Raw genomic sequence first — 105,336 nt, forward strand, 5'->3', positions numbered from 1 at the left:
TTTGTTCCCTTAGCATATTTTGATGGTTTTGCACTGATTTTGGTTATATTTGGAGCATCCGGAGGCCGATTCGAGAGGCAAAGGCATCGCAAGCTACAGATTGGACCGGATTTCACATCGTTGTGCTATATTGAGGTAACGCACATGCTAGATGACGAGCGTGGGGTCGTGCATCATTGGGGATTGTGATTTAGTCCATCCCGAATGACTGTTTTACCGCGTATTTAACTGAAAACTGTTTGCTATCATCATGTTTTGGGATGAATGCCATATTTGGGCTTCGTGCCAACTATTTGGACTTTAAGGGATTTTTACTGATATTTTTTCACTGTTTTGACTTTATACTTGTATTCAGTCATGCTATATTCTACTGTTTTCATAACTCAGCCAAGTTTACTCTATTTTAACACATTAAATGATATTCTAAATGATAGTTTGTGTTGAGCATCATGTTTTACTATTGCCCGAGTGACTTATGAAATTCCGACTGAGTAAGGCCGAGGGCGTGTATTGTGAGGATACACTAATTTATGATTATGAGGACGAGGGTCTGAGATTGTACGCCACGAGGTGGCTTGTTGATATGTGGCCGAGAGCCTACTCATTATGCCACGAGATGGCTTGATATTGCGCTTGGTCCGTAAGGGGCCCCTCCCGGAGTCTGTACACCCCCAGTGAGCGCGAGTACCCATTGTGATCTGAGATATAGCCCGAGGGGCTGGTGTTGTTCCATGTTGTGGCCCGAGGGGCTGATTCTGTTGGTATTGTACCCGAGGGGCGATTTTTATGTGTTTATCTTTTCTAGCTGTCTGTCATTTACTTATTTAACTGTTAAAAATGGTATTTTCATGAAGCTTAAACTGAGCTAAGATGTTTTTAAGAGATTTCACTGTTTTACTGCACTTACTGGTTTTACTCTGCCTCTGTATAGCATGTTGTTATGTTTTTACGTGATTTCTTATCGCTCAGTCTTCATTTATTATTATTACTCACTAAGTTGGAGTACTCACTTTACTCCTTGTACCCTGTGTGCAGATTTAGGCGCTTCAGGTCCCGCTAGCGAGTGTTGGTTCTTCCAGCTCAGGCGGATTCAGAGATTCACTAGGTAGCTGCTCGACGTTCACAGCCCAGTGCTTCTCCCTCTATCTTATTTTCTCTTATTTTAGTTCTGTAATAGACTATGTAGACTCTTCCTGTTTTTAATCAGTTAGTTGATTCTCATGACTGGTGACACCCCGATGTCGGGCTATGTCTATTCCGCAAATTGTATTATTCACCGTTATTTTGGAATTATTATCATGTTAAAGACTTAATTTGTATTATATTAATTGCTTAAGAATGAATTGGGTGTGTGTCGGCTGACCTTGTCTTCATGAGAGGTGCTATCACGACCGGGTCTGGGTTTAGGGTCGTGACAAGTTGGTATCAGAGCCTAGGTTACATAGGTCTCACGAATCATGAGCATGTTTAGTAGAGACTCACTGATCAGTACGGAGACGTCTATATTTATCCTCGAGAGGCTGCAGAACCTTTAGGAAAAACTTTATATTCTTGAAATTTTTGTCGTGCGAATCTGCTGATCCGAGTGCTAAACTTCTGTTATTCTATTCTCTCACAGATGATGAGGACGCGCGCTACCGGTCAGGATGGACGACCACCAGTACCACCAGCTGTGGCCACTAGAGGCCGAGGATATGGTCGTGGTCGCAGTAGAGGCAGGGGTGTGGCCCGCACAGCGGCTAGGGCAGCACCTGCATATCCACCAGCCGCCCCAGTTCAGGATCAGGTCCCAGTTGTGGATGCTCCAGCAGCACCAGCTCAAGCACCAGTTGTGCCCATTATGATTCCGGGTCTTCAGGACGCCTTGGCTCAAATTCTATCAGTATGCACTGGCCTAGCTTAGGCGGTTTCAGTTACTACAGCCGCAGCTACTTCTCAGGTTGGGGGAGGCACTCAAACTCCCGCCACTTGCACACCTGAGCAGGTCGTGCAGGGACTTTAGACACCGGGGGCAAATCTAAGCCAACCAGTTGCAGCTGCTCAGGACTATGTAGCTCCTGCCATGCTAGAGGACGAGCAGCGTAGGTTGGAGAGTTGGTAGACTTCAGCCTCCGACTTTTAGTAGTGCAGAAGGCGAGGATGCCTAGGGTTTCTTGGACAAATGTCAGAGGATTCTTCGCACAATGTATATTCTGGAGACCAGCGGGGTCGCTTTCACTACTTTTTAGTTTTCTGGAGTTGCCTTCACTTGGTGGGAGGCTTATGAAAGGCGTAGGCCTGTTGGTGCAGCACCCCTTACCTAGCAGTAGTTCTCCGTTCTCTTTCTGGAGAAATATGTGTTGCAGTTTTGCAGAGAGGAGCTGCGCAGGCAGTTTGAGTGGTTGCATCAGGGAGAGATTACTGTGACGCAATATGAGATGAGGCTCTCTGAGTTAGCTCGTCATGCTATTTGGTTGGTTCCGATAGATAGAGAGAGATTAGGAGGTTTGTGGATGGCCTCACTTATCAGCTTCGTATTCTCATGACTAGGGAGAGGGTGTCTGGTGCTAATTTTCAGAAGGTTGTTGACATTGCTTGTGAGATTGAGTCAGTTCATTGCTAGGAGCGAGATGAGAGGGAGGCCAAGAGGCCTCGAGGATTTGGTAGTTATGGTAGTGCTCCTTCGAGAGGTTAGTTTCAGCACGACAGAGGTCGTCCATTCAGGCATGCTCAGCCAGCTCGGCCAGGTTATCGTGGGACGTCATCGAGTCATGGTTCTCACGGTTCTCATCAGGGCCAGTCATCACTTAGTGCCCTTCAAGCTCAGAATTCGTCCTTTGCTTCATCAGTTTAAGGCTCTTCTATTCCATGTGCATCTGCTAGTCATTCTAGTGCTAGGGGTTCCCTTTAGTCCCCGTCTCCAGCACCCAGAAGTTGCTATGAGTGTGGAAAGATGGGTCATATGTGGAGGAAGTGTCCTCGTCATCCTGCGGGTTCATCTCAGCAGAGAAGTCAGCCATCGACTTCAGCACCAGTTACTTTACCACCTCCCACCCACCCAGCTAAGGGTGGAGGTCAGTCATCTAGGGATCTCCCTAGAGGGGGAGGTCGATTAGGTGGTGGTCAGGCCCGTTTCTATGCACTTCTAGCTAGACCCTATGTTATTGTTTCCGATGTTATTATTATAGGTATTGTCTCAGTCTGCCACAGATATGCTTCTATATTATTTGATTCTGGTTCCACCTTTTCTTATGTGTCATCATACTTTTCTCATTATTTGGATACGCCCCAGTCTCTTGTTTCACCTGTTCATGTTTCTACTCTGGTGGGAGATATTTTTATTGTAGACCGTGTGTACCAGTCGGGTGTTGTGACTATTGGAGATCTGGAGACCCGAGTGGATCTGTTGTTATTGTGTATGGTAGACTTCGATGTTATTTTGGGCATGGATTGGCTATCTCCGTGTCGTGCTATTCTGGACTGTCATGCTAAGATAGTGACATTGGCTATATCGAGTATGCCACGGATTGAGTGACGAGGTTTGACTAATTAAGTTCCCAGTAGGGTAATCTCATTCTTGAAGGCCCATCATATGGTTGGGAAGGGTTTTCTTTCGTATCTAGCCTTTGTGAGGGATGTCGGTGCAGAGACTCCCAGTATTGATTCTGTTCTAGTTGTGAGGGAGTTTCCCGATGTGTTTCCTGCAGACCTATCGTGCATGCCACCGGACAGGGATATTGATTTTGGTATTGACCTAGTGCCGAGCACTCAACCCATTTCTATTCTATCATATCGTATGGCACTAGCGGAGTTGAAGGAGTTAAAGGAGCAGCTTCAGGAACTCCTTGATAAGTGGTTCATTCGGCCTAGTGTGTCACCTTGGGGTGCGCCGGTTCTATTTGTGAAGAAGAAGGATGACACTATGAGGATGTGCATTGATTATAGGCAGTTGAACAAAGTAACAATTAAGAACAAGTATCATTTGCCTCGCATTGATGATTTATTCGACCAGCTTCAGGAGCGAGAGTGTTCTCCAAGATTGATCTCCGTTCAGGTTATCACCACTTGAAGATCAGGGACTCGGATATTCTTAAGACATCTTTCAAGACCCGATATGGTCATTATGAGTTCTTGGTGATGTCTTTTGGGCTGACCAATACCCCAGCAACATTCATGCATTTGATGAACAGCGTGTTCCGGCCTTATCTCGACTCGTTTGTCATAGTTTTCATTGATGATATTCTGGTGTATTTGTGTAGTTAGGAGGAGCACGCGGAGCATTTGAGAGTTGTGTTGCAGAGATTGAGGGAGGATAAACTTTATGCAAAGTTCTCCAAGTGTGAGTTTTGGCTCAGTTTAGTGGCTTTCTTGGTCCATGTGGTGTCCAGCGAAGGTATTCAGGTTGATCTGAAGAAGATAGAGGCGGTTTAGAGTTTGACCAAACCGTCATCAGCCACAGAGATTCACAGCTTTCTTGGTTTGGCGGGTTACTGCCGCTGGTTTGTTCAGGGATTTTCATCTATCGCATCGCCCTTGACCAAGTTGACTCAGAAGGGTGCTACATTTGTATGGTCGAATGAGTGTGAGGAGAGCTTTCAAAAGCTCAAGACAGCCTTGACCACAGCTCCAGTATTAGTTTTGCCATCAGCTTCAGATTCATATACTGTGTATTGTGATGCTTCGAGAGTTAGTATTGGGTGTATATTGATGTAGGAGGGTAGAGTTATTGTTTATGCTTCTCGTCAATTGAAGCCCCATGAGAAGAACTACCCCGTTTATGATTTGGAGTTGGCTTCCATTGTTCACTCGTTGAAGATTTGGAGGCATTACTTGTATGGTGTGTCTTGTGAGGTGTTTACAGATCATCGTAGCCTCCAATACTTGTTCAAGTAGAAGGATCTCAATTTGAGGCATCGGAGATGGTTGGAGTTTCTAAAGGATATGATATCACTATATTGTACCATCCAGGGAAGGCCAATGTGGTGGCCGATACTTTGAGCCTAAAGGCAATGAGTATGGGGAGTTTAGCATATATTCCAGTTGGGGAGAGACCTCTTGCAGTTGATGTTCAGGCCTTGGCCAATCGGTTCGTGAGGTTAGATATTTTGGAGCCCAGTCGGGTATTAGCTTGCGTGATTTCTCGGTTTTCCTTATATGATCGCATCTGAGAGCGCCAGTATGATGATCCTCATTTGCTTGTCCTTAAGGAGAGAGTTCAGCATGATGATGCCAGAGATGTGACTATTGGTGATGATGAGGAGTTGAGGATGTAAGGCCGGATATGTGTGCCCAATGTAGATGGGCTTCGAGAGTTGATTCTGGAGGAGGCCCATAGTTCGCGGTATTCCATTCATCCGGGCGCCGCGAAAATGGATCAGGATCTGAGACAACATTATTGGTGGAGGAGAATGAAGAAGGACATTGTGGGATTTATAGCTCAGTGTCTCAACTGTCAGCCGGTGAAATATGAGCATCAGAGACCGGGTGGCTTGCTTCAGCAGATGGATATTCCAGAGTGGAAGTGGGAGCGGACCACCATGGACTTTGTAGTTGGGCTCCCACGAACTTTGAAGAAGTTCGATGCTATTTGGGTGATTGTGGATCGGTTGACCAAGTCCGCGCACTTCATTCTTGTGTGTACTACCTATTCTTCAGAGCGGTTGACAGAGATCTATATCCGGGAGATTGTTCGTTTGCATGGTGTCCCAGTTTCCATCATTTCAGATAGGGGCACTCAGTTTACTTCGTAGTTTTAGAGGTCTATGCAGCGAGAGTTGGGTATTCAGGTTGAGTTGAGCACAGCTTTTCACCCTCAGATGTACGGATAGTCTGAGCGCACTATTCAGATATTGGAGGACATATTGCGTGCTTGTGTCATTGATTTCGGAGGGTCATAGGATCAGTTTCTACCATTCGCAGAGTTTGCTTATAATAACAGCTACCAATCGAGTATTCAGATGGCTTCATATGAGGCTTTGTATGGGAGGCGGTGTATATCTCCAGTTGGTTGGTTTGAGCTAGGTGAGGCTAGGCTATTGGGGACAGACTTGGTGCAGGATGCTATAGAAAAGGTGAAGGTAATTCAGGAGAGGCTTCGTACAGCGCAATCGAGACAAAAGAGTTATGCTGATAGGAAGGTTCGGGATGTGTCCTACATGGTTGGTGAGAAGGTTTTGTTAAAGGTTTCGCCCATGAAGGGTGTTATGAGGTTTGGGAAGAAGGGTAAATTGAGTCATCGGTTCATTGGGCCTTTTGAGGTGCTTCAGAGGATTGGGGAGGTGGCTTATGAGCTTTCTTTGCCACCCAACTTGTCGAGTGTGCATCCGGTATTTCATGTTTCCATGCTCCAGAAGTATATTGGGGATCCGTCTCATGTTTTGGATTTCAGCACGGTTCAGTTAGATGATGATTTGACTCATGATGTGGAGCCAGTAGTTATTTTGGGGTGTTAGGTTCGAAAGTTGAGATCAAAGGATATAGCTTCAGTAAAGGTGCAGTGGAGAGGTCAGCCCATGGAGGAGGCTACCTAGGAGATAGAGCGGGAGATGCAGAGCAGATATCCTCACCTGTTTGAGGCTTCAGGTATGTTTCTTGACTTGTTCAAGTACGAACGTTTGTTTAAGAGGGGAGGATGTAACGACCTGGTCGGTCGTTTCATGAGTTACTGCTCTGTTTCCCCTATTTTTGCTTCTTATTGCTTTTTTTATCGGTTTTATGTATGATCGGGTTGGTTGGCTCTGGTTCGGAGAGGTTTTGGTAAGGTTTGATACACTTAGTCTCTTTTGACGAAGCTTAAGTTGGAAAAGTCAATCGGATGTTGACTTATATGTTAAAGGGCTCGGATGTGAGTTCTGATGGTTCGGATAGCTTCGAGAGGTGATTTGGGACTTAGGAGCGTGATCGTAATGTGTTTTGGAGGTCCGGAGTAGATTTAGGCCTGGATTGGTGAAATTAGAATTTTAGCGTTTTCCGGTTGATAGGTGAGATTTTGATATAGGGGTCGGAATGGAAGTCCGAAAGTTGCAGTAGGTCTGTGGGGTTATTTTGGATGTGCGTGAAAAATTTTAGGTTATTCGGACGTGGTTTGGTAGACTTTTTGATCGAAAGCGGAATTTCAAAGATTTTGGAATTCTTAGGCTTGAATCCGATGCGAATTTGGTGTTTTGATGTTGTTTTGAGCGTTCCGAAGGTTGGAACAAGTTTGAATGATGTTATGGGATATGTTGTCATGTTTGGTTGAGGTCCCAGGGGCCTCGGGTGAGTTTCGGGTGGTCAAACGGACTATTTCATGTTGTGAAAGATTGTAGAAAAACTGTTGTGTATGTTGCAGATAATTGGCCTTCACGTTCGCGAGTAGGCCCTCGCGTTTGTGAAGGGTTAGCAGGTGAGGCTGAAAATTTGGCCTTCACGTTCATGAGGGAGGTCCCGCATTCGCGAAGGGCTGGGCCATTGAGCTACCCGTTCGCGAGAAGGAGAGCCGCGTTCGCGAAGGTTGGAGTCAGGAAGCATCGCGTTCGCGAGAGGTCAGACGCGTTCGCGAAGGAGGCAAATGTGGTCAACGTTAGTTTGTGCTACGGAACGCGAGGCTTTGACCGCGTTCACGAAGAAGGTTTTGAAAGCCTGGGCAGAATGTTTAAATAGTCATTGTCCGTGATTTTGGGGCTAACTTTCACCATTTTTTGGCGATTTTGAAGATTTTTGAAGAGGATTGCAGAGGGATTCAAGGGGGAACACTTGGAGGTAAGATTTATGGACTTAATACTTGATTCTAATGTGAATTATACCTAATTAATCATGGAATTTAAGCCTAATATTGAAGAACTAGGGCTTGTAATTGGAGACCTAGAATTTGGGATTTTAGGGGTCGTTTGTGGTTGGATTTTGATGCTTTTGATATGAATGAACTCGGGGAGTGATAAAGAGTCTATTGATGTAATTTTTATCGAAATCCGAGACATGGGCTCAGGGGTCAGGTTTGGTCAATTTCGGAATTTGTATTGTAGTTTGATTTCTTTCTAGTGGGCTTTGTTCCCTTAGCATGTTTTGATGATTTTGATTAGATTTGGAGAATCCTGAGGTCGATTCGAGAGACAAAAACATCACGGGCTAGAGATTGGACCGGATAGAGGTGAGTAAGTATTATAAATGTTGTCCTGAGGGTATAAAACCCCTGATTTCACATCGTTGTGCTATATTGAGGTGACGCACACGCTAGATGACGAGCGTGGGGTCGTGCACCATTGGGGATTGTGACTTAGTCCATCCCGAATGACTATTTTACCGCGTATTTGACTGAAAACTATTTGCTATCATCATGTTTTGGGTTGAATGTCATATTTGGGCCTTGTGCCAACTATTTGGACCCTTAGGGGATTTTTACTGATATTTCCTCACTGTTTTGACTTTATACTTGTACTCAGTCATGCTATATTCTATTGTTTTCATAACTTAGCCATGTTTACTATGTTTTAACACATTAAATGATATTCTAAATGATAGTTTGAGCTGAGCATCATGTTTTTTGTTGCCCGAGTGGTTTATGAGATTCTGATTGAGTAAGGTCGAGGGCCTGTGTTGTGAGGATACACTTATTTATGATTATGAGGCTGAGTGTCTGAGATTGTACGCCACGAGGTGGCTTGTTGATATGAGGTCGAGAGCCTACTGATTATATCACGAGATAGCTTGATATTGCGCTTGGGCCGTAAGGGGCCCCTCCCGGAGTCTGTACACCCTCAGTGAGCGCGGGTACCGATTGTGATCTGAGATATATCCCGATGGGCTGGTGTTGTTCCATGTTATGGCCTGAGGGGTTGATTCTGTTGGTATTGTGCCCGAGGGGCAGTTTTTATGTGTTTATCTTTTCTAGCTGCTTGTCATTTACTTGTTTAACTGTTAAAAATGGTATTTTCATGAAGCTTAAACTGAACTAAGATGTTTTTAATAGATTTCACTGTTTTATTGCACTTACTGGTTTTACTCTTCCTCTGTATAGCATGTTGTTATGTTTTTACGTGATTTCTTATCGCTCAGTCTTTATTTATTATTATTACTCACTAAATTGGAGTACTCACTTTATTCCCTGCACCCTGTGTGCAGATTCAGGCGCTTAAGGTCCCGCTAGCGAGTGTTGATTCTTCCAGCTCAATCGGATTCAGAGATTCACTAGGTAGCTGCTCGGCGTTCGCAGCCCAGTGCTTCTCCATCTATCTTATTTTCTCTTGTTTTAATTCTGTAATAGACTATGTAGACTCTTCCTGTTTTAAATCGGTTAGTCGATGCTCACGACTGGTGACACCCCAATGTCGGGCTATGTCTATTCCGTAAATTGTATTATTCACCATTATTTTGGGATTATTATTATGAAAGACTTAATTTGTATTATCTTAATTGCTTAAAAATGAATTGGGTGTGTGTCGGCTGACCTTGTCTTCACGAGAGGTGCCATCACGACCGGATTTGGGTTTAGGATCGTGACATTCATTGATCAAGAATTCAGAATAGAAGGGGAAAAGGAGGAGTGAAACTTATTAAAAAAAATATTAGTAAATCGAGTACGTTTCAATTAAATTTTTGAATATTGGAGATTAATTATATAAGTTAGTTGAATTAAGTAATATGATATTATGAATTAAAAGTTAAGATAGTTACGAGGTTAACTTTCACAGTAAGTAATAGAAGTTCTCCATGCAAAAAATGAGGGAGATTTGCTTCTATACCCGCTTTTTGGGTCACGTTTTAACTTATACTTGTTTTGCAAAAAAAATTGCAAGCATACCCACTTTTCGCATAAACTTTAGGCATACGGGTCTGAAGTAGCAAAGGCAATCACGCAAACTTTAGCATTCTAGTAGACGGGCCTGAAGTTATTTGTAATTGCTGAACTTAAGCATTCTACTAGCTGAAGTTTTGTTCTCTATTTGCTGAACTTCAGCATATTTTAGCTGAAGTTTTTCGAGGAAACTTAGTGTTGGCTGAAGTTTTTGTTTGTAATTGCTGAACTTAAGCATTCTACTTGCTGAAATTTTGTTCTCTAGTTGAACTTAACATGTTTTAGCTGAAGTTTTTCGCGTAAACTTAGTGTTGGCTGAAGTTTTTGTTTTTAATTACTGAACTTAAGCATTCTACTAGCTGAAGTTTTGTTCTACATTTGCTCAACTTCAGCATATTTTAGCTGAAGTTTCGTTCTATAATTAGTTTCTTTACTGCTTAATTAGGTAGCCATGTGATAGTATTCAGAATCCATCTGTGCGCATATCTTATTTTGGGGTGAGGTAGGATAGTCATGGAGTAGTTTTCAATTGTGGTAACTTGGTACTAATAGTTAACTTTCTGCAAATCCCCCGAAAATCGTCGCCTTGGTCAGCTAGGCAAAACTTGAGTTTCATTTGCGGAAGAGGAAAAGAAAGGAGCGCACAAGTAGCAGGAAAAAGGAGGTGCCTGAAGTTGTAAAAATCAGGGTATAGGTTAAATAATTTTAAAAATATGGGTATAGGTTAAATAAGTCGACCGAATAGGGCGCCCCGTGCAATTTTCACAAAAAATGACGTTCATCGTAACAAATAATAATAGTGAATCTTTCGGAAATATCTCAAATTAGTCATAACTTACCAACCTCTAGTTATTAATCATAGAATTATTAAAACTAATCAAGCACATACAAAAATTGAAAACCCAAATAAATAAGGATTCTTTCTCTCCAAGAATCACACGCAAAGATCTCCTTCCATATTTTTAAGCGTGATAAGCAACATTAAATGCAAGACGAAAAGGAAATTTCATGGATGAGGTAGCAAACAAGATGATGAAATACAATATATATATATATACACACACACAAAAGTTTTCAAAATCTAAGCAAAATGGGACCTTTTTCAATGGGTACGGTTGAAATTTGAAACATGTAGATGAGTTAAGATATAAAAAATTGAGGAAGATTATGGAGGTAATTTGGACTCATTTGGTATCAAAATTCTTTGTTAAAATCAAGTTCAAATTTTTTTTTTTGCGATACATGTATCACACATGCATCTCACACATGAGTATATATGAATATATATGTGATACATGTTTGATACAAATATGATATATATGTGATACACAAATGAGACAGAGTGTGATACACATATCATTTTTTTTCCATGTTCATCTTCTACTTTGAATTTTCTATTCAAATTACCTTAAAACGCTACCAAACAATCCCAAAACTGAGATTTAAGCTCCTTAAGATGTATTCAGTCTATTCCAACAACATCCATTCAGCAAAAAATTTGATATTTTTTTTACTACAAATAGCTAATTGGCTAATATTGATGATATTTTATTAATTAACTAATTTTGTACTAACTTACTTATGAGCTGGCATAACTGGTAATTTCCCATAACAAAACTGACATTTTCATGAAAAATAAAATTAGAGAAATCTATTGATTCCAAAGGATATAAGGGTTTAAGAACTCAAGACAGTACAGTTTTGGTGGCCAAAAGACACCTAAATACGGAAATTGTACCAATTTAATATGAGTAAAAGAATATAATAATAATAATTTGGTATCTGTCATTTAGGGACAGATGCCCCTAATCTATCTAAATTAAGCTCCATCTTAAATATAATGTTTCAAGATTAGGTTATGAGAAAAGAACAGTAATAATAATAATAATAATAATAATAATAATAATAATAATAATAATTAGGTATCTGTCACAAATGCTTATTTTACTTGTCTTAGATTAGGTTGATAAATTCTATGGTTATACAGTCGATCACCATACTTTTAGTATTATAAAGTGTTTGGTATGACAAAATTTATTTTTAATTTAAGATATCTTTTGCTGTTTGATTTGTGAGTAAAAATGTCTTCTGGAAAAAAACATATAATAATAATAATAATAATAATAATAAAGTAAAATCTTTTGAGTACTAAGATAATTGATAAAATCTAAATATTAGTTGGAGCAAGTAATATAAAATTTAAAATTAATATTCTAAGAAAATTGACGTTTGCCCATAGGCCATAAGTGAGGGAAATCATTTTTCTCTTTTGATGAAAAATATTTTCTGGAAAATAAATGTTAGAGATAACTTTCTCATAAAGAATTTTTTCTTGGAAGTGACTTCCGTAATACCAAACATAAAAATAAATTGTTCAGATATCAACTTTTGCTTTTGCTTTTGCTTTTGCTTTTGCTTTTTCTTTATTTTATTTTGCTTGGACAATACCTGGGGCTGAAGGACTTCGAATTATTTCATTAGGTGAATAAATGAATATTATGACAAGACATGAGTTGAAATTAGATTCTTAGGTAACAAGAAAACAACCATCACATTCAAGCTATATTTCCTAAGTCAAATGTTGATTTCGAATTTGTAACATAAATTCTTTTTCTTAGCATTATGAAGGAATAGGACTTATCTATCTCACATAAAAATAATTGGTAGAGTTTCATATCCATGAACTTATTTATTTATTTATATATATATTTATCATATAATTTGTGTACATGAAGTTAAGTCTTATGGGAACTTAATAGGAAAAATGACACTGTATAACAGTTGGAAAAATAATAGCCAAAAAATGTATAAAATATGTATAATTTTTTTGTATATATATGCATTTTGTATGTTATATACAAAAACTATACAAATTTTATACACTCTTTTAGCTATCAAATGTAAATAGTTTCTGACGCGGGCTAAAAATAATAATACCCCATCTTGATAATAGTCCTTAATTTGTCTCCTTCTCTTTCTCTTTCGATTATAGAGGTAAAAGGTGTGAATATTATCACACTCTGGTGTGATTGGTACGAAGAAAAATATTTTTCGGAAAATATTTTTTAATTTTTCCATGTTTGATTTGCTTAAATGTTTTGGAAAATATTTTCCTTATGAAAAAATGTATTCCTTATCAAAAGAATGGAAAATATTTTCCAAAACTCCTTCTCAACCTTCCTCATCTTCACCAACCCACCCTATCCCTTCTCTCCAAAAAAGCTTTTTTTCTTTTCAAAATTCAATTTTTCTGTTACCACCCACCCTACTATCCCTCAACCCCACCCCACCCCCCTATCGCAAAAAAATTACCTTTTTCTTTTTGCAATTTTAAATTTCTGTTTTTTCGTGTTTCTGCACCATCCCCTCCCCCCCACACACACACACCTCGCACAAAAAAAATTACTTTTTTTTTGTAATTTCAAATTTGTTTCTTTTTCGTTTTTCTGTTACCCCCCCCCCCTCCCTCCCCCCGGAAAAAAATATTTTTTATATATATTTTTCAGTTTTAGTTTTTTATTTATCGGTTTAAAGGTTCAGAATTTTGCAAGTTTCAAAGTTATGAGTTCGGAGGTTTATGTGTTTCGAAGTTTACGGGTTTAGAAATTATAAAGTTTTCGCGATTTCGAAAGTTTAGCGGTTCGAAAGTTTATGAAATTTGTGGGTTCGGAAGATTATTGGTTTGAAAGTTTATGGCTTCATGTTTATTATATCTAAATTATTTATGAATACTTTTGAGAAGTCATTTTTCTTAATTTGCGTACCAAACACCTGAAAATAAATAAGATTACTACTTGTTTTCCAAGAAAATATTTTCCGTTATACCAAACACACCCTCTATGTTTAAGCAGGAGCAAGTAAATGTTATTTTGTAGTCTGTTTACAGCACATCACTTGGGGTGCGATCTTTTTCTGGACCCAGCAGAATATTTTGTGCATCTGACTGCTCCTAGAGTACCCTAAATCACGAGATACATCATATCTCTCTCTATACAAACATCCAAAATTGTTCTCTTTCTACACAAAGCAAGAAACAAATTTTCATTATATACAAAAGTTGAAGTAAGGTTTCTTTTATGAAAAAAAAAAGTTGAGGTGAAGAGAGGGTCCATTCTTTCTTAATAATAATAATAATAATAATCCAAATAGATACTTCTTTAGGTAGTATGTAATTGTAGAAATTCCATTAAATGATGTAATTCTCCATCTTCACATTCTACTTATAGTTGTGGCCTTTATCTTTGCCAACCCCACTTTGTCAAGTTTCTATGTAACACTACAAGATCATTGTAGTGTGAGTGGCTCCCTATGTGTCTTGCTTGCTACTTTTCACAATTTTAGCCAAAATAAAAGTTCAAACCTTTGGGCTTAGGTACTCAACACAAATAGGCAAAAAGAAAGAGAGAGACGTAGCAAAAGTGATGGTGGTGGTGCTCACTGCTCACAGTGAGAAAACTGTTTACTCGCACTTAGTGTTTATATTAACCGATTATAGTTAAGTGGTAAAATTAAGAATTTTTGAGAAGGTGGTGAGATAAAAATATACATTCATTAATCATGATTAAGCGATAAAAGTTAATATACATCACAATTCATGCATTAATTAATTTAGTATAAACACTAAGTGCATGTAAGATATTTCTATTGATGGGGTGTGTGTTTTCTAGCTAGAATTTGTTTGGCCAAGCTTTAAAAATCAGTTTATTTTGAGAAGTACTTTTCGAAAAATACTTATAGAGAGAAGCAGTTTGTGTTTGGCATCAATTTGAAAAACACTTTTGAGTAACAATTTGTGTTATGACCAAACTTTTCAGAAAGTGCTTTTAAGTATCAAATTACGAATAAGGATATGAAGAAACTTACTTAATAGTTAGTATTATATAAGTAGATAAATATTCAACAAATATTTATTATTAAAGATAATAATTAATTTTTTAAATTTTATTTAAATAAAATTAAAAAGTACTTTATTCTTTCAAGATAATTTAAATATATCAAAAAATCATTCAACAAATATAAAGGTTCACCTTAAAAATCATAATTTAAATTAAGTAAGGTTATTTTGGTATATATAATATTTTACTAAGGGTATTTTTGGTAAGAAAAAAATTCAAAACTGCTTCTGCTTCTAGAGATAAACTAACTTTTTGTACTTCTCAAAAACTGATTTTATTTCTACCAAAAACACTTTTTCTCTCCAAAAAGCTTAGCCAAACACCTTAAGTTTAGGAGAGAAAAAAAGCAAGTTTGAGATAGTGCCTTCTTTTAGAAAAGGTAGTCATATGAGAGATTTTAACTGTTTGGGGACTAGAGGGATTTTCAAGAGACAATTTGAAAAGAAGCTTGATATTTTAACTCGAATAGTTAATAGCTTTTGAAATTATATGTTGTGAAACAAAAGGTCGAATAGGCATACCTTGCGAAAATGTAATCGTCGAATGTCACCACATTTTCAGAATGGCTTAGAGATCAGTTTTTAACAGAAATACATGATTCAGTGTTTACACTTTACATACTCAGGTCTTTACTCTTTGTAAAGCAAAATTACCAGAAAGAAACAGAAAATAAAGGAAAGAAAAGCGAATCTCCTCCAGCATAATTTAAAGATCTCTGTGAACCGAAATGCAGTGTATTCAAATTTCATACTAAACAAAGTTGGAATTGCATAATATACAAATAATACATACTATATGTAATTACAAAAACAAGCAACATACCAGACAGGGATTTCTTATTTCATGCCTATTTTTGTACTTAGAATAGAGTTGTAAAAGAATGGAATGCAGTCTTTCAATGCAAAGTACATCCATTGTACAGCTCATTACACAAAGTATGCCGCATTCACGCAGGGTTCGGGGAAGGGCCGCACCCTAACGGAGTGATGTAGACAGCATACCCTAACGCAAACATTAGTGGCTTCTTCCACGGCTCGAACCCGTGCCCTATAGGTCATACTGAGACAACTTTACCATTGCTCTAAGGCTCCTCTTCAATAGTAAAATATTGTCGAAAGTTCTTGGACACATACAAAGTCTGTGAGCAGTTATCATCCCCAGAGAAAGAGCCAAGCTCCAGATGTTGCCGCTATCCTGCGCATGCAAATGTACAAAATGTTAGGAAGCTTTCAATGTCATCAGTAATTTGGTTTTCAGTAAAAGGGAAGCTTGTGCTAAGAATGATTTTCACCCTTTTCTCATTACCATAAAGAATCAATAAATGGCAAATTACCTCAGAATCCGACACCAGTCATAAAGATGGATAGTGCAAGTGCAACCCTTTAGGCCCCAACAAAATATGACCTGATGACAAAACAAGAAAAGGATGCTCAATGGTCACACCATTTTCTGTAAACAAAAATGTAACTTGAGAGCTTTTCTCCTATAAACTACCAGTTTCCAGAAAGATTGGCAAATAATCAAAAGTACAAAACAAAGAGTTCTGAATTCAAGTCTCCAGTAGTATCCACATGAGCTCAGGTAAAGAAGGCTGCTGATAAAATGGAATAGTTAAAGAGTACTAAATCGAGGAGGCAGAATTAATAACTTCAGATGCTCCAAAGTAGAAGCCATCAAAGAGAAATGCTAAAGAAATGATAGGCTGGCCCTGTATATCAAAAAGATATACATGTAATACTCGCATGGTAGCAGTTGTGCAAACACACTTTCGAGAATGGCGTTTAAACCATGTCACCTGTTTACACATGCTTTAGGACAGCAAGACAAAGAATGCAGGGAAATGAAAATGAATAGTCAACAAAAACTAGCAGCACCAAGGCCCATGACATAGAGTAACAGCCATTTTATGAGTTTCTGCATAGTCAGCTTACAAAGAACTATGCAGGATAAAATCATGAAACTTTGCTCAACATCCAAGAAAAATTCAATACTATGTATAAGAACCTTGAAATGATTAGATACCCCATGTTCATAAATTGGCACTTTTGAAGAGAGAAACATCATTTTACTTTTTGATGAGTTGCAAACATCATGAAGTCATTGAAGATAGCTCATCATTACGAATAATACTATTCTTGTAGAGGATGTTGCAGTTTCATCCTAGTCTGCTATCCATGCGCACTTAGGAACTAAACTCGTACCTTCATTAGATATCACTCAAATTTTGGATCAAGTCAGTAAAAGCAATGAAATAAAGGAAAGTAAATTCTTTGGTATTCATAGAAACTTAGACTAAGATCCATATAGATGATATCTACTGGTTGGAAATAGGATATAGTCTTGTTACTAAGTTGATTTTGAACCTATTGCTTTTCTAGGATTATTTTGCCCTTATTATAGATTTATATGCTAGTAATAATATAGAGAACTTTTAATATTATTATTATTATTTATATAATTTTAACTTACTTTTTACTTTTATTTTTATTTGGTAAAAATAGAGAAACATGTTCAATGAGGATTCATATAGCCGACCCTAACTTGTTTGGGACTAAGGTTAAGTTGTTGTTAGAAACTTAGACTAGTATAACTTCAGGTTTCGGGCTTTGGAAAATAAATAATTACTGAGCTGAATTTACATCTCCAATCATGGAATCTCCTTTTGTCTTGAACTTTGTCACTAAACTGACCAAGCAATTAAATCAGGAAAGTGAAGCAACTGAAATTGCCCCTGCTCCTCCCTGCCTTTTGCTTTCCTCAGAAAGAAAACATAAAAGTAATAAAGTACAGAGAGAGGTGCTTTGATAATGTTTAAGGACTCTCTTTGTCCTACCCATGTAACAGTAGGACTTCCATATGAATCCTCTTGCAAAAATTTGTTTAAAGCTCTGTAACTGTGTTCTAGACAACCATTAAGCTCAAACATAATAAATATTTGGTGAACACTACTCCTCAAGCAAACTAGGGATAACAAATATCTGCCTTTTCATTTCCTTAGAGATGTGAGAGTAATGCACAGTAATTTATCTTAACTCACGGTAAAGAAAGTAGTTTTATTTCTAAAGTAGCAAAAACGATCTCCACTGTCAAACCATCAAAATCAATTGGCAAGTGACATACTTTCTATATGTCCTTATTCCACAAAATTATCATGCAGATTCAACATAGATCAATAGAAAAAAGGGGAAAAGAAAGAAATGTGTTATCCTACTTGCCCGGCAACAGCTAATCCATCAGCAAGCAGAGAAGTTGCTAGCTAAAGCTGCAAGCCGGTCTGAAAGGCATTATGAACGTGATCCCAGCAGCCCAGCCTTGTCGCTAATGCTGCCAAGGTTAGAAAATATTGCAGTTATTAACGCAAGTAATAGCAGGAAACTTAAACCGCAGACAAGAAGAAATTACACTTTTTTACATATCGGAAGACGACAAACATTCAAGTGACAAATAATGGGACTAACACAATGCTGGCTACGCTATTGCAGAGTACATTTGAAAGGGGAAATAAGTAAATCTAGAATATTATTCACTTGCAGGGGAGATTTCTCAAACGCTGGACGCACAATGGAAGAGCACATGACCACTAGATTTATGTATCTTTGCATTATCTGGTCACTGTTTCATTAATTTTTTAAATGAGCAGAAGGAATAAAATCATTTGGAGCTGATCACAATTAAAGACCAAATAAGACCATGTTCCAACATCTTCGTCGAAATAATACAGTACTTCAGAATTGGGTTTCATTTTCCAATACAATCATTGTGATGGGAATCATAGGGTGTCAAATATTAATTTACGCATCAGCCATCACATGAAGCAAAAATAACTTCCGGTCTCATCTTGTGTCTTGCCTATAGCCAAAAATCATGACCATAATGTTTCACGTGTTTTTACAAGGTCAGTGCTTCATGCATGTTACAGAGTAATACTTAACACTCCTATTACGATCCTCTAAGGAAATATAATCTTCTACTTTTTTTTTTTTTGAATTGATAACATTTGTATATATTAATAAAATCAGTACATAGGTTGTACTGAAAACCATATTTACAGGTAAATGCTAACTAGATGTGCTAGTGTGCAATCCTAGCAAGATCCTAGTATGTCTAAGATTGCCCGTGTATCTTCTGTGTAAATATGTTTACACCAAAAACAAAAAAGAAGAATACAATTGAGTTTGATCTCCTGCACTGAGTTGCTTCTGTCTTCAAAACATCTAGCATTTCTTTCCTTCCAAACTGTCCACCAGATACATGCTGGGACAGTCCCACATCTATCTCTGTTAGTTGCTTCAGCTCCAGCTTCTTCCCAACTAAGAAGAACTTCAGTAATCCTGCAGGACATTGTCCATGAAATACCCCTAAGACTAATAAAAAAATTTCATAGTTGGTCTGTTATCTTGCAGTGTAGAAATAGATGGCTAACTGTCTCAGCATTTTCCCCACATAGAAAGCATCTTGAACACAAAGAGATTCCTCTCTTTATAAGATTATCCTGGATTAAGACAGCCTCCTTTGCTAGTAGCCAAGTGAAACAAGCTACCTTATAGGGAATCTTGGTTCTCCATATATGCTTCCATGGCTAATCATTTATCGGTGGATCATTTTGATTCAAAATCTTATATGCTGCCTTCACCTGATAGACCCCTCTGTTGTGTCTCTGTCACCAAAGCGAGTCCACCCCTTCCTGTGTTGCTTTAAATGCTTCCAGCTTGTTGTAGAAGTCAGTTAATCTTGCTATCTCCCAGTCGTTCAACTGTCTTCTAAGAGTGAGTTTCCAACCTTGAGAACTCCACATTTCAGCTACTGTCTTCTGTTGGTTTTGTGCCAAACCAAACATATCAGGGTAGAGTTCCTTTAGGCATCCATGTCCCAACCAGTTATCATTCCAAAATGATGTTTTCCTTCCATTGTTCATTCTTATGAAAGTGTGACTCTTCATTGTAGGCCAAAGTTCCCTGATGGATTTCCACACACTAACTCCATATGATGTGCTGACTTTCTTTGACACCCAGTTATTTTCCTAACCATACTTTGCTTTGATCACTTTGCTCCATAAGGTTTGGGGTCCTTGAGAATATCTCCATAGCCATTTCATTTTGAGAGCCTTGCTTTGATTCTTCAAGTTTCTGATTCCCAGACCACCTTGCCTTTTCACCACTGTAAGGGATTTTCATTTGACTAAATGGAAGACCTTTTTCTCCTTATTCCCTTGTCAAAGGATCTTTTGAGTTTGTCCAACTGTATAATTCCGGCTGGAATTGGGGACAAGGACATCACGTAAGTAGGAAGTGAGTCTAATACTGAGTTAATTAACACTACCCCCCCCCCGATAGATATTGTGCTTTCCACCTTGACAGCTTCTTATCAGATTTTTTAATAACTAAGTTCCAAATCTCTTTGGATTTAGATCTTGCACCCAAAGGCATCCCAAGGTAAATAGTAGGTAGAGACCCTACATCTCCTCCTAGTACCAGTGTCAGTTGATCCATTTTATAAACTTCATTAATAGGAAAAATATGGGTCTTTCTCCGGTTGATGTGGAGTCCTGAGATTCCCTCAAACAAAACCAAGATGATCCTCAAAAACCTCAGTTGCTCCTCTTCAGCATCACAAAAGACTAGAGTATCATCAGTATATTGGAGATGTGTGATCTCTAGACTGTTTGATCCATTCCTGTCAACCTCAAAACCTTTAACCCATCCATTGACTTTTGGTGCCTTAATCATGTTGTTCAGGCCTTCCATGGCTATAATGAAAAGGAAGGGAGATAAGGAGTCACCTTGTCTTAGACCTCTATGAGTAGGGAAGAAGCCTTCAAGAGATCCATTTGTGAGAATGGAGAACCTGACAGTAGAGATACAGAATTTCATCCAATTGATCCATTTCTGCCCAAAACCCATTTGTTCTACCATTTTCAGCAGAAAACTCCAGTTGACATGATCATAGGCCTTCTCAATATCTAGTTTACATAGAATTCCTGATTTTTTCTTTTTGATTCTTGAGTCCACAGCTTCATTAGCAATCAACACTGCATCCATTATTTGTCTTCCTTTGATGAAAGCCATCTGTTGAGCATCTACTAGTTTGCCTACCACCCTCTTAAGCCTTTCAGTCAAGACTTTTGAGAGCAGCTTGTAGAAACTCTCTATCAGACTGATTGGCCTGAAATCTCTCAATTCTTGGGCCCCTGTCTTCTTTGGAATTAGAGCTATGTATGTTGCATTGAAGCTTTTCTCAAACATCTCCTGGGAATGAAAGTTGTTGAAAGCCTCTGTGATGACCTGCTTCAAAATATCACTTAATGAAAAAGTCATTGTGTATCCATCAGGACCTGGGGCTTTGTCACTTGCACACATCTTCAGGCAGCTCAGGACTTCTTGCTCCTCAAATTTGCTTTGTAGAGACTCCTTCTCTAATTCTGAAATTATGGGACAATTTTCGAAATTGGCTGCAGGTCTCCACTCTTCAGGTTCTGTGTATAACTTCTTGTAGAATTCAATGATCTCATTCTTTATTTTGTTTGGCTCCTCCACTGTTTCATCTTGAATCACTAGTTGGTCAATATTGTTGCATCTCTTGTATGCATTGGCAGTGCGATGGAAAAACTTTGTATTCCTATACCCTTCTTTGAGCCACAGGGCCCTTGATTTCTGTCTCCATGCACTTTCTTCATTCTTGAGGTGATCCTCAAATTCCATGAGAATAGCTGCCTTCCTCACTGATTCCTCCTCTGTCAGAGCTCTTGATTGTTGTGTTACATCAAAACCTGCCAATTGACTCAGCAGTTTTGATTTTTGCGTTCCCAGGTTTCCCTTACAAGTTCTGCTCCATTCTTTTAGCTTGCCTTTGAGAGCTTTTAATTTGCAAGCTAAAATATAGTCTGGTCTTCATGAAAATTCAAAAGATGTCCACCGGTTCCTGATTCTGTCATCAAAACCTTCGGAGATCAGCCACCAATTTTCAAACTTAAAGTATGATTTAGCTTGCTCCCAAGCACCACAACATAGAGCCACGGGGACATGATCAGAGATCAGTCTTTGTTGGAGAGTTTGCTTGATATTTCTGAAGCTATCATCCCATTTTTCTGAAATTAGAAATCTGTCAATTCTAGAAGCAGTTGTATGATTATCCCCTTTGAACCAAGTATTAGGGTCTCCTTCGAGTTGAAGATCTATCAACTCCATGTCTTCTATGAAATCCGAGAATTCCACCATCTCTCTGGACCTCCTCAAGCAGTCCCTTTTTCAGAGGGGTACCTTGTGACATTAAAGTCACCACAAACTGCCCAAGGGCCTTCCATCAGTCCCCTTACTGCACCAATTTCCCTCCATACTGTTCTTCTTTCTATTCTGCAATTAGGAGCATATACTCCTGTTATATGACATTGGAAGTTTTGTAAAAGAGCCTTGAACTTGCATGTCAAAGTGTATGCACCAATCTGTAACACCTCCCATTTCCATACTCTGCAATCCCATAGTAACAAAATTCCCTCTCTCGTGCCACTAGCTTCTAAACATGCGTACCTTACCCATCTCCCACCCCAAATTTAACTGACAGTTTCCTTGATATCCCCCTCCAATTTTGTCTCCTGCATACAGATAATGTCTAGCTTCCAGTTGAGTACTTGACTTTTTATGATCTCCCTTTTCTTCTTGTCATTTAATCCCCTTACATTCCATGATATTAAATTGATCTTCATATTGCAATAATAGACAGATCTTTCCCCCTATTTCTTTTCCCATCGCTCTTGAATTTGACATCAAAAGAGGCTAAACCTTTTAGTTCCAGTGGGCTTTTGAACCTTTGTTTCTTCACCTCCACCTCTGTCTCCAATCTTCTGACTTATCTACAACTGTCAATTTGCATAAGTAACTCCAGTGCTTCTTCTTCATGGCCTTGAAAATCTACTCCGAACATTTTTCCCAGTTTAATCATATTCTAATGGACCCACAGTGTCGAGTCCATCTCTTTATCCATTACTGAATTGTGGTGTTGTACTGAAAGAGGAGTAGCCTCCTCTACCTCCCAATTTTGATCAGTATTGAAGTGACATAGCTGTTGATGGTGCCCCAGCCTGCTATCAACTTGATCTTCCCTCATTTTCATGCTTATGCTAGCTCCCCTGCCTTATGTCCCAATTTTCCTGTCTCTGCTTCACATTCTGACTGGTCGCAACTCATATGTGTTGTTGCATGTGCCATAATTTTGAGGTTGGCAATAGGAATTGGATCCACTGCGTTGGTTTCTTGAACTTTCAAGCAAGAGACGTGGCCCAGTTCCTCAATATAAGGCGTCAATCTTCTTTCTTCAGTGGGCTCACATAAAAGATCATTAAAAATGACCTGGGCTGCAGAATCAGCCCATTTAGTTTCAACTCATTCAGGCCCAGATCTATTGAATTAAAACTTGGACCTTGCATTTGTTGCACACATGTCTTTCCCTTATTTTTAATTTGCAATATAGTACACCCCATGTGCTCGCCTATCATGTCTACAGCTGTTTGACTGCCTTTATCCATTAGTTGCTCATAGGGTTCCTTTGTCCACTGGTCTCTTGTGAGTTTCGTTCCTTTCTCTCTCTTTCTTCTCCGGCGCTGTCTAGGTTTTCCGACGACTTCAGCTTAAATCTTGCCTGTTTTTCAGTCTAGATTGGGATGAAAAATCTGATCCCTCTCTTTCAATCACAATCTCATTAGGTATCTTTCTGCCATCACCGGCTATTTGAACTCTGGCCCACTTGAGATGGTTTTTGAGATCAGTTTCTTCTTCAGTAGTTATCCATCCTCAACAGAGATCTCCTATTTCTTTGAAGATCTTTTGTGACCACAGCTGTAGGGGAATTCCCATGGCTCTAATCCAACAGGTTTCCACAATTTGAGAGTTTGGTATGCAGCCAGCAGTGTAGTTCCACCATTCCAAATGAAACTTGAACTTTTTCCATCTCCATTCTCCTTGCAGGATCTGCTCAGCCATATATCTATTCGGAAATTCGAATAGAAACATGTTACCAGTCATCTCATACATGTTGACCCCAAAGGCTTTGTTCCATAAAGCAATAGCCCATCGCCTTATGTCTGCTAATGTGGGTCTCTCAGTGATTTCCTTTCCAAAGTACTCAATAATGCATCTTTTTAGTAAACTAGTGTCCTCAATTCCGGGTGGTTCCACAACAGAGATATCTCCTTTTTTTGTACTGACATCTGCCTCTCGAAGAGTATTGGATTGCCATTTACTCTCCTTAACTGCTTTGACATAAGGATAGTTATCCACAGTGTTTCTGGGTGGAACTGTGTTTATTCAATTTGGGGGCATCATAAATGAATCTTTCTATCTTAAATGCTATGTCTGTCCAGCCTGCATTCAAGGCCAACTCTAGGATAATAATGACTGACCTTTCTTCTCCCTTTAATGACAAAATACTCATATACCTTCCATGAGCATTGAATTTCCTAGTACAGAAATATTCTGTCAATTGGTCCTTATTTTTCCATCTCTTCACTAAATTCTTATGATCTTTCGATGCTTCTTTAAGTACGTAGCAAATCCATTCCATTATCTTTCTGCCCATGGATGAGCGTCTCATCATATTGCGACTTCTCTCCACCCATTCAAACCATATGTCTTTGTTGGAATTCCGTCTGGTGATATCGAAAGATTTGAAGCCAGAATTGAAGTATATCCTGTTTTCTCCCATATTAGTTCTAACTACTGCTTAGGTTATGTAAAAAAAAGGTTTGGTAGTAATCACAGTGGGTGAATACTCATTTAGAAGAAAGAAATGTTAGATTCCTGTGAAAAGTACACCGGAAAGGGTATTCTGCAATCCTAGGAAGTAGGAGAGAGAAGGTTCTTGGGAAGAGTGCCTGGGAGCATTTTCAAATTCCAACATGAGTAAACTTTCGTAACATGTATCAGCCTATAATCTTCTACTTTTAAACTTAGTACGATATATTTATGTAGTATGATTATCCAAATCATAAACAATTGGGAATCTAATATCCCTCAACTAACTGTTAACCAAAATCTGAAACTATATGGTTCCTACCCTGCCGCAAACAAAAGTCTCGCATTTATGTGGAGGAGAATAGAGGGGCGGACCCCATTATTCACCGAGTTTCGAAAGTGCACCATCGGCCCTCAAGGGTTTCTTGGTTATCAAAAAAAGGTATGGCAATAGAACTTCCAAAATTGAAGCTTTATAAAGCAAAACATTGTTAGGCTACATGTGTGGGCTGCTCAGGAACTGAAATTAAGAGGTGTTAGAAAAGACAGTTTCTCAACCATTCATTTCATTCCAATCAACTTATAGGTCAAGTGATATGCAACTTATACAAAGTCAGATATTCAAATAGATTTCAGGAATTTGACTTCTAAAAGTTTGACAAACAGGTTCAACACTTCAGCTCTCGCGTTTCTAGAAGTCCAAGATTACAAGAGAAGAAATTTTGACAGATTAGAAGAGTAGGTAACTAGCAAGAAGATTAGAACCACCGTAACCTAAACACCCATGGTCGCTTTCCACTATAGAAGTGGCCAACTCCTCCCAAATCCTCTTCTTCGACCCCTCTCTACAGACCCGTACACTCTTTCAAAACCCTATCATGAACTCTATGTTTCTTTTACTTTGATTACCTCCAACTTTCTCGTCCCATAAAAGTATTATGTCCCTAGCATTCTCACAAGTCGGAACGGTATCATACTTTATCCACATCCCTCCCCAAAAAGTTCTTGTAATAGCATCGGACATAACCTTCATTTTGGTTTCCTGCAAGCATAGTAAATACGCCTTCTAATTCCCTTAACCCCCCTTGATGGTGACCCTTTTGTTTGGGTCATGTATCCCCCTTACAATTCAAGATATAGTCTTAATACACATAAACTTCCTATCCTTCACCCTATCCCCCTTCTCCTCTCAATGCCACCCCTCTCTTTCCCCAAATACCTCCTATCATACACCAAAAGGCTACCTCTTCCTTATTGAGATTCCACTAGCCTCCTTCCCATTCCCACCCTTCTATCCCCTTTTGCATTATCACGACTCTTATAAACTCTTGTTCTATGTTTAACAACTCTATGATCTTGTCTTCCTTCCCCTTGAACTAAACACCCCAAGAGTTCCCCAAACCTTAAGAATCTACCACCCACCTATTTAGTCATACTCTTTCCTCCTTCTATGATAACTAATAGGCGAGTATTTTCCTCTTCCTCTACTCTTGCCCCCAATACACACCCTCCCCCATAAGAACCCTTCTTTATCCCGACCATCTCCCCCATTTTCTTACACCAACTCAAGGTTTTCCAAGCTGAAGGTTTTAGGTGGTTGTTTCAATAGACTGCAAATGGTTGGAAATCCTTGACGAGCCTTAGTTAGCTTGTCCCACTTCTCATTATAAACAACTGCCTTCCCCCTACTCATTTTATAAATTTGTGCTCCCGACGAGTCACCACACTGATGTTACCCCTTTGGCACTAACTAGTTTCCTCTCTACAATAAAAACAACACTAGAGTTATGCTCCCTAGCCTCCAACTTGAGTAGAGAAGAGGCCAAGGGCTTTTGACCCAACCCTAAGACATGTGACCACTCTGTGTGTTTTAGTAACCCGATTCAATATAGTCCTCCATGTCATAAACCTAATTCAAGGGCACTCTAATCTTTTTGCCATAGTTTTTAAATTTCTAAGTTGATCGGACTCGGGTGCGGGTGTCCGATACGGGTGCGGATCTAAAGGTCGGATCCTTCATGATCTAAATTATAAGATTCGGGGGTACGGATATGGATGCGGCGATTTGGCTAAAATAATTCAAATATTTAAAAATAGAGTTATAGAAATATGTCCAAATTATGAGACATTATGTGGAAAACTTGCAAGGTATTCGAAAATATTAAACAAGAAGAGAATCCTAAAAGGCGATAAAAGGAAAAGGACCTACGTAGAAATTTCTATATATAAGGTATTTCATTTTCTCCGGTATCACCCTAACTTTTGTTTTGTTTTTAAAAATCATTGTATCTGTCCCTAATTCCTCCGTCGATTTTGATCAAAGTACCCAAAATTAGTTGAACAGATCCGGTGGATCCTACACCCACACCCATCCCACGTCGTGTCGACACGGGTGCGACACCAAAGGAAAGAGTTCGAGCACTTAGCTAAATTCTTCATCTCCCCCAATTTAAACTAACCGCCAAATTTACCCCTAAACATGCTCGTTCTCGGCATATCCACCGTATTTGCCAACCATGAGAAACTCCCCCTCTTTTATGCACTGCCTCTCTCTCTTTCCCTCGTAATCCCTTCCCTCTCTCTTCCCTACCCCGAAAATCTTCTCTCACACAAGAAAGGCCTTAGTGTAAAACTCCGAAAACAAACAAACTTTGTGCCAAACCTACCTATCACCAACTACTACTGACTTAGGTATATTACCACCATTCCTCACCAAAACACTAACCTTTGACATGTCATGCTTGCTACATATAACGTCTACAAAACCCCAAACATGTCCCCCTACTTTCTTGAAAAAATCGAAACACAATATGTGTGCTCATAGGTGCAACCACATCGCCGTCATACCTAGGGTCAACACATCCTAACATATCACTCCATCTTTCAACCTTTAGAAAATTTCCATCAATCAATCTTTGGCCTTCAGAAAATATTATTGTGGTTTGCTCGTTGCTAGTGAATCTAAAAGGAAAACTCGTGTCACCGTAGGGTGACACTTGTCAAGCCAGAAGCTAGCTCTCACGCCTCTAACGCCTATATATAATATAACCTTTGGTGAGCCAACCCACTTTCCAACAATCCTGAACCAATATGTCCTCAGAAAGCTCTTCCTCCTATTGGTATACTCGTTTGACACCTTAAATTGTAGCTCGTAGCTCCTTGCAACCATTTAATATTCAAGGAAGAGGTATATGCCGGCAGATACACTCTATTTACTTGTACTCTCTTTTGCTATGCATCTTCTTGATGCCTTTAATGAAATTCTCCTACTTCATCCCAAAAAAAAAAAAAAGGTATAAGGTACAAGGAACTCAAAGGTTTAGTTAATTTTGATGTCAAATTCAAAAGCAATTGGGAGAGAAATATAGGGAAGTTACAATCAATTGGTGCTCCATGAAGATAAACATAATCTCATGGAACGTTAGGGGGATAAACACTAAGGGGAAAGGAGCACTTTGAAGAGTCTAATACACATGTGGAAAGCAGATATCTATTGTCTGCAAGAAACCAAGGTAGAAGGGGATATAGAGGAGTTTGTGAAGCAGTTATGGGCAAATAGATGGGTAAAATATGAATGTTTACATGCTAGTGATACTAGAGGGGGAATTTTAATGATGTGGGATAGTAGAGTTTGGAAGGGGGAAGTTACATGTACAGGATTACATTCCTTGACATGTAACTTCATGGCTATGACTCATGATTTTTCTTGGCATCTAACAGGGGTGTATGGTCCAAACAGCAGGAAGGAAAGGCAAGGGATGTGGGAAGAAATTGGGGCAGCTAGAGGGTTATGTGGAGATCTCTGGGTAGTATGTGGAGATTTTAACACCCCTAGGTATATTTCAGAAAAGAAGGATTGTACCACCCTAACTAGAGATATAATTGATTTCTCAAATTTCATTGATGACATGGAATTGGTAGACCTTCCTTTAATTGGAGGCATGTACACAAGGAACTGGGGGGGGAGGGGGGGCCTCAAGATTCTTCTTCCAGGATTGATAGATTCCTCATCTCCACAAGCTGGAATGATGAATTCAGGAGTATTAAGCAGTCTATCCAACAGAGGGTAGATTCAGATCATTTCCTCTCTCCTTGCAATGTGGTGAATGGGAATACAACAAATCGTATTTCAAGTTTGAAAACTGGCGGATAGGTGTAGAGGGTTTTAATGATCAGGTGAAGACATGGTGGGATTCTTTTGTAATTGTAGGTAGACTAGATTACATCTTGGCAAGCAAATTGAAAGCTCTGAAACGAAAATTAAAGGAATGGAATCTAACTAAGCATGGGAATCTGGAGGCCACCAAGTCCAATATTCTTAACCAGATCTCAGAGTTGGACATAATTCAGGAGCAGAGAAATTTGAATGAAGAGGAAGTTTTACTGAAAGCAAACCTATTCATGGCATTTGAAGAGGTTGCAAAAAATGAGGAGATAGCTTGGAGACAAAGGTCCAGAGCCTTGTGGTTGAAAGAGGGTGACAAAAATACTAAATTCTTTCAAAGGACTGCAAATGCACATAAGAGATACAACAATATAGATCAGCTAGGGGCAAATGGTGTAACATTGGAAGATCCACTAGCAATTAAAGAGGAGGTAGTGAGGTTTTATCAGCAACTTTTTACTGAGTCTGAGCATTGGAGACCAACTTTCGACATGATAGATGGTCCACAAATCACTGATCAAGAGCAAGATTGGCTCCAAAGACCTTTTGGAGAACAGGAGGTGCATGAATGCATTAAATTTTGTGCTATTGATAAAAGCCCAGGGCTCGATGGCTTTAGCATGGGTTTCTATTCTCAATGTTGGGACATCATCAAGGGTGACATAATGCAAGCTATCCAAAATTTTCAGTCATGAGTACTTTGAAAAGAGTCTAAATGCAAGCTACATAGCCTTGATACCAAAGAGAAATGGGACAAAGGAGTTAAAAGATTATAGACCTATAAGTTTAATCGGCATGGTGTATAAGATCATCTCCAAACTTCTGGCGGAAAGATTAAAATCAGTGATCTCTAAACTGATTGGCAAACATCAAATGGCTTTCATCAAAGGAAGACAAATAATGGATGCTGCTCTTATTGCTAATGAATGTGTGGATTCTAGATTAAAGGGGAAAAAGCCAGGAATATTGTGCAAATTAGACATAGAAAAAGCTTTTGACCATGTGAATTGGGATTTCCTGATAAATATGCTGAAGCAAATGGGTTTTGGCACAAAATGGAATAACTGGATTAGATTGTGTATCAGTACAACTAGATTCTCAGTGTTGATCAACGGGTCACCTGAAGGTTTCTTTCCTGCTCAAAGGGGATTGAGGCAGGGAGATCCTTTATCCCCTTTCCTCTTCATTATAGCCATGGAGGGATTGAACAACATGCTCCATACAGCCCAACAAAATAATTGGATTAGAGGATTCAAGGTTAACAACAGACAAGGAGGCAGCATGGAGATCACTTATCTCCTTTATGCAGATGATGCTATCATCCTATGTGATGCAGAGGTAGATCAAATGAGGATGTTAAGAGTTATCTTAACAATTTTTGAAGGGATATCTGGGCTTCACATTAATTGGAGAAAAAGCCTAATTTATCTGGTTAATGAATCTCAACAAATCCAGCAACTTGCTGGGATCCTTGGTGGTGAAATTGGTGCTTTTCCAACAATATACCTTGGAATGCCTTTGGGGGCCAAATGCAGATCCATTGATATATGGAATGGGGTCCTGGAGAAATGGGAAAAGAAACTAGCAAGGTGGAAAAGTCAATACCTCACGCAAGGAAGCAGGTTAGTCCTCATCAACAGTGTACTTGATGCTCTTCCTACATATCTGATGTCCTTATTCCCTATCCCACCAAAGATAGAGAGGAGAGTGGATGTTTTAAGGAGGAACTTTCTATGGCAAGGCAACAAAGAAAAAAGAGGGTACCATTTAGTTAAATGGAAGGCTGTTACTCTCGGCAAGAAACATGGAGGCTTGGGAATCAAAAACTTGAGGAAACATAACCAAAGCCTTCTTATCAAATGGCTGTGGAGATATACTAATGAAGAACATTCACTATGGAGGATGGTAATTAAAGATAAATATGGGGAAGAGGGGCCTTGGAAAACAAAGAAAGTAACCTCTCCATATGGGGTAAGTGTTTGGAAGGCAATTAGAGCTCTTTTTGGGAAGACAACTGGTTGTTTCTCTTTGGCAAATTTTCAGCAACAAAATCAGCTTTAGAGTAGGGAATGGACAGAACACCTCTTTTTGGGAAGACAAGTGGTTGGGGCATGAGCCTTTGAAGACAATGTATCCTGATATTTTTTCCATAAATCAGCACCAAAAGGCTACTATCTACGATGTTTGGTCAGCTCAAGGATGGAATCTCACTTATAGAAGATTTTTAAATGATTGGGAGATCACTAGAATCACAGACTTCAACAACACACTCAATCAGTTTATGGGGGTGAATTTGAATGTTGATAAGGCATGGTGGCTGGGGCACAGTTCAGGAAGGTTCTCTGTTAAATCTTCTTATCAAGTGCTTAATCAAACAAACATAATGACTGATCTTTGGCCATGGAAACACATATGGAAAGTCAAAATCCCTTACAAAGTGGCATGTTTTGTTTGGTTGGTAGTTAAACAGGCATGTTTAACACAGGACAATTTGAAGAAAAGAGGTGTGCAATTGTGCTCAAGATGTCATCTATGTGGAAGAAAAGCAGAAACTAATAGTCACCTGTTCTTACACTGCATAGTGACTGCTCAAATTTGGAACATATTCCTAGCTCTAACAGGGATACATTGGGTCATACCAAATAGCACCAAGGACCTGCTGTCATGCTGGAATAAGGTGAGAAGAAGTGCAAGTGAGAAGAATAGTTGGGATCCGATTCCTGCCTGCATATGGGTGACTATCTGGAAAGAGAGAAATTCAAGATGTTTTGAAGGCAATGCCAGCTCAACTCATAAGATAAAAATGAATTGCCTACTATTATTCCATTTTTGGTGTAAACAAGAATACACAGTGGACACAGAAGCTTTAATAGATGTTCTAGGGACTCTGTAAGAAGATAGGAATTTTTGTTGTATATTTTGGTCCATTTCTCTGTAATTATGGCCAGCACAGCCTTTGTGCTTCTGAATATAAAAATTGTTACCATCTCAAAAAAAAAAAAAAAAAGGTTATTCTCCTCTTAATATCCTCTCTTTCTCTAATTACTTTACAGACCTCCCAATCAATCATCATATTCAATTCACCGAGTCAAAAGTGCAGAGAGGAGAAAACAATGCACAAATCACATAGTTTCACTTTTCCACTGGAACGCAATAATCAAGTAATGTAGGAAGCATACAAGCAATCAAGAGCAGATTGGGAGATTCCCAAAGAGAGGATTATTGATATTATGGTCGCATTTTTTGCAGTTCTAAACTGAGTAATATCTTGTCAATTGGTCACGAGGAGCCTAACCTGTAGAAACTATTTCCAAAAATGTGCAAGAGACCAGAAAGGTCATTCCAATACATGGATAGAGGAAAAAAAAAAAGGGACTAGAAGACGAAGTTTCTAATCTCTTTGAAGTTCAGGTTTCCCATAGTTCGTTAAAAGATTTATCTTGAATGCTACACAATGGATTACACCAAATTCCTCAAAGTCTTAATATAACAGAGAATCATTCTAGTGTTTTAAGTAGAAGTAGCAGAAGGTAACAGTATTGGAACACTATTTCCAAAGATATTTGGTGGATCATTTGGATGGAAAGAAATGCAAGATTCTTCAAATACAGGAGGGACAATATTGCTATCTCAAACACAAAATTATTATTTTTTTTGCTTAACTTTTATTTCATCGGTATATTTTTGCTTAGACTTGGCCACAGCAAATGTTTTATAGCCTGTTGCCATGGTAGATTTCCTTAGCTCTTTACACTCTCTTTAAACTTGTCTCTTTTTAGATGTAACTTCTGATATGCATCAATATCTCCACATGACTTATCAAAAACAAAGTAGCAGAAGGTAACAGTACTTACATTTGTCACCAATAGTCACCACATGAGCATTTCCCATCCTCAAAGCGATGAAATCGATTGTTATCCCTCACTATAATTACTCTTCTGGTGCACTTAGAAATAAACTTTATTGCATTGTGACAATCTCCACATACACGCAAGTTTTTCATAACTCTAATAGGCCTTTCAGGTGGAAAGGTGATAAGTGCAAAAGCAATGGCTAATCTTTCGCTGTGATACCTGATAGTTTCACTCTTTTCCTGGCCAGCTACCTGTTGCAATACATAGTTTGTGTCTGCAACATACCCAGCTTGCTCTATGTAATCACCTAATTCATCCAACTTCTTATATATCTCCTTAGACTTCGAATGAGATCTATCGCCAGCAGCAAATGTGTGGACTTTATTTCCCTCCTCCACCCAACTCAAACCAGTTTCCTTTTTCACACCTCTGTCTCTAAGCATTTTCCTTGCTTTGGCGGCCTCTTGATATCTACCAGCAGCAGCATATGCATTGGACAGTAGCACATGTACGCCTGAGCTAACAGGACCTAACTCAAAGACACTGTCGGCCACATAAGCTGCCAATTCCGTGTTTTTGTGGATTCTACAGCCAGTCAATAGAGCTCCCCAAACAGACTCTGTTGGTTGCATCGGCATCTCCTCAACAACTTGAACGGCCTCTTGCAATTTTCCAGCTCGTCCAAGGCAGTCCACAAGGGAAGCATAATGTTGATCTCGTGGCTCAACTCCGTGCTTCTTCATTAAATCAAAGTAAAATTTTCCTTCTTGAACCAGCCCAGCATGGCTACAAGCATATAGAACACATAAAAAGGTAATAAAATTTGGCTTCATTCCAACACTCTCCATTTGTTTAAACAAGTCAAATACTTTTCTAGCGTGCCCGTGCTGAGCACAAGCAATCAACATCGCGTTCCACATTCCTAAATTCCTAAGCGGAACCTCATCAAACACACGATAAGCGCCTTCCACAAGACCACACTTGGAGTACAAAGATATCAAGGCACTCCCAACAAAACTCGACGAATCATAGCTCGTTTTCAAGCACAAACCATGTATTTGCTTCCCTAATTCGAGCAACGTGGAATTCCCACACACCCGAATCACACTTGAAAAGGTGAAGTCATTAACATCCACAGTTTCACCTAAAGCAAGCTTGAAAAGCCTCAAAGCTTCCTCATCCTCACCCATTTGAGCATACCCGTATATCATTCCACTCCAAGAAACCACATTTTTTTCAGGCATTTGATCGAACATCTCCCGAGCAATCTCAATCTTCCCGCATTTGGCGTACATATCCACCACAGAACTCCCTACAAACACATCAGACTCAAATCCAATCTTCAAAGCAAAGCAATGAATCGATTGCCCAATACGATAATCAGAAAGAATCCCGCATGCTTTCGTCGCGCAAGGGAAAATATGATCATCAGGCCTAACCCCATTATACAACATTTCACGAAAATACTGTAAAGCAAGAATTGGTTGTTCATTCTGGGCAAGAGAAGAGATAACTGAACTCCAGGTAGTGGAAGACTTGAAGTGGGTTTCATGGAAAACTTGTGCGGAATCAAGTGGGCGTTGGAGCTTTGAGTAGAAGTTGATTAAGTGGTGGGAAACAAGTGGGATTATTTGAATGCCTGATTTGATTATATGTGCGTGTAATGCGAGCCCTTTCGGTAAGGATCTTGATTGGGTTAGGGACAAGAGATTGTTGCATATGGTTCGGAAGTTGAGTTCGAAATTTTGTGGGTTTTGTGAGGGTTTTGGGAAATGGGAATGGGAGAGTGAAAGGTGGTGGGCTGTTTCTTGAACGGGTTCTTGCACAAGTGGGTAGCTCATGAGAATGCAACAAGTAAATGGCTAAAGAGATATGCTGCGACTGTGAAAATGAGGATTTTGACTTCATATATGATGCTTCAAAGTGTAAAAAGAAAGGACTTGACCAATGGTTTCATGCAGGTCTTATAGCTTGTAGTTTCTTTTTGCGGCAAAAGTGCTTTTTTTTCTGCTCAAAAGTGCTTCATCCACCGTAAAGGGATGGGTGGATAAAGTGGACATTAGCGTCCGGATTACTGTGTGACAAGAAAGTGTCATCGTTAGTAAAAGGTAAGTTTTATAGAGTAGTAGTTAGGTCTGTCATGTTATATGGGACTGAGTGTTGGCCGGTTAAGAACTCACACATCCAGAAGATAAAAGTAGCAGAGATAAGGATGTTGAGGTGAATGTGCGGGCATACAAGGATGGATAAGATTGGGAACGAAGATATTCGAAAGAAGTTGAGTGTGGCCCCCACGAAGGACAAGATGCGTAAAACAAGACTTAGATGGTTCAGGCACATTCAGAGGAGGAGCACTGATGCACCGGTGAAGAGGTGTGAGAGACTGACTGTGGTGGGCACGAGGAGAGGTAGAGGGCGACCTAAGAAGAATTGGGGAGAGGTGATCAGGTAGGACATGACGCGACTTAGAATTACTGAGGACATGACCCTTAACAGGAAATTGTGGAGGTCGGGCATTAAGGTTGTAGGTTTGGGGAGAAGTTGTGAATATTTATACAGCGCACTAGAGTGAGACTAGCCAGTTAGAAGTTAGTTTTAGGATACTAGTGGTCATCTACTGACGCAGAGTTTTATCTGCTGGTTATTATTATACCTTCCATCTATTTCGTATTTCTTATATTGCTGTTATTTTATTATGATTCTATTGATGGTACTAATATATCGTCTCTTGTTGCTTTCTTGAGCGAGTCTCCTGGAAATAGCCTCTCTGCTTCTCGGGTAGGGGTAAGATCTGCGTATATATTACTCTCCCCAGACCCTACTTATGGAATTATATTGGACCGTTGTTGTTGTGGTGAGCCGACACATACTGAAAGTTTTAAGTATTCTTTGTTTGGTCCTTTCCATTTTATTCTTCAGTACATTTGACAAATCTAAGAAGTTCTATAAAGAGAAGTCCTTAGCTTAGCTCAAGATTGATTCTAGGAGAGCAGAGGAAATAATCTTATAACAGAAAAATAAAATAAACAATTTCTGAGTTATGTCAAAATAATGTAATCCAATGGAACATATCTAAATTAGAGAATGTACTGTTGCATTTTGTCCCATAAAGACATCTAAAAAGAAAAAGATTGTGAAGTAGCACAATGTTTCTGAAAGTACAACCAACATACGAATTAAATGCTAGAAAATTTAGAAAATACTTATCGACCGTTGACTTTGGATGTTTCACTAGAGCCGTCAATATAGGCTTGGCCCGTTGGGCCAGCCTAGCCCAGCTCGTGATTTAGCAGGGCTATGCTAGAATTTTTGGAGCCCGTTTAAAAATGAGGTTTTTAAACTCGGCTCGAGTAAGCCCGTGTCCCGTGAGACTTGACAGAGGCTAGGCTGCGCCGGCCCGTGGGCCTAATAAAATATTTATTTAAAATATATAAAAAATAAAAAGTATACTGCCTTTAGAGATGGAAAGTCAGAATCGGATCTTTACTAAGAGGAACCAAAACTTGATCTTGAGAAGTTTCAAGAGATAATGTTGTCATATATTGGAAGGACCTTTCTAGAAAATATCCTGATCTTTCAGTGATGGTGCGTGATGTACTTAGCATTCTTATTGTCATTGTACCATCGGAATCGACATTTAGCATTGGTGGCGTGTTCTTACAAAGTACAAAAGTTGCATTTATTATGAAAATGTCCAAACATTTGTTACTACTTGAAATTGGCTGCACAGGTTTTCTAACTCAAACTGGTAATATTTTTTTATGTGAATTTAAATATTATTAATTTTTAAATTTAATTATTTTTAATATTTAACTAATTAATATTGCATATGAATTGTACATGAAAGCGAAGATGTTAAGACAACCTTATCACAAGCGGATTCAAATGTGTTTGATGAAGATGATGTGTTGGATATCTCATAAGCATCATGAACGTTCTCTTGAATAGTTTGTTTTAAGTTTTGACTTTTAGTGAATAAAATATAATCCTGTCTTTTACTTTTTGAGTATTTATCGTGATATATTGGAACAATATAAAAAGTTATAAAGTTTTGCGAATATTTCCAATAAGATATTTTTTAACTTTTAAATAATTATCTTTTTTTAGGTCAGAACTTAAAGAAAAAATATAAAATTATATTTTTTAAAATGATGGGCCGGCCTGTGGGGGCCCGCGGCCCACATAGGGCTGGGGTGGGCTGACCATTATAAAGCCCATCAAAATGATGGGCTAGCCTAGCCCAATCCGTCAATTGCTAAAGCCCATGTGGGCTGGGCTAGGATAGCCCGACCCGACCCATATTGACAACTCTATGTTTCATATTGAAAAGGAAAAAAAGAAAGTTAAGTTTGCCCCCTAAACTTTGCGAATTTAGTTATTCATAGCTAGTATCCGAAAATATTATATATGTTATTTATTTTTAACGGAGCATAAATTGCCATATTTTATCTGCATTGAGCATTTTAAGTCATAAGTGAGACACGTGAAAAAGAAAGATAAAAAAATAGTTTGAATTTGCCCTTAAACTTTACAAAATTAGTCATTCATACACTGGGAATAGACCATTGGTCCATTATTTCTTCTTTGGATACTATAACTATTTGTTTCAATTATGTATCCCTTTTGTTTAGTTAAATAAAAAAGTTTTAATCAAATAATGGAGCTTCTTCGGTGTATTTCTTTATTTTTTTAGATGCAATAATTGATTTTTTTCAATTGTATATTTCTTTTTGTTTTTCCGTGACAAATTTATAAATAAATTTTTTTGGCTGGAAGCAGGGTGAATGTTGGGGCAGTTCATATTGAACATGAAAAATTCGATTTGGATTTTCATTCTCGGGTTAAAGAAATGACAATTCGAAGAAACTCGGATTGGATCAAATTTTTAAAGTTTGAATTCGGATCAATCGATTTGGATATTTTGAATTTTCGATTTTGAGCTTATAAGTTGAGATGTTTCTTCTTCTTATGACAACAAACATAATGAAGTATTCATTTTAAATTGCCTAAAAAGTTCCATATTTGCATCACACTCATTCAAATAAAGTACTATTCAAGTAATGAAATCTTCACCAAGGAAATATAAAGACATTAGTGAGGCCGATAAGAAGCAACAATAGTAAAATCATGTCGAAATAGAAAGTATTCTAATAGTAACTTAGTAATTAGTATTGAATATATGAAATTATGTCTAATGGATAGGGTATTGGACTTGTTACTATTGGCATATGAATAATGAATTAATATAAAATATAAAAAAAAAATTGAATATCTTAAAATATCTAAAAATCTAAAGTACCAAATCCAACATTAATCCAAAATTCAAAAAAATTAAAAATTAAATTAAAAATTCAATCCTTAATCCAAACCCAAAAAAAAAGTTTGCCCAAACTATGCCCACCCTAGCTGGAACTCATTATTTTCGGGCATAGTCTAGGGGTAATTAAGACAACTTTGAAAGATTCCCGGGGTATTCTGCCAAGAGAAATAAAAATCGGGATCCAAAAGACGAAATACCAAATACTTAATGGACTAGAAAAGTCATTTTCCGCTAACGTACTATGATACGACACCGCATTCATCATTTTTTCTACTACGAGAAGGCAGAAACCCGAGTTCCTTTCTATTCTTTCCGTTTCACCAATTCCGCGCCCTGAATTCTCCGGTAAAGGGTTCAATCCCTGTCTTCCACATGGTAGCAATGGAACAAAAACAGTTACTATTGCGCACAGCTACAGAACCACTGATATCAGAGTCAAATTCAATGACTAGCGCAACATTGGGTCGTGTTATGAACACATTGCTTACTACCAAGCCTAAGAAGCTTCTAGAAACCATTTCTCATCTTGATCCTTCTCCCAAAATTGCACCTATTGCTGGTAATTTCTTACTTGTGTATATTCTGAAATTGAGGTTCTAGACAAAAAACACTTTTTTTCTCTTTTTGTTTCTTAGTTGTTTTTTTTTTCTTCAGTTTCTTTGGAACAGTCATTATGGTTTCTTTACAAGTATGTGAAGGATGCTGCTGAAAAAGAGTCATCTTTGGACCAAGTTCTTGTTCCTATGATTCAACATGTAAGAACCAATATTACAGCTCTTTTTGTTTGTTAATTCCTCCGCCTGAATTTATGTGGCATTGGTTGACTGGCTGCGGAGTTAAAAAAAGTAAGAAAGACTTTTGAAATGTGGTCTAAAATAAGCCGTAGACATTTATGTGGCTGTAAATCATCTCATTGATGTTAAAATTGGACGTTTAAAATTAAATTATTTCTAAATTTAGAGAAGTGTCATTCTTTCTTGAACAAGCTAAAAGGGAAAGTTTGCCACATAAAGAACAGAGGGAGTAGAAGTATTCAGATATCAGTACTGATTAGTTTACTAAATGGTTTTATTGGGGTTAACTTCAATTTAATCCATGGCGATACATATTAGTTGAAAATATGTTTTAGACGTTAGCACATCTTATATCTCTAAGAGTGGTTGAGCATTTTAGATATTTATACTAAATATTCCGAACTTCTAAATTTTTTATTTGTATTTGCATAATGTTGGAACGAGATGAGTTTAAACGGAGTAACGTGGTCAATGAGGATTCACATAGCCGATCTCAACCTTTTCGGGAATGAGGTGTAGTTGCTGTTGTTGTTGTTGTTGTAACTTCAATTTAGTCCATAAAATGAAGGAATTGCTGGGAATTATTCCTATGACCTTATATGTATAAGAAAAGGAAGAACCTTGAAGCTTGTTTCTCTATGTTTTTTTTTTTCTTTTTCTGTTTCAAGTTTTCAGTTAGCTTTTTCAAGAGGTGAGTATATAAATTCAGACTATGATTTTCTTTATGCATATTCTATAACATTTTGGAAAAAAAAAATCTCTGAGTATTATTTTCAAATAGTGATTTTATTTGCATTTAACATTGCTCCCACATTTTCAACCTGGACTCTTGTAAAACTAATATGAGAAATATTGTGGGATAGAGGAGTAAATTGTACTCCCTCCTTCCCATTCTATATGACTGTATCTGAATGGACAGAGAGTTTAAGATGTTACTTTTACTTATAATATTTTTGTCATTAATAGTTGAAGAAAAGGTTAAAGTGATAATTGAAAGTTAGTTTGATAAGGGAAATATCATATCGAAGCTTGAAAATTTGAAATTTGAATAGCTTCTCTTTAAAATTCTTGAAAATGGTGAAAGTTGTGTTGGTATGGACTGGTGTCGGACATTTTTAGAATGTTTTGAAAAAGGAAAAGTGTTAAATTTAATATAAATAGGGAAAAGTGGGAGTATTCAATTAGGACATAATTTCAAATTTGTCCATACTCCGCAACAACGAAGTTTTTGCTGTGAATCATCAGTAAGAAGCTCTTTTTTTGCAGAATGTCACCATTTTTTCTCGTCATAACTGGTTAAGATGGGTCAGCTGCTTTTAGTAGCACATGGGCATCTGCTTAGCCTCAAGTCACTAACATAGTCCATGAAATGCTTTAGTTATCCTCATTGCATTCATGCGCCTGAACCTCTCTCTAACATTTTTAGTCTCTTGCATGGTTTTATTTTTTCTATTGAGAGCAATGTTTTTTGCTATTGGAACCATGGAACTTTTCATATTATACATGAAAAAGGCCTTTGAGATGGTGGTGGATGAAAAAATTGTGTAGCTTAAGTTCATGACTGATGGCCTATTCTCTTTTCCTCACTTATGTTCTTGCAATCATTATTAACTATTAGCATATGCTCACCTTTTCTGTTTTTGGGCTAAAACTGTCTGTTGCATATATATACCTGTTTCCCCATGCTGTCTTCTTTATCATCATTGATAAAAAAATTGTCAGTCACTGAGGTTCCGGGGGTCAAAGCATGGCAACCAAGTGATGATACTTCTCAATTGGCTTTTTGAGGACGAAGTAAATTTCCAGGCTTTAGCAAATGATCTGGAGGCCATTTTATCTCGAAAAGAGGATCATTACATATCCCTTGGGTGGTGTACCCTTGCACGAAGTCTTATTGAATTTGAGGTCACTATGGACAAGCTCGAAACACGTGGTAATTTGACCTTTTCAAGTTCTGCTTCTATTTGAACCTAGATGACTCTTTCATTGTAAATTGGACTATACATATGCAATCCTGCTACTTTTGATGCTCTGTTTATTTCTCTTGACCCTTCCGTAAGAGGAAGTCAAAATTCCAACATCCAAAGCTGTAATCTAGTGGTCAATGAAGTGTGTGTAAACCTTGGAGATCAGTGTGAAAATCCAGCAAATCAAAAATACTACTCCCTCCGTTTCAATTTAGATGAGGTAGTTTGACTCGGCGCGGAGTTTAAGAGAAAAAGAAGAATTTTGAAACTTGTGGTCTTAAAAGCTTAAAGGGGTAAAGGTTTTGTGGGGACATGGCATTTGTGTGGTTATAAAAACTTCGCATTCAGGGTAAAATGGGTAAAATGAAGAGTTTAAAGTTGAATTATTTCCAATTGTAGGAATGTGTCATTCTTTTTAGAACAGACTAATAGGGAAAATGTGTCACTCAAATTGAAACAGAGGGAGTGAGGGACTAGTTGATTTTTTCCCATCTGCCTAAGCCTTGGTAGTCAGAGTTATGGGGCAACTTTTGCTAGTGGGAGGTAGCAGATACCCAATGGAATAGTCGAAATGCACATATGCTGGTCTGGGCACCGCTGTTACTTAAAAAAAGAGAAAGTAATGCCAATTCCAAATTGATTTAAAAGTTCACTGTAGATTATACTGGTAATAGTTATACTGTATGCTTTTATTAATCAATTTGCAACACTAGTTTAAGTTTGTTATGCATAGAACTGTTTGTTTCTTTTGAGTATTGGTCTGGAGGAACCTGTTTGCGCTCAGTGCACTTCAAGTGTTTGAGCTGACCGCGTAGTGCCTTTTGATGACATTATTTCATAGTGAGTTAAACAACCCTGTAATTTTGAAGGATAAAATTATGTTATGTCGTAGAGTAAATCTCACTTTTTGACTTTAATGATTGTTGTTGCCACGAATGTTGAAGCGTCGGTGTTTTCCGTTAGACGTCCCCTTTCTTTGGGGACTTTTTCTTAAATGGGGAAAACACATGATATATCTAATAAGTCATTGTACGTTATCCCAAGATAGATTTCTTCTTTATCTCTTTATATAATCTAGTGAGTCATATGTGGTTTATTGAAGGGATATGAAGAGTTTAGTGGCATGCGAGGAGGATGAACTTTTGGGAGCACAAGTGTGTGAGGAAAATACTTTGAGACTTGTATTTTCAAACTTTTACAAGATTTTAGTTCATGCCTAAAAAAATGACAGTCCATCGAGTTCGGAAGATAGTAGAATGTAGATAGCGAATTGAGAAGTTCGTTTGGGGTTTGAGATTAGGAAGAATTTTCACGATTAGAAAGTGGTAAAATTCCCAAACGTAGTTGAGTTGCTTCACAAACAAGGAACACCTCAGGACAACCACGATGTATGCAAGATGTGATTAGGGAATAATGGAATATTTTATGTTAAGTCTTATTATAAGAAGCTTCTAGTTAGGAAGGAGGTTGCATTTCCACATTGATCGATCTGGATTCCTATGGTTCCAAGAAAGTTGCGTTTCTTCAGTTGGCTAGCAACAAAGAGGGTGATTTTGACAGCTGAAAATCTAAGGGAGAGGAAGGTCACATACATCAGTTGGTGCTTTATGTGCAAGAGCTTGGGTGAAGACGTTAACCATCTCTTCTTCATTGTCGGGTGGTTTCGAGTTTATGGTAGGTAATCTTGGGTTGGTTTGGAATAATTTAGGTGATGCCAGACATCCTAAATGAGCTAATATTAAGTTGGAATTGCAATTGGTGGAAGAGAAAATGTAGGGCTTGGAATCTCCACTAGCACTTGTCTGAGTCATTTGGAGAGAGAAATAGGGAAGCTTTTGAAACTGTAGAGTTGAATTTCGTTCAATCGAGGAATAATCTATTATCCCTTATTTTCTTCTAGTGCACCCATGAGGTGTACAGAAGATTGCGTGTCTTTTGTAGAAATGATATTTGTAAGTTTTATATTATTTTTGGTATGCCTTTTATATACGTATGTTCATGCTCAAACATTTTAATAAATTTAAAAAAGCAACCTGATGCACAAAGCATCCCGCATTGACGCAGGGTTCAGGGAAGGGACGCAATGCAAGGAGTATGATGTAGATAACCTACCCTAATGCAAGCATTAATGGCTTCTTCCATGACTCGAACTCTTGACCTATAGGTTACACGGAGACAATGAGTACAAAGAAAGGTCCCTTGATGGGTGTAGGAGAGGAAAGGAATTAGTGTTAAATATCTAAATGCCATAAAGGACATCTATGAAGGAGTTGACACTTGTGTAAGAACAGTAGGAGACACAAAGGAGGTCGGACTGCATTGAGCCAGTATTTGTTTACCCTAGTTATGAATGAGCTAACCGACTTAAATATAAGATGAGCTTTCATGTGTATGCTAGTTGTTGATGATATCGTGCTAATTAACGAAACCAAAGAGAGTGTCAACTAAGAGTTTGAACTATGGAGAAAAAAAGAGAGTAAGGGTGCGCACAAGGTGGCCTAGACACCACGCTTATCCAAAGAAAAAAGTAAGGGTTTTGGGACAAGCAAAAGTAAGATCGAATATATGTGTTGCACGTTTAGTCAACATAAGAAGCGAAGTTAAGGTGAGATTAGATATAGATTGTGGTGCCTAAGTGCAAACAAAAGTCAGATATCTAGGCTCGTTGTTCCAAGAGAATGAAAGGATAGACAAAGATGTTACACATCGAGTCAAAATTGGATGGCTGAACTGGAGAAGTACTATTGGATTTTTATGTGATAGAAAGATGTTTATGAAAGTGAAAGGTAAGTTTTATAGAACAATTATCGGATCGACAATGTTATATGTGAGTGAATGTTTGGTTGCTAGAGTTCAACACATCCGCAAGATGAGTGTCATAGAGATGTAAATGCTAAGATGGATGTGCGGTTATGCAAGATTAAATAATATTAAAAATGACCACATTTGTAAGGATAAATTAAGAGAAAGCCGCTTGAGATGATTTGATCATGTCCTGTGTCGATTACCAAGATGCACTGATCCATAGATGTGAAACTGTGGGGAATGAAAGTGTTAAATGGAGTCGAAGTAGACCTAAAATTGCAGGGAAGGAAATTGCCTTGGAAAACCTACAATCTGGTAGAATCTATGTTGACTTAGCAAATGATATGGCACAATGGAAGAAAAAGATTCATATAAGTGATATCAATTAGTTGGGAATATGTTTTAGACCAGGTAGGTGTTAGAACATGTTCTAGTCAAGGTGTTAGAACATGTTCTAGTCATGTTAGTACGTTTACTTTACGTCCTATGTTTTCGAGAAGTCTCTTAGCCATATAGAGAACTTCTAGTACTTACATTTTTACTTTTGTTTTGTATAATGTTGGACTAAGAGGAATTAAAATGGAAAAGTATGGTCAGTGAGGGTTCATATAGCCAACCTCAACCTTAACTTGTTTGGTACCGAGGCGTAGTAGTAGTAGCTGTTGGCCTGTGAACCTGTTGCCCACTGTTTACAGTGGACAAAGTCTTATGTTTGTTTCATGATAACACTTAGTTTTGGGTTACTGAGTTTTCTGTTATTAATACAGGGGTTAGAGCGAGATACGATGCACTTCTGAAGATTTTCTGCACATGTACGTCCCATCTTGTGGCTATTGTACGTGATGGAAGGTGTGTGTTCTTTTTCTTTCTTTCTTTCGTATTGTCTGTCTCTGTCATTTCCCCATTTCCTTTTTATTAGATGATGATCTGTTACTGGCTGCTCAGCATTGCTGATTTTTACCGAAAACTAAATGGGGAAAATTTTACTGCTACTATTGAAAAATGAGTGAGAAGAATCTTATTGCTACCAAACAAAAGAGTGTAGTGCTCCAGACACCTTTAAACTTGTGTTAGTTCTAAGCTTCAGGGTCGATGAATAATATAAAATTTATATATATATATATATATATATATATATATATATATATATATATATATATATATATATATATATATATATATATATATATATATATATATATATATATATATATATATATATATATATATATATATATATATATATATATATATATATATATATATATATATATATATATATATATATATATATATATATATATATATATATATAATATGAGAATACGTAATACGTATCTATCCATGAAAACCCAAAAAAGGGAAAAAAATAAAAGAAGAAAAAAATGCATGACTAGTCTGTAAGTGGAAATGGAATTGTCTTTGCTCAACTTCATTCAAACTTTTGCTGTTAGCTGTATTCTCTCATCCACTCTAGGGAGCTGAGACTGATCTAACAGAAAATGCTTACTGGTCCATTTAAAATTTCTAACAAAAACACATGCCTAAGTTTGCTTATTTCAAATTTGTAGCACCGTGCAGGGGGAATTTGAGCTGCCAACTCGCCTTTCAGTGGCTGCTGCGGATCTAATTCTCTCTCTTACGGAGGCATTAACAAGAAGTGATTCAGTGTCCAACTGCTCAGATGACAAGCAAAAGGCAGCTGGTATTGGTGAAAGAAATCGCCCAGTCATGTTGTTATCTTCTACTTCGACTAAGAAGAAAGTGAATAAAATCAGCAAATCCTCTGAATCTACACACATGGAAATGAAGTTACTGCTTTGGGACCAGTTGGATCACCTCATAGTTCTTGTAGAGAGACTTACAGCTGTATGTTCCATAACTTGTTTTATCTATTCAGACCTCTTCATTGAATGTCATATTTGAATATCCTTGACTATCATTCACTAGTACAACTGCTCTAAGTAAGTAATTCATGCAGTTAAGATATGCATCCTGAGAGAGAAAACTAGGTTTTCTGTAAATCTCTCTGACGAAACAACTTCTAGTATACCTATTTTCTTCTGTAAGCCTTACACTTGTTTTCTGACTAGTGATTAGTTTTAATCTCAAATTAGTAAGTCTTTCTTTCCATGTTTTCCCAAGAACTTGAAAAAATGAGCTTTTGATTTCTATTTCTACGTCCAACCAGTTCTCGGTAACCTATGAGTTAAAGTATTTGACAATATTTTTTGAAATTTTTTGAGTGTAACTAATTGATGCCAGTTTCTTTATGTGCTCGGTAGTGCTAAGTTGTGCATTTAAAAAGTTTATCCAATTGATGCCAATATTTGTTGGTACTCAGTAATGCTAAATTGTGCGTTTAAAAAGTTTCTTTCTGTTAGACTAAAATAGTCGGTCAGATAAAAAGTTGTACGTGCAAAAATTTGCTTGCTAAAATCTGATAACGATGTATAGAAGGCACTACAATATGATTATAGGGATCTTGACGGATAAAATATTTACTTTGAAAAGGTTCCCATAAATGTTGTTGATAGATCATTTTCTATAAAACCTTGTCGGGAAGTGGGAACTCTTAAAGTCCACTTGTCAAATGTTTCAGTGTTTCACATATAGTCTTTGACGTGCAGTGGAACAAAAAAAGCAGGCCTTTGCATGCAAAGGCATTGGAGAGAGTTCTCAGGTGGTTGCTGGGGACGCAGGAAAAATATATTCACATACAAACCAAGGCAGGTGTTACAGTTTTCAGCTTTTCAGTGTCTGGCTCAACTTTGATAGCCCTTATGTTTTGTTCACCGTGTGCCCTCTATCATTACTTTAGACAGATTCACAAATGCTGAAGAGTGGAATATTACTGCTCTCATCTTGTTGGAAACATTATGGCATGTTGTTGCACTTGGAAGAGCACAAATTCGCACAGAAATATACAGAATTATTGGAGCAGTACTTATCTGGGATTCAGGTTTGCTATACTATTACCACATCAAGTCCGTTCACATTCTGTTCCTTCCTCTTGCATTTGGTTTCTTCGGAATGGGAAACATTAGTATATTTCAGTGGATTGACACTTCATTGTTTTTGTTTTAAATCACTTTCTTTATTTTTCCTGGGATGGATTTTAAGTAATTCTAGTGGTACCAATTAAAAAAAAGTAATTCTAGTGATTGAAATTATGGGCTATTCACTTGGTTGAGTGGATGTATCTGGAAGACTTGGATTGTTGAGATTTAATTTACAGATATCCTGTCTTGAATTAGTTTCCTGCTGGATAAAAAGCTTCCTGTTTGTAAAATATTGTGCTAAGAATACAATTTCAATCTGCATTATCAGAAATATTTTGGACATTTAGGACTTCATTATTTGGTTAAAACCCAACAAACTGGCAAACCGACTCAGTAAGTACTTCTGTTGTTTCGTTGGTTCAGGTATCTAAAAGTACCTGAATTTATATTTATTTATTCACTTATGGCTTCTCCAAACTCTCAATTGATTCAACCAAAACAAGAGACTTGTAAAACATTTTAGCAGAATTGGTCCAAGACTCCAAGTAGTGAAGTAGGTCTTTGGTCATTAGTAGTTAAACACATTTATTGACCAGGTTTTAACGTGGTCACACCACTGCAGAGTCATTTGTTTACTCTTTCTAGTAACTTATTTTCATCCTTCTCAAACTTCTATTATAACTCATAAATGTATGCCCTAATCTACTCTCATTCTCTGAGAAAGATAAAACTGTATTTCAAAGCCCATATAATTAAGAGTTTCAGTTTGGAAGTGGAATGAGTTCAAATGGTTTGTGTTGAGAGAACTTGAAATTTCAGTTTACCTACTGAATTGCCAGTTGGTAACTGAATTAACTGTTTGAATACCCATAGGTAAGTTCTCTTGGAACTTATTTAACAGGTGCATGTTTTTCTCTGATGATCATATTCGACAAAAGGACTCTCGGTCTAACAAAAAGAAGATAAACTTGACATAAGAATTAGTTTCAATTGTCCTGACTCTTGATTTCGTTGCTCTTTCTGTATATATCAGAGTATGTGAACACTATTATGCGTATGTACTTCTCTATTTAGTCCAGATTTAAAGAAGAAAACTTGCAGTTTTATGCAGATAACTATGCTGAAGAGTCTCCAAAAAACAAAGAAAGTGGAAGAGAGACCATTAAGTTTTTCTTGAATTGCCTTGCCCTTCTATTAGGCCGTCTACATGGAATGCAGTTTAAATCTACCATTGAGGAACATGGATCTCAGCTATCTCAAGCTATCATATCCCAGGTAGAATTACATGACTACTGAAGAAGTTTGCTGCATTTTGGATATTATAAGATTAGGATCTCTCTAGAAGAGTCTTGAGTAATTGCTTTGGTAAAGTAACTTTCTTCAATAAGATGATGATTTATACAGTCTAGATTGATGCACCAAGTTTGCTTGACTAAGCACCAGAGAGCTAGCATATTTCTTGTCTTTAGTACTTGAATTAAAACATTCTTGGTGGTTTGATTACTGCGAGTATTTTTTACTCTTTTGGTTGAGTTGCTACGGCTTTTTGCCAATGATTAATGTTTTTTACATTTGTTCTTTTTGGTATATTTGAAGCTCAATTGTGCAGATGATGAAGTAATTGACAGTGCCCTCTGCATCTTCAAAGCTGTCATCTTTAGGACGAACAGTAGTTTGTCTAAATGTGCTGCAGACATTAGTCAGATTAATGCTTTACTGCCAATGTTACTACACCTCTTGGATGAGCGAGACACTGCAGCGAAAGCTGTTATCAAGCTTTTTGCTGAATATTGCTCCATGTACGATTGAATTACTGCAATATACACTGGTTTTAATCTTTTCAAATGCATGTTTGGGATTAAATATAAATGGCAATCATTATTTTTGCCAGATCCTCCGATACACAGTGCTTGGAAGAAATTCTAAAGCGCCTTATTTCCGGGAATGTTTCACAGAAAAGAAATGCTGTTGACTTCATTTCAGATCTTATCCATGTATCTATGGAGTCAGATACCGTGCTTCCTCCTACTATGTGGTATGCTGTTGCTTTCTATTATTGGCTTTTAGTTATTAACTCTGCTTCACCTTTTAGCACTATATACAATGTTGAAGGAATATAATTGCAGCAGTTTGTTTGAGAAAGAAATATAATTACAATAAAGGCGCCTGAGAATCCTGTCTGAACTGCTAGTCAAAGTATTGGCACAACAAAAGGAGATCCAACAATCAGTCAACTAGGGAGGTGAATTTTAGAAGTATCCGTAGAGAGATTTCTCAACCTGTTGAGAGCATGCTAAAGTACTTAGATTGAGTCATGATACATGACCAATTTTTTATAACCGTGGTGTCCGGGCCAGCTTACACGCACCTCGACTAATTTCATGGGACACCTGCTATCTCCGACTAGCAATAGGTACCAAATAACTCTGTTTACTTGGACAGATGGGAAGAAATCACTATTATTTTTGCGTTCGCTGGGATTTGAACCCGAGACCTCATGTGTCTCAACCCACTTCATTGAACACTAGGTGATGGGAAGAAATCACGTAGTGTTTTTACTATACAAGATCATTATATTTAGAATTTTTGTGTAAAAGAGTTATATATTGAAGTGACATACAATGCCCAACTTTCTTACCTTATTAGAAAGTTCATAGAACTTGAGCATTTAACGAACACTTCAAGTCAATTTGGGTGGAGTAACTCAGCACCATTATAGTCTCCTTTTGAGGTGTTTATCCTGATGTGGGATAATATGTGGCTAACACATTTCTGCATGTGCATTGCCTGATTCTAGGTTCATCCATGGACCTTATGCAGACTTACGAGTTAAGACTGTACTTACAAAATGTTGGCGCTAATTCCATGTGAAGAATCTAAGCATTCAACTAAAAAGAAAAATCTTAGGCAATGATGTAGTAGCACAGGACTATTTTAAACCCCATTGGATAACACTTTCATATTTCCGATATGGTACGATATGTAACTCAAAGGAAGTTATATGTACTAAAGTTATCATCATTCTGATCTTTTGATCTGTTAAGTTATCATCATCCTGATTTTTCTTTTGAAAGAAAATAACTGATTTCAGAAATTTACACTGATTGAATAATATATGAATAGGATATCAGCAGAACACCCAATAAAGAACAGTAGGTGCACTGCTAAATCATTGTACATTCAACTATTCTTAATTCCAAAATTACTCTCCCTTTTGTAAACTCCTTATTAGAATCTCTTATGGTTTTCCGTCAAATTTAGTTAACAGAACAATTAAAGGTTGTTTTGTGAAATTTTCAGTCTAAAAAAAAAGGCTGTTTTGTGAAATTTGCACTTTGCAGGCAGCATTTGTCATGCCACCTATTGGAGTTTCTCCAAGACGAACAAATGGTAATTAATACACAGGCTTCCAAATTGATTCCTTTAATAGGTAAGCCTCCACCTTTTGACTTTTAGCTCAGTTATCTTTGTGGTGCAATGGTATATTGCAAGAAGATGCTTTACTGTGGCTTAAGTTTTTATATAACTTGAATGATTGTTCTGCCCACCTTTCAGTTTTGGTTAGTTGAAACATAGGAAAAATGATGATGCACAACTTTTGAGGGGAAATTCTTCTTTCATTTGAACCTCCTACTTCTGTAGAGATGAGCTTTTGTTGAATCTTTTTACGAACAAAGTGACAATCTATTTCAATGTGCTTAGTCATTTCGTGAAATACAGGATTAGAGGAGATATGAAGAGCAGCTTGATTATCACACCACAACTTTGCTGGCAATGTAGTTTGGAAGCCAACTTCACTTAATAGTTGATGTACCCATACAACCTCACACACAGATTGTGCCATAGCTCTGTATTCTGCTTCCGCACTAGATCGAGATACGACATTTTGTTTCTTACTCTTCCACGAAATCAAGTTTCCACCAACAAAAACGCAATATCCTGTCGTGGATCTCCTATCGGCTTTTGACCCTGCCCAATCTGCATCTGTGAAACACTCAATGTTAGTGTGTTCATTATTCTTATATACTAGACCCCGTCCTGGAGATCCCTTTAGATAACAAAGAATCTGCTCCAGAGCCGCCCAATGCCTGACTGTTGGGGAAGACATAAACTGACTCACAATGCTGACAGAGTATGCGATATCGGGACGAGTTACTGTAAGATAGTTCAGTTTCCCAACCAATCTCCTATATTTCTCTGGATCTTCGAATAACTCACCGTCTTCTTTCACGAGTTGTGTGTTAGGAACCATTGGCATGCTGCATGGTTTAGATCCCAACTTTCCAGTTTCAGCTAACAAGTCAAGAGTATATTTCCTTTGGGACAAGAAGATGCCTTTCTTGCTCCGTGTAACTTCAACTCCCAAAAAATACTTTAGTTGCCCTAAATCTTTCGTCTGAAATTGAGTGTGAAGGAAAGACTTTAGAGTTGAAATTCCTGTAATATCACTTCCAGTAATAACGATGTCATCAACATATACTACCAATAAAAGAATACCATCATCAGACTTTTTATAAAACACCGTATGATCGCAATTGCTTTTCTTCATCCCATATTCTAGAACAGCCTCACTAAATCTGCCAAACCAAGCACGGGGACTCTGTTTCAGCCCATAAAGAGATTTTCGAAGACGACATACCTTTCCACACTCCCCCTGAACAACAAACCCAGGTGGTTGCTCCATATATACTTCTTCATGAAGACCTCCATGTAAAAAAGCATTCTTTATATCAAGCTGATGCAGAGGCCAATCATAAGTAGCTGCCATGGAAATGAATAATCGAACAGAAGCTAACTTGGCGACCGGGGAAAAAGTATCCAAATATTCGACTCCATAGGTCTGTGCATACCCTTTTGCAACAAGGCGTGCCTTAAGGCGAGCTACTGTCCCATCAGAGTTAAACTTAACAGCAAATACCCACTTGCACCCAATAACCTTTTTGTTAGTGGGCAGATCGGCCAACTCTCAAGTACCATTCTCATCTAAAGCCATCATCTCTTCTATCATTGCATCATGCCAACCTGGGTGGGACAATGCTTCACGAACAGTTTTAGGTAACCTAGCAGAATTTAATGATGCAATAAACGAGCTAGAAGAAGTAGACAAATGGTCATAAGACACAAAAGAAGAAATAAGATAAGTACATTATCGTGTACCTTTGCGAATGGCAATAGGAAGATCCAAACTAGGATCTGAAACACAGGAGGTTGGATCTACTGACGAAGCAGAAGTAGGTAAAGGATCGGGTTCTGAGGTTTGTTGTCGCCTGGTATACACACGAAGAACAGGTGGCTGCTCGGATGGTCGATCGAGGGAAACGGGTGACTGAGGAAGAGGTGTTGGAGAACTAACTGGATGTGTGACAGTGTAGACCAAAGTATCATCTTCTTCCTCAGGACTGTTATAAACATATGAAGAAAAGAACGGATAATTTTCATGGAATGTGACATCGGCAGACACTAAGTACCTTTTGAGATCTGGAGAATAACACCGATAACCTTTCTGAAGACGTGAGTACCCTAAGAACACACACTTAAGGGCCTTTGGATCTAATTTAGTTACCTGTGGACGAACATCACGAACAAAACAAGTACAACCAAATATTTTGGGTTCAATAGGAAATAATGGCTTAGAGGAAAAAAGAATGTTGTAAGGAATATTACCATGAAGTACAGAAGATGACATTCGATTTATTAAAAAACAAGCTGTAGAGACGGCATCAGCCCAAAAACATTTTGGCACTTTCATTTGAAAGAGGAGTGCTCGGCCTACTTCAAGAAGATGTCTATTTTTTCGTTCCGCAACCCCATTTTGAGAAGGGGTGTCAACACAAGAAGATTGATGTAGAATACCATTTGTAGCCATATAATCTTTAAACAAATCCGAAAAATATTCTTTTGCATTGTCACTCCTTAAATTACGAACGGAAACATTAAAATGAGTTTTTATTTCAGCACAAAAAGCACAAAAAATTGAAAACAACTCCGAACGATTTTTCATTAAATATAACCAAGTAACACGAGAATGATCATCCACAAAGGTAACAAAATATCTAAAACCAGTTTTAGAGATAATAGGACATGGACCCCAAACATCGGTGTGAACTAACTCAAAAGGTAAGTCGACCCGTTTATTGACTCTAGAAACTTTAGGAAGGCGATGGTGTTTAGCAAACTGACATGACTCACAATCTAAAGAGGAAATACTCTGAAACTGAGGATATAACTTCTTCAAACTAGACAAGGATGGATGACCCAATCGACAGTGTACATCAAAGGAAGACAACACAGTTGAACAAGAAATGGATTTCGGCACCTGTGATTCAAGAACATAGAGACCCCCAGACTCAGAACCTTTACCAATAATCTGCTTCGTCGTAAGATCCTGAAAAAGACAATAATTGGGAAAAAATGAGACAACAATTTAGAGTACGAGTACTGACAGATATTAGATTGAAAGAAAAATCAGGCAAATTTAAGACGGAATTAAGGGAAAGAGAAGATGTTGGGTTAACAGTGCCAGACCCTAAAACATATGAGGTAGACCCATCGGCTAAAGTAACTATGGAACATTGGGTATGTGACTGAAATGTGGAAAAGAGTTTAGAGTTACCTGTCATATGATCTGTGGCACCAGAATCAATGACCCATTTGGATGACGAAGAGAGGAGACACTTAGTGGTTTTACCTGACTCGGGGATAGTATTGATAGGAGGAGATGATGACTGAGATGGTGAAATAGTCTCGGAAGTGGCGATCTTGACATACTGAGATCTTTTGTTCTTATTCTGAAGCTTCACACAATAAAGTATGGTATGACCGAGCTCATGACAATAAAAACATTCAACTTCCCCTTGCTTTAGGTCTCGACTATCGCTACTCCGATTGCGATTACTATGACTCCTATTCTTTTGGACGCGGCTAAGCAGAGCACCACTATCGATCGTGGCTGTCGGACCTGGATGAGACTTTTCAGTACGCAACACTCTTGTAAAGGCCTCTTTCAAGGAAGAGATAGCAGTCCCAGATAAAATCTGCGATTTGGCCCCTTCAAATTCGGGAGAAAAACTAGAAAGGAAACTCATGACCGCCAGTTGTTCACGCTGAGCCTGTTGTACCTTCACATCTGGACTAAACGGCAATATAACATTAAGCTCATCATACACCTTCTTAAACTCTGAGAAGTAAGTGGTGAGAGAGCGATCTTGCATGGATGGATGGTAAAATGCCTGGCACACATCATACATGCGAGACAAGTTTCCTTTGCCAGAGTACAAAAAATCTAAATAATCCATTAGATCCTTCACATAATCACAATGAGAAACTAGATCATTTACCTCACTGTGCATCGAATTCTTGATTTGGAGAAACAATTTTGCATCCTCCTTTAACCAGACTGATTTAGTCTCATCCTTGGGTGGATCATCAACCAAGTGGTTCTCTTTGTCGATGCTCCGCAAATAGAGACGGATCGTCTTACTCCAATCCATGTAATTGGAACCCATGAACTTATTCTCCGTAATTTTGGACATAACCGGAATGACATCAACGGTAGGTTTCGTTTCAGTCATCTTGCACCCGAATAATAGCAGAATCAAATAGTCAAGAACAGTGCAGTGAAATTTGAACAGTGATATTTGAACATTACAGTGAATAGTAATATTTGAACAGTGAACAGTGATCTTGGAAAATGAAAGTTGTCAGGAAAAAAATTCTGACAGTACCACTTTGGTCGGAATAGTGAGTAGAAAAATCTGTAAAGAAGCGGCCGGGGCAAAAAATGGCCGGAAATAGTGAAATAGAATCAAAGCAGCGAAAGACTGTTCTGAACAAAAATAATTCGAACGGGGAAAAAAAATTCCCAACAACAAACTGATGAAAAAACTTCAATGCTCTGATACCATGTTAGAAACCAAAGAAGTTCTATATTTCATATCTAGAAGAGAAGATTACAAGACCTATTTATAATACTAATTCACCTAATCTATTAGTTGTCATACACCTAATTACACCTACTATACAACTCATATACATGTGCTAGCTATGATGTAGTACATTTGTATACATGTGCTACACAACTTGTATTACACCTACTATACAACTCATATACATGTGCTAGCTATGATGTAGTACATGTGTATACATGTGCTAGACAACTTGTATGTCAACATGTTTATTGGCCGACCAGGTCTCTCCTTTCCTCTTTTAAATTGGGAACTGCCATCTGTAAAGAAAGAACTTAGTCTGGCTTCTTGTTCTTCCCTTTGGCATCCAAAACAGCATTGCTGACTGAGCAATAACTTTTTTGTTTACTGCTGCAGATCCTTCGTTTACTTTGCCTGCACTAGTTTGTCTTATATGCTCTCCACTTGAAAGAGTACACTCATTGGCAAGTGGTGCACTCATTGCATTATTGAAGAATTACAAGCATAGCCCTGATGTTATATGCATGCTGCTCGACTGTCTGAGGTACAATGAAATACTTTTGATCTTTAATGACGACAAAATTTCAAGTAAGCAGCAACGAAACAGAAGAGTAATTCTGTTATTGTAACTTCTAATTTGTTTGTGCAGCAAACCCCCTCAGAACCCAGACATTTGTGATATTGCTTATGGGGAAGAAGGTATGATTTACTGATGCTGTGTACATATATTACAGTTGAAAGTTGTAGTTTCTGCCATAAGCTGCTCAGGAGATGATTGGGAGTGCACAGCTAGTGAAGTTCAATATAGTACACCAAACATCATGAAATTTGACATCAGATTTAAACCCCACGGGCCAATAGTGGTCATCTATAACTGTCATAGAAAGAAGCAGGAGAAGAGTTAAATCTAATGAGGAACACAGTTAATTCGGAAAATCCTTTTTTTTTCCTGGTATCCTTCAATCTAAAAGATAAACCCTACTGGTTTGGGACTGAGGCGTAGTTGTTGTTGTTGTTTGTATCCTTCAACCTAAAAGATAGGTTATCTTCTCAACAGTTCTCTCTTCAAAGCAACTTCCTATAATGGATATTTGTAATTGTTAGAGTAATCTGAAGCTCTTGGTGGCAGGATTCTAAATGAGTGTGTTTAGTGGAAAGTTTCTATTCTGGAATAGTTTATTTTGGGTGCTATTAGCTTTCCTGGTTGCTTGATATTACGGTTTTTCTTACCTTCCTTCATGTCTTGGAAATTTACGTGATTTGTGTATTTTGAAAGAAAAGGTGCTTTTTGGGAGTTCCTTTTGCAGATGGTATTTCCTTTGCTCAAGGTTATACTCATATAAAAAATTTTAATGTATAGTGGAGTTACATAGTGCTAGTTTGAGGTAATGGTTTGAGTAGAAAGAAACTAAAGAATTTTTGAGTGACAATATAGCTTGCATGGGAAGGGTGATATCTGGAGTATTTTTCTGTCCAATGATTGTGGTTGCGTGCATCACTTTTACACGTAGAGTGCTCTTGTGCTCTATGCGGCAATCCTCTCCATCAATTGTATTCTTCTTCTTATTTTTTTTTTTGTCAGTATATAACTACTTCTAGAAAGCACCTTGATTCTTCTTTTCTTCTCTTTCAGGACAAAAACCTGATATTGATAAAGTGCTGAAGCTGCTTCCTGAGTGGTCAAAAATAGTAAGCTAGAGTTTCTTCCAGTTTGCTTAACGGGCTCACCTCATGTCTTTTTATTTATCTGTGACTCTATCTGCTGTCATGAGTGAATTAGTATTCTGCTCCCAAGCAAATGCTTCCTTTCTCATTGGTCCTGATTCTTTTGACTGTTCTTATATAATATAATATAATATAATATAATATAATATAATATAATATAAACATGTTTTGTAGCTAAGAGTCTACTGTATCACCCCGATGAAGTTTTAGATTAAGAACTGGATAGACCAGACAATTACCAATCTCGACAGTAAGCCTTGGTTAGGCCAACCTAACCGGTGATGCTCGTAAACCCGTTTAGGCAGGTGGCCGTTGAAGGGTTGTAAGGAGCATTGTGGTTTAAGTTTTACCTAGAGATTGGTAGTTTGCCACGGCTGAAGTTCAATTACAGAGCCTCACGGAAGCGATCCCATACCCCCTTGGTATATAATATAATATAATATAATATAATATAATATAATATAATATAATATAATATAATATAATATAATATAATATTCATATTGGTATGGTTCAAATTGCATTTAAACCGTTAACCCTTAAAGGATTACCAGAGACCTTTTTAGCAGCTCTTAGAGATGCTAGAAATCTGAACTTCAGACAGTATCTGATGGGTTCGATAGAGTCTACAGTGGCCTATGGTCCAGTATACTTTAATACTCAACCCAATCTGCAACTTTCTCTTTCTGATGTTAATATTCTTGATGCTTTGACTTTAAATGTGAAAACGCATGGTTATAATTATGCACCTGGTTCTGAACTTATATGTCTGTCCTATAGGATTTATTTCAAATTGTTATCTACTTTGAATCCTAGATGTAAGTTATACGATACATCGGATCAGACCATATTGGTAGAAACCAATTTTGCAAGGTCCAAGGTCACCACTAGGAGACCTATTAGGTGGGAAGAAATTAATTTTCCAACTACTTGGACTTTAAATTCTGTTATATCCCCAAGTCAGATGACTAACGACTTGTCAAATACTGAATTTTCGCATGTCACTCAAAATCCGGATGGTAGGATTTGTATTCAATTTGATGATAAGTCTACTATGTATAATAGACATTCATTTTCTAATCATAGACTTCTACCTGCTATTCAACATATTTCCCCTGTTGAACCAGTCTACGGTCCAGCTCGCAATCGTGCAACTTCTTTACACACCATTGCTAGTAATAAGCCTGATCAAAAGGTTAAGATGGTTGAAAGGGTTAAGATTAACCCTCAAACAAATATTGTTCAAGACAATGACAATATTTCAGATAAGGATATTCCTTCTGTATCCGAGATGGATTTCGACCCCAATAATATTTAATGATTCCACACCAAATAGATTTTAGCCCCGGTTCTCGGGCCCGTAATTATATTCAAAAGGAATTTTTTAGTAAAAAATGGAACCAGTTTAAAACATGGTTTTTTGATACTTATAGTAAAGATGATTTGAACAATATATCTCAAGAATTTTATGAAACTTGTTCCCTGCATAATCAAATTATGTATTTTGTTCCTTGGTTTATAACAACTTATTTGCCTCTTTATATAAAGGTACTGGAAAGATCTTATAAAGATGAGAGTGGTAATATTACTAAAGCAATTTATCCTCCTCAGACTCCCTTTATTTTACCTAATAATACTGGTATTACTTTCACTGCCTTTCAAAAATTTATTGATGATAATGTGGCAGCTATTAATATCGCAGAAATTAATAAATTGATTTCTCAAAACAATTATTTGGGTTTGTATGTAAAAATTTTAGGAGAACATATTGGTTCTCTTGATAAAAAACTTGATGATTTGACTATTTTAATAAAAGAAATGGGTACTAAGAAAGGACCAACTGATATTGCCTCCACTTCAGGAAGTAAAACAGTTGATCAAAACATTCTTACTCATATTCAAAGACCTCCTGAGATTCAGGATTTTAAATTTAAATCTCTTGATGACTTAGCTCAGCTTTTAGATAAAAAGCTTTCTGGTTTAAATATTAGACCTATTGATTTATCAAAAAAATTTGCTGATAAAATTGAGACCGTTTCTGATTATAAAACCGAGATATGGTCAGAGTTTAATAAACTCAAAGGTATAGTTAAACCAAATAATAGGTATGCTGACAAACCAAGGATGCAAACTTATTATTATCTCCGTCCTACTCCTCAAGATGTGTTGATTGAGGAACGAGATTGGAATCAGACTAATACGTCTTATAGCGGTTCCGAAATTTATGAATGGAATCTTGATGGTTTAACTGATAGACAATTAACCATTCTCGTACACAGAATGCTTATGTATTCGACTATCTGTAAAAGTGTTAAAAATACAGATAGAACTATTTGCAAAATGATTATTGCAGGATTTACTGGCCAACTTCGTGGCTGGTGGGATAATCATTTATCTGTAGAGGAAAAGGCTTTCGTCATAAATGCTACTGCAACCGACGAAGGTGTTGATAACATAGGAATGGCTCTAGTAGTGGGTAGAGAAGATGCAGTTTATACCCTTATCCTTACAATCTTAGAACATTTCAATGGTAGATTTACCTCAAATCATGAGACCATCCGAACTTTACTTAATGGACTTAGATGTAAGACCCTTAGTGAATTTAGATGGTATAAAGATACTTTTATGAGTAGAGTTATGGAACTACCCGAGAATAAATATGAGCATTGGAAAGCCAAGTTTATAGACGGCCTCCCTTCCTTATTTGCTGAAAGAGTAAGGGATGTGTTAAGGGGTAGTTACGGTGAAATTCAGTATAATAATTATACCTATGGTAAACTTATTGGAGTGTGTACACAAGAAGGATTGAAATTGTGTAATGAGCTAAGGCTTTCTAGACAGCTTAAGATTGATAAGCTTAAAGAGAAATCCCAATTAGGTGACTTCTGTACCCAGTTCGGTTTACCCGGAACTTCTACTCAAAGTAGGAAGAAGAAAAACAGATATCATAGGTATCCTTACCCGGATAGCTCGTATAAGAAAAAGAGGTCTAGATATAGGACTAAGGAAGAACGTGATACTAGAAAAGCGCATCGGAAATCTACTCGATTTACGAAGAATAGATCTAAAAGAGATCTCGCTGATATTAAGTGTGGAAAGTTTGGTCATATTTCTCCAAATTGCAAGCTTCAAAAGCTGAAAACCTTAGAACTCGATGATGAGTTACGCGATAAGGTTTATGGCTTGTTATATACTTCAGGATCAGAATCTGACTATTACTCTGAGACTGAATCTGAAGACGAAGTTGAGTTAATTGATTTTTCTGATAATGATAAAAATATTGATACTTCTTGCACTGCTTGCAAATGTGATATTTGTACTTGTGATAGTGACGAATTTTATAAATTACAATCACAATTTCATAATCCAAATATGAAAACTATTACATCTGATAATGTAATAGAACTTTTAAAAGAAGTTACTGATGAAAAACTTCGTAAAAAAATTATTAATTTAGCTGCAAGTTCTAATTCTAGTAGTTCAAAACCTTTTGAAAAATACAAAAACGAATTTGAACATTTTGCACCTTATTCTTTATCTGAAATTAATAGACGACTTCAAAAGTCCAGTACGCCTAGCAGAGATACTTCTTTTGATGATTTAAAAGAAAGAAATTGAGAATTTGAAAAGGGATATTAAGTCTCTTAAGCAAAATCAAATGATTTGCGATCACCGAATTACTCAAATTGAGAAAAATAATTCTCTACCTGAATTTTCGACTAAAGAAATTTCTGAATCTTCTAATGATAAAGGGAAAGAAATTTCTGATCTAACTGAAGAAAATTCTGATCTGTTTTTAGGTATGATGCAGATTATTACTGCACATAAGTGGTATATTAAATGTACTATTTTGATCGATAATAATTTTTCTATAACTGATATAGCTATGATTGATAGTGGTGCTGATGTAAGCTGTATCCAGGAAGGATTAATTCCAACTAAATATTTTCAAAAGACCACTCATTTGGTTAAATCCGCTTCTGGTCATGCTTTAGATATAGAGTACAAACTGCCAAATACCCATATTTGCCAAAATAAAGTCTGTATTCCTCATTTCTTCTTTTTGGTAAAAAACCAGTTATACCCTCCAATTATACTTGGAACCCCTTTTATTAATGCTATTTATCCGTTCAATAATATAGATGAACATGGTTTTTCTGCTACTTATCAAGATAAAAAGATAAGTTATTCTTTTGTTACAGATCCCGTAACTAGAGATATTAATGCCTTGATTAATATGAAACAAAGGCATGTTGATTCATTACAATTAGAAATTCTTAGCATGAATATATTCGATACTTTACAGTCTGCTAAAGTTCAGCAAAAGATTAAATTGATTGCTGAAAAGATGGCTGTTGATGTTTGCGCCGATCACCCTAGTGCCTTTTGGAACCGGAAAAGGCATATTGTAACTCTTCCTTACGAAGAAAACTTCTCTGAGGATGATATTCCTACTAAATCTCGACCTTGCCAGATGAATGCTGAACTAGTTGAATTCTGCAAAAACGAGATTGATAGTTTGTTACAAAAGGGTTTGATAAAACCCTCAAAATCTCCTTGGTCATGTTCTGCCTTTTATGTTAATAATGTGGCAGAAAAGGAACGAGGTATCCCTCGCTTAGTTATAAATTATAAACCATTAAATATAATCTAAAATGGATTAGATATCCTATCCCCAATAAAAGGGACTTGCTATCTAGGTTATATAACGCCAATATATTTTCAAAATTTGATTTAAAATCTGGTTATTGGCAAATTCAAGTCTTTAAAGAGCATACTTATAGAACTGCTTTCAATGTTCATTTGGGCAATATGAATGGAATGTTATGCCATTTGGTTTAAAAAATGCCCCTTCTGAATTTCAGAAAATTATGAATGATATTTTTAACCCTTATCTAGATTTTGTCATCGTTTATATTGACGACATATTAGTATTTTCTAAAACTTTGGAGATGCATATTAAGCATCTTGATATTTTTAAGAAAATTGTTACACAAAACGGTTTAGTAATTTCTAAACCAAAGATGAGTCTATTCCAAACGAATGTTCGTTTTTTGGGTCATAATATTTGCCAGGGAAAAATTACCCCAATACAAAGATCAATTGATTTTGCCTCGAAATTTCCTGATGTTATTACTGACAGGACTCAATTACAAAGATTTTTGGGAAGTTTGAATTATATATCCCCTTTCTACAAAAGTTTATCACGAGATCTAGCTCCTCTATACGATAGGCTGAAAAAGGATCATAGACGGCCTTGGACTGACCAGCATACTGCGTTAGTCAAAAGTATTAAACAGCGTGTTAAATCTCTACCTTGTTTAACCCTTGCTAATCCTACTTGGCAAAAGGTTATCGAGACAGATGCGTCTAATGTTGGCTATGGAGGGATTTTAAAACAAGTGAATCCCAACAATAAGAGTGAATACCTAATAAGATTTCACTCTGGTAAATGGACCGAAGCCCAGAAGAAATATGCTACTGTGGCACATGAAATGTTAACAATTGTTAAATGTGTTTTAAAATTTCAAGACGACTTGTATAACCAAAAGTTTTTGATAAAAACTGATGCTCAATCTGTTAAATATATGTTTGACAAAGATTTTAAGCACGATGCTTCTAAATTAATATTTGCTAAATGGCAGGCTCAGCTGGCGCCTTTCGATTTTGAAATACAATACAAAAAAGGAATTGATAATTCCCTTCCGGATTTCCTATCCCGGGAATATTTAGAATAAAATATGAGTTATTATACCATGATTTTAGATGATAAGGTGTTAATCACTATTCTTAAAGTGATTAATTTAAACAGAGACTTAAAGGGTCTCATACTTGATAAAATTATGGCTGACACTATTAATAATATTGAAGAAGAATGCTCTAATTTTAATGAAGTTACTAATATTCTTCAAAAAATTGAAAATGAATTCCCCAGCCAGGATTATATCGGCGATAGAATTATGATATCTTTTTTAATTACTAATGACTTGCTATTTATGCAGAATGGACCCTTCATGGGCCACCAGGGGCAGAGGTAGGGGAAGATCTTCCCCTAGTAGGACTTACTCTCAAGGATCGTCATACGGATCCTCATCAAATTCTCCAGTAATACAAAGAGGAAAAAAGAGTTTGATAAACTCAAAGGTACCTCATACAGGTGAATCATCAGGACATTCTATACATCTGGAAGATATTCCAGAAGATAGTCCTTTATATTGACATCTGCAAGCTTATTTGGCATCCAAAAAGCAAAGTGATACTTTTGCTTCAATTGCTAAAGAAGAAGACAACGATGATATCAAGTCATACAAAAAATTACCAAAGAAAGAAATGATATTTCTCCTTGAAAATTCTGAGATTCAGAGAAAAGAAGAACCATGGAAAATATTCCAGAGATATCTGATTAATGGATTATACTACCCGGGTGAATCATATAAAACCCGCACTTATTATGAGACTATCCTAATCAGTACAGGTAGTGCAGAATTTCAGCACTTTTCGGGTTATAACACAAATGAAAACGTTTATAACTTTTCAAAAGTCATTATCAAACAGATTATATCTGTTGAAGAATGGGGAATTTCAACAATGAAAGAAAGGCAGATAAGCCTTAATAAATCACCTATGAGTTTTACTTATTGGGATTATATCCAAGCATTTGATAGGGTGCTTTATTATAATAATGAGAGACATAAACATACTTGGTTTATCAAAGTATGTGCAAAGGTATTTACAGGACCTATCCCTAACTGGTTTTTAAACTGGTGGTCATACCACGGTCCCACAACAAAAATTCTTCCAGAACCATTCCTTAAGTTATACAAAGAATGGGCAAAAGTTTCACCGTTCCTAACCGAGTTATATCACGCAGATCATATCTGTTACCTAGAAAAAATTGATCAAATCTACTTCTTTATTGAATTCTCTATCCCCTGGATTCATAAATGGACTCCTGAATTAGGTTTTACGGAAGAACAAATCCCTTGTTTATATAGGGTATTTTACAACAATTTTTGGGACAAATTGATGAAGACTGATCCCAAAACAAAAACATTATATGGACAAGAATTATTGGATTCTATTAAAACACAAATCCAAATATATATAACGACCCCTCAAAAGAAGATGATAGAAGAGAGCACAGTTAAACATATTGCTCGAAGAATCTCAATTCAAGAAGGAGATAAAATTGATTTGATAAATAAATACTTGGAAGAAGTAAAAAGAAACTTGCTTCTGGATCAGTGCGAAAAATCAGACACTTCAATGCGAAGTGAAACAAGTGGTGATGACCTCGTGGAAAATACACAACCAATACAGCCAGAGATAATATTATCTGACAGAGATATAGAAAAGGTGGAAGATTTCCTCCAACAAATGCACAATTTGGACAAGAAAAAGACTTGACAGCTTACCAGCCGCCAGGACCCACTCAACAGTAGATTCACTGTTCATCCACAGTAGAAACATTGTTCAACAACAGTAGAAACACTGTGTAGGGGCCTAGATGTGGGACCCAATTTACTATTTTAGATTCTTTTTTTTGTTATAAAAGAAGACTTCTTCATTTGAAGAAGCAAGAGTCGGAACCCCCTCTCTCTCTACTCTCTCTCAACTCCCTTTGTAAAGACTTAGCTTATTAGTTTGTAAATCAGTTGAAGATTAATAAAAATTTTGAAGTTCAGTTCATCTTCAGGGCCTTGCTTCTCGGCCTTCGAGGTATTTATTCTATTTCTTTTTAGTATTTTATATACTTAGTTTCTCTCCCCAGCCGTGACTATGTCCGGCTAAACGGATTCATATCTATGTTGAAGAACTAATTTCTCTTGCATATTAACCATGAAGAATCCAGACACATGGGCTCAATAAGAGTATGCATATTTCGAATATAAACCTTGTGCGGACCAGGATCAGGGTAGGCGGGCGGTAGTCCGCACGGCCATCCAGATCTAGCTGCTTCAGTACCTTTGAAGGTTGGCGGTAGTCCGCACGACCAATAAAGATTCGAAATATACGGGAATTCTATTATAGTTTAATGACTGTATGGAAGGATCTATATTCTTTTACCCAAGCAAGGGGCCTGTCTAGGTCCGATACATACTCTTATTGAGCCCATGTGTCTAGCAGTTCTAACTGTGAAAGGGATAGCCCTTTTGACAACTTCAGCGGGCTTTAATGTCACAGCTGGCTAGACGTAGCCACTAAGGCAAAGCCAATAAGAGTAGTACCAGAGTCGACTGTACCACCATCTTGGAACCAAGCCAAGAAACTATATTAAAATTTCTTTATATTTTGAAAGAGTCTGGATTCTTCATGGTTAATATGCAAGAGAAATTAGTTCTTCAACATAGATATGAATCCGTTTAGCCGGACATAGTCACGGCTGGGAGAGAAACTAAGTATATAAAATACTAAAAAGAAATAGAATAAATACCTTGAAGGCCGAGAAGCAAGGCCCTGAAGATGAACTGAACTTCAAAACTTTTATTAATCTTCAACTGATTTACAAACTAATAAGCTAAGTCTTTACAAAAGGAGTTGAGAGAGAGTAGAGAGAGAGAGGGGGTTCCGACTCTTGCTTCTTCAAATGAAGAAGTCTTCTTTTATAACAAAAAAAAGAATCTAAAATAGTAAATTGGGTCCCACATCTAGGCCCCTACACAGTGTTTCTACTGTTGTTGAACAATGTTTCTACTGTGGATGAACAGTGAATCTACTGTTGAGTGGGTCCTGGCGGCTGGTAAGCTGTCAAGTCTTTTTCTTGTCCAAATTGTGCATTTGTTGGAGGAAATCTTCCACCTTTTCTATATCTCTGTCAGATAATATTATCTCTGGCTGTATTGGTTGTGTATTTTCCACGAGGTCATCACCACTTGTTTCACTTCGCATTGAAGTGTCTGATTTTTCGCACTGATCCAGAAGCAAGTTTCTTTTTACTTCTTCCAAGTATTTATTTATCAAATCAATTTTATCTCCTTCTTGAATTGAGATTCTTCGAGCAATATGTTTAACTGTGCTCTCTTCTATCATCTTCTTTTGAGGGGTCGTTATATATATTTGGATTTGTGTTTTAATAGAATCCAATAATTCTTGTCCATATAATGTTTTTGTTTTGGGATCAGTCTTCATCAATTTGTCCCAAAAATTGTTGTAAAATACCCTATATAAACAAGGGATTTGTTCTTCCGTAAAACCTAATTCAGGAGTCCATTTATGAATCCAGGGGATAGAGAATTCAATAAAGAAGTAGATTTGATCAATTTTTTCTAGGTAACAGATATGATCTGCGTGATATAACTCGGTTAGGAACGGTGAAACTTTTGCCCATTCTTTGTATAACTTAAGGAATGGTTCTGGAAGAATTTTTGTTGTGGGACCGTGGTATGACCACCAGTTTAAAAACCAGTTAGGGATAGGTCCTGTAAATACCTTTGCACATACTTTGATAAACCAAGTATGTTTATGTCTCTCATTATTATAATAAAGCACCCTATCAAATGCTTGGATATAATCCCAATAAGTAAAACTCATAGGTGATTTATTAAGGCTTATCTGCCTTTCTTTCATTGTTGAAATTCCCCATTCTTCAACAGATATAATCTGTTTGATAATGACTTTTGAAAAGTTATAAACGTTTTCATTTGTGTTATAACCCGAAAAGTGCTGAAATTCTGCACTACCTGTACTGATTAGGATAGTCTCATAATAAGTGCGGGTTTTATATGATTCACCCGGGTAGTATAATCCATTAATCAGATATCTCTGGAATATTTTCCATGGTTCTTCTTTTCTCTGAATCTCAGAATTTTCAAGGAGAAATATCATTTCTTTCTTTGGTAATTTTTTGTATGACTTGATATCATCGTTGTCTTCTTCTTTAGCAATTGAAGCAAAAGTATCACTTTGCTTTTTGGATGCCAAATAAGCTTGCAGATGTCAATATAAAGGACTATCTTCTGGAATATCTTCCAGATGTATAGAATGTCCTGATGATTCACCTGTATGAGGTACCTTTGAGTTTATCAAACTCTTTTTTCCTCTTTGTATTACTGGAGAATTTGATGAGGATCCGTATGACGATCCTTGAGAGTAAGTCCTACTAGGGGAAGATCTTCCCCTACCTCTGCCCCTGGTGGCCCATGAAGGGTCCATTCTGCATAAATAGCAAGTCATTAGTAATTAAAAAGATATCATAATTCTATCGCCGATATAATCCTGGCTGGGGAATTCATTTTCAATTTTTTGAAGAATATTAGTAACTTCATTAAAATTAGAGCATTCTTCTTCAATATTATTAATAGTGTCAGCCATAATTTTATCAAGTATGAGACCCTTTAAGTCTCTGTTTAAATTAATCACTTTAAGAATAGTGATTAACACCTTATCATCTAAAATCATGGTATAATAACTCATATTTTATTCTAAATATTCCCGGGATAGGAAATCCGGAAGGGAATTATCAATTCCTTTTTTGTATTGTATTTCAAAATCGAAAGGCGCCAGCTGAGCCTGCCATTTAGCAAATATTAATTTAGAAGCATCGTGCTTAAAATCTTTGTCAAACATATATTTAACAGATTGAGCATCAGTTTTTATCAAAAACTTTTGGTTATACAAGTCGTCTTGAAATTTTAAAACACATTTAACAATTGTTAACATTTCATGTGCCACAGTAGCATATTTCTTCTGGGCTTCGGTCCATTTACCAGAGTGAAATCTTATTAGGTATTCACTCTTATTGTTGGGATTCACTTGTTTTAAAATCCCTCCATAGCCAACATTAGACGCATCTGTCTCGATAACCTTTTGCCAAGTAGGATTAGCAAGGGTTAAACAAGGTAGAGATTTAACACGCTGTTTAATACTTTTGACTAACGCAGTATGCTGGTCAGTCCAAGGCCGTCTATGATCCTTTTTCAGCCTATCGTATAGAGGAGCTAGATCTCGTGATAAACTTTTGTAGAAAGGGGATATATAATTCAAACTTCCCAAAAATCTTTGTAATTGAGTCCTGTCAGTAATAACATCAGGAAATTTCGAGGCAAAATCAATTGATCTTTGTATTGGGGTAATTTTTCCCTGGCAAATATTATGACCCAAAAAACGAACATTCGTTTGGAATAGACTCATCTTTGGTTTAGAAATTACTAAACCGTTTTGTGTAACAATTTTCTTAAAAATATCAAGATGCTTAATATGCATCTCCAAAGTTTTAGAAAATACTAATATGTCGTCAATATAAACGATGACAAAATCTAGATAAGGGTTAAAAATATCATTCATAATTTTCTGAAATTCAGAAGGGGCATTTTTAAACCAAATGGCATAACATTCCATTCATATTGCCCAAATGAACATTGAAAGCAGTTCTATAAGTATGCTCTTTAAAGACTTGAATTTGCCAATAACCAGATTTTAAATCAAATTTTGAAAATATATTGGCGTTATATAACCTAGATAGCAAGTCCCTTTTATTGGGGATAGGATATCTAATCCATTTTAGATTATATTTAATGGTTTATAATTTATAACTAAGCGAGGGATACCTCGTTCCTTTTCTGCCACATTATTAACATAAAAGGCAGAACATGACCAAGGAGATTTTGAGGGTTTTATCAAACCCTTTTGTAACAAACTATCAATCTCGTTTTTGCAGAATTCAACTAGTTCAGCATTCATCTGGCAAGGTCGAGATTTAGTAGGAATATCATCCTCAGAGAAGTTTTCTTCGTAAGGAAGAGTTACAATATGCCTTTTCCGGTTCCAAAAGGCACTAGGGTGATCGGCGCAAACATCAACAGCCATCTTTTCAGCAATCAATTTAATCTTTTGCTGAACTTTAGCAGACTGTAAAGTATCGAATATATTCATGCTAAGAATTTCTAATTGTAATGAATCAACATGCCTTTGTTTCATATTAATCAAGGCATTAATATCTCTAGTTACGGGATCTGTAACAAAAGAATAACTTATCTTTTTATCTTGATAAGTAGCAGAAAAACCATGTTCATCTATATTATTGAACGGATAAATAGCATTAATAAAAGGGGTTCCAAGTATAATTGGAGGGTATAACTGGTGTTTTACCAAAAAGAAGAAATGAGAAATACAGACTTTATTTTGGCAAATATGGGTATTTGGCAGTTTGTACTCTATATCTAAAGCATGACCAGAAGCGGATTTAACCAAATGAGTGGTCTTTTGAAAATATTTAGTTGGAATTAATCCTTCCTGGATACAGCTTACATCAGCACCACTATCAATCATAGCTATATCAGTTATAGAAAAATTATTATCGATCAAAATAGTACATTTAATATACCACTTATGTGCAGTAATAATCTGCATCATACCTAAAAACAGATCAGAATTTTCTTCAGTTAGATCAGAAATTTCTTTCCCTTTATCATTAGAAGATTCAGAAATTTCTTTAGTCGAAAATTCAGGTAGAGAATTATTTTTCTCAATTTGAGTAATTCGGTGATCGCAAATCATTTGATTTTGCTTAAGAGACTTAATATCCCTTTTCAAATTCTCAATTTCTTTCTTTTAAATCATCAAAAGAAGTATCTCTGCTAGGCGTACTGGACTTTTGAAGTCGTCTATTAATTTCAGATAAAGAATAAGGTGCAAAATGTTCAAATTCGTTTTTGTATTTTTCAAAAGGTTTTGAACTACTAGAATTAGAACTTGCAGCTAAATTAATAATTTTTTTACGAAGTTTTTCATCAGTAACTTCTTTTAAAAGTTCTATTACATTATCAGATGTAATAGTTTTCATATTTGGATTATGAAATTGTGATTGTAATTTATAAAATTCGTCACTATCACAAGTACAAATATCACATTTGCAAGCAGTGCAAGAAGTATCAATATTTTTATCATTATCAGAAAAATCAATTAACTCAACTTCGTCTTCAGATTCAGTCTCAGAGTAATAGTCAGATTCTGATCCTGAAGTATATAACAAGCCATAAACCTTATCGCGTAACTCATCATCGAGTTCTAAGGTTTTCAGCTTTTGAAGCTTGCAATTTGGAGAAATATGACCAAACTTTCCACACTTAATATCAGCGAGATCTCTTTTAGATCTATTCTTCGTAAATCGAGTAGATTTCCGATGCGCTTTTCTAGTATCACGTTCTTCCTTAGTCCTATATCTAGACCTCTTTTTCTTATACGAGCTATCCGGGTAAGGATACCTATGATATCTGTTTTTCTTCTTCCTACTTTGAGTAGAAGTTCCGGGTAAACCGAACTGGGTACAGAAGTCACCTAATTGGGATTTCTCTTTAAGCTTATCAATCTTAAGCTGTCTAGAAAGCCTTAGCTCATTACACAATTTCAATCCTTCTTGTGTACACACTCCAATAAGTTTACCATAGGTATAATTATTATACTGAATTTCACCGTAACTACCCCTTAACACATCCCTTACTCTTTCAGCAAATAAGGAAGGGAGGCCGTCTATAAACTTGGCTTTCCAATGCTCATATTTATTCTCGGGTAGTTCCATAACTCTACTCATAAAAGTATCTTTATACCATCTAAATTCACTAAGGGTCTTACATCTAAGTCCATTAAGTAAAGTTCGGATGGTCTCATGATTTGAGGTAAATCTACCATTGAAATGTTCTAAGATTGTAAGGATAAGGGTATAAACTGCATCTTCTCTACCCACTACTAGAGCCATTCCTATGTTATCAACACCTTCGTCGGTTGCAGTAGCATTTATGACGAAAGCCTTTTCCTCTACAGATAAATGATTATCCCACCAGCCACGAAGTTGGCCAGTAAATCCTGCAATAATCATTTTGCAAATAGTTCTATCTGTATTTTTAACACTTTTACAGATAGTCGAATACATAAGCATTCTGTGTACGAGAATGGTTAATTGTCTATCAGTTAAACCATCAAGATTCCATTCATAAATTTCGGAACCGCTATAAGACGTATTAGTCTGATTCCAATCTCGTTCCTCAATCAACACATCTTGAGGAGTAGGACGGAGATAATAATAAGTTTGCATCCTTGGTTTGTCAGCATACCTATTATTTGGTTTAACTATACCTTTGAGTTTATTAAACTCTGACCATATCTCGGTTTTATAATCAGAAACGGTCTCAATTTTATCAGCAATTTTTTTTGATAAATCAATAGGTCTAATATTTAAACCAGAAAGCTTTTTATCTAAAAGCTGAGCTAAGTCATCAAGAGATTTAAATTTAAAATCCTGAATCTCAGGAGGTCTTTGAATATGAGTAAGAATGTTTTGATCAACTGTTTTACTTCCTGAAGTGGAGGCAATATCAGTTGGTCCTTTCTTAGTACCCATTTCTTTTATTAAAATAGTCAAATCATCAAGTTTTTTATCAAGAGAACCAATATGTTCTCCTAAAATTTTTACATACAAACCCAGATAATTGTTTTGAGAAATCAATTTATTGTTGATATAATATAATATAATTCTGTTTTGTCATTTCTCTAATTTATCAGTTTTCATTCTCGTTCTTTTTCAAGGATTTTTGGGTGGGCAAGTACTTATTGAATCCTCCATAAAGTGATTTAGAAATGTCAACTGCAGCTTCCAGAAGGCTTATTACCTTGGGCTAACTTCTTCGAATTTGCTTGTGTTGCTTTGATAATTTATCAGCTCTTGGTTGATGTAATTTATCTCCCACTTGAAACCTGTCATATGTTGTCATCAGTACTCTTTTGCACCTAGAACCAGGAAAAAGCTACTACAGTTGATTTGATCTTTGCTAGCTGTTTCTTTTTTTTTCCTTGTACTCTCTTTGTCCGGTGTGCATAAGGCTAAAATTTACGGCAAGGTATTAACTAGGATGGATGTATGGCTAGGCAGAGTCTTTTCATTAGGCTTATTTTGTTATTCAATGAACAGATGCACTACTTGCAGAGGGCATTGCATTTCTTCACATCTCACTTGGACATACCTAATTTGAGCCTATTGTAGGTTGAAGATTGGAAGGTGATGATTGGACCCTTGATAGATAAGCTTTTTGCTGAGCCATCAAATGCAGTAATAGTCAGGTTCTTGAGTTTCATAAGCGAGCACTTGGCAAGTGCAGCAGATTTTGTCTTTCAACAGATTATTTCTTACACAAGAAGGCAGAAGGAGTGAGTTGTTCCTCTTCTCTTTCCTACTCCTATACTTTAGGAAGTAACTACCTGTTATAGCATTTCTTTGGTCCCGGTGGCTTCTTTTGTTAGTGTTGCAATATCAAGAGTATATTTAATTAGACTCATCCATGTCTAGATTCATTGTACTTAAATGAGAAAAATATCTTATTGAATATTATCAGTGTTGTCAAAGGCTCATTTAAGGCGCGTTTTAGCCCTGAAGCTCATAAAAGCTCAAGGAGGGCGCTTCGCCTCACTTAAGTTGCGCTTCGGTGTAGGCAATGCACTAAGGCGTGCAACTCAATGCCCATGGGTTCTATCTTAAACTGGACAATACTAAGCAACAAATATTATTAGCAAATAAGTGTATTAGTTTCTGAGGAAAACATTAGCAGTGAATTTGTTTCTTTTTTTCTGTAATTACATATGTATTTTTATTTTTTTTCCTTAGTTAACCTTTTTTTAATCAAGCCCGCACTTTATTTGCGCTTAAAGCCCCAATCGATCTGGAGCGCCTTTTAGAGCTTTTCACTTTTGACGACATATAGGATATCTTAGGATATTCTGTATTTAGTGATAGGCTATTTACTTATCTTATTAATATAGAGATGGTATTTAGCCTATGATTACCTACCTGTTTCCTGTTACGGTTTTATTTTATTTGTTTACCAAGTTTATAGACTGTGCAGCGAACATGCAAGCTATTTATTTGGAATAGGATGAGAATTCTCACTGCATAAATGAACAAGTCTATATTATTTGGAATTTTTATTTCCTAGACATTTGGATGTACAGTTGATCCAAATAAATAGCTTGCATGTCATATTGACTCTATTTCCAGCAGCCTTGATGAGGGTGCACATCCAAACTATGATGCTGCAGAACGGCAGCTCGATCTTTTTAATCGTCTCTGCCCATTTCTCATAGTGAGGTTGCTTCCCTTACGAGTATTCGACGATCTCAACTCATATGCTTTCTATGATGAACTTCCAACCAAACTGGCTACACATGGTACACTCTGGTGCTTTTAGTTATAACCTATTTTGTTTTTATTCTAACCCTCGTCTTATAGCCCACTTTGCTGTAAAGCCTCACCCCCCCTCCCCCCCTTTTCTTTTTCCCCTAAATGTCTTCCCAAAATCCACAAATTTAACCGGCATTACCTCCAGATGATGAATGCTTGGGAACTCAAAGCACTGAATGTGTGGCTGGACTTCTGATCAACAGGTACTCCCAGAAGCTAATTTTTTTGGTTTGTGAATTACCATGTTTTGAAATTTCTTCATTTCTCCATGGTGCTCTTTGCTTCAGGGCATTGAGCAACTCTGAATATGATGATGTTCGAAGACTTGCAGCTGAGCTGTGTGGGAGAATTCACCCAAAGGTGTGTATTATTGTCCCTTATTTAACCCTAATATACAGCAACTCCAGAATCCTAAGAGGGGAATAAAATAACTCAAAATGCTGCATGTGGTGACTAAAATGACTAAAAATGCTGCATACTGTTACTCCTCCAGAGTGCAAACTTTACGTGACTCTAAAGTTTCTTTGCCCGCTTGAATTGTTGAATGTAGAAAACACTAGCTTTGACTCTTTGAAAAGGCATTGGTGATAAGTATGAGATGCCAAGAGTTGACACATACTTAGGGTAAAAGTACGCACCATTGCTTTCAGAATGATGATTTACAACAGCTGAGAGATCATTCTTTCAACTCTTATCTGGTCACTCTGTGGTTGAGGGGATTGAAGACATGCAACTATTAACGCGCCAGAAGTTGACTCGAAAAATTGCTAAATGGATGTATGTGCAGTATAATAGATATAGTGCTAAATCTTGGTAATTTACATGGTCAGAACGTTTTTAGATTGCAAATTCACCAAACCTATTGCTGCGGATACCATGTAGATCATATGATTAAAGAAGGTATGTTTATTATCTAGAAAGTTAATGGCCATGGTTCTCCAGTAGTCAAGTAGTTTGTCTTTACCTTTTAGATAAGGCTCACAGGGGTCATGTTTTTCTTATTCATCGGCCCACGACCTCATGCTAAATAGTATAAAGTTGTGCCATTTACCATCCCATATGGTCTACCATCTCCAAAGCCCTGGGTTTGAGGTCCCAAGGTTAGGGAAATGTTATTAAATGCCATCATTTCATCGCTTAAAGCGAGGAAGTGACGCGAAGCGAGGGGTTATCGCTTCATAGATGAAACCATGTTCTTCAATTAAATGTGTGCTTCAAACAATGACACGCGAATTGATCCAAACAAAAAGCGCTTGGTTTTTCCGCTCTCAACTTTGAGGAGCTAGATTAATTACGACATTGTTTTGTATATTAGATTCTGAAATTAATTATCATAATTGCAATTTGATTACTATAGTAAATATAATATGTTTGGTATTTTTTGTTGGTTATTTTTTCCTATGCTGCACCTGAAAGAAGCGTGCGCTTCACTTTTCAATTTTTGCTTCGAGCCCCCGTGAACATTGTCATGTTTTTGTGCTTTTCACTTTTAAAAACACTTGGTTAGGGTGTACCTTTCTACTAGTCTTATGTCCTGCATTTATTATACAGTTATATTTTCTTGCATGTTATACACCTGGCTGGGGTTTAGGTAGTGTGAGCCATGAATATGATGTTGGATGCTCCAATAGCATCAAAACGGGAGGCAACAATCATCTGTGTTAAATGCATATAGTGATCATTATAATTCTAAGTTGTATGAGTTGGTGAACTATCAACCAGTAACTGCCTCACATAGAAATGGTCATTTTGGGTCTACACAGTCTTCTATCCAACTATTCTAATATCTGCTACCTGGCCTGCTTTATAATATATACTGCTCTCTCACTCCTCTCTAAAATTTTATACTCCGGTCAACTGCTGCAGCATTTATAGTGATCACAAATCATAGTAACATCATAAATTTTAACAGCTATAGCAGGGAAAAGTTGTCCCTCTGTTTAAAGTGTTGATTGTATGCATTTAACTGTTATTGCGCAATTGTTGATTTGCACAACCTGTAATTACGCCTGTTGCACTGGCTTAGTGCAAATATTTATATAATATATTATTTACCCATCAAAAAAAAAAAAAACTGTTATTTCTAATCTATTATATAGTCCCAAGTCCTCATATGCTCTGAGTTTTCCCCCAATTCTGCAATAGTTAACATCAACATTTGCTGCCTCTGTATTCTGCAGGTTCTCATTCCAATAATGTCATATCAGCTGAAAAATGCCTCTAATTCCAAAGATTTACTGAAGATAAAAGCTTGTCTATTTTCAACTTGCACATCTCTCTTGGTAATAATCTTTCTTATGACAGTTATAAAGCTTTTGACACGTGTTGAACTTTTAAGTTTCTGATGGTTCCCTCTTACTACCTACATATTGCTATCTGCTGGGGTCCTAATCCTTATTGTCCATCAAACATTCTGGACAATAGGTAAGAGGCACAGATGCATATGCGCATCCTGACGTTTTGCAGATAAGGAAGGCAATAGAGACTGTCTTATTATGGCCTTCAGTGGATGGGGATGATAGTAAGTAACTAATGATTCTCTACACTACTCATGTCAATTCTTAATTGTTTTTCACTGTTAGATTTTTTTTCCTTCAGTTTCAAAGGCACAACATGGTTGCATTGACTGTCTAGCATTGATGCTGTGCACTGAATTGCAAGCCTCAAAAGCTGTCAAGAACTCAACATCGAGTGAGGCTTGTTTTGAGCAGAGCATTGTCTCTTTAGGTCGTTTCTTTTAAGTTTATGCAAGCAACCTTTTGCTGCTATGCTAAGAGACTAGTGGACATATGCAGGGGATTCTGTCGCAAAAGGCTCAGTCTGCAGTTACGTGATCCACCAGTTGGCTTGTGATGAAGATACCATTATTTCGTTGAAGTTGGGTAGAGATGAGGTGCCAAAAGCCCACCTCTCTTTTCGGTTGTGCATGGCAAATGTGCTGATTAGTGCTTGTCAAAAGGTTCCTCGTGCTAGCAAGAAACCATTTGTTTCGAAAATTCTTCCTTGTATCCTCCATTCTGTCAAGGTGTTCTACACTTATGTATTTATCACCTATTTCATTTCGTTAATTATCATCAGTATCATTATTTTGGGTGATGACTGATATTGGCAACTCTAGTCGGTTTCTAACCCTTGCAATTTTTCCAGGAAATTGCAGATTCAGAAGTCAGGGCTGCATGTATCCAAGTATTCTTCTCAATGGTGTACCATCTAAAGTCTCTAGTTCTTCCTTACTCTTCCGATCTTCTCAAAGCGTCGATAAAGTCGCTTAGAGAAGGATCAGAGAAGGTATTTTTGAAAATTATTGATTTATAATTATACTTGTTTAATCTTGAACTTTTTGGCTGTGCTTTCAATCATTGCTCTATTTATGTACCTAAACCACTATCTCTCTCTTCACTTTATGCATACAAAGCGCTACTTGCTCTCTGGTGTACCCACATGCACAAGTACCACTATGTAGTGCGCCATGGCGAAAATGCCATGCAACATGAACCCTTTATTAAACATTCGACTTCGCAAGGTAGAACCAATTTGCATGAAAATGTAATTCTTGTGTTAAAATGGGCATCCATTTTTCTCTCGTCGCCTTATTCATTTCAGCTTGAATCTCAATTATGAATTTCTCCGTGAAAGAAACAGGCAAAGTAACTTTTGAAAATACTTGCTCTTCCTTGGAATTGAAAGGACAAGTTTGTATAAAGCATCTAATTTTCTGGTCCTGGTTAAGGTTCTCTCCTTGGACACGAGTAGATTTGGTGCTTTCGTGGAAAAGTATCTTCGGTCAGTCTCCATCTGGTGCCTTCATCCCACTGTGTGACCCTCTGGAACCGAAAGTGTCACCTCCAGATTTTATTGATGTGGTTGAAACGGGTCATCGCTTGCTGTTATCTGCTAACATTCGTCATAGGGCTTACCTTTCTTTATGGTTTCCGTTTTCCTTATTATTGCCCCTGGTGCTTCTATCACCTAAACAGAAGTTTATCCTAGTAATAGTTGGAGCCTATTGTGGGAGTTAATTTCATACTTTTCGTAACGAGTTTGTCGTTTAATTATTCACCAGGAAAGGATTGCTGGTGCCAAGTTACTAGCATCTTTAATGGCGAGCGAAGAGACGGTTATACAGAACATTTCTGGTGGCCTTCTGGAGGCTAGGGCCTTACTTCAAGATATATGCTCTTCAGATCCTTCGTTGGATGTACGGAAAATGTGCCAGAGATTGCTTTTATGTTTGACCTCTGTGTAAAAACTTGGTGTTTTTTTTCTGTTTTCTTGCCGCCATTGTCTCCTCAGTTATATACTCTTGACCTCTGTGTAAAAACTTGGTGTTTTTTTTCTGTTTTCTTGCCGCCATTGTCTCCTCAGTTATATACTCTTGACCTCTGTGTAAAAACTTGGTGTTTTTTTTCTGTTTTCTTGCCGCCATTGTCTCCTCAGTTATATACTCTTGACTTGTAAAGTACAGCTACAAATGTACAGTGAATTCAATAGCTTGGGATACTATGGTAGTTTCTTCCTATTTTACCAAAACAAAATTGTAAACACCAGGTAGGGGTTACTTTGTTTCAACAGAATTGTGGCATAAGCTAGTGACGTTTCTTTATATATTTAGCTTTTGGAAAATTATATTATAGTAATTTGATAATATTAATCCTGTACTTCGACAATTGCCTGCTGTTATTTCCTAAAGTTGAAGAATTGAGGTTAGAAATTATTCTAAACTTGACTAACCTGTTGTTAGGACACCTATAATAGAAAACGAGGTAATTATTCTATTTCCATAAAATACCGGCGGAGGTGGAAATAATGGGTGATCTTTTACCATCTATTCAAGTTTTGGTTTAACAGTATTACTTGGTACTTGTGCTGGTTGGAGGTAGCAGGTAGCCTGTGAAATTAGTTGAAGCATGCGCCAAGCTGGTCCGGACACCATGGTTATTCCAAAAAAAAAAAAAAGGAAATTGTTGAATTGCATGGATATTCATACACATACGGAAATTTTGGTACCTCAAAGTGATTGTTTGAAAGTAGGTTAGTCGAAGGGGAACTAGAAAATTAAAAAAAGGGCAGCCCGGTGTACTAAGTTTCCGCTATGCGCGGGGTCCGGGATTTAAGAATTTCTAACGAGGAATGCGCCACAATAACTTTTTCATACACAACAATACTTCTGAGAATTCCAATAAAAAAATTCACTCCTTTTCTTTGTATATTAATTATGGTTAAACTTTCACTTTCCAAAAGTTGGCGACTAATGATACCATTATTGATAGTTTTTATATTACGTAAACTCATCTTAGGACATAAATAATGCTAATAATATTAATTATTATTTGCTCGTCAACTTGTTGTCACTGTTAAAAAATTTATATAGTTAAACCCAACATCTATATTAAAAGTAGTGGTGCGTCCATGTTCTTGAAATCCTGGATACCTCTAACCTATGCTGGTGGTAGGGGTGTACATAGGTCCGGTTGGTTTGGATTTTTCAATTATCAAACCAAACTAATGGTGTCGAGTTTTTAAATCTATAAACCAAACCAAACCAACAAAGTTAGATTTTTCAATCTTGATTTTTCTCGTATTTTTCATTTTTTTTTTCCGGATTTTTGGATTTTTTCCGGTAAAGTCTTCGTGACACAAAATATGCAACTCATGCTCCAAATATTTCTTTAGTCCTAGTAAGATACAATTATATAATGTATTTTTCAAGAAAATAATACAATAATATGAGATAAGTCATAGCATTATACTAAAATATTTAATAAAAAATAATAAAATTGCATAAATCAAATATTGCTAATTGATAAGCCATAATAAAAATTAACATAATCTAAGAATACTTTATATAGGTCATGCTAAAATAAGCATAGCTAATAAGTATTATTAATTACATAACCAAGCACTAAAGAAAAAATAAACTAAGTTATGCATTTTCATTATAAACAATGTAAAACTAAAAAACAGATATCCAATACTATCGCCATTATTGAATTTCTTTTGTTAGCATTAGTATTGATTTGAACTTTGTTTGAGTTACAATATTTATGAGCTATAAAATTTATTTACCATTCAAGAATGTTAAGTCCACACTTGAAATAATACGTCAAAAGATAAAACTGTGACAAAATTTAAGAAATATTTATAAATTATATTACAATAAATATTTATATGTATAAAAATATTTTTAAAAATTGTATAAATGTACTATCGGGTTGGTTTGGCTTTATTTTAGTTAAAACCAAACTAAACCAATAATAGTCGGATTTTTTCTAATACCAAACCAAATCAAAATCAGTTTTTTTCCTGGTTTGACTCTGATTATCGATTTGACGCGGTTTATCGATTTTTTTTTGTATGACCTAGCTGGTGGGAGATAACAGATAGTATGTTGAATTAGTCGAGGTGAGTGCAAGCTAGTTTGGACACTACGGTTATGAAAAAAAAAAAAAGAAATGTTGAATTGCATGTTTATTGATGCACACACGGAAATTTTGGTACCTCAAAGTGTATTTGAAAGAAGGTTAGTCAAAGGGGAATTGGAAAACATGTTAAGTCGATTTTAGAATTCCCAACAAGGAATGCGCCACTGGAACTTTTTCATACACAACTATACTTCTGAGAATTCTAACAAAAAATTTCACTCCTTTTCTTTTGAATATTAATTATGGTTAAACTTTCACTTTTCAAATTAAAGTTGCAAAGAGAATCAAATTACCCTTCGCTAGGGAGATTCGACGGTCAAGATCCTCTCCCAAATGAGTTTCATTCCAAATAGCCTATTCATGATTTTGTTGGTTTAGCCAAGAGGTTTGTTACACATTTTTGTCTTCTACAAAGTCTTAACAAATTTCTCATTACCTATCTTAGTTTAAAACAGATAAATCGAGTATTTCAATGTGCACGTGAAATTTCCTTTTGTCTCATTTGTGTTTTTGGTATAGAATATGTTGATTCGTATACACAGCTAATTACAGGAAGGGGAGCCTTGGAGCAACTGTAAAACTGTTTCCGTATGACATATAGGTTACGGTTTCAAGCCGTGAAAACAGCCACTAATACTTACAATATTATGGTAGATTGTCTACATCGCACCTCTGAGATGCGATCCTTCTTCGAAACTTGCGAAAATGCGAGATGCTTTATACACCGGACTATCAGTTGGTTAGACTTTTGGAAGGTTAAATGATTGATGGACATATCATGACTCAAATAATAGTTGTTATTTCACCGTACACATGGATAAGGTATTTAAACCAAAATTTATCTAATTAACCATATACGTAACTTGAAATACATAAGAAAATTTAACAGAAAATTATCTACTAGCAACGCAAATTATCTTTGAACTTTTATTATATATTACCTGTTGTAACAAAGATTGGTCATATCAATCCTCACTATTACTCAATTTGGGCTATATATTCCAATATACCATACTTTAGGATTCTTTAGTACTAAGATTTCTATAATTTCTACTGACATACAAATTTGTTACTAAAACCAAACCTAATGCAAGTATTCCATTATGACTAAGCCTTAATCATAAGTAGTTAGATATTATTTATATGTACTAGTTTTTAGATACGTGCATTCTACGTGAGTCCCAGGCAATTAGTATAAATAATTTTTTCTTATCTAATATAATTTCTGTGATTTAAATGGAATTAACACACTATTAATTATTGTGATTTGATAAGAAAAGCGAGCAATTTCAACTGGAAATATGTATGACTATCTTAACAATTTTTCTATAGAAGTAATTATAAAGGTGTACAATTATTACCAATTTTATGATGCACCAATCCAAGTAACCTGTTAAAACAGTTGTAACACAAAATTAAGACTTAATAGAAACAAAGAATTTGATACCCATACAAAATAATAAAATGTTACGGTTAGAAAGAACTCATGCACCTATAGGATTAAAACAAAATTATGTACCGCGGATCGTAGAAGAAAAACGTTGAGGCAAACTCAGACATATTTCAACATACAAGTAGTGAACAAAGGAAAAAAAATTACATGGTAAATCTGTAGATTTCCTATATTATTTCTTTTAATAATGATGGTACACGGTCAAAATCGGAGAGCTCGATTTTGAAGATTTGATCATGCCCCGAGCTCGAGTTTGGGAAGCTCGAAGTAAGAATCAAGCCTGGATTGGATGTGCGCACCTCGAGAAGCAAGTCGGAGATCCGTCATGATTTGCCTCGAGGGCGGTACAAATTCGACGACACTCAAGAAAGAGAGGGAATTTCTCAAGGACACGTGAATAAGGGCATAAATTATGGGATAAGATTTGTACGAAATAGTACAAGTCCGTACTAGGTTGTTATACAGCTGTACCAATAGAATTTTTTACCATAATTGAAAATGTACCATATTAGGATTTTTTTTCTCCTATATAAAAGGGAACCCTATCATTTGTAAGGATAATCTCATTCAATGCAATAGAATATTCTACTCTGCTTTTCTCGTTCACTGTACTCAACAATTGTTCTTCAGCTTTATTATTCTTACTTCATTGTTCATACTTTATTGGTTCTTAGCTGACCTCGAGGCCTCCGAAATTATTGAGCTCGAGGTCCCCGATGCTCCAACAACACTGGTTTGGTTCATCAATTCTTCTTACTTAAACCTAATATTACTTGTATATTCACTAGTATTAGAATAAATCACATATCTTTAAAACCACAAATTATCTTTAATTGTTACTTATATTTTTTGAGGTAAATAGTTTGGCGCCTGCCGTGGGGCTAAAGATAATAGTGATTATTTTAGTGCTAGTTTTCTGATAACATACGTTATTCTTCACACTTTTTCTTGCCAAGATTTTTTGATTCTCAGGCTTAGACATGTCTAGCACACAAAATACACCTATTCACGACGATGAAGGTCTTGGAAAAAATAGCGGTATAGGGGTCGGTGTACCACCCACAAACCCTGAGCAAGTGCCAAATATGGAGCCGGTTGATATCAGCTCACATAACACTCTAAACACGGATTCAGGTGCAGACCCCGTAGGGAATACACGTAGGGAAGCCTGGCCCGATGACCAAAGAGCACCAGGAATGGAACAAGGTGGAGTTAGCCTTATGCTGCAAGCCCAACAAGTCGCCATCGCTCAACTTCAGAGTCAGAATAGAACTCCAAACACAGCCGAACCAGTGAACACTCAGCGTGTGAATCCAGCGCTAGAGAGGCCCGATGAAAGTGGCTCGGGGACTGACCCCATGATTATGAAAATGCTCGAAGAGCTCGCCAAAAGGATCGAGGCCGGAGAAGAAAAGATTGAAGAAAATAACAAAAAGGTAGAGACATACAACTCAAGAGTCGATCAGATACCGGGAGCACCTCCGATTTTGAAAGGACTTGACTCGAAGAAGTTCGTGCAAAAACCATTCCCCTAGAGTGTGACTCCAAAGCCCATCCCGAAGAAGTTCGGATGCCAGACATCCCAAAATACAACGAGACCACTGATCCCAATGAGCACATCACCACATATACTTGTTGAGGAAATGATTTGGAAGACGATGAAATTGAGTCTGTTTTCCTAAAAATGTTTGGGGAAACTCTATCTAAGGGTGCCCTGATTTGGTACCATAACTTACCCCCGAACTCTATTGACTCGTTTGCCATGTTGGCAGACTCATTTTTAAAGGCATTTGCTGGTGCCATAAAAGTTGCAACAAGGAAGTCCGATGTATTCAAAATAAAGCAAATGGAGAATGAGATGTTGGGGGAGTTTGTATACCGCTTCCAATCAGAACGAATGGAATTACCACCGGTCTCCGCTGACTGGGCCGTACAAGCCTTTGCTCAGGGATTAAATGAACGTAGTTCGATAGCTTCAAAGCAGCTAAAGCAAAACTTGATTGAGTATCCAGTCGTGACTTGGGTGGATGTGCATAACAGGTACCAATCAAAAATTAGGGTCGAGGATGACCAGTCGGGAGCCCCCCGGGCTCAGTTTATCCAAGCAAGTTGCTAGCAAAGGAGTCAGGAAATGCAGACAGGGTGTCAAGGTCGAATAAGGAGAGATATCAGCCATACATCAAGGATCGAAGGAACATCTCAAGGCGTAACATACCTCGAAATGATCGAAGAGCAGATCGAGGTCAAAGTTCTCGGGGACTCATGAGCAAAACCGAATTTGATAAGAACTTAGGACCAGCGGAGGCGCCCCGATTATTAGAGTACAACTTCAACGTCGATGCTTCAGGTATCGTCTTAGCCATTGGAAAACTTAGAGATACTAGATGGCCCAAGCTTATACAGACCAACCCTTCTCAGAGGAACCCCAACTTGGTGTGCAAGTATCATGGTACTCATGGGCATAGGACCAAGGATTGCAGGCAACTTAGAGTGGAGGTAGCTCGGTTGTTCAACGAGGGGCATCTTCGTGAATTTCTCAGCGACCGGGCCAAGAACCATTTTCGAGAAAGAGATGCAAACAAGAAGAATGAGCCCGAAGAACCTCAAAATGTCATTAATATGATCATCGGAGGAGTCAATGTCCCATATGGACCCATATTCAAATGCACAAGAGTATCTATCGCAAGGGAAAAACGGGCTCTCGAGACTACATGCTCGAGGATACACTTACATTCAGTGAGGAAGACATCGAGGCCTTATCTTAGCCTCACAAGGATGCACTGATAATTTCTATCCTTTTAAATAAAGTTCAAGTTAAACGTGTTCTCCTGGATCCTTGTAGCTCAGCAAATATAATCAGATCAAGGGTTGCTTGACCAAACCATACCTGCCTCTCGAGTCTTGAATGGATTTAGTATGGCAAGTGAAACGGCAAAGGGAGAAATCATCTTGCCAGTAAACGTATCCAGAACCGTTCAAGACACAAAATTCCATGTGATCGAAGGCGACATGAGGTACAACGCACTCCTCGGGAGACTGTGGATACACAACATGAGGGCGGTGCCTTCAACTCTTCACCTAATGATAAATTTTCCGGCGGAGGAAGGAGTAAAAACAGTCTACGGAGAGCAACATGCTGCAAAGGAGATGTTTGCTATCGAGGAAGTGATGTCGCTACCTAAGCCCTTGACCTCGAGCAACAAAGGTAAGCGGGAGGCTAAATAGCCACCGCAACAAGTAACTGAACTTCTTAAAATAGGGCCTATTCGGGAAGTAAAACACCTCGAGAGGTTAGCCAACATGGTTCTAAAAAGGGAAACAAAACTTAGAATGTGCATAGATTATAAGGACTCGAATAGAACATCCTTTCCCCTTGTCAGGCGTCGATCGTATGATCAATGCCACAGTTTGCCCTGAGACCCTAACTTTTCTCGATGCCTACCCCGGACACCATCAGATTCAGATGAACCCGGAGGACCAGGAAAAGGCTTCGTTTATTATTCAGGATGTTGTAACCTATAGTTACAACGTAACACCCTTCAGGCTGAAAAAATGCAGGAAGCTACGCCTAGTTAACAAAATATTCGAAAAACAAATAGGCAAAACAATGAAAGTTTGTAGTGATGATATGTTTATTAAGTCCCTGTGTGCAGAGGACAATTTAATTTATTTACAGGAAACATTTGCGATCTTGAGGAAATACAGCATGAAGCTTAGCCTGGAGGAATGTGCCTTCGGGGTTGGCCCAGATGAGTCCCTCGATGTCGCGGCATAAAATCGAGGTACCAAAATCAAGGATATCAAAGGTATCATGATCGAGGATAGCGTGGAGGCCGTGCAAAGGCTAACAAGACAAATGGCTACCTTGGGTCAATTCTTGTCAAGGTCGTCAGATCGAAGTCACCAGTTCTTCTCTTTGATCAAAAGGGAAAAGGGCTTCACGTGGACCCCGGGATGTTAGCGAGCCTTAGAAGAATTATAGTGATATCCGCCCAACCCACCTTTGCTTCATACCCCAATGGCAGATGAAAAATGAGAAGCAACACTTGTACGAATGATCGCGCAAAAGCAAAGGACCAAAAGGCACTACAATAAGAGGACCAACCTCCAACATTTCAGAGTCGGGGACTTAGTTCTACAAAAAGTCACCCTCGATACCGCTGCTAAGGTACGATTTTATCCTTTTGTCCATTTGAGTTGAAAGCTAACTCATTACAGATTTTGGATCGACGACATACGATCTCGGAGGCATCATTTCTACACAAAGGCCCTAGGTTTTAAAGCATGTGTTGCACTCTTTTTTCCTTAGACCGGATTTCGTTCCAAATGGGTTTTACCAGAAAGGTTATTAACGAGTCAAAAATTATGTGGTACCTAAGGAAAACTCAACAGTATTCAAAGCTTCTTTTCAATCAACCTCGAATACTGGGAGGCATCACCCTCGGAGGCTATATTTTTGAAAAATACTTTACACCTAAGAGGGCCTCGATAGGAGAACTTTGTAATGGGCTAAACAGTCAAATGAACCGTGTCCATGAAGAATAGTCGAACCCCGACGGCAAAACATGTACGCATATATCGACCATTTGAAGAAACATTCTGGTTATGTCAAAAACACTTTGTTTACTATCATACGAGCTCTACACTTACAATCCTATGGGAAGCGGCTCAATGGCCAAAGCACCCCGACATACTCGGGGACTGTCACTGACAGTCAATATATCCGAGTCATCAAAAACTCGGACTCATAAGACCTCAAAGAGGCATCCCCTCGAAATAAAGGCCAAGGCCAATATACTCGGGGACTAGTTCTTCGAACAAATTCGGAAAGGTTATCGGGAAACAATTCCAAATGACGTACCCGAAGGCTATGTCCACACTAATGACTATAGTCATAATGCGGCTCGGAGACGTCCGACTTTCTCTATAAATTAAAGGCCTTCAACTATTGAAAAATTAGTTAAATCAGGCTACCCTCGGCAAAAGCAAAATATGAAGGGCTTCGATAAATCCAGCCCTCAATTAATCCAAGGGCTTCGATAACATCGGCCTTCGGAAATACCCCAAGAGATATTCAATTCTGTTTACTCAAATAAATAGCCAATAAGGTTCCAATACGTCAAACCTTCAAAAATCGGCCAATAGGTACAAAAACACATGCTATGGCATAACTAAATTTTCACTAAGTCTTTTAGCCGAAATGAGGAAAAAATTACATAGCCATTTTAAAGGCCAAAATGGCCCAACTTAAAGAGCCTAAGGGCTAATTTTAAAATAGCCTAAGAGCCAATATATACGAGCCCAAGGGCCAACTTCGAAAGGCTTAAGGGCAAAAAACTTATAGTTCGAGACTCCGCTCTCATTTCGATCCGGACTCAAGGTTCACAATGTCCCGAGATTACATCGGATCTATTTAAACTTAGCTCGAGGATTATTATACCTATCAATAAAGATTTAAGGGTTTTATTACCCCCGAACCCCAAACCGATCCTCGGACTAATCATTCAAACGAAGTCTTCCATAAATAAAGGAAATATTAAGTCCATCACAAACTAAAGACGAGATAAAAAGTTCCCCTCATATTTCCAAAAGATGATAACAGGAGATATTTACACGATGGAGGCTTACAAAGAAACAAAATAGAGTAACCTAAAACTACTTCGGGGTCACATCTTTGGCAGCTGCACCTCCAGGAGTCGCATCTTCGAGATCATCATCCTCGAGGACTTCATCTCCGTCTCCTTCACTCTCAGAGCTACTAGATGAATCATCCTCATCGGAAAGCAGAGCGACAACCTCTTCTTCCAAAATCTTTGTCGTTTCAATATCGGTTGAAAGATCGAAGCCGCAAGTATGTGCCTCATCGAGGGTTATCCTCCGGGATTATCGCCTAGCATGTTCAAGTGTACTTGATAACTTAGCCTCCGCCACAGAAGAGATCTCCTTTGCCTAAACATTAGCTGCTTCGGCATCGACTCGATATGAAGTCATGATTGCATGAGCATCGGATTTGGCCTTGGCTAGCTCAGCAGATCTGGCTTTAAGCTCCTCGATCTCGAGACCCCAAGCTAGGCTTTCCTCTTTCACACCTCGAAGTTGGCATTCGAGTGAAGCTAGCTGCTCTCTTAGAGTTTCCTTCTCAAAGGCGAGATTGTCCATACCTTGTCTCCACCCTAGGGTCTCGACTTCTTTCATCTTAAGCTCCTCCCAAAGCTGCGCCTCCAAGTCGGCCTTTTTGATGAAACTACGAAATTAAAAGTGTCAGTCGCCAAAACACACAGTGCATAGCAAATCCTCGAGAGCTGTGTTACCTTCTCAACATACTCGGTCCGTCCTTGGCATGCCTGCGTCAACTCAACTCATAGATCATAGATCTCTATCTCTTTCTTAGCATAGAGGTTTTTGACAACATCCCTCTCTTCCGAAATCTTCTTAAGCTCAGCCTCGTATCGAGCAAGATCGGTTTGGGACTTGGAAAATGCCCTTTTATGGACCACCACAGCCTTCATAAAGAGGGAGGTTCAGAACAACTAAAACAAAGGCGCATGCATAAAAAACAGAAAACTCACTTGTTTAAAAAGTCTACGAGCCTCATCAAAAATGAAAGAAGCATCTGGGTCGGGGCGATCTTCAAGTTGTGCGAGACATTCTCGAAAGATGTCATGCCCTTCATGGCTTGCTTCCACTTCAGAAGACCTCATATTCTGAGCATCTCGAATTTGTCTCTCGGAGAATTCGGGGCCAGGAGGTGAATCATCCACGTTGATTACCCCAAGTGATCCACTCGGGGCTTTCTCTTTTATTTGAAGAGGCTGGGGATTAGGTCGTTAGGCCTTGCCCTCCAAATGGCCTCCTAGGTGAGGTACCTTTTTTTTGCACGATGGCTCGGGAACTTTGTTTGAGCTCCCTTTGGAGATTTCTTCGGCTCTAGAATGAGCCATATAAACTGTCACCAGCTCGATGGGCTTTGAAGTGCCGACATTTTTTCTTTAACAGGTTACCTGCAGCCAGTCGTCTTCTTCTTCCTCCTGATCCCGAAGTGGTTGGGCCGTTTCCAGAGATAAGGCCGCTGTATCGGCCTTAGGCCTTCGAGCCACGCTCTTCTTTGGATTTAGGGGATTTTCATATGACTCCCTTCTTCTTCTTTTTTTCTTTAGAAGACTTCGGAACCTCTACTTCGTCAGTCGGGGCCAACCGCAAATCAACGGCGTCTCCAAGACCTACATGAAACCGAGGTAAGTATCCCATGACAGAAACATAAGTAAATAAACAAGAGAACTCACCATGGTTTTTGGCCTCCCATCGTCCCTTGGCCAGATCTCACCAGCAATGCTCCGAATAAGAGGAGGCGGAGGCCAGCTTTCGGACCCTACCGTCGAGGTTCGGGACCCCACCAGGAAACCAAGCAGTGGCTGCACCATCGCAAATGGGTTAGACCAATGAAAAATATAAAGCCAGGAAAAGAAAAAAAAAGCAGGGTATAAACATGCATCGTACTCACGTTTCATGTTCCACTCCTCGGGGAATGACATCCAATCAGTAGGAATCAGATCGGAGGTCCTGACTCGGACGAACTGGCTCATCCATCCATGGTCTTTGTCCTCATCGATACTAGAGAAGAAAGATTTTAAGGATCGGCAGTGCAATTTTATCAAACCCCCACGATAAAGTCGAGGACTGTACAGTCTGATCAGATGATCGAGGGTAAAAGACATCCCCTCAACTTGGCTCGAAAAGAACCTGATTAAGTAAACGATTCTCCAGAAGAAGGGGTAGATCTGGCCAAACGTCCCTCGACATCATTGGCAAAAGTCAAGAATAACTAGATCTATAGGACCCTGAGCCGGAATTGCATGACCCAACGTAAATGGGTAGGTATATATGCTCAAGTACCCCGCTTTATATGTAGTGATGTCCTCCTCGGAGGAAGGAATCACTATTTCTTTATTATCCCACTTGCAATCCTCCTTTACTTGCCCGGTGTCGATGTAAGTTTCTCGATTTTAAAATCGGATGTTATTTCACATAGGAGGAGGGATGCACTCCTCAATACGAGGGGGCACTACCGATTTACTCTTGGTCGATTGAGAAGATAAAGAAGCTTTTTCTTTTTGGAAAACCGGTTTAGAGGTTTTAGCCATCGCAATGCAGAAGATCCAAGAAAATGAAGAGTGTTGAGAAGGGGGAGTTCAAGGAAATTGAAAAAGGATAATGAGACTTTGAGAACAATATGAGAATAAAGTTTGTAAGGTTGTGAAATTTGTCTATTTATAGAGGTTATTTAAGCGTGCTGGGGAAGCCAAAAGGCCGACCATCAGCCGCCTCCAATTAATGATTTTGGGAAGCGTGCAAAAAGCAATTTATTTAGTCGCTTCAACCGCTGATGTCACGATATTGACATCAGGACCAAGGCATTAAGGATTAATTCGTCAAAAATCATAAAGGGAAACCTATAAGTCGAGTTCGAGTAGAGTGTCCACTCGATTACTAAGCCCAAGGGCTATCCGAGTTTGAGGAATTTCTAACTCAAGAACTGAGGCCTAAGAGCTATCCTTATTACAAGTTCGAGCAAATGCCCGCTCGACTGCAAAGTTCAAGGGCTACCAAAGTTGGAGAAATTTCTCACTCGGGGACTGCAAAAAGATCTAAGGATTAACTTCATTTCGAGATCTTGTTCTCATCTAACTCGGGCTCGGGAATCACGATGTTTCGAGTTCATATTTAAGCTCAACTCAAGGATTAATGAGAACCTCGAGGGATATTATATTGATCAATTAAAAACCTAAGGGTTTGTTATGTCCTAAGCTCGGTATTTGGGCTAGTCATTGAAATCATATAATCGAGTCTTTACGAATAAAGATAGAATAAAATTCAGCATGGGCCAAAAGGGATACAAAAGGATCCTTTTATACTTCCAAGAAATGATTACAAAGTATAACTACGACACCTACGAAGGATACTTATACAGTAACAAAGAAGCAAAAAACAAAAGCTAAAGAACCTACTCCACTTTTAAGACCACGTCCTTGAGAGCATCGTCTTCGGAAATCCTCGGGGGCACCATTTCTGATCTTTGAAACATTTATATAGGGCATAAGGCCCTCGATAAATGTAATTATATCTCCAGCAGCCGAGATTGAACATTCCGTTGAAGTTTTGGGCCACAATACGTTAAGAATGAACAAGCAAAAGGAAAAAACCAAAAGGGGTTGCAAGATGCACGAGCAATAATCCAAGAGTGTTCATCCTCGAAACTCTATTTCGGTGTGGGATGCAAAAGTTAGTAGATGATAGTACCAGCTCATTCCATGGAAAGAAAAAGGAATGAAGCGCCACACCAGGTTGAAGTTAAGAGAGATGAGCAGCAGTGTAAAGTTCGCATATCTTCTGATACGGGAAGGATTCGGTGCCCTTCTCTTGTTGTCTCGAGCCGATTCTTTGAAAAAGGAAGCCTTGACGTAACTGTTAAAGTTGCTGCCATGTAATCTTGTGGTCACAGATTTGAACCATAGAAATAGGTGATTAGAGGAAGAGGTAAAGAAGGGAAAGGACTAAAAGCAAATGAAGAAGGAATAAGTGCAGTTTTTTGTTTAGCCAAGTAGCCTCTTATTTATAGAAAGCCGACGACGGGACCAGCGGCGCAAGTGGCCGACAAAAGCTGAAACGTATTTGATGTTTTGGGGAAGCATGCTAACATGACATTTCTGATCACTTCAAGTGCCTACGTCACAGGCATGACGTCATCACGAGAGGTTCGGGAAAATCGAGGTTCAAATCGTTTCTTATCATCTTATTCTAAGAAACGCAGGGACTATTTGTATACAGTCGAAATCGGAGAGCTCGATTTTGAAGACTTGATCATACCCCGAGCTCGAGTTTGGGAAGCTCGAAGTAAAAATCAAGTCTGGATTGGATGTGCTCACCTCGAGAAGCAAGTCGGAGACCCGTCATGATCTGTCTCGAGGACTGTACAAATTCGACGGCACTCAAGAAAGAGCGGGAATTTCTCAAGGACACGTGGATCAGGGCATAAATTATGGGATAAGATTTGTACGAAATAGTATAAGTCTGTACTAGGTTGTTATACAACTGTACCAATAGAATTCTTTACCATAATCGAAAATGTACCATATTAGGGTTTTCCCTCCTATATGAAGGGGACCCCAATCATTTGTAAGGATAATCTCATTCACTGCAATAGAATATTCTACTCTGCTTTTCTCGTTCACCGTGCTCAACAATTGTTCTTCAGCTTTATTATTCTTACTTCATTGTTCATACTTTATTGGTTCTTAGCTGACCTCGAGGCCCCTGAAATTATCGAGCTCGAGGTCTCCGCTGCTCCAGCAACACTGGTTTGGTTCATCAATTCTTCTTACTTAAACCTAATATTACTTGTATATTCACTAGTATTGAAATAAATCACATATTTTTAAAACCACAAATTATCTTTAATTGTTACTCATATTTTTCGAGGTAAATAGTGGCTATGCATATTACTGATCTATATCCATTTGTATAAGCTCATCAAATAATTGTCTTTAAAAAGATAATAAATTAGCAATTAAATTTAGTAATAGTTGGTTTTATTAATATTTCAACCGAATCATTGTTGCAGATTGAGAAAGCAAGGGAAAACCAAAAGCTTACTAACATCACTTTGTATCTATCACTAATGGTAGGAGTTGAAAATGTCAGGTGGTGATAAAGAAATTCATTCTAGTTTCAACGTTTTGTAGTCATCATTTATCTTTTAATAGGACCCAAACTAATTAACCAATTTCATTGTGCATTTGTGCTGGTAGGAGTTGAAAATGCTTAGGTGGTGATAAGAAATTCATTTCAATTTTCACATTTTGTAGCAATCATTTACCCTTTAATAGGATCCAAATTAACTAACCAACTTCATTGTGCATAAACGGATAGACTACACTAAATGCTAGGGAGATAGATACATGGAACTTCATGCCACTTCCAATTTAATTAATTTATTTATCATTTATTGAATGGTAAATTTACTATTTGCTACAAAAATAATATAGGAGTAGTATTTAGATGAGCAGTAAAAATGTCGTTCAGTTTTTGATGGGCACTCAGTAAATTAACTTTACAACTTAGGGGTTTTACACTTATAATACAATAGTCTTAGTGTACGCGTGTTGTACGTGTACCCTAAATACTACATAGAGGTGTTTATGGTTCGGTTTGAGTCGATTTTTTCCTAAAAAGAAACCAAATCAAGTAAGTCGGTTCTTCAAATATTGGAACCAAACCAAACCAATTAAGTTGGTTTTTTATCGATTCGGTTTTTGTCGGTTTTTTTGGTTTTTCGATTATTTATCGGTTTTTTTTAAATATGAGACATGCACTACCAAACACATATTCCGGCGACTATATTTTCAACGTAACACTATCAAACCAATTGTTTTTTGTGAAATCTATCATTTACCAAGATATATTGATGATAATTGAATCAAATAGTGATGAATAATTTAAGTACTCAATAAAAAATTGATTATTTTTAACATGAAATAAATTCTTGTACTTCTGCAAAAAAAAAAATATCAATCAAACTAGAATGTAAAGGCAAAGAATTAGATTATTATAATAGCAAAGAACTAGACTAAAAATACAAACGACTAATGTTTACCATAAAATTTTAGAAACTTTATAATATATATATATATATATATATATATATATATATATATATACGTGTAATAATAAATTTAAATGACTACTTTTATAGTCGGTTTGGTTCAGTTTTTTCCGGTTATTTTTTGATTAAAACCAAAATCAAACCAAATTTGATCGGTCTTTACAATTCAAAACCAAAACCAAACCTCACCTAAAAAGTATCGATTTTTTTGGTCGATTTGATTTGATTTTTTGGGTTTTTATGAACACCACTAATAATACATTTGTTTTAAAAAAAAACTTATTTACTTTCTTTAGACCGACATATAGTGTTTTAAAGAACGTATAAGTTTGGACGTGAAAAGAGTTATATTGTTTCCTTCACTATCAAAGTTCCAAGGACTGCGTTTTTTCTTTCAGAAAATGCAGATTTTTCTTTTGTATTTTTGGTTATTGAATAATATTACATGAGTTTTAAAGTGTTGACACTAAATATAGTAATATTTAAAATAAAAATTAAACATCGTATATATTAACGAACCTAGCGTCTGAAAATCTAAATTTTCTTGAATATGGAAAGAATGGTGACTGATATATCGACTTTAGTAACAGTTATTATTTATTTTTTGTGGACTTTTATATTTTTGGTCTCAATATATTTTGGCATTTTGCAAAGTTACTACTTTACATAATTCAAATACGAAAAGATTTATACAAGATATTTATATTATTATTTTTTAAAATATTTCAAATAGGAAAGGATTTAATGCACAATATTTAGTTGGTTTAAAACCCCTAAATGTTATGAGGAAACTTAAACACAAGAAATATATTCAAAAGAAAATAACACAAATAGTTCTAAATTGTAATAGCATGATTTGTGAAATAAAGTACTGGAAACAAAATAATAATCAGACAACTACACTAAGAAATATAAAACACTGTATTTTTTCAATCGAAGGAGAAAAGTACTTTAAATTAAAGTGGTAGAATCTTAATTTTACCAAGTTCTAACTCCTACGTATTAATTAATTTAAAATCATCGAATAGTTAAGAAATTAGTTTTGATAACCAAACACAACCGTTTTAACTAACAAAATAAAATATAAACAATACTTATAAAGAAGCAATATTCTCAATTTAAAATAACAGTAAAATAAAGCTCATTAATTTAAAAGGTAAATAATTTATAGAAAGTAAATCTTAGTTGATTATAGTGTCCTAATTATTATGACTTTTACGTGACAAATCAAATAAGGAAAATTCTAATGGACAAAGGTTTACTTGATTTCAAAGCGTTGAATATTATGAAATAATTAGATGACTATTATGTTCAGCATAAATAGAATTTTCCTGCTTTTAATATAATATAAATATAGATATAGATATATGATATGATTCTTCTACTTCCATTATGTTTACATGAATTCTTAGATATCGTAGGTCCCTTTGAGATAATTTTCTTCTAATGTTATTTAGAAATACATCATTCTATTTTAACACCTTTGATCATTGTAATTGCAATTGCGTAGCAATAAATGATCATACATCTCAAAAATCTTTTTCTCATCTTAATTTTGAAATGACCGACTCCACCAGAGATTAACCCAAAACCTCTAATTTCATTGATTAGAGATTTAAAACTTAAAATATTTTTAGATCGAACTGAAAACCTCTAGTTTCATTGACGAGAGATTTTAAACTCAAAACATTTTTAGATCGAACCCAGAACCTCTAATTTCATTGACGAGAGATTGTAAACATTTCTAGATCGAACCCAAAACCTCTAATTCCATTGACGAGAGATTTTAAACTTAAAACATGTTTTTTCTTTGATGAGTGTGCAAATCTTGTTTCCCCTTGTAAAATGTCCAAATTCAATGAGTTGTCATTTAGGAAATTTCATCTCTATTTCTCCTGTATTACCTTTCTATGAATAATATTCTACAAAACTTGTCCCTCTTTTCTGAAAAATACACATTTACCCCTTCCCCCTTGCAAAATCTATATATGTAGAACTATCTAGTCAAACTCCATAAGAAAACATAAAATTCCTTTAAAAAATTCTTCGCCGGAGTGCCAAAATCAACGGCGGTGTTGACTTTACGGTGGTTGTTGACGGCGGTTTAAAGGAATGTTGGAGGTGTTCTTCGCGGTGGCGTTCTCGGCGGCGCCGCTGACACTATACGTGCCGCCGATAAGGAGCTTGAATTTGTTCGTGGAATCGATAGAGGATTTTATCCGTCAAACGGCGACGTATAATCCTCTTCGCATATTGCCAAGCTTGCGGCTGTTTTTCACTAGATACCTCACTCCTCTTCCTCTATCTCCACCTCCACCTCCAAGAGGTAGAGATATTTAATTGGTACTCTAGATCTTAATTTCCTTTTTTATTTTCCTGTTATCCAAACACACCCTTGTTTGAGGATTTCTAATAATATTTCTTCTCGTTGTTATTGTTGTTCTTTTTTTGACTTTTTAGTAAATTTATTTCTGGATTTATGATATAGAGGTTTTGTAACAAAGTACTTAGTGTTTTTTTAAGTTATAATAAAACTTACTTTCTCGTCATCTATTTTTTTTAGAGGTGATTTGTGCATTTTAAAAAAGGCTTAGAGATAAAATGTTTATAAATAAGGCACAGTCCGGTGCACAAGTGTCCACGCAGGATATGAAGAAGACCTGCATCCCAAAAGGTGTGATATGTAAAATTGTTTAGTGATTGCTTTCACGATTCGAACCCGTGACATATAGGTCAACAACAACAACAACCTAGTATATCCCATTTAGTGGGGGTCTGAGGAGGGTAGTGTGTACGCAGATCTTACCCCTACCCTGGGATAGAGAGGCTGTTTCCAAATAGAAACCCGACATTCTTCCCTCCAAGAACTTCCCACCTTGCTCTTGGGGAGACTCGAACTCACAATCTCTTGGTTGGAAGTGGAGGTTGCTTACCATCAGAGCAACCCTTCTTGTCACACGTAAATAATTTTACGGTTATTTTTAAGGCTCCTCTTCAAAATACCAAGTGAAAATTTTCAAATTATTGATTAAGTATATCATACTTTAAGAGTTTTGTCCAACTCGTAAGCAGAATTGTAACTCCTTTCCTTATTTTGTTTGTTTTCTATTATCCAAGAAATTATGGAATATATATATACTTTAGTTAAGAATTGGGAGATAAAAGGAAAGGAAAGAACAAATCTAGCACGCAGATTCAGGGTTTGGATTTTATGAATATGTGTTCAGGATTCCATCACAATTAATTTTTATTGGGTTTAAGATGTATTATTTAAGCCGATTTAATGAATTTTTGATTAGAGCTGATCGGTCGGATAAAACTAATAGCATCCGAAAAGTATATTTTTTTAGTCAATTTCAATATAATATATATCGATTATTATTTTTGAAATTGACTAAAAAATATACATCTCTCGAGAAGGGGGCAGAGTTGCTTATTCAAATGGTGAAAGCCACAAAATTAGAAAATTTTAGAAAAAACAAAGAAGAGAGTTATGTGGTCATCATAGTGTTAGAAGTTAGAACCAACAACGTTACGTAAATGCCCGACAAGTTTGTTGTGATTTACTCACTATCTGGTTTGTCTTCATTATGCATGGTTTTAAATATATTCCAAAATGCTTCAATATCTTAAATGAATATTTTATTAAGAAAATTTGGTCCTACACTTGTAATCCATTTTTATTTCGCTATAGTTAATTTGAAAAAGATAATCTTTAACTAAGATTATTTGTTGCCATGTTTTTAATTTCAAGAGAAAAGATCTCTTTACACAGTGTTTCTGTATAGTTCTTAATATTTAACTTAAGTATTTAAATGCTACAATATAGCGGTGAATAAAAAACATGGAAGATTAGGATTCAAATTCTAGTAAGGCAAAATATATTATGTGATTTGAATATCACTGTTGTAACAAAAGTAGTTAAATTTAATTTCAGAAAGTAAAATTAGTCTATGTAGCGTGACCCCAAAAAAAAAGTCTATGCAGATAGAGAATGAGTCAAATTGACCTTCAAAAGACAAAAGATACTGTAATTTTGCGGTGATTTGGACTGGTTTTGTATTAAAATTCGTAATTAAATTGAGTTCAAAAAATTCTTCTGCGACACATGTATTAAACATGTATCACGCATGTATCTCACACACAGGTATATATGGATATACATGTGATACATGATTGATACAAATATGATACATATGTGATATACAAATGATATACAGTGTGATACATATATCATTTTTTTAATGTATGGTTTTTACTTTGAATTTTCAATTCAAACCGCCTCAAAACTTTACCAAATCATTCCAAAACTGAGATTCAAGCTCCTTAAGATGTATCCAACCTATTCTAATAACACCCACTAAAAAGAAAGCAAAATTTTGATATTGTTTTGCTACAAATAGTTAATTGGCTAATATTAGTAATATTTTATGAATTAACCAATTTTTGTAATGAGCTACTTATAAATGGACATAGCAAGTAGTTCTCCCAAAAATTTGCTTCTTCCTTTGGGATAGTGTTTCCTTAGCTTTAAACCCCATCAACTCCAACTGGTTGAAGATTATTTTTTTATTTACTCTTTCGCTATCGTCAAGGCTTTTCCCTTTCGATATTACGATGAAAACAAATAATTATTGTATTTTATAAGGATAAACGAAATACTTGAAGCATTAGGTGCATATTTTGTGCTATAAAGACCTTATCAGGAAAAAAAAAGCTGAAAAACTCAAAATATCGAGATCGAAAAACTTGACTTTTATCGATTTGATTTAGTTTATAAATCTAAAAATGCTACATAATTGATTTGATTTGGTAATTGAAAAAATCAAACCAACCCGCCCTATACACGCCTAGTTAAAAGATAAAAATTATTGAAAAGTTTAAGAAATATTTATAAAATATATTATAATAAATATTTTTAGATATAAAATATTTTTAAAAATTATATACATATAATGTCAGGTTGATTTGATTCTGATTTGACCTTTTTAATTAAAACCAAAACAAAATTAATTATAATTGTATTTTTGTTAATACCAAATTAGTTCAAATCAAATCATTAATTCGAATTTCTTTCCGTACGATTTATCAATTTTTTTTTATAATTTTTATTGATGGTACTAATATATTATCTCTTTTTTCATTTTCTTGAGCTGAGAATCTTTCAGATACAACCTCTCTGTCGTTTGAAGTATGGATAAAGTCTGCATATACATTACGCTCTGGTCCTACTAGTATAATTTCACCCGTCATTGTTGTGGTTGAAGTACCCTTATTACCAAACATTGGAACCGTTGTGAGTGGATAAATAAACTCGTCCTAATCCATTTAGATAGATATTTGTGGACTTTTGGTTATCCACGACACTCTGAATACTACATGTTGACTTCTACTAGTTATTACATTTGACTTGCAAACACAGTGAATCTCTACCTATAAATGGTTCTGGTTCTTGTTTTCTTGAATGATATAAATTAATTATTAATGATGCCGTGTTCTTCGTTTTCTTGCATTGATTGTTAGTGATGTTTAGTAGCGATATGCCTTTATTAATTAATATTATCCCTAAGTTTATATTCCATCCATTCACTTTTTACTTATCTACTTTACTAAAAATATATATTCACTTTTATTTGTCCATTAAGAGAAAGACAATCTTTTTTTTTCTTGTTTATCCTTATCATTAACTACTTATTCCTCAAATTATTTTTCAAATTTTTTGAAAATAGTATTAATATTATGGGTGTCACACCTCCTTTTTGCACGCCCAGTCCCGAAGGGTTAAATGCGCGAGGGAGTTTTTCCAATTTAAGTGACAATATTCGAAATGAGATTATTTATTTAATTCAGAGTCGCCACTTGGGAAAGGTTTGGTTTTTGGTGTCCCAAGTCACCGGTTTATCTTGAATCCCAAATCGAGGAAATTTTCGACTTTTCCAAATGAAGTCTGCGAACCAGAAATTCTAAGTAAGGAATTCTGTTGACCCGAGGGAAGGTGTTAGGCACCCTCGAATCCCGTGGTTCTAGCACGGTTGCTTAAATTGTTATAATGGCTAAATATCTGATTTTAATACATGTTGTGACTTATGTGCTTTTATTGAATTTAAAACCGCTTTTATTACTATTATTTTATTTTTTATAGAATTGCAACGTCGTGAAAATGCATCTCGAACCACGTCACAATCAATGCACCCGTAGCTGTTAACACACTTCGACTTCGTTGAGATTTGGATTTGAGTCACATCAATGTGCACCCGAGTTTAAGAATGTAGTTTAATTAAGTCGCGCCTAAAGAGTCTAAACGCGCTATTATCTTTTAGGGGAAGACCGTGAAATTCACTAAACAGTCCCTCCCAAATTCTAAGTATTTATTATAATCAATTATTGAGGGCCCCGCAACGAGCATCTTTATTTGACGAGGCTCGTCTCATTGTTTTTTTAAAAGGGTTATCCTAAAGTGACTACATTTCTATTATGTTTGTCTCTAAAAACAGAAGAAAAAAGATACGTGCTTAATTCAATTGCATGCTTTGGCCAACTCCGGATTCCTGTTAATCATCTGATTAGTTGTTTACGTGATGAAGGATGCTATACCTTGTGGGACATGCTTTTAATTTGATAAAAATTACGTACAAGCTCATGAAACGCTACACTTACTCCAAACATTTCTTGAGTTGAATTTAACTAGACTTATTTAAACTAGATTAAGGGAGTTAACTACCAGAAATTGTTACTAATGGGATTCGAACATGATCCTACATACTGCCTGACAAAGTTGAAACTCGAGAATGTAAAACTGTATTGTATTTGGCGAGATTTGAAAGCCATCCACCCTACATATTCAGAACATGCTGGAGAACGAGTTTGAATTAACAATTATACTAAATGGTTGCATATTCTATGAATTATAGTTACATCCTGTATACCACTTAAATGAATCACATATCACGATTTTAAATCAGCATAAGCTTCGATTAAATACAAACTTACTAAAGTATTCTCTATTGAACTACAAACTAAAATTTACACAATTTTAACAATATTTATAAAAACTGTAAGTAAAACAACAGAATGATCATAATTCCTTCATATCTTTCAATTCATGCTTTTCATCGTTACATCAGTTACACCAATGTGGGACTCGAAATGTGTACCTGGGATGCTGAAAATGCAAAGGAGAAAGGAAGAAGATAGGAAAATCATCAGCAGCAGCAACAACAAAGCAACACAGCAGCAATGACGAACAAGTAACAACAGAACAAGTTCCAGTGCAGAATGCAGTTATGGCCGATAGAAAAAAAGTAGCAAATGACAGCAATAACCAGTAACGTAGGATCAGAACTCAGACAGGCCAAATCCAGGAATAAACTAATGCAACACACAACCAGTAACCACAGTTAGGACTTGGAAGAATCAGTGTTGATTATACAGGTTGAGACGAGTGAAATCAAAACAACAATAGGAAGAACAGTTTCTGATTTTATATGTATGTTTTCTATCTCTTGCTCTCTATCTCTCTCCTGTATATATCCTCTCTCAGTGTATATCTGTATATGCCTGTCTTTGTGGTGTCTCTCTGTGTATGTGTCTGTATCTTTTTTTTTTGAATCCCCTGAACTAATGGAAGTTCTGCCTCTTTTATAGCCTAGCATCAGCCCTTTACAGTCTGTAAAACCTATTCAGATCCCCTCCCATGTGGCCTGCCCCCTTTCCAGTTTCCACTCAACTATTTAAAGTAAAATCCTTCTCATGATATTCCCCTGCCAGCCCTTTATCATCTTATTTAAATTAAACCACGGTATGGGCAGCCTGAAGATGGCCTGACAGCCCATGCTGTCCCATTTGCTCTAATTATTAAAGCACTATAGTGCACATGCTATCAATTCAGAATTCAAGCTGAACTGAAACCACAAACTAAACTATAAATGTTTCTGATTCAAATCCACAAACAGCTACACTTAGTTCCCAGTTGGATTCAGACAGAACTTCACACAAAAACCATAATATGAATCAGATTATTATCATTCAAAGCTAAACTAATCGGCGACGTATATCGACTCGACTGTACTAATTGTGACACAGGACAAGCAATCGATCAAACAAACATAAATAGGGCCTAGGCTGTTCTTGATAATTTTTGCACGATATAGGGGAAAAACAACACGCAATATTGGTTTGATGATATCAATTGAATCGCAATATGTATACTTCTACACAGATTCAACACAAACAGAATAAAGAAACGACTAAATAAAATGTCTTGATAGATATGAGGCACAAGCTGACCACATGAATCCCAATATAAATAAACAAACTAAATAAACAGGCTGATAGACTAATCTAAAACTAAAATAGACAACAAATAAACAAACCTGAAAAGCTTAAACATAGATGACCCAGGCTCGAGCTTGATTCACCCATTTGAGGCCGGACAAATCCTAACCGAGGTGTTCTCAAACGAGAATACTTCGATTAGGATCTACTAGACCCCAAATTTTCGTTTTAATCCAACAGACTCCACAAATTCTTGTGTTCTAGGGTTCGATTTTTTCAGATTTGGGTTTTCGGGATTTGTGGGTAGATTCGGACCAAACCAAGCTTGGTTTGGTCACGAGGGAGGTCAAGGGATTGTCTAGCGTGAATCCGGGGGGGGGGGTTTGGTGTAAGTCGAGGTCCGGCTCGAATCTTCAAATGAAGATTTGAGAAGGTGGGAGGGGATTCGAGACAAAGGGACAATAGATCTATGTTCAGGGTGGTGAGGCGGTCCTATGGTGTTAAGGTGGTGGTCACCGGCATCCATGCCGCCGGGTTTTTGGTGAGGGGAAAGGGGGGCGGCTCTAGGGTTCCGTGGTGGCTTGGGTTAGGTGAGGGGGATGGGGACGAAGGAGGAGTGTTTGGATAGGGGGCGGGGTACGAGAGGAAATCTTATATATGGGGTGGATGGCTTGATCTCGGCCGTTAGATCAATCGAGATCAACGGCCTGGATCTGAAGGTTTAAACGAACGGTGTCGTTTGGCTTAGTATTAGGGTCAGGGTTGGTTCAGGTAGAACGGGTCGGGTTTGTATGTGGGTACGGGGGATATGATGAGGGCCGTTAGATTAGGGTGGCTTGAACGGCTGAGATGGGTTGCCCCCTGAAACGACGTAGTTTTGGTGTCAAACTACGTCGTTTGGAGACCTAGAGATGGGTCTGCTGGATCGGTTGCTTGGGCTGCTTTTTTGGGCCTCAGATTTTAAATAGGGGACCAACCCAAATCTATTTTAAACCAAATTGCACCCTTTTCTTCCATTTCTGATTTTAAAACACAAAACCCAATTAAACAAAATTAAACCTCATTAATTAACACTTAAAGCAATTATTACACACATATTAAAATGTTAAAAATAGGTAAAATCAAACCAAGGCAACAAATAGGGCAAAAGATGCATATTTTGTGATTTTTTTCTTTTAATAACCGGATTATGGTTCAACTACACACGACACACATTTTTGTGTTTGATAAAATAAAAATGGACAAGATCACAAATAACTAATAAAAATGCCACGTAAAAATCCAAAAATTGTACAGCAAGATCAATTGCTATTATTTTTGTTTCTTTTGGAGTGATTGTCGCGAAAACAAAAATCATGTGCTCACAGCTGCCCCTCTTTATTCGGAAACAGGAAGAGTTTTCGTGCAAAGATAAAGTGAGCGGATATGAGCGACTTTTGCCTAATGGAATACTCCGTGTGAATCATGTTTTGAAAGACTTGACCGAATCTTTGCTTCGAAGATTTCCTACATATCCTGGGCTAAACAGGAATCAGGTCAATGTAGTTCGGGAAATTTTGGTAACTGGGACTACCATGGGATTACAATGCTTGCCGTTACTGCTGTTGCTATTGTCGCTGTTGCTTTACTGACCACCTTATTACAACCAAAGGAAAATTGAAATTGAACTAACTATTTATGCTTGTCAATTGCTAGTTACAAGATTCCTATCTATGATTCTTTTGCAACTTGATCTTGGGTCTTAGCTGATTTTGCTTGTAGACTTCGATCCGAATCTTGATGTTTGCAAGTTGTAGGTGCCTGTTTATTTCTGCGATACTAAGTGAGACGGGATTGGTAGAACTCGGGAACTTGATCAAATCTTTGAGCGGTCCGCCCTTCGTCTCTCGGAACATTCTTTTTTTTTCTTTCTTTCTTTTCTCTATTCTGGGTTGAGACTCATCTCGTGGGTCGCCCTGATCCATGCGTCTCGAGGTCAGACCTGCGGGGAAAAACAAACGGACGAAATTTTCTGCCCCAGTTCTACTATGAAAATTTCGTGAGTCAGTTGCCAGAAAGTTTATAGAATTGATGAAGGGATTGGAAAATTTTGGTCTACAAAATACAACTCCGGGATTGGATCCCTAATATTGCCATAAGGTAAAAATGCTCAGTTCAGGGTCGGAGCCCTAATGCTGGCTAAATGGAAAAAGTTCAGTTCAGGGTTGGAGCCCTAATGCTGACTAAATGGAAAAAGTTCAGTTCAGGGTTGGAGCCCTAATGCTGACTAAAAGGGAAAAGTTCAGTTTAGGGTTGGATCCCTAATGCTGACTAACGGGAAAAAGTTCAGTTTAGGGTTGGAGCCCTAATGCTGACTAAAGGGAAAAAGTCCAGTTTAGGGTTGGAGCCCTAATGCTGACTAAAGGACAATGCTCAGTTCAGGGTCGGAGCCCTAATTCTGGCTAAATGGAACTAGTTCAGTTCATGGTTGGAGCCCTAATGCTGACTAAATGGAAAAAGTTCAGTTCAGGGTTGGAGCCCTAATGCTGACTAACTAGGGAAAGTTCAGTTTAGGGTTGGAGCCCTAATGCTGACTAAAGGGAAAAGTTCAGTTTAGGGTTGGAACCCTAATGCTGACTAAATGGAAAAGTTCAGTTTAGGGTTGGAGCCCTAATGCAGACTAACTGGGGAAAGTTCAGTTTAGGGTTGGAGCCCTAATGCTGACTAAAGGGAAAAAGTTCAGTTCAGGGTTGGAGTCCTAATGCTGACTAACTGGGGGAAAGTTCAGTTTAGGGTTGGAGCCCTAATGTTGACTAAATGAAAAAGTTCAGTTTAGGGTTGGAGCCCTAATGCTGACTAACTGGGGAAAGTTCAGTTTAGGGTTGGAGCCCTAATGCCGACTAAAGAGAAAAGTTCAGTTTAGGGTTGGAGCCCTAATGCTGACTAAATGGAAAAAGTTCAGTTTAGGGTCGGAGCCCTAATGCTGACTAAAGGGAAAAGTTCAGTTTAGGGTTGGAGCCCTAATGTTGACTAACAGACAATGCTCAGTTCAGGGTCGGAGCCCCAATGCTGGCAGAATGGAAAAAGTTCAGTTCAGGGTTGGAGCCCTAATGCTGACTAAATGGAAAAAGTTCAGTTTAGGGTCGGAGCCCTAATGCTGACTAAAGGGAAAAGTTCGGTTTAGGGTTGAAGCCCTAATGCTGACTAACAGACAATGCTCAGTTCAGGGTCGGAGCCCCAATGCTGGCGGAATGGAAAAGGTTCAGTTCAGGGTTGGAGCCCTAATGCTGACTAAATGGAAAAAGTTCAGTTTAGGGTCGGAGCCCTAATGCTGACTAAAGGGAAAAGTTCAGTTTAGGGTTGGAGCCCTAATGCTGACTAACAGACAATGCTCAGTTCAGGGTCGGAGCCCCAATGCTGGCGGAATGGAAAAAGTTCAGTTCAGGGTTGGAGCCCTAATGCTGACTAAATGGAAAAAGTTCAGTTTAGGGTCGGAGCCCTAATGATGACTAAAGGGAAAAGTTCAGTTCAGGGTTGGAACCCTAATGCTGACTAACAGACAATGCTCAGTTCAGGGGCGGAGCCCCAATGCTGGCGGAATGGAAAAAGTTCAGTTCAGGGTTGGAGCCCTAATGCTGACTAAATGGAAAAAGTTCAGTTTAGGGTCGGAGCCCTAATACTGACTAAAGGGAAAAGTTCGGTTTAGGGTTGGAGAACTAATGCTGACTAACAGACAATGCTCAGTTCAGGGTCGGAGCCCCAATGTTGGCGGAATGGGAAAAGTTCAGTTCAGGGTTGGAGCCCTAATGCTGACTAAATGGAAAAAGTTCAGTTTAGGGTCGGAGCCCTAATACTGACTAAAGAGAAAAGTTCAGTGTAGGGTTGGAGCCCTAATGCTGACTAACAGACAATGCTCAGTTCAGGGTCGGAGCCCTAATGCTGGCGGAATGGAAAAAGTTCAGTTCAGGGTTGGAGCCCTAATGCTGACTAAATGGAAAAAGTTCTGGGGATACTAACTGAACCGTTTTTTTTCTTTGAGTTTTCCTCGTTTTAGTAAAATGTAAAAGAGAATTTTGTGGAAACTTCCCTTTCGAGCGGATTCCTTATTGCCAAACTGCTTCTTGCACTCATGTGTTTCTTTTCTTCTTTGGGTGACACCTGCTTCTTGCACGGTTGTCTTAGATCATACATGTTTCAACTTTCAAACAAAGAACAATCGTTAGCTCGGAAATGGCGGTGGTTCGGTGACCTTGATTGCTCCAGTTGCTTTGCTGCGTCCTTATTTCTGTTGAGGAATTCTGCCATTGATTGGATTCAAATGGCAAAACCCTTTAGATTGCTCAGGCTTGCGTTTCCAGATTCTGTGATGATTTGCCTTGTAAGGCTTTGGTTTTTTCCATCCGGTTTTGCTCGGGGATTTTCAACGGGGATTTATTGGGGAGACTCTGTGGGGATTTGTACAAGGGAAAGCTCTGTGGGGATTTGTACAAGGCGGACTTGCTCCTTGTAAGGCTTTGGTTTTTTCCATCCGGTTTTGCCCGAAGGTCTTCACCGACGAGACTCTCTCATTTTATTTCTCTCAATTTAGAATGTACCGGCCTCCATTCGTGACGCTTCTTGGCTCCCCGCTACCTTTGGTAATTGATCTGAAGGCTTGTGCTTGGTAAAGAAAGGTAGATGATACTATGACTTTTAAACCGTTTGGCGTGCCCCGGCTTCAATTTCAGGGTAAATGGATTTTATTTTGGTGTGACTGAACCTCAGAGAGAGGCTGCCTACGTATCCTTTCGGAATCAAGTCAGACGTAGTTCAGGCCTCGATCAATGTTTTGTTTTTTTTTTTTTTTTTTGAAGATAGCCAAAGAAATGTAACCGGCTTAGAGGCTTGTAGAGAGAGTTGATAGTGTTTGGGGTAGTGGGAATAAGACCTTCATCATTTCAAACGTGTCAGGATTGCTGGGGTGTCACTCAGACATAGTATCTTTTGACTGCATCCGCATTCACTGCTGTTTCGGGATCATTTCCTTCAATATCACCTAGGTACAATGCTCCTCTCGGCAATATCTTCCTGATGATGTATGGGCCTTTCCAGTTTGGAGCAAATTTCCCTTTTGCTTCCTGGTGATATGGCAGAATGCGCCTCAGTACCAGTTGACCTACTTTGAAATTCCTGGGTCGGACTTTCTTGTTGTAAGCATGGGCCATTCTTCTTTGGTACAGCTGCCCGTGACAAACCGCAGCCATTCGTTTCTCGTCAATCAGAGTCAACTGCTCCAATCGAGTCTTAACCCATTCGCTGTCTTCGATTTCTGCTTCGACAATGGTTCGAAGCGAAGGAATTTCTACCTCTGCTGGTATTACAGCCTCAATCCCATAAACCAAAAGATAAGGGTTGCCCCTATTGACGTGCGTATCGTAGTGCGATATCCCAACAATGCAAATGGTAACTGCTCATGCCAC

General features: G+C 37.3%; 2 protein-coding genes across 6 annotated transcripts; one reads left to right on the forward strand and one right to left on the reverse strand.

Annotated features, from left to right (window-relative positions):
- Positions 1–15,364: 15,364 nt before the first annotated feature.
- On the reverse strand, positions 15,365–34,348 carry LOC104220062 (putative pentatricopeptide repeat-containing protein At5g52630). Of its 3 annotated transcripts, XM_009770860.2 has the most exons (5): positions 32,388–34,348; positions 31,097–31,275; positions 17,858–17,970; positions 15,980–16,050; positions 15,365–15,840 (listed from the first exon to the last, which is right to left on the reverse strand). In XM_009770860.2, exon 1 carries the CDS (start codon positions 34,226–34,228, stop codon positions 32,393–32,395), a length of 1,836 nt encoding a protein of 611 aa, XP_009769162.1. In that variant the 5' UTR covers positions 34,229–34,348; the 3' UTR covers positions 15,365–15,840; positions 15,980–16,050; positions 17,858–17,970; positions 31,097–31,275; positions 32,388–32,392. The 3 variants fall into 3 exon arrangements, with proteins under 3 accessions (XP_009769162.1, XP_009769163.1, XP_009769160.1); XM_009770861.2 differs by lacking the exon at positions 31,097–31,275 and having other exon boundaries at positions 17,862–17,970; positions 32,388–34,347; XM_009770858.2 differs by lacking the exon at positions 31,097–31,275 and having other exon boundaries at positions 32,388–34,347.
- A 3,637-nt stretch (positions 34,349–37,985) lies between these two features.
- Positions 37,986–76,716, forward strand: LOC104220060 (uncharacterized). Of its 3 annotated transcripts, none has more exons than XM_070170672.1 (24): positions 37,986–38,266; positions 38,362–38,462; positions 40,224–40,434; positions 44,041–44,122; positions 44,845–45,142; positions 45,904–46,006; positions 46,099–46,235; positions 47,377–47,550; positions 47,872–48,074; positions 48,167–48,310; positions 49,617–49,705; positions 54,597–54,744; positions 54,850–54,899; positions 55,834–55,889; positions 70,900–71,063; positions 71,908–72,077; positions 72,236–72,293; positions 72,378–72,450; positions 74,271–74,372; positions 74,515–74,611; positions 74,689–74,817; positions 74,886–75,115; positions 75,238–75,378; positions 76,154–76,716. In XM_070170672.1, exons 1-24 carry the CDS (start codon positions 38,080–38,082, stop codon positions 76,334–76,336), a joined length of 3,330 nt encoding a protein of 1,109 aa, XP_070026773.1. In that variant the 5' UTR covers positions 37,986–38,079; the 3' UTR covers positions 76,337–76,716. The 3 variants fall into 3 exon arrangements, with proteins under 3 accessions (XP_070026773.1, XP_070026774.1, XP_070026775.1); XM_070170673.1 differs by having other exon boundaries at positions 71,911–72,077; XM_070170674.1 differs by having other exon boundaries at positions 37,987–38,266; positions 74,689–74,781.
- Positions 76,717–105,336: the final 28,620 nt, after the last annotated feature.

Source organism: Nicotiana sylvestris, chromosome 3 (assembly GCF_000393655.2).
Source record: "Nicotiana sylvestris chromosome 3, ASM39365v2, whole genome shotgun sequence".
NCBI lineage: Eukaryota > Viridiplantae > Streptophyta > Magnoliopsida > Solanales > Solanaceae > Nicotiana > Nicotiana sylvestris.

Coding starts and splice junctions, on each gene's coding strand:
- LOC104220062 (XM_009770860.2), bottom strand. CDS start 34,228: ATGAGCTACCCACTTGTGCAAGAACCCGTTCAAGAAACAGCCCACCAC.
- LOC104220060 (XM_070170672.1), top strand. CDS start 38,080: ATGGTAGCAATGGAACAAAAACAGTTACTATTGCGCACAGCTACAGAA. Junction 46,007..46,098: donor TCACATACAAACCAAGGCAG/GTGTTACAGTTT, acceptor TACTTTAGACAG/ATTCACAAATGCTGAAGAGT. Junction 74,612..74,688: donor TTCAGTGGATGGGGATGATA/GTAAGTAACTAA, acceptor TTTTTCCTTCAG/TTTCAAAGGCACAACATGGT.